This window comes from Malaclemys terrapin, chromosome 3 (assembly GCF_027887155.1).
Source record: "Malaclemys terrapin pileata isolate rMalTer1 chromosome 3, rMalTer1.hap1, whole genome shotgun sequence".
NCBI classification, from domain to species: domain Eukaryota; kingdom Metazoa; phylum Chordata; order Testudines; family Emydidae; genus Malaclemys; species Malaclemys terrapin.
Window position 1 is genome coordinate 171,757,761 of NC_071507.1, and position 137,531 is coordinate 171,895,291.

Below are 137,531 nucleotides of genomic sequence, written 5' to 3' on the forward strand. Positions count from 1 at the left end.
TTGCCTATAAGCCGACCAATATTGGCCTACTGTACATTGGAGCAATAAAAGTTCCCCACACCCTTCTTAGTTGAGTACTATAAGATGAAATACTGGATTTAGAAGAAACAGTAGAGCAAGAGTATTATTAAAGGGAAAATGTAAGTGTGAATTAGTTGCTGCCAAGAGAAGAGGATAACAAATTAGCTCTCTGGAGGCTGATGGGCCATGGTTCAGAATGAACGAAAGGGAGTGCATTACTGTGGGGTAATGGTGATAAAACACATAGTAGCATATGATGCAGAACTGCTGCCTCAAATTCAGGTTGCTTGAGAACTTTGAAACAAATGTGAATTCAGCAATGATTTAAAGCAACATTCTTATTTTAACTGAATGGGTTTGCCTGGCCCTAGTTTACATTGTCTAAAAGACTGACGTCTGAAACATAAAAACAACTATAGATAGGTAGCATTTGGTGTCATTGGCATGATAGAGAGAAGCATACCTAACATTGAGGTGAACTGCTACATTTGTATAAACAAGCTTTGGTCAAAAAGACTTCAAGACCACTTCATTTCTTAAAGCTTGAGTGAATATTAGTGCATAGTGCCAGTTTATATGTCTGCCTGGTCCCTAGGAAGCACTTCACTTTCACATTTCAGAGGAGTTACTGCCACCGATAAAGTACAAAACTGTAGAAGATAATCTCAACAGAAAAAAAGGTCAGATTGTAAAACTATTGCTTTCAATTTTCTAGAAAAAAATTATCATTTTAACTTCTGAAATGTAACAAAGGCTGTTGTCAGGTTTCTTTGAGCAAAATTGTTTCCCTGAATTTTCAGAGCTGATTTGTTTATGATTTTTTGATTTGTGTTTTTAAAGCCTTTAAACTTAGGTTATTGCACCATATTTGAAAAATGGTACCACTAGGGTGTTTTAAATGAATTTGCATTACTACAATACCTGCCACAAAACCAATGCATTGAAATAGACAATTTAGTCCCTTGTGCCGCATGAACTTATTTCTGATACCATGATGACACCTAGCTCTATAGAGAGATTAGATAGAAGTGGTTTCTGCAAGAACCTGATTCATTGCCTAATGTGGAATGACAAGCACAGCAAAATTACAATCTCAGATTGCATGGAAACCATGTTATTTGTGTGAGAAGTACAAAATAGGTGGTCATATATTTTTTTTATTCTATTGCCCCAGGGTCATCTGACTTCTGGGTTAAATGCAGATACTGCTGTAAAAACATATTGTGCGTCAAATAAGGATGTGCATTTCACTTAACTAGAAGTTTTCCAGGAGGCTTTCAGTAACAACATGAAAGAAAAAGTGAATGAACTAACTATATGAGTTTTTAAAAAAACTTTGACGTAATATCCAAATGTGTGACAACGTATTTAATGAAAAGAGAACATATATTACTGGGCTGAGGAAATTATCTAGAGTGCATACTGTATATTTCTTCTAGGAGCTGTGATCCCATTTTTTCACCCACCATAATATCTTCATTCCTTCAGATGAGAGTGTTCATTTTCTTGGGAGTTTCAGCAACAATGGCCTGCACAGCTCTTTTCTTTTCTTTTATTCAGAAAGGCAAAGATGTCTTCTTTGGTAAGTAACAAATAAAATGTTCTTTATTTCCTGTTTCATTTGGCTGTACTGTTGGTGAAACTGAAAACACACAGGCAATGCTTGGTAGTTTAGCTTATAATACTTTTTCCATTCAGAAAAGAGACAATGATTGACTTCAGTGAAAGTTTTTCCACAATTGTTTTCCTTCAAAAAAAAAATTACATCTTTATAAATTCACCACAGCAAACACCCTTTGTACTTGTGATGGATGTGTCTGATTCATGTACCTTGTGATTAGGAATGACTGGTTGTACTTTCTTGGTTGCATTCACAAGTCACATACGGTATTTACACACATAACTCTGACTTCTTTCCTAGAATCACAATCCGTACATTTAGACAGTTTAAGACTTCAGAACTACTATGAACTTCAGAACTTACGGTGAATTTTAAGCCAGTAAGGTCTATTGAACCATGGGTGGAGAAATATTGGAAGCCCCATTGTTTGGCTCATTTTAAAACTGGATTGAACTAAGATTCAAGAATATGAATGAATGAAGAACACTTCTGCCATAGTGGAGAGTAGACAAGATGAACGGGCAGGGCTTTTTGATATGTGTAGCTTATTATTTTATTCTATAACTTTAGGTAAGATTAAGATGGGAACAATCTTGGAAGCTTTTGCATTTCAAAGTAATGTATAAACACTTTCTCAAATAAGATTAGATTTGAGATGGGGGGAAAAAACAACATTGCTTTTCATGGGAGATTGTGTTCTTTTCTAGACCATAACTGCCAAACAGGAGATCAAATTTGATTCCTGTTATGGACTCTCAGTTTGGTATCACTGTGTGAATTGTTAGGGAGGTCTTGGCCTGGAAAGACCTAACAAAACAGTTGGCTAGTTCATCCAATATAGCTTAACAAACTTAGCACTGGTGAAAAGCAGTTATTTCTGGCAAAACATTATATGGAAATTAAAACCTGTGCTTCTCACTAAAAAGAGGCAGAGGCAGAAATCCAATTACACTATGTGTTTCAGATCAGAATCTCGTCTGGGGCAAGGCGATCAGCAATGCTCAAAAAAATGAGGCAGGCAGAGTAAATGGTTTGGTGAAAAACACCCATAAAATTATTGAAAATAGTAGTACCAATGCCACAAAAAGACATACTGTTATGTGGCTTGAACAAATCAATCTTACTTTTTAATGTAGACATTAAAACCTTTTCAGATACTCTGGCTAGAAGAACAGATGCAGAGCACTCTTTCCTCAGTTGATATACATTGATCAAACATGTTTCAAATGAAGTAGACACCTGAGTGATAACGCTAGATGAATCATAGGAGTAATTCACAATATGCAGGGGGGGAAAAAGTCTGCTGCTATCCTTAGATCCTGACATCTTTGATGACATAGAATGGCATTTTCTAAAATACAGGTGTCAGAGATGGATTTTGGAGGCATTATGAAGACATAGATCCACTAGGATAAAAATTAACAGGATATGTTCCAAAGATTTTCAACTGTAAAGGGGAGCCAAAGTTGGCTCTTTTCCCCCTTGTTGTTTTCCCTCTTTATTGAACACCTGGCACTACAAAACAAAGAATAGTAATAGCATAACGGCACTTACAATTAATGAAATAGAACATACAATTGCATTGTTGCAGATGATGTGGTACTAATGGTACCAATTCAGTACAATCTATAACTTCTATTCTGAAAAAAAAAATCAATTCACTGATAGATCAAGCTGGAAAATTAATTATAAGATATCTGAAATATTCAATATATATATATTTGTAAACTGTAATTAAACAGCTACAAGATTAATTTTGAGTTTGTATGGTCCAAACAAATGTACTTCAGAATCAATATGTCTCCTAACTTCAGTCAGCTAAAGGACATTAATTTTTTTCCTGGTATTTCAAAACTGATTTGTTGGATTGGAAAAACACGACATTTGCCTTAGATTGGTTGTAGCACTTAATGAAAATGGACTGGTTGCCAAAGCTTAATTTCCTATTTCAGGCCCTACCAACATGGGTAGCAAAAAAGATCTCCAAAGGCAACCCAAACAAGAATTATTACATTCGTATGGGACAATAAGTTCCCATTTGTAAATAAGAATTCTCTTTATTTACCCACTGTGGATGGGGGATTGGCAGTACCAAATTTAGTAAAATATTACTGGGTGGTTTAGTTAATATCACTATCAGCCTGAAACCCTGGTATTCCCAGTAAATATGGGTGGAAATTGAACAACAGGATATTAAACATATATTTAGCATAGTTTTCTTATTCTTTTTAACCTAGAAGATATAGATCAGTACAAAAGAGAAACAATCCAGGGAATATGCAATGTCACATCATTCTTTCACAAGGACACTTTTGGAATGGAATTTGATAAACTGTACCCCCTTTCCAACTCACTTAAACTCATCAGAAATAATCCAGAATTTCAACTGGGTTCATCTAATCGAATATAAAATACATGGGAGGAAAATGATACACAACCATTGACCACAATGATAAAATTATGACAATCAATCCCATCAAATTACTTATGGAGAATATTAATATGACAGTTCTGGTTTATTGGCAAATAAAGTAGTATATCAAATGCAATTCAGGCAGACCAATTTTTAGGAGACCATGAACAATCGTAGAAACAGTAATTATGGGAAAGATTACGTCAAAAGTCCTGATCTCTGCATGGTATAACCAATCGTTACCAATGGAGCCAGAAGATATGACCTTTATGGAAAAATAGAAAAAAGGTCTAAAACCAGACATCCATTTTCAACAATGAGAAAATATCTGGATCTTGCTTGAATCCAGTTTTAAAATATCTGGAGGAAGGCTGGAACCTTATCATTTGTATAACTAGTATGCACAATTATTATAAAGTACTTTATCAATGTTACCTCACTCCATTTAAACTAAGGAAATATATAAAAAGGGAGTCAAATGCAGGAGAGAACATGGCAGAACAGGGATCTTTGTGCATGTATGGTGGGACTGCCCTAAGATAATATTTTGGAGGAAAATAAACAGAATTTTCAAGGTAAGTAAAATTAGTTTACACATAGACCCCATAGTGGTTCTATTAAGTTACAGCCCAAAGGAGGTTATTGACTCAGAGAAGACCCCAGTACTGCTATAATTACTGCTCGGCAGCTATATGTGATGATAGCTCCTTTTTCTGTAAAACAATAGCTCCCTCAGCATTGGCCACATGAGAAACTATGGGAAATCCTTTCAATGGAAAAATTACAGACAGCCTTATATCAATATTAAGTGGATTTTATGAAGGAAAGTTTATATCAGTAAATATCTCAATGATCAATACTCTTTGGATGACTGTTGTCTACAATTTAACTTTTAATTTTTAATGTGTAGGAGAAACTGAAGATACCTACATTACCAGTGCTATCCAGGACGGGGCTAACATGGTGGATGATCCTATATACCATACACTGAAAAGGTAAAAATGGTCTGTGTGTCAGTTTTGCCATTAATTTCAATGTGACCCCTGTTGGACCATAAGGATATCTCTTTAGGGGAGCATGCACTGTCTCATCGTCTCTTCACATGTTAAAAGCAACAGAGGGCTCTGTGGCACCTTTAAGACTAACAGAAGTATTGGGAGCATAAGCTTTCGTGGGTAAGAACCTCACTTCTTCAAATGCAATGACTTGCATTTGAAGAAATGAGGTTCTTATCCACGAAAGCTTATGCTCCCAATACTTCTGTTAGTCTTAAAGGTGCCACAGGGCCCTCTGTTGCTTTTTACAGATTCAGACTAACACGGCTACCCCTCTGATCCTTCACATGTTGTGAACCAATCTAGTTTGTATAACATCATATGCTGCACAGTAGTGCAATATTTTATTCATTAACTACTAAAGCATTACTATGTAAAAAAACAAAAAATACTCTAGCAAACGAGTGTTTTCTGATTGTTTGAATCCAATGAAAGATGTCAGACAGCATGAATCTTTGAGGCAAACTAGTCTGAGTTTTCACATAACCTCATTTATTTATTGGGCTAAAGTGAAGCTTTAAATAGCAACTATATTTTACCAGCATCTGAGTGAGAGAGAAACAATGGGTGATGTCATGGCTCCCTCAAAGGTAATGGCAAAAATCCCCTTGACTTCGGTGAGGCCACAATTTCACCCAGTGAGTCCATGTTAAGGAGATTTTGGCATGAGATGATGTTAGGGACTGAATAAATTCAGTAGCTTAACTAATGCCCAATGGAAGAATAGAGGTGGGTTGTTAAAAGAAATGTGAGTTAAAACACAAAAACAAAAACAAAAAAAAATAGCTTGTTTTTTTCATAGTGAAGTTGGAGCCTCGATGGTGTCGGGGAGAACAGTGAAGACGGTAATCCAATCACGGTTTGGTCAAGATGGTCGGGAGGGCACTCAATGTAAAATGTACCATTATTTGGCATGGGATCAAGTGATTTCTATGTACAGGTAGCTCTAAATATCTAAATTTATGTGCTACCCCAAATTTGTTTCTCTCCCGTGCCCTCCAGCATTTTTACATTTGTAGATGTCCCTGAGGCCATTGTGTAAACAGGGTTTATCTGTATATGGTGAAAATGACTTGAGATTCGTAGATCCCAGGAAAGCTTCTTGCAGCTCTTTGAGTAGACTGAGTATGATAGAAGGTCACTTTTGCTTAGTTGCCTAAATATGGATTTGGGGGTCTACAGCTCTGCAACCAAATTTGAAAATGTTGGCCTTAACATATTGATGTCTCAGTTTCTTCATGTATAATATTTACCACTCTCACAGGGATGTTGTGAAGGTTATTTGATTAACATTTGTGTAGTGCCTTATGGATGATAAATGTCAAGTATTATTAGTACTGCCAGTTGTGCTGCTGGATTGTTGCAATCCATTAGAAACTAAATTGCAATCCAGCTAATTTCAAATAGGGCACCATACTGTTTAAATTCTTTCAAGATGTTAACAAAATAATAGATATACAAGATAAAAAGTGTTGCAATGTTCAAAGTTCATTTTTTAATGTTCTTCTTAATAGAGGCTTCTTAGGGAATAATAATAATAATGAATAATATAGAAAAGACCAATCAGCAGGTCCTATTTTCTTTACCTATTATACAAAGAACACAATGATTGAAAATCAGATGACAAATTATATCTGATAAAATGAATATTTGGTTGACCCGTGGAACCTTCTAAGGCAGGATGTTATTGGTGAAAACAGCTTAGAAAGAGTAAAAATGTTGTAGGCATTTTACATGATGGGCTTGATCATGTAAGCCTCTGAGCACTCTGACCGTATCCACTAAGCACATACTTAAATGCTTAAGAGCTCAGTAGCTGCAGGCTTCAGTTCTATATGAATAAAAATAGCACCTCCAGTTACATTAATTAGTATAAAATAGCAGAGCTGTCAATCTTCATAGTTCAGGGCATAAAATGATCATTAACTGAAGTCCATAAGAAATATGCCTTATCTTATATAATATTACACAATTTGGTGCCTTTAGGCCAATTCAGTAGGTCAATGGGTCCCATAGAAGTTAATGGAAGATTTGTTATTGACTTAATTTGGCCCTGTGAGTGTGTCTTATACCTTCCTCTTAAACATCAGACCCCTGGCCTTTGGAAGAGACAGGATACTGGACTGAGGGGGCTGTTGGTCTGTTTGGATAGTGTGCTAAAGCAGGTGTGTTCTTAAGGTCTTAAAATGCTTCTGTATTTTCAAGTTACTTTAAAGGTATGTGCAATTTAATAACCTAAACTATTTTCTTTATATGTAAAAGAATATGGTGCAGTTGAATTAAGACTTTAGTGAGTACAAACCTTAAAAACTATGAGAAATGAATCTTACTGCATATTTGAACTTCTGGAAGTTATGGAATTCACAATACTGCAAAAACTCAAATCATCACGCTTGAGCTCATAAATAACTGAAGAAGGCCACAATACAATACAAATGAGTTCAGCTCTTGAGAATGAAAAGCATTTCTAGGATGAAATGGCAGTTTCCTATTCAGTGTGGGATTGGGAAACTCTTAATTATTCCAAGTACAACAGTACAAAATTGTTTGCTGAATTCATGAACTAGGTTTCCAAACTGCAAGCACACTGAGTGAACAAAACTAGATTTTATTTATTACTTCAACTTGAACTAGGTATTTAATATCACCATTTGGACTCTTGTATTATTTTAGACCCTCCCCATATACTTATAAATGCTGTAATTATTGAATAGCAACATATTAAACTCACTGACTTCAGCTACTTTCAGTGCTGCTAACTTTTTAAATGTAAACTTGATTAGACCTACAGGGGGCCAGACAGCTTCAGAATTAGAGAGGGAGTGTACACAGGTGTAGGCTCCTCCTTCCCATGGGCACTCTGATGCCCATTGGCCAGCCAGAGGGAGTTGGGCGCTAATTGTCTTTTGCTTCCCGCGATCATTAATTTAAACCCTTGCCTGGGATTTTTTGTCTCACCCTTCCTCCCCTTAGTTTTCGTATAGGAACTGTGGTTTAGGATGCTTTGGGTCAGACAAATTGACTACTTTAGAGGTCAGAAAGGAATTTATCCCATTGGGGCCAATTTGGCTGACACCTTTGTAGTTTTGTTTTGGTTTTTCTTTCTTCATAGCCTCATGATTAAACAGGAATAGGACTTTCAAATCTAAAAACTAGGAATTTATATGCATGTTTAGTTCATCACAACTTATAGCTAGTGCACAGTGCGGATGAAAGGGCAAAGGGTCAGCTCCCAGAAATAAAGGAGACCTAGGATTTCACTGCTGGAACTTGGGCCTGTGGGAAAAGGGGAGACCTGAAGTCTACACAGAACATCGTCCCTCTCTGGTGCCTTCTGCCCCCTTCACAGTGGGACGAGGGAAGGGGATTCAGCAGAATGTACTGAATCTTAGGAGTAGGCAGTGGAGAGTCTACCCTGAGATATGGACTATTTCTGAGAGGCCCTGTAAACCCTGCACTGGATTACTAAATACCTGGTAAGGGTAGAGGGGGCAGATAACACCAGGCAGGGGTGCTAAGTTTAATAAAGTTGTGGCCTGCTGCTTAAATCCATCCTTGTATCTGTTCTCATTCACTTGCATGTCCTGATCAATGAACTTCTAGCAAAATGCAATATTTTTAAAATAGCTTTCCCAGATTTTAATATTATTTAGGGCCTGATCCAACTCTCACTGTTTGTTGTGCAGTTTATAATTATCTCGTTATTTCTTTATGCTGCCCAGGCCCGTTTTTTGTACCCATCTGTTGTCTCTCACCATATAATTAGATTGTTGGTTCTTTAAGGCAGGGGCCATTGTTCTGTCTTTGTCATTATCATAATACAAATAGTCACCATTGTTATAATTTTCATTACTATTACAGTTATTCTTATTAAGATTTATTCTTTTTATTACAGTAGTGCTTAGGCATCACAATAAGGATTGTAGGCACTCAACATACACAGAGTAAGAGACTGTCCCTGCCCTAAAGAGCTTACAGTCTAACACAGACAAAGAGAGGGAAAGTAAACATAGAAAAGTGAAGTAGTTCACCCAAAGTCACAGAGCAGGTCATTGCCAAAGCCAGCAATAGAACGCGTATCTCCTGACTCAGAACTCTATCCACTAGACCAGGCTGTCTGCCTATGCTCTCCCTGCCTTAGGTCCTGCCTAACCAGAGCTCTGTTGGACCCAAGAATCTATCTCCAGGTGCTAGGCAGCAAGGAAACAGACTCAGTATATTCCACGAGAAATCTCTCAAATTAATTTGTACTTTACTGTCAGCAATTATTACGTGGTAAATTTGTTTCAATCCATTGGTTATTGTTCTCTCTGCCTGCCGATTTGCTAAATCTAAAGTGTAAAAAGATGATTGTCTGGTTGAAGTTAAGCTAACTAGGCCATGTTGGTTGTAACAGAGAACAATACAATTAGTGATCTAAAGGCTCGCTGCACTTTGGCCAAAATGTGATGTTCTCTAGTGAACATGTAAACCTAAGAACAGTATAACTCAGCAGTAATTTCTGGCTACATGTCATGAAGGATTCCTGGAGTTCCTTAGATTTAAGTCACTGGCTTTAGATGTGTATTTCTAGTAATAATTATATGTGCCACTTATTTTTATAACTCCTTCATCCAAAAAGCTCAACGTATTTCAAATCATTAAGTAATCAAGCCACTCAAAAACCTGTGTCTTAGGTAAACATTATTGTGCTCAATTTACAGGTAGGATAAACTGAAGCATAGTTAAAGTGACTTTCCAAAGTAAGACATTGGCACAACCAGTCATAGAACTCAAGAATCCAGACTCTCAGAGCCAACCATTAACCACTAGAATACACTAACTACCCAGTGAAAATACAATGGCAGTTATACAAAATAAAATATATTCATTTTAAATGTATTTTTCTAAAATATATACATATATATTTTATTAACTTACAATAACATACACTGCAATGTAGATTTAAAATGTAATTAATATACATAAATGTCACTGCACTATGGCTTGCAAAGGAAAACCATATAGCTCCAAGTGAATCTAATCAAAACATTAGAAATACAAGTTATGGAACAGACCACATCTTTAATTAGAGAGTTCCCAACCCAGTTTCAGGTACATTGGTACTGATTTTCTATTCCCTTTCATGAGACAGGCATGCTTTCTTAGTGGGGGGATGTCTGCAGCTTAACTAAAGGCCCGCCCAAAGTCAGCAAATGCTAGCTGAGCTGGAAAGGTTCCATGATTCTGAAGAGATGTTATGAGCTGAGGGGGAAAGATCCTGGACACCCCAGAAAGCTCTGCTTAGGCCCAAAGAGCTCTCCAGAGTGGTAAGGCATCTGAGACAGGGAAATGCATATAGGTGTGTTCATTATTTTGTATAGATCTGTGTATTTCTCATGCTGTTAAGTAAAGAACAATGGTGTTTTAGAATCCACTCTCAAGGATGTCTGTGTATCTGTTTGTTTTGATTGCTACATTTCTCTGAAGAGGTAAACTGTAAGCCACAAGGCTCAAACCTCTGGAGAGGCTTTGGAAGAGATTTCAAAGTCTAGGCATTTGGCTGTAGGGTCCCCCCTGCCAAGAGGAGTGTAAGACATGAAGTCTTTACCTGGAATATATGCCGAGAGGCCCAAAGCTAGGTACAGGGCTTAAACTCTGCCCACCACCAGCAAGCTAAGGGCACATGGGATTCAGAGCTTGGATCCCCTCACAGCAGTCTGGCAAGTATACAGCAGGAGGAGCATGACCAGATCCGTAACAATAACAAACACCTGGCCATAAACAAAATGTATCATTTAGATTTTTTTGGATGAAAAGTTCTATTAAAAAGGATCTTTCCTGCAGAAAATGTCAGTTTTGACAAAAATCCATGTTTCCAGAAGAAAAATATTTCATTTGAATTTTTTGACCAACCTTACTTATAATATTCTCATCACTGTGATATCTGTCTGCAAAGAGATGCAGTATCTTGCTTCAAAGAGTAAAGTTAGTGGTCTTTGAGAAATGTACAAAGCTGTTAGAAAGTATGTTTGCTGTCAGTTTTTCCTGTTACAGAAATGGGATTTTTTCACTTCCCAATACAAATGCTAAATGTTCATTTTGGTGCACCAAAGAGTTAAACACTCCCTGTGTCACAAGGAGGTAAACTTTTCTTAATGATTTTACTCTCCTTGCCATTAAAATTCATCTTATCAAGAGATTAGATTTCAGAGATAATCATCAATGAGTTTGCATCAGAATAATCAAGAAAGAAGCATATGCAGTTTCCATTTAAGCAGTGAATACAAAGGCATTTTCAAAGGTTAAGAAAAATAATATGAAGAAAAGTAGAAGGGATAGGTACAGTATATAAAGTGTCCTAAATTTTTGGTGTAAAGAGAAACTGCAGATGTGATGTAATATCTGAAAAGACCTCAATTTAGCCCTGTCAGAAATCTTTTAAGAAAGCTTCTTCCTGTGAGATTTCCAGCCCCATTTGGTATAAACTCAAGATATTAGTTGGACAAGCTGTAGACAAGCCCTAAACTCAAAGATTCTTATGTGAACTGAACCTAAATGCTAAATATTTTGAGATTGGCCTAATTCTAATGAAAATAGATGAGATTTTCTGAACCAGACCAGAGCTAGGAATGACTGAAGTTGGGTCTTTCAAGGTGGAGGAATATCTTAAGGAAGCAGAGTACATTTTATCTGGGGGGAAAAAGACAAATGACATCCCTGGAAGTGTTTGAGTTTTAATGACAGACTACAGATGGCTCAGAGTCTTCGGTCAAAAATAAATACTTTTATTTAGTATGTACTGCACAGGAGCTATCCTGGTTTCATAATTCTAACCAAAGGGGGAAATAACCTCATTTACAAAGCCTGTTCCAGATGCCACCACTTCAGATGCCTTGCAAACTGCTGTCTGCTGCTGGTGCCTCTGTATACCCAGGTGAGTGTACAAAAGGGACCATCTGTATAGGCTGGGAAGTGAAAAATCAATTTCTATGCCCCAAATAAGAAACTACTGTTACAGAAGGTCACTAAACATTACCAGTTATTCACTGACACTCAAGTCCTCAAGGGGGTGTCCAAAAATGAAATGAGTTTCATTTAATATTCTGTAAAACTTCACTGATCTAGGATATCTCTTGAGGGGTATAAGGTAACTCAGGCTTAAAAGCAGGTTATGAATTTTCAAACACTACCTTCAATAAATGTTAGTTCAAGGCAAAAGAAAGATACTATATCTAAAGCTAAAGGAGTATGGCCAATACAGATGAGAAATCTTTTTGAAAATTGTCCATCTGTATTTAATTGTCCATCTCCCACCTTGTGAGAAGGCTAAGGTAATTGAGAACTGATATTTGAGAATTTGAAAAATAAGTGTAATCTGTGCAAGTTGCTCATACACTTTAGGGTTTAGGCAACTATGCTCGTGTGTAAACACCTCGGGCCTGAATTTTCTCTCTCATACACTGTTTTTTGCACTTCTGTAATTCTTTCGACTTCAGTGGAGTTGTTCCTGAATTACACAAAGTAAGTGAGATTGTTGGTTACTTTTACCCTTGTCTCCCTCAGGACTAGAACTCGGCAAATAACTGCTGTTTTGATAAGTTGGTAATTTCAAAAAATCAGGACAAAAATCATTTTGGATCAGACCAAAATAAAAAAAAAATGAATTTTTACATTGTAAATACAAAACATTTTGATTTTTTTAGATTTTTTTGGGTTGATTGGTTGCACTGTTTTGTTTTGTTTTTTAAACAAACAATTTGTGAAACACATTGGTTTTACCAAACCTAAATTTTTCACCATAAAATTTTGGTCAAAATGTTTTGCCTCCTTCTAATCAGGACCCAGTTCCACTATCCTCTCACACGCAGAGCTCAGCTGCAGTGGAGCTCACTGAACGTAAGGCCTGTGAGACTGGGAATTTCACTCTTTGTGAAACAAAGTGCTGCACACCAGATTTCCATCCAAACTATATGTAAAGCATGAGCCTAGAGAACACATCACCAAACTGAGCGTGGCTTGTGTTCAGGGTTTTTTCACATTCTAGAGATCTGATTCAAGACTCATTGAAGTCATTGGAAGCTTTGCCACTTACTTTAGGTGGCTTTGGAACAAATCCTAAATGGTTAAATATTTGTGGGAGCTTCTTGCTATAGATTTACAGCACTTCACTGATAGAATATGAGCAGGTGCACAGTGAATTGGAACTCAGACAGCTACCCATTATGTGGAGCTGTTTTTCTTACTATAGATACTTGTCTGAGGTCTCAAGTTTGATTGAGTGGTATGTTTCTTGATTGAGCACTTAACTGTATATTTTATGCCTTAAATTGTCCGTGATCTTCAACGTGACATTTAAACTAAACCTACCATTTGGATTCACTGTTCGGTTAATGCTACATTGTGACTATTGTATTTGGCATTGATTAGTATTTTGTCCACAAGGTATCTCTTCCTATCCCTATGTAATACAAATTTTGCTTCAGGGCATCATCAACTCACAACAAGCATAAAAGGGAAGTGGTTTAGTTCTTCTGGCAAAGTTTATTCTTATATTCCTTCTGTTCTGATAACTATTTGCCACTTGAGATGTTGAGTGACATTCCTTCTGTCCTCTGTCCAGCAGCATTATTTCTGATGTAGCCATAGAAATGAGAGAATATTACTGCAGTTATTTTCCACTGAATATCTTTAGCATTTGCTTCAGTCTAATCTGAACTATCCCAAGTGATGGTGTTTCCAACTAAGATGAAAAAATGAGGCACAGATATGAATACAATATTCAGAGTGCAGTTTTACCAGAGGAATTACCACCTTCTTGTTATAATTTGATGCCTTAGAAATTTGACGTGCCTGTTTTGTTGCCATATTGCTTTGCAAAGTCATATCTAATTTGTTGTCCATGAGCAACCTAAAATCTCTTTTGGCATGATAGCTTTCCATGTTACTCCCTTTCATGGAGTAACTGAACAACTAAATAGATATTCAGAAAACTTCTGTTAGGCTTCAAGGAACCTTCGTTTATATGTTGGGTTCTTTCCTAAAATATAGTATTTCTAAGTCAAATCTTTAACTATTTCCAATATGTGTACACACATTATGATTTGTTGTATTGTGGTTTCAGACCATGAGTGTTTGCCTTCTCCGTCTAGAAAGAGCTCTGTATATAATTATTAATACGTTTCTTAAAAAGGGGACACTGAACGGAATGCATTTTCCCTTGTTAACATGGATACAAATAATTTTAACAAATATCAAAAGATGATAAAAATCTTCCCAGGCTCAATCTTTTCCACTTAAGCCCTAATTACAAATATCAGTATATTTAAAGGTTACACTTAAAAATACATATTTTATCTATGTTATAGAAATCTCCAAAGGAGGGGAATAATAGCTCCTGCTCTGCTGATGGCTTTTTCAAAATTTCCTGAACAAGAAAGTCAAGATATTTCCCAAGCATCTGAAAGAATGGAAACATCAACAAAAGTGCTGGAAAAAAAAGTTCACCAGAAGCAGAAACGCTCACTGCATCCAAGTGGTAAATACAACACACAGGCAGAAATCCCTGTTGATAGTTTGAGGGTTATCTCCTAGATTGAAACTGTGTTGAGTTCATTTTTATTTTATGCAGGCAGGAGTACTATTCATACCCACACCAGGACATGCTGTTCAGTTCTTAAAAGCATCTTACAAAATAATTACCTCTATTGTGTTTTATTTCTGATTGTACTACTATGGTTCTTGAGTAGCTAAACAGTAGCATTTAGCCATTAGCATCCTATGCAATCATACACATGCACTTGTATTGTCTACAAATCATCTCACAAATATACTGAATGTCCTGTGTGTTTTGTTGAGCTTCTTAGGTCGGAGGCTTTGGTCCTTCTGGAGCCTGAGGTTGGCAGACACAGAAGGGTACTGTTTGTATCTTTTTCCTCTGGGGCACTGAGTTCCTGAAATGCGTCTCCTCCAGACATGGAAGGACTTTTTACTTTTCATGGTGCATCAATTTTATGCATTTTATATGCTATTATCCTTGTTGCTACTTTTACTGTGTTTTATGTAATGCACTGGGAAGTTCAAAGTTGGAGAGTTGTCTAAGTAATACAACATTATTATTAATATTTTATTTTAAGATGGGCCAAACCAACCCCCCTGGCATTTGGGATGTTTGAAATTCAGACCTAGATCCAAATATGTAATGACTTAATACCATCTCTATAAATAATAACATTGCAATAATATCTATTTTCATTGTTAGTATTATAAATGCACCTTTTTTTATTGTTCAAGAGATGGAAGACATAGACTGTTGCAAACAAACATCAAGTACTACAGTTATCCCTCTCAGGTTTTTTCTTAGGAAATTCATGCCATACACATAAACTCAGGGCTACGCTATCCCACAGTTCGGAATATGGAGACATGAATAGCAGTGCACACTGAAATGCTATGCTGTAATTCCCTCCTGTGGAATGCACAAGCCCACCTCCTGACTCGATAGGCTTTGAGTCAGCCTTAGCTCCAGGCCAGATCTCAACATCTGCATTGCTATTTGTGGCATGCTAGCTGGAGCCCTGCTAGCTTGAGTCTGCCTGCCTGGGCTGAGAGGCTCGCTCCCAGTAGACATACTCACACAGGCCCCAAGAAGGAGGGCTGTGAAGTCCCCAGACTTGAAGGCAGAGTTTAGAGGCCAGGGAGGACAGGGATAAGAAGCACATAGCCTTGAGAAAGGGGGCTGTGAAACTGTGAAACTAAAAGGAGGTTAACCCAAATAAAGTGGCCCCAAGAGAGGAGGAATCTTGTTCTTAAAGACTCTGGATGTAGGTGTATTATTCTCAGGACTCAGAGGAAAAACTGAGGCAGGGTGTCTGCAGGGCCATCCAAGGTCACAAAGTGGCACTCTGGGACAGCACGTACCCACATGCTGCCTGATGGTGTCTAGATTCCAGCTTCTCCCCACCCCCCAACATTCTAATTCATTAATTATGTGTCCTCTCCACCCCCACATCTGTCCATTCTCCAGCCCATCAATTAATAATTCACTTTCCTAGCCCCGGTATCAATTCTACCCATCCAGCCCCACATCTGCCCCGAGTCCCCCAGCATCACTATTGATGCTCGTTCAGTTTTAAGGGTTCTTCACCCCTCTTTCCCCAGCCTGGGGGATGGGCAGGTGCATCAGGGTCCTCTTCACCCCTCTCCCCATTCCCAGGACTCATGTGAGAAGAGGGGGGAGAGCAGACTGACCCAGGAGGGAAAGAGGGGGGCAGGATCAGAGCCACCTTGAGCTGCTGGACTCTTTCTGCACCCTCCTCTCCATCTCCCTCTCTTGTTGGATGGTGTTGGATGCTTCTACTTTCCCTCCCCTCCCCAAAACCTTTTTTTGGCTTCTGAGGGGAAAGGAGTAAAGCTGTGCCTGCTTCCTGCAGCCGCAATTATTGGCTGCCTTCCCTTTCCCCACCTCTTGCAGAAGAGCAGCCAGTCTCCAGCAGATCTGAAATTCATATGAGGGCTGGAATTTCTTGCTTTACCCTGAGGCTGGCTCCAAAAGGGGTTGAAATCACATGACTCACAATGAACACTGATGGCCACTGGGCTCCATCTCTTGCCTGTAGCTTCTTCAGTGCAGAGGCATGGCTCTTATTACATATGGAGGGGGTGTGGCTGCAGAGACCACAGGTCATGCTCCACCTCAGAGGGTGGGGCTCTGGCATCAGGGAGTTGTAGGCTGTGGTCACTGTTGTGTTGGAATGGCATTATGTTTCAATAAAGGAATGCAGTTGTTAATGACAAGCTTTCCATGCCTTCATAAAGAGAGCACCACACTCTTAAAGTGCAATGTTAGCTCCTTTCTGTATTTAGGTCAGCTCACCTGTAACTATATTGGCCCTAATTTTTCACTAACTTTTTGGATTCTTTCCTTTTTGTTTGTCATATGCCCAGTTCACTTTAGATATTGTTGTAAGTTTTATGCAGCTTCTCAGATCCCGGAAACTACAGGAATTTTTAACTAATTCAATTAATAATTTAACCAGTTCTAATAAAACTGCCCAGATCTAGTACCTAATAAATACTATATACCTTTTCATCTAGCCAGGGAGCAGAAATAATTCTATGTATCTAGATGTTCAGGGATATATATGTATCAGGAAAGACGAATAGCTAAAATGGCCTTATTCGTATAAACTACACGGTGAATTACTTATGAATAACAAATACATTAGCAGAAATGATGGGGGTAACAGCTGACTAATGCTAATTTTTGTAATGGATTCTACTGTAACAGACACAACATTATTCTTTAACAAATAGAGCAAACAAAAGGGTCATGTTGGGTTGGCTGTTTTTTTTTTTTTTTTTTTTTTCCAGATCTTTTATCAACTGATTTGCTCAGCATGATTGCCAATATTTCTGGATGCCTGCCTTACATGCTGCCACCAAAATGTCCAAATAATTGCCTAGCCAATAAATACCGCCTCATCACTGGTGCCTGCAATAACAGGTATGTAACTTGTGTTGTTTTAGGACACAATTCTCTTCCTGTTACTCATAAAAATATGTTTTTTGACACAGAAGAAAATGAAATGGTTACTTAATTTCATGTTAGATTAAAGAAAACAATGAAGAAAGAAAAAACACTATAATATCTCCACGAGAAAAGAAAGAAAACAGTGTCTCCACTATTCAGTTTTTCTCATAGCTGTTCCCTAGCAGATAGACATCAAAGGTACAATACAGATTTCTTACATGCAAACCACAAAGTGGTGTTAAAATGCTTGTGCATCAGAGCCTTGGATGGCTGAAGGTTTTGGGACACATTCAAAACATTCAGTTGAACACGGTTTTGGATGAGGGAGAGGTGACTGGTCATCTTTGTATAATCTTTGCTTTGAGCCTCAGAGCACAGTACAGAGATTACCACCCTGCCCCAAAATGGCTTACCCACAGTGAAAAGTTTCCTACATCTGGCGTTCAGTGAAAGGAATGCTGCCTGGCTTCCTAGACTGGTCAGCTTTTAAAGGACCAGGAGCTTTACTGTGTCTGTGGACATAACCAACGTTTGGCTAACCAGGATGTTTGGTGAACGGAATTTCAGTTAAATAGTATTGTATCACATTTTAGTAATTTGACCCCCAAAAATGATATATTGACTAGGCCTCTGTGAATTTCAAGGGCATAAACTCTTCAACAAGGCATTACATCCCAGAATTCATATTTGCTAATATCTGGGTCTGCTACAGTGGGACTTTACAATTGACTTTTCTTCCTGTCAAAGTTTTTATTTATAGCTCCTTTTCCTTAAAGGGCTTATTAACAAGAGCTTGCTTTTTTATTGGTGAGGCCATTAGAAAAATTATGGCTGTGATTAACTTGCAGCTTTCACTATTCACGTGGCTCAGAAATAAATGTATTAACATTGCTGCTGGTTCAATTTAGTCTCCACAAACACTGAACTGCTCTCATGTCACGACACACTTCCTAACTGCATTTGATTGCTTATTTCTTATGGTAAGAAGAACAAAGATTTTCCAAAGTGCTAACTCAAGTTATCCAGCCAGAAGTTTTAAATAGCGAGAGGGATTTTACTTCAGAAGAATCACCCTGATTTGATTTGCAATGAAACTGGGGTGGGGGTAGAGATATGTGTGTGTGGGGGGGGGGAGGGGTGTTCCTTAGCTATCAAAGGGATTTGTGCCAAACTGAAAATTCCAAACAAAGAATTAACCTTGGTTTAAAAAAATGGTTTTATTATGGAATCAGTCAGTTTTGCCACATTTTTGCAAATGATCTTAAAGAGAGTTGTGTGGCAAGCTCTCTGATAAAAGTTGTGTAAAAGACCATCCTCAAATGCATCTACAACATAAGATCAAATATGTATGTCAGTTGATCCCACGAGAGGCCTATAGAATTGTTTAATATCTGAGATAGTACTTAATATTATAGTTGCAATTGATAACTCATTTAGTTTGGACACAGTGAGACTGACTCTCCACTATCTTGAAAAGAACAGGAGTACTTGTGGCACCTTAGAGACTAACAAATGTATTAGAGCATAAGCTTTTGTGGGCTACAACCCACGTAGAGGATCATCTTTACTAGCTGTCACTAGCTGTCACCTTCAGCCCCCAACTAAAACCTCTCCAGCGCATCATCAGAGATCTACAACCTATCCTGAAAGATGATCCTTTACTCTCACGGATCTTGGGAGACAGACCTGTCCTCGCTTACAGACAACCCCCCAACCTAAAGCAAATACTCACCAGTAACCACACATCACTGAACAAAAACACTGACCCAGGAACCTATCCTTGTAACAAAGCCCGATGTCAACTCTGTCCACATATCTATTCAAGTGACATCATCATAGGGCCTAATCACATCAGCCATTCCATCAGGGGCTCGTTCACCTGCACATCTACCAATGTGATATATGCCATCATGTGCCAGCAATGCCCCTCTGCCATGTACATTGGCCAAACCGGACAGTCTCTACGCAAAAGAATTAATGGACACAAATCTGACATCAGGAATCATAATACTCAAAAACCAGTGGGAGAACACTTTAACCTGTCTGGTCATTCAATGACAGATCTGCGGTTGGCTATCTTAAAACAGAAAAACTTCAAAAACAGACTCCAAGGAGAGACTGCTGAACTGGAATTGATATGCAAACTAGACACAATCAACTCGGGATTAAATAAGGACTGGGAATGGCTGAGCCATTACAAACATTGAATCTATCTCCCCTTGTAAGTATTCTCACACTTGCTTCTTATCAAACTGTCTGTACTGAGCTATCTTGATTATCACTTCAAAAGTTTTTTTCTCTTACTTAATTGGCCTCTCAGAGCTGGTAAGACAACTCCCACCTGTTCATGCTCTCTGTATGTGTGTATATATATCTCCTCAATATATGTTTCACTCTATATGCATCCGAAGAAGTGGGTTGTAGCCCACGAAAGCTTATGCTCTATTAAATTTGTTAGTCTCTAAGGTGCCACAAGTACTCTTGTTCTTTTTGAGGATACAGATTAACACGGCTGCTACCCTGAAACCTGTCAATATCTTGAACTTTGTGTAGTCATTTGCACACATACAAAGTGAGTATAAAATGCTACCATTCCTATTTAGTAATGTTTCACAGCCACTTGGCACTAATCAACTACCAAAAAAAAAAAAAAAAAAGCCAGGCTGTGGAGAGTAAGGCTTTTAAAAGCATTGGGTCTCATGTGGTGTAAATCAGTGTGGCTCCATTGAAATACATTGAGCTATGTTCATGTATGGCAACTGAGGATCAAGCCCATTGCATTACAATGTAAACAAGCTTCAAAGATCTCAAAACACAAAAGTAAAAAAAAAAGAGTGTGAGTTTTATACAGGTATCTAATTTTTCCTAGCTCTACAGCTGCCTCTTTTGGGTTGATGATGTATCAGAATCATGTCAGTCCAGTCACCCATTAGTAGAATGCAATTCAGTCTTAGGTCAGTAAGTCAGAATAGCATTGCATGGTAATTTCAGTTTGGAACAGCTGTTTACTTTTAAGAGGAATCTAGTTAAGATGTACTTAAAAAGCAAACAGCAAATTTCTTCGATTGTAGCTGTGCGTTTGATTAATTTATCTGAAATATGTACAGTATGCATATTTGGGGCAAATAGCTTGGTTTATGGACTGTTTACTGAGCAACATTGAGATAACTTTATTTCACTGTGAAATCCTTCAAGCAAATGCATAATGTAGTAGGATTAAATGTCAGGATTCAGAGTAGCAGCCGTGTTAGTCTGTATCCGCAAAAAGAACAGGAGTACTTGTGGCACCTTAGAGACTAACCAATTTATTAGAGCATAAGCTTTCGTGGGCTACAGCCCACTTCGGATGCATATAGAATGGAACATATATTGAGGAGATATATATACACACATACGGAGAGCATGAACAGGTGGGAGTTGTCTTACCAACTCTCAGAGGCCAATTAAGTAAGAGAAAAAAAAAACTTTTGAAGTGATAATCAAGATAGCCCAGTACAGACAGTTTGATAAGAAGTGTGAGAATACTAGGATTAAATGTAGGCTTGTGTGGCATCAGCCATTCCCAAATGTAGCATTGGCTACCCAAATAGATATTAACAGATTTACTGTCCTTAGCTTTGCTGTCCAAAAGTATGTGATGAGATAACTTATTGGGGCAGACTTATTTTTTAATAGAGGGCATGGGGAGGAAAGGCATGTCTGAGCAATTATTTAGCTTTGTCTTGGTCCTCAGCTAAGTGGCATTGATCTGAGTACTTTGTATTGTTTAGAGAAATGGAAGGGATTTTGAAGATTAAGGCATTCCAGTTATGTTAGGAACAGGGAAGGATGGCTTAGTTGTTTATGCTTCCTGGGGCAGATACTCAACTGGTATAATACAATTTAGCTCAATTGATTTTAGTGGAGCTACATCATTTTACACTATCTGAGAATCTGACTCCTGTTCTGAAACCCCTGAAGCTATTGATTCAAAACTTGCCATATTATGTTTAGCCCTTTCCTTTTCCAAGGTAGATACATGAGTACTGCACCAGGGAGTTTACCATCTTGAATGAGATCTCATATTCCATGCTTTCATTGGATACTTCAGAGATTCTTTGTATTTTTTATATGAGCAGCATTTTGCTGAAGCATTGTTGGCCTGCACCTCCACTTTTCCCATTGTTCTGCAGTGCACTAGTTGATAGCAGAGAGTGTTGTATTATCGGAAGATGTTATCTCAAGGAAATTATTTTCAAAAGAGAGATTAGAACTTTCAAAGGAATCTGGGAGTTATAAACTCCAGCAAAAGTTACATTTCAGTTAGGTGAATAATGTAGATAAACTGTTTAGAAAACGGTTGTTTTGGAAAATCATCATAAGCTCCATAATGCTTTTTTTTTTCCTAGCTGAAAAGATGTCTTTAACTCCCCTGTATGTGTTGGGGACTGGGAGAATATCTCAGTCACATTTTTATTCTGCTATAATCAGTTTGAGTAGATTTTGAACTTTTCACTCAAGTGTAACTCAAACAGGAAATTCAGAATTTCTTTTTCAAATGTTTAAAAATAGCAGCTATGTAATTGTATTGGCAGCTTATGCATGTGGAATAAAAGGGCTGGGCATTCCCAAAGGCATCATGTGCAAATCTGATAAAATAATTTGTTTTCTAGTTCTAAAATCTAGTTATTACAGAAATGAGTAGTTAGGTTATTGTCTTTAACCAACAAAAGAATTTAATTATATAATTCTCATTCTTGCATCCTTATGGCCATTTATTCAAGTGCCTTTTATGTAATAACAAAGGATCCATGCTTGCAGCTAATTCTTTGTGCATCTCCCGAGTTGTGTCCCTGACATCTCAGAAAGATATGAAACATAGAGTCCTCCAGTAAAGTATTATATAATCATACCACATTAATTCAAATATTTCCTTTCTACATATTGATTCCAAAACCAGGCACACTAAAAAAAAATTGCATTCAAAAGATATAAATCCAGGTAATAAACTGCATCTTAAAACTTCAGGTCCCTTCTAAGGCACAACAAAACAAATTTTGAGCTATCCAAAAATGTGTAATGCCAGTATGAGTGAGTGAAAAATCTCCACTTGACATAGAAGGAATTATATTTGATTACATCATAGGGATCTGTGAAACAGTAACCCTCTATTTCAACTGCCTAGGGCTAAATCCAGCTCACTTTATTCATGCAGAATTCCATGGACTTCAGGGGGAGTTTTGCTTGAATAATATAAACTGGATTCATCTCTGGATCTTTTTCACAGGGTCTTTTCTTTCCACATTTTGATCATAAATTGCCTTTTAATGAATTTTTCCAATGTGCTCAGTTTTGAAACAGCAGGTACTATTAAAATAAGTAGAAGTATAATATATGAATGCAGAGAATAGAGCAGGAATCCACAAATATAAAATCAAGTGTATTTGTTAAAGTACACAGGCTTGATACACTGTTTAAGATGACATTAATTCCATCATTACATAATAATAAGAAGCATCTGAAAGGGATTTTACTGCAGTAACATTCTAGTGAGCTGGTAAAATATAAAAGCAATCAGGAGAAAAATCACTGGTTAAGCAGTTAAATTAACATTTCATTATTTTTAATTGAGTGGAATAGCACTAACACTATGTGCAGTACTTTATGCAATTTCAATAAAGACAAATCAACTGTAACTAATTTGAATGCTTTATTAAGGCACATTTCAACCTTCCAGTGTGAATTATTGCAGTTAATTAAGTTTATTACTGTCCCATATAGCTTTGCAAATTGAGCCACTTTGGTGTGTTGAAGATCAGTGGAGTATTAATAAAATAATTGTTCCCCATTTAGTATCTCCATGGACATATAAATGTATGAGTAACACCCTGTAGTTCCACTTTCTGTCTCTGAACATTCCTAGTTCTTTGTGGCTGAGCCTTAGAATATCAGAGTAAACCTAATATGCTTTTAATATTTTATCTCTGCTTTTGAATATTGTGTGTATTTAGCAAGTTATGAAATGTACTAGATTGAGCATCCTAGACACCTACTGCCTTTTGCTACAGAACTGCACCAACTTTCTCATGGTGCCCCACGAATGTGCCTCAACTCTACTCTGAGATTACCACCTCTATGGTGACAGGGAAATTCAATTTCAATGCCTATTTTGTCCCTGGCTTTCAGGGATGCCAGTTGATCTGCATTGAGAGTGCTGAACTAATTTCACATGTGCCATTTCAGCATCATGAGATGGTCTGAAGCTGCAAAACATGAATCTGAATTTTAAACATCACAGTTTGGGGTTGGGGGCAGTTTAGGGGATTTTAGATTAGTTCATTGTAAAAATAGGGACTGTTTACAGAATTAAGATCCAGAGTCACCAAAAATTCTGAGGATTTGATTTGGGTCTGTCTCTGCTTCTGACCTGCTTATTTTGAGCTCAGTTGCCAATTTATTGATCCAGCTAGTCTCACATCCTTTCTCCAATGTAAAGTATCTTGAATTTAAATGATAGGTAGATTAGATATGTTTATGATGGAAGGAGGACTGCCTGGATCCAGTCCAGGCCTCAGTGGGGTTTTTGTCATTGACTTCATTGGAGCCAGGATTTCACCTTACATTTCTTCACTCCCAGTCATGATCCCTGCTCCCTAAGATGTGTTGCCTCCCTACATCCTCACCAACCCACTGATCATTTCTCTTCCCTCCAGCCTCACTCTTCCCTGCCCTAACTCTCAATTCCCAGCTCTAAACAAGAGCACTTGACAAAGGCCAGCAAGAGCCGTAACGTTTCTTTCCCTTTTTTTCTAATGAATGAGTACACAGTCTCGAAGTCCTTATGTGGGCAAAGCACCCATAGATTTTTAAAGGACAGTAGCCTAAGCTAGTAACATAAGTTAAGGCCCTGAAAAAATTTATTTTAGTAAATAAAGACTTTTTAGCCCTTCCTTTTAGTCAAGTTGGCTTTGGTATACCTTGGTGTCTTTTCAGAGATCTTTTTAATAAATAGCCCAGTATCGGGAAACACACCAATATCTGATGAATATTTTAAAATAAAAACTGTTGGAAAAAAACATTTTATTTCCCCAGGGAACATCCTAGATGGGGAGCTTCCAACACTGCTCTGGCTAGATGGCTCCCTCCAGCTTATGAAGATGGAATCAGCCAGCCCAAAGGATGGAATCCCAACTTCTTCTTTAATGGATCTCAACTGCCATTGGTTAGAACACCATAGAATCATTTGAAACACTTGCATTGGGCTACGTGCATGCCTGGGACTGTAAAATATCTTTTAAATCAGTGAAGTCAAACTGCAGATGAATATGGTTCATTAGCACTTATGTCAACAAAACTTTTCTGAAAAAAACACCCCCCTAAATGACATAAGATTTGCCAGCATAAGCGCTCGTGTGCACTGCGCTATGTTGGTGGGAGACACTCTTCCGCCAACATAGCTACCGCTGCTTGTTGAGCTGGTTTTATTCTGTCGACAGGAGAGCTCTCTCCCATCAACATAACATGGCTATATGAACAATCTTACAGCTGTGCCACTGTAAGCTTGTAAGTATAGACATGGCCTAAATTTTAGAATGGTGTGTTTTAATTAAGCGTATATTCAGGAGTCCAATTACTGAGTCCTCTCTTTTTACTCAAACCTTACTTACATGACTTCAGTTGGAGTTTCTTTGAGTAAGGCTTTGGGCCATTATTAGATATTTAATTAGTACCTGAAGTCTAGGCATGGATTTGATATTTAAGAAAGAAGGCAAAGTCTTGGCAATTAAAACTTTAATACATATTCCAATAACTGCATCACAGTAGTGTATTCAGCGTTTTATATCACCAGCACTTTGTCTGAAAATAGATTGGTAATGGTCTAGATTGAATAACTACTGAACTGAAATTTGCTCTGAGGTACTGCCAAACCAGATTTTCATGCAGTGCTTGTTTTATAAGAGTCTATACTTGAGAACTGTGGAGAGAGTTGGCCTATAAAGTGGCCAGTGGAAAATCCTACTCTATGTATATTTACAGTTGTGTGGTCTTTTTAATGAACTTGGTGGCTGAGGTAAACAGAGAGCCATTTACTCTGCAGCCGTGATAGGAACCTTTGAAAAAGAAATCATTAGTTCACTGTAAGGAGAATATTACGTGCACAGTAGTTACATAAGGCAGCTTCTGGGTGACAACATAAATGGAAAATGACTGCAGGTAAATATATTGTTCATTTATATACAGCAATACAATTTCTTTGCACATTAAGATAACACAATTGCACAAATATTACCAACATACTGTAATTTCATCTATTATGTAATTCAAACTACTAATGTAAGGAACCACTGCGATATTACTTGATGGATTTTGGCACAGCAAATTGTTATAATACTGAAGAGATGGCAATAGTGAAAGGTCTGAACCAAAACATTTATATCTGAAACTGGATGCAAACTTCCCTATTTTCAGTGGAGAGGATTGGATCTGGTGTGTCTGGTTCAGGCTCATCTCAAATTGTCAGATTTACCCTTACTGCATTGACTCAGAAACCACAGTCTTTTGTGTTCACAGTCTTGTCATTTTACCCTTCACATATTTAATAATGATGGGAGACAGATTTTAGTGTTCATGTCACTTTCAAGTCCTTTTACAAATTAAATGACATCATAACTTTAAGCAGTACAATGTGGGGTTTATAGATGAAAAACTGACATTTGAATGAGAAATTTTACAGTGGATGTTATCAATTGCACATATTTCCAGGTTCATTAAGTCTTGTGCTAATGGAGTGAAACGCATTAAAACAAAGCTTGTACTATTGCATGGAATCTGACATACATTCAGCATAACACCAACAAGCTTCCCTCCCCCTTATGTTTAGCTACACTTTAAAATACCATACAATATACGAATATGAAATTAGTGCCATGTAAAAAAATATTGATTTTCTATGCTGTTTTTTGCAGATTTCAGTAATTTGTGTTCTTTTATTTATTATAAGTTACTCTTTAATAGAAAACATGCAGAGTCAAGGTAAGGGATAAATATTAGAATTATCATAAGACAGAATATTAGAAGACAGTGTAGCTCAACGCCATCTCCATGGTCATTTAATTTACAATGCAGAGTTACAGTGATATGAAAACCTTTGTCAGTAAATTACAGTGAACCACAGATGGCCTCTGTGCTCCTGTGAGTAAGTTATTCCCATGTGGGAGACTGGAAATGCCTCCAATGTGCACTTTCAATGAATTCTCCTCCATTCCTGTGTTGTGGGATAGAGTTTCCCACCAACTTGCAATCCTGCAAAACAGCTGGGGTTTTGGGCCACAGACCCCCCCACCATCTGCACAGAGGGTGTGTGTCACTGTACTCTCTCCCTACCTACTATTTCTGTGCAGTTCTCTCAGCAGTATGACTCAGCAGGCTGTTGTCCATGAGAGGATCTTTCACAGCCCCAAAGAGAAATCTGTGAAAGATAATGTTGGCTCAGTCAACATTAACTTGTGTTGGTTTGCCCTGATGGTTTTGGTTGGGTGAGGAGGCAACTATGCCATATTGAGTAAGCATCCCCTCATGTAAATCTCTCAGAAGGGCTTCTGCAGAGTTGAGATAAGGAGCACGTTGAGGAGCTGGCTATCCCCAACAGCCAGATTCACTGGGTCTTGACTTCCTTCTGCCTGGGAATATTCAGTGGAACATTTGGGTCTCTGTTTGGTACCTAAAATGCTGTGTATGTGAATAGCTTGTATGGCATGGAGCAGCGTGAAGCCCCAGTAACTGCACTAATCGGAGGCTGCCTGCTAACACTGCACCTTTGTTAAAAGACTAGAAAACAGAACAAATAGAATGAAAACTTTTTAGACATTGTAAAAGAAAACATGTGAGATTCAAAAGAGTCAGAAAAGAAACTGATCAGAGATGTGCTACTTATTTGGTAACTACACAGAAAAACTCAGCTGAAATATCTTTGAACCTGCTTTGTGGTACTGACATCTCAGCTTTTGAACAGGAAAATCATACTGTCAGTGTCTTTTTAAAACAAGCCATTAGAAGTACTCCACAACATAAAATATCCTGGCAAAAGTGATAGCTTTTATCACTACTTCCTCTGCCTTTTTAGTGTTTTATCCATAAGTGAAAGGTAAATAATATTTGGCATACCAGATAAATTAGCTCTTTCTTTCCTAGGTTCGTGAAGTGACAAGAAAAATTATTCATTCATCTAATGAGGCTGTTACGGAAGACAATCTATATTCTGATATCATTATGGTGTGGGGACAATACATAAGTCATGACATTTCATTCACACCTCAGAGCACAAACAGAGCTGCCTTTCTAAGAGGAGTAGAATGCAAGATGACATGTGAAAACCAAAAATCATGTTTTCCAATAAAGGTATGATTTAAAATCCATTTGTTCAAGGGAAGCACTAGTTGGCAAACAGGTAAAGTAGATTGTGAGAGAATGGTCAAGGAATTTGACAGATCGTTCAGAAATAACAAAGCAAAAAATAATAGAATATTTGCAATCCAACATCATTAATTAATGATGCAGGAAGGCAGATATATAAAAAGATATATAGAGAGATAATCCTATATTCATCTCCACATATAGGTAGATAAAAGAAGGATATCAAAGATATTTAGTACAAATATAATGATTTTTAGCTATGGGGTTTATGTTGTAGAGAATTCATCTTATCAGGCAAGAAAAAATGTTGTTACTATTTTCAAGTATCAAGGTTTTGAATTCCAGTGAGGAAAGTAGGAAAATAGTCATAAATAATTCTCTTTTTAAACTGTTACTCAGCTAAAGTGCAGTAATTTTACCCTGGGAAGGCAAGGATATTTCCATCAGCTAATACAAACTTTTGAAAGGAGGTGTGTTCGAACTATGTGGCTAAAATGATCTTCAGAGTTTTGCAGAAACTTACATACATGGGGGTCATTGCTTTTGAGAAGATGGAAAAAGTTGGACTTCAGGAGCTAGTTATTTCCTAGTAGGGAAAGAAATGAGCTGGCATAGATACACAGTTCTGTACCATGCCTGATGAATTTATAAGTAAGATAGTTCTTTCATGCAGATGATAGGTAGCAAACTCGAAATACAGCTTGAAACTCACTAATGTACTGTCATGGAGCCTTACAATTCTACCTGCTGTCCCGCAAGGATTTTCCCACTCCCACCCACCCCACTTTATGAATAACACTGAGTTGTCCACACACACACACACACCAGAGCTTCAGTAAAAAATTTCATGTTCAAACGCTAAAACCGGACTTCAATCCTGCAACTGCTTCTACTCTGAAGGCACTGCTTCCACTCCTGTACAGAGCTTCCTTGTGATAAATTATGGATTCCCCCAAGACACAAGACTTGGTTATCTATTGCCCTGCACCTTGTGCAGTTTTTTATGCTATTGCAAAGTAGCCCACTTTACATTCATCTACCACTTGCATAAATGACTACATGGTGCAGGGCAATGGATGATCAGATCCATAGCCTTCTGAGTAGCAAATGAGGCTGTTGGGGAGATCATGGAGGGAGTTTTAGACTGTTCAGATGTTGAAAATAAGTTTTAGATTAATATCCTAATTTTTGGATTCTTTTCTTGACTAAGCTAATGTCATCTGAACCTTTAAATCTGTTGAGGTTTGCCCACCTCTATTCTTCATTGTTTTTTTGATTAATCCAAACCAATGACAGTGATATTTATTGTAACGATATCTGGAAGCAGTTTGAATATTTTACTCATTCTATTGACTAGTTAGGCCTCTCAATTGTGATGTGCTTCTTGTCTGGCAGTTCCTTTCCATTAGCATGAGGTAGATACAGTAGAACAGCAATCATCTTGAGCAGAGTCTCCCATCCACCCCCGATTTTCTTTTTTTAATTTCTCAGGTAAGAGGTTCCTAAGAGATGTGTCCTTATCATCTTGAATCTGTTTCTTCTTGTTAATTGTACTCCTAAGCATTACTTGACATTTACACCTGCCAAGACATATCAAACATGCCATGACACGTCTCCTCGGAAGTTAGAAAACTGTGCATTTTGAAAATTTCAAATGAAGATGGTTCATTTTTCTAATGGACCCTGTTATGTGCAGAGTGTTTATAACCTGAGTTTTACTTTCTTACAAAGTTTAAAAGACTTTGAGGGCAGTAGCTGACATTTCCTTAGAACAAAAAGGCACATTAATTAAGCAATTTTGAAGCTCTCCTTTTATAACATGTAAGTACATCCATATCCATTAGATTTCTCGGATCTAATACCAGTTTAAACAGGGCAGATGAAGATGGATGTACTTCTGCTTCTGAGTTATATGCCAAGTACTTTCCATGCACTTTTGTCAAGGCAATAGGAAACATTACACAAAGCAATTCTTTACTGTGACCAGATGAAGCATTTTTCTAACTTTGAAAAAGGAGCTAATAAAATTTTCCTCAAGAATCAGCTTTCTCCTGAAAGCTAAACTATTTTTTTTCAATTTTGAAAAGCAAAAGCAAAAGAAAAAAAAAACTACACATAACGAACTGTCACATTCTGAGGTACAGTCCAGACCAGTGATGGGTTGTGTCACTGTTTGTCCATAACCTTGGGAGCCTCACAATGCTTTGCTGTTATAACTCCCAACCTGAGCTGCTCCCAACCAGCCTACCAGGATACCCTCAGTGTCTGTGTACTAGACATCCCTGGTTCAGAAGCTCTGACCCCAGAAGCCTGTCTACAGCCTGACCCCAGCAGCCTTTGTTACTTTGGGCAGGGTGAGCCCAAAACAATCCCAATTCCAAATTTTCCCGAAACGATCTGCTATGTCCAGCCCTCTCCTGGAAAGTACAGAGAAATAATATGGGATTTTTTTGTTCCTTTAAAGACACAAAAGTACATCACAGTTATTTACTTAACTCGGGGTAAATATAACCTTCCCTTTAAACAGAGCACTGAGTTGGTTTATGGTAAAATTGAATAAATTTATTAACGAAATATAAATAGGATTAAGTGAGTTCAAGCTGAAAGAATGAAGATAGAAAAGGTTACAAGTAAAACAAAACAAAATATGGTTCTAAAGGTCGAAAAGTTAATCTAGCAAAATACAGGCTTTGTTCTAGATGTTTTTCTCACCCGTCCTTCTTCTTTCCAGCATTGGCTGACTTCCCCTCAGACAGGACTTTTCACAAAAGTACAAGGTTTTGGCTTTCCTTGTCTTCCTAGGTGAAACAGTTTTGCCTAAGCAGGGTTTTCACCCTGTTGATTGAAGGACCATCTTTCTCCGCTTTCTCTGTTCCCTAGTGATGGATGTCAAAGACAGGGCCGGCTCTAGGCACCAGCAAAGCAAGCAGTTGCTTTGGGCGGCAGATTTGCAAGGGGCGCAAGAAGCCAGCATGGGAGCTGAGAACCAACAGGGGGCCCTGGGAGCTGTAGTTCCTTGGTTAGCTCCCTGCCTATAGAGCCAGCCTTGGAGCAGGGAAAGAACTACATTTCCCAGCATTCCCTTGGCCACTAGCAACAGGAAAGGGCGGGAGAAGGAGTATGGAACTGAAATCGGCAACTTGCTGTGAATGGTAGGGACAGACCCAGCTCTAGGTTTTTTGCCGCCCTGGGCTTCCCCCGCACCCTTGTATTGCCCCAGCCCTGGACTCTCCCCTGCCACCCCAGCTCTGGCCCCCACCTGCACCCCCCTGCCGCCCCAGCCCTGGGCTCTTCCCTCCCACCCGCACCTCCTGCCGCCACATCCGCATCTCCTGCTGCCCCAGCCCTGGGCTCTTCCCCCCCTGCACCCGCACCCTCTGCTGCCCCAGCTCTGGCCCCCACCTGCAACTCCTGCCGCCCCAGCCTTTGGCTCTCTCCCCTCCTCCCCCGCACCTCCTGCTGCCCCAGCCCTGGGCTCTCCCCCCACCCCCCGCACCCTCTGCCGCCCCAGCTCTGGCCCACACCTGCACTCCCCTGCTCCCCCAGCCCTGGGCTCTCCCCCCACCTGCACCTCCTGCTGCCCCAGTCCTGGGCTCTCCCCCAAAGAAGGAATTGGGGGAACTAACTGGATGGTGCACCTCTCTATCTGAAGCCTAGCAAGGGAGGTATGTGGATCCCACTAGAATTTAAAATGAAAAGTATGGGAGGGGAGGCTCTACTAGACTGGGCAGCTTTAGATACAGAACCAGGCATGTAGAAGGATTTACACTTCTGAGCCATGGAAGCAGAAATTGACTTTTCCTTTCCAGATTTAGCTAATATTCAGAAAGGGAATCTAGCACCTGCCTTCCAAATTTGAACAGCCTCAAAATTCAGGAATGCTCAAGCTCAATTTGGGCAGCTGTTGCTTCATTTCCCCCAAATCAAATATATTGATCCACTGTAACTTGCTGTAGAAAAAGTAGAATAAATTGAGCAAGAAATGCTTCCCAGTGGTTATTAGTACTGAAATTGATATTTTCAACAGCCATTGCTTTTTTTTTTAAGTTTTAGTTTTATTTGTTTAAAAGGAAGACCGTGATAGTGTATTCCCCATAAAAACAAAGAATGGAACAAAAGAATAATAAAGGTACCTCAACTTTTCCTCATTTATGTAGGACAGTCTTATAATATGCATCCAGATATCCTCCAGTCACACAAGCTGAAAATTGTTCCACTTTACTGCAGTTCTGTAACCATGCGGGAACCAGTCCTGTCTGTGTTCTGTGCACATCCAAAATTCCTGCTGAATGACCCGCCCTGGGAGCGAGTTACCAGTGACCCAGGGCTTGGGTGGCAGGAGGTTGCAGTTTGGGGCAGGGGAGAGGGAGAGGGAGAGAGCCCAGGGCTGGGCGGGGGGGCAGCAGCCAAAAAATTTTTTGCTTGGGGCAGCAAAAAACCTAGAGCCGGCCCTGGTCAAAGATGGGTTTTGGCCTCACTTCTATCTTCCATAGTTCAATTAATTTGTTTCAGGAGGCAGGATGACCTCATGCTGTTCCTCTCTTCCTGTGGGTTGGCCCCCACCCTGTAAGTTTTTTATGGAAATGGGGCTTCCATTGTTTCTGATTCCATAATACTTAATTAGAGACAGGTAAGTAGCTGTGACATTTGCTCTTGTCTGAGCAGACTTTACAACCTAATATCAATGAGTATCTGTAATTCCTTACATAATGCTAATACATACAGTTCACAATTATATTTATCACCAGTGTTTCTTTAGCTTTCACTAAAGACCTTACTCGATATGCTTTTATACTACAGTAATATTGTATACTATCAGTTGATTCAATTTCATATCACTTGAGGTTCAACCTCCCCATCTTTATAAGCCAGTAAACCTTTGCAATTAATTCTTCTGAAAAGTAAATCCAGGCCAAACTTCTCTCTCCTGCTGGGTGCAGATTTCATGCTGTCCTCTCTCCCACCAGGGCTGGCTCCAGGCACTAGCCCTCCAAGCATGTGCTTGGGGCGGCACCTGGAGGGGGGCAGCGCTCACCCGAGGAGAGCGGGGCCGCGGCCGGGCTCGCCGCCCTCCCCCGGCGCTCCGGGCGCCAGGGGAGAGCTGGGCCGCAGCGAGCTCTCCGCCCTCCTCCCGGCACTCTCGCCAGCCGGGGAGAGCGGGGCCGCGGCCGGGCTCGGTGCCCTCCTCTGCCGCGCTCCCCGCCGGAAGGCAGGGGGCGGCGGAAGGCTTTTTTGCCTGGGGCGGCAAAAAAGCCAGAGCCAGCCCTGTCTCCCACCTGCTAGCATTATGTTTGCTTCTATCCCCCATCAGCCCAATGGGTCTGTTTACTGTCTATACATGAACTGAGGTAAACACACATTCTTATGTTTAGGATAGACCTGTTAAATAACTCTTCCTTATATACCTGGTTCAAATATATTTTAGTTAGTGTTAATTCCAGAATATATCCATAACTCATTGTATACATATATCATACAAGAATATTAATGATCAGTAAGTTATTAGTTTTCAAGTGATATCTCAAAACACATATTTTGTAATGTAAGTACAGAATTCGTAAATGTTAAGGCCAAAAAGAACCATTACGGTCATCTAGTATGACCTCTTGCATAACTCAGGCCACAGAATTTCATTGGATTCCTGCATCAAGCCCATAACTTCTGGTTGAGTTAGTTCATATCTTTCAGAAAGATGTAAAGGGATCACTTCATCCAGTACTGGGATGGGATACCACAGCTGTTTTAACAGAGCACTATAACTCTTTGGGACAGGAAGAGGTGGGAAATATCCAGAAACTCAGGCTATGCAAAGAAATCTCTCTGAGACGTAATTAAATGGAGAAACCTGGCTATAAAAAACAGAAGTTTTCCTTTGTATCTTTCTCAGTAGAGATGTGCCAGAGTTGGTTAGATTTTTTCTGAGCCCAGCAGCCTCGTGTACAGTTGCTATCTGAGCCCGTGGTATCCACTAACTGAACTGCAGTAGTCAGAACTATTCATCCTAAACCCAGTCTAATTGAAATATATTCAGCCTTTTGTTTTAGAGAGGTACATATTAAAGAGGTTGCAGTCTTAATTTTCTAAGTCCTACCTGGGCTTTCTGTCTCTCGTTTTTTTTTTTTTTAAATTAATCTCTCCTGATTTGAGGGTTAGGTATAGGGAATCTCTTTCAAACCACTAGAATGTTTCAAAACAGAAGAAGAACAGGAGTACTTGTGGCACCTTAGAGACTAACAAATTTATTAGAGCATAAGCTTTCGTGGACTACAGCCCACTTCTTCGGATGCATATAGAATGGAACATATAATGAGGAGATATATATACACACTGTGTGTATATATATCTCCTCATTATATGTTCCATTCTATATGCATCCGAAGAAGTGGGCTGTAGTCCACGAAAGCTTATGCTCTAATAAATTTGTTAGTCTCTAAGGTGCCACAAGTACTCCTGTTCTTCTTTTTGCGGATACAGACTAACACGGCTGTTACTCTGAAACTTGTCAAAACAGAAGAAACCTTTTCAGTATGACCACTACAACCCCTGACTGATTCCTGCATGGAGTCTTTCAACAATAAATGACAAAAATCACCAGCATAATTTATATCTTTAAAACAGCATCGGCTGTAAAATAGACCCATAATTAAATGGATGGGGAGATTGAGATGCTTTTTCACCCTCAATGGTCACTTCAGGTCAGAGTCAAGGCACAATGAAGCATTATTAGGGCTTCCATAGTGTACTGGTTCTGTTCTGGTTTATTATTTATTGTATTACAGTAGTTTCTAGAGACCCCAACTGATATCCCCAATGTCCCATTATGCTAGACACTGTACAGAGACATAATAAGAGATAGTTCTGAAAAAATTACAATGTAAATAGACAAGACACAAAAGGTGAGAAAGGAAATTGAGGCACAGAGAGTAGAGATAACTCGCTCAAGGTCACCCAGCAAGCTAGTATCAGAGCCAGAAATAGAATTTAGGTCTGTCTTCTGAGCCCTGGACTACCCTGCCTCTCAGAATCTCCTGCACATAAACAGAGAATTTGAGTTATCCTTGCTATCAATATAGAAAACTTCCACAAACCTTGAATTCCTTTTAAAAAAACTGCAACAAACACTTCTCTTCATGTGGTCACTTTCCGCAGAACCAATTTGCTATAGGAGTTAGACAATGCAGTGCATTGAAACAATTTGTGACTTTCATTCTGCTACACTTCACAATCAGCATGTTCTTTTGTGCATTTATAATATAATTTTAAGTTTATGTGCAGCTGACCCAGGAAAGCTACCATAGCCAGGTGGGGTGGGGTTTTTTTATTTTTATTTTTTTGTTTTGCTTTGTTTTGTTTTTTACCTCCTTAATTATTCTTTGCAAAGAAATGGATTGATAAGAATATTCTTCACTGATTTTAGAGAGAAATGCCATTTTATATTCATTTCAATAAAAAACACTTTTTTTCCAGGTCATGTTTGATATCATTTGAAAAAATAACATAAGAAACCTTCATTTGCTCATTGAGCTGCTGGCTGCACACTACTTAGCCCATGAAAAAGAAAAGGACTCATTATGCAGTTCTGCCAGTCCCTTAATGTTCATTACTGCTGCTTTCCTCCGCTGGGGCACAGAATGATCTGAATTAAAATTGCAGAGGCAGTTAACCAAAGAATATTCACTGTGAACTTCACAGACTCTTGGTCTGTTTTGTTGTGGTCCTCTCTGTTTACTAAGTTAAAGGCCAAACATACATTTCTTTCAATTATAGCCAAACTCTTCCAATCCTTTCCTGATAACTAGAAGCAAGAGGTAGTCAAATCCAGACAGCACTCTGTAGCTGTCAGTCTCAGAAGAAACTGTATTTGGAATAGAAACCTAGCCCTTTGCCCACCCTACCAGCTTCAGGGAAGCAGAGACCACCATAGCAGCAAGAGACTTAATAATGGGGACAAACTCTAGACTAGAAACCCAAGGGAAAATAAATAATTGATTTTAACAACTGAAGGAACAAACAGCAAAATAAACAAAATATATGTTTACTCACAAAATATAATAACCTACCATTGAAATTATCCTACTTAGCTAATGGGGAAAGAAGTGAGAGGATTTCTTAAGCAGGCAGGTTTTAATAGGCTTAGAAAATAAACAAGTATTGCTTTAACATGATGATAGCACTCCCTACAGTGATGAGCTTTCAGTAGTTAGAAAAATCTATTTAACAAATGAGATAAAAATACCAGCACCATGTAAAGCTGTTAAGCTCCATTCCACAGTTCCTGTTAGCCTTTTTTCACCCCTCTTAAATCAGATTTTATTTCCATAACCCCCAAAGAGACTTCTAGCTTGTATGATCTCCCTCCAGCCCCTCCACACCTCTTTGATCTTTTCACAGGATATTCCAGCTGTCTCAAATTTGTGCACATGTCAACACTGGTTTTGGAGCCTGCTGAACTAACTTGTTTAAATAACAAAAGTCTAAGCAAAACAATGTAGAAATTTGAAAGGTAATTATATCACCTTGTAGGATGTCTGCAACATTAATATGTCTATCCATGCTTCTTTGCTGCTATAGTATTTGTTTGAAAATTTAACAGCAAACAAATAGGATGAAAAGAAAAAGCGGATTAGGTCAGGTGTCTCTTCAAAGCAGATGTGTTTTACTTTATCAAACGCCTGCAGATGGTTACCCTCTGGGGGATATTTCAGCAGCTTCAGTAAGTGGTACCTGTACTTCCTTACCAATGGTAAAAGATCAATGGGTAAGAAAGTATAGATTTTCCCAAAAGTTCATAATTGCATATTCTTTGAAACTCAAAATCATGTTTTTAACAGCAGTTTTCATTGGAGGTGTGTATTTTTAAACTCTGGGCCTTGACACATCCTTTTTATGGCTCACCATGTCTAATTACACTGTGCGTGGTGATCTGTTAGAATCTGGAAATGATGGGATTTTCAAAAAAACTGCAGTTCATAAAAGCAGCTCTGTATTAAACAGGGCAGATAGACTTCAGACATTCCGAAACATGATTGTTTTTATTTTAGTGATTAATTTTATTTTCTTAAACAGAATAGCTGACTCAGAGTTTCTTCTAAAATGTAAAGAAATCCTGTCCTCCTCTGCCTGTTGATTAAGAAGTTCAGGGGAGAGGCCTCCATGGTGCACACCTGCTAATCAATTCACAAAATGTCCAGTTAGGGCATAATCCCAAACTCATTGAAGTAAAGGGGTTGTTGATGTCATTTGACATCACAACTTCTCCATATATTTCATTGATTTCAATGAGCTTTGGGTCAGGCCCTAACTGAGGCGAAGTCTCCCTGGTCCACGTGCACTGTACAAAGACGAGCTCTCTGAAGCAAGAGCTTTTGCACAGTCCTGCTCCGGACTATGGGCACCTTCGCTACATCTGAGTGTAGGCAGCTAGGTTAGCTGCACATGCGCAAGCAGCATGGCTTTCTGAAATGAGAAAACTCATGCAAAATCTGTTATAGCACACAATGTTCAATGACTAATAACTTGATCATGTGAAAAACAATTTTTACCAGAACTCACAGGCAATTCTCTTCAGTGAGACCTGTTTGATGATGAATTTCATGGGTTTAATTCAGTCATAGAATTGTTCAGAAAACATAGCAGTACATTGTTTTTTTAATGGAGAAAGTATATTTTTTTCACTCTGCCTGTTCTCAAAAATGGCTAGACCATTTTTGCTCAAACTTCAAAAACATATATACCTAAATAAAGAACACAGAGACAACCCTAGAAAACTTTAGTCCAGAAAAAAGGTGTTTCAAAAAAATATGAACAACTGAAATGTAGGGTTTAGAATGGAAACCTTTATGGAACCCTTACTGCAGTAGTCACTTCCAGTCCAGCTATGTTATTTTCACTGCAGAAAATGTCTATTTTATTACACAGGTATTTGCCAATGATACGCTATCAACAGGAAGAGAGTGCATGCCTTTTTATCGTTCATCTCCTGCATGTGGCACTGGTGATCATAGCATTCTCTTTGGAAATCTATCAACATTAAAGCCAAGAGAACAGATCAATGGTTTAACCTCTTTCCTTGATGCTTCCACTGTCTATGGCAGCACGCCTGCTGTGGAAAACAAACTAAGGAATTTTACCAGCAAAGAAGGCCTCCTTAGAACAAATGTGCGATATTATGACAATGATCGGGAATACCTGCCTTTTGTAGACCAGGTCCCATCTCCCTGTGCACAAGACCCTAACTCAGATGAAGCTGAAAGGATCGAATGCTTTATGGCTGGGGACAGCAGGTCTAGTGAAGTAATCTCATTGACAGCTATGCACACCTTGTGGCTGCGAGAACACAACCGCCTGGCTAAAGCACTGAAAAAACTGAACAGACATTGGAGCTCGGAAACAGTTTACCAAGAAGCTCGCAAAATTGTTGGTGCTCTACATCAGGTTGGCGGACTAGTTAATTGTCAATTTATTGCTATGGCTCTGCTATGATTTAATTAGGCACAAAACTGAAAATGTGTTTTCATGAGCTGAATAGCTTTTTGAGGGTCTTGTTACCTTCCTTGCTGTCTCTATTTTCAACTTCAGATTTTTGGTGTCAGATTTTCATTCTTTTCTCAAACGTCTTAATATTTAGATTCCTTTGTTTGTTCAGATGCCACTCCTCTCTGCTGTCATTTTTTCTGGCATCTTTGTCTGCCCTTTCTAGCTGCATTTCCTCTTTCCTCAGACTTTTCCTTCTATTTATTCTACTGAGGTCTCTTTGCTCTTTCTGGCTCTCTCTTCTTTTTAGTAATTTTGGGAAAGGAAGCAAGTAAAAAAGTAGGTAAGTCTCCCACAGGGCACAAAAGTTTGTATTTCTAATGCAAAATCTATAAACAAATATTCTCCTTCCATAAAAAGACCATAAGCTTCACACTACCAAACTAATGCATAAACCCCTAGGGCGGGGCATAGACTTTGAGCCCTAAAACTTGTGAAAGAGATATCAATATGGAAAATAACAAAGCAGACAGGAAAGTAGAGATACAGAGTTTCATATTAAATCAATGAGTAGAAGTCTTCATAATTAAACTGAAATTCTAACATCCACCAGGGTTTCACTTTCAAGAATTATAATCTTCTACATTAAGATACTCTTATGAGATATTTTGTTTTCATTTTACTTTCAAATATAATGTCTCTCCCAACCATTCCATTGTGATTTGAAAAATCTATCCTTAGATTACAGAGTGTATTTATTGATTCACAGACAAGTAGAGCAAATATTACATCCAGGTATCCAAATCAAGTAAAAACTCTTTACGTTACCAATACACTCTAGCCTATGAATTTGGACATGAACATTATATTTAGGTCATAAAACTAACTTTTCTTTAGCAGTTTTCCAGTGAGGAAAATGGTTATTTCTCCTTGTTCACACTGATCCAGTCTCTGTGTTATAATCCATAGCACTGGATCTGAAATATCAGTTTTGGAACACTTTGGAAACAACAGGCCTTTCACACAGTCTCTAATTGCTAGCAGCTGAAATATTTGTGACACCAGATTGTGGATTTTTCTGAAGAGTAATAGGGAGAAAAGCAGACTTTAATGATCATGAAAAAATATTGCTTTCCTTCCACCTGAACTCTCTGTAGTAAACATGGAATGAGTCCTTCAGGAAACCATGTGCATTTGATGTGAGACTACTGGTTGCACGAAGAAAGAATACACATAGAAAAATAACTCATTTTATTTGGAATCAGTATGTAATCTGTCTATTTTAGATAGTCCGGCCATTAGCCTCTCTTTCAGCTCTCCCAAGTCAATTCCTCTCTCTTAAGTGTATTTTTTGTTTTAAAATCATTGTATTAACAAGCTCAGACTGGTTATTGGTACTAGTTAGAAGAAAAGAACAAATCAGAAATCCCAAAACTAGGCTTCTGTGCACGCTGATGTTAGTGGGTAGGAATATGAAACATCATGCCCTTAAACAAAATAGTTTGCACAAGGCATTATTCTTTATGACTCTGGGCTACTTATTATCTCTACCAGTATCACAAAATAATGAGATCAGCCTGTGGCATATGAGTAATATTTTTGAGCTGACCTATTCTATTTAAGGACACTCATTCAGTGGATGTAATTGTAGTAGCTTTATTAGAGTGTTATAATAACTAGAGCACAGGCAAAAGCTATGGTTGGAGTTGTCTAAAACTTCCATTCCAGGATTCTATATTCAGTTGCTCTAACTTCCTAAGATTTTCATCTTTTTGGCGGAATATGTCCAGGTCTAGTCTCTCCCTGAGGGTGCAAATTTATGGAGAGCTTGAACAAAACCAGTTCATCCTTTTTTAAAAAGGAATATGATTTTTTTAAAGCACTATTACCATTAGACTTTTTTTTTCAATGTTGCTTTTTAAACAGCTCTACTGACAAGCAAACAGAAGTCAAAACTTGACATTAATACAGCCCTTGGAAGGGACTCGTGCCTTTCAAGGTTCTGGGGGTTTGATTTGTTTTAGTTATGGAGATTTGGAAAGCATGTTTCACACAAGTGCAGTAATTTGTTTAAACCACAGCAATACTTTAAGTCTTTCATAATATTCTAATTGATGAGGAATGTGCTGTGCAAACATGCACAGTTAATTCCATGTTGAAATAAAATGTATTGCGCCCTGGATGATTCAGTGTTCAACCAAGTTCATGCTCAATGATGGAGGCAAGACAGAATAATTTCAGTGTTGTGACACGTGCTAAGATTTCTTTGGGGAGTGTTTAGAAAACGTCTTTTTTTTTCCTGCACTTGCTCACAAACATCAGTGTAACTCTCCTGACTTGAGTGAGGTTACTTCTAGTTTGTCCTGGTGCAAAAATGAGAGGAGAATCAGGACTACTATCTAGGGCAGGGATCGCCAACGTTCGGCACGCAGCTCGCAAGGGTAAGCACCCTGGCGGGCCGGGCCAGTTTTATTTACCTGCTGACGCGGTAGGTTCGGCCGATCGCGGCCCCCACTGGCCGCGGTTCGCCGTCCCAGGCCAATAGGGGTGGCGAGAAGCCTCGGCCAGCACATCACTCGCCCGCACCACTTCTCGCCACCCCCATTGGCCCGGGACGGCGAACCACGGCCAGTGGGGGCCGCGATTGGCCGAACCTGCCGTGTCAGCAGGTAAATAAAACTGGTCCGGCCCGCCAGGGTGCTTACCCTGGCGAGCTGCATGCCGAACGTTGCCGACCCCTGGTCTAGGGAAACCATGAAAGTACAATGTTTTGTTCTTTTAAAGTAATTAAAATTCTAGGAAATTTCATATAGTAAAAAAAAAAAAAATGAAGAGACTGTTAAGCTTGCAAAGTTAAGTACTCAAATGCCAGATGGGAGAGATTCCAGAAGACTGGAAAGGGCAAATATAGTGCCCATCTATAAAAAGGGAAATAAAAACAACCCAGGAAACTACAGACCAGTTAGTTTAACTTCTGTGCCAGGGAAGATAATGGAGCAAGTAATTAAGGAAATCATCTGTAAACACTTGGAAGGTGGTAAGGTGATAGGGAATAGCCAGCATGGATTTGTAAAGAACAAATCGTGTCAAACCAATCTGATAGCTTTCTTTGATAGGATAATGAGTCTTGTGGATAAGGGAGAAGCTGTGGATGTGGTATACCTAGACTTTAGTAAGGCATTTGATACGGTCGCATGATATTCTTATCGATAAACTAGGCAAATGCAACTTAGATGGGGCTACTATAAGGTGGGTGCATAACTGGCTGGATAACCATACTCAGAGAGTTGTTATTAATGGTTTCCAATCCTGCTGGAAAGGCATAACAAGTGGAGTTCCGCAGGGGTCTGTTTTGGGACTGGCTCTGTTCAATATCTTCATTAACGACTTAGATATTGGCATAGAAAGTACACTAATTAAGTTTGCAGATGATACCAAACTGGGAGGGATTGCAACTGCTTTGGAGGACAGGATCATAATTCAAAATGATCTGGACAAATTGGAGAAATGGTCTGAGGTAAACAGGATGAAGTTTAACAAAGACAAATGCAAAGTGCTCCACTTAGGAAGGAAAAATCAGTTTCACACATACAGAATGGGAAGAGACTGTCTAGGAAGGAGTATGGCAGAAAGGAATCTAGGGGTTATAGTAGACCACAAGCTAAATATGAGTCAACAGTGTGATGCTGTTGCAAAAAAAGCAAACATGATTCTGGGATGTATTAACAGGTGTGTTGTGAGCAAGACACGAGAAGTCATTCTTCCGCTCTACTCTGCGCTGGTTAGGCCTCAACTGGAGTATTGTGTCCAGTTCTGGGCACCGCATTTCAAGAAATATGTGGAGAAATTGGAGAGGGTCCAGAGAAGAGCAACAAGAGTGATTAAAGGTCTTGAGAACATGACCGATGAAGGAAGGCTGAAAGAATTGGGTTTGTTTAGTTTGGAAAAGAGAAGACTGAGAGGGGACATGATAGCAGTTTTCAGGTATCTAAAAGGGTGTCATAAGGAGGAGAGAGAAAACTTGTCCACCTTAGTCTCTAAGGATAGAACAAGAAGCAATGGGCTTAAACTGCAGCAAGGGAGGTTTAGGTTGGACATTAAGAAAAAGTTCCTAACTGTCAGGGTGGTTAAACACTGGAATAAATTGACTAAGGAGGTTGTGGAATCTCCATCTCTGGAGATATTTAAGAGTAGGTTAGATAAATGTCTTTCAGGGATGGTCTAGACAGTATTTGGTCCTGCCATGAGGGCAGGGGACTGGACTCGATGACCTCTCGAGGTCCCTTCCAGTCCTAGAATCTATGAATCTATGAATGCTAGTAGCAACCTTAACTCTGCTCTGATATATGATATTATTTTTAAACTAAGGATTTAATTTAATGAATTTAGGTCACACAGGAATAAAAACATATTTTTACATTTCAGTTACTAGATAGCAACTCTAATGTGATTCCGGCTTTCTCTGCAGTTTAAAAATAAATAACTCCCTTCTTCATTCATATAGATGTAAAGCATTTCTTGAAGCCAGTGCCGAGACTGTACTACAGGCCAAAAGAACCTTCCCCTCAACCTCCCAAAGCCTGCCCTAAATTGCTACGTGGGGTGGTAAACGCCAACAGCAGAACCCAGCACTAAGCTTGGCAAATAACTATCTTCCTATTTTGCTGAAAAGATCATGCAATTTCTTGAAGGCTTCTCAAACAGCATGGGTCTGCTCCTCTTATACCAGCCAACAACAACCCACTTGTACTGAAGATTATACCACAATGCATTCACACCAAGGCCTGAATTAAGGTTCCACAGGCAGCCTTAAATTTGATTTTTCCTTAATTGTGAGCCCTTCATTTTGCAACCTTAATACTTTTTTAATGCATGGGCTGGAGAGTACCAGCATGGGTCTCAAGGAGGCCAAAGAGGAGGAGGTTACAGTAATCAGCACAGGTGCTCACCAAGCCATGAACTCGCATATAAGCACTCGGACAGAAAGGAAGGGTTGAGTTTGTTAAAATGGTTGGAGAAAGAACTGGCAAGATCTGGGGACAAGTGTTAAGAGTATGTATGAAAAATGTAAGTCAACTCCTTCTAAAGAGCTTGAGCTCTGTGCCTTTATAGTCATGTCCAGAAAGCATGCTGATTTTGATACACGACTGAATGTCTAGAGATCTGGAATTTATTTATTCTAGGTTCTGCTGGAGACAGACTGTATGTGATTTTGGACAAATCATTCAATCTGTGCCTCAATTTTTGCCACTTTAAAATGGGAATGATAATACCTCCCTATCTCACAGATATGTTCCGAGGATACATTCATTAATGGGTCACCCTTTACATTAAGGTTCCATTTATAAATTGTTTGTAAAGGGTTAGCAAATATTTAGTAGATGTTATAAGTATGTAATAGACATGTGCTATAGAACTTGAGAGTATTATACATTATAGCTGTTGTTACTATGATTGGTTATTTTCTATTACTTCCTAAAGAGACCTTTCACAAATTCAGCAGATTCTACTTACTTGCCTCACAGCCATTTCTATAATTGTAAGGAATTTATGCAGCCTGAGCAGTGCTTGTAATTTATCCTGTTTGTAAGGAACTCATGAAGCCTATGCAGGGCTTGCAATTAAATTAGTATACCTTACTACCCATCGGTCTTTGCCCACCAGAGGCTACCCATGCCAACTATAGTTTATAGGAAGTTAGTGAGTACCAGTCTTTGCTCAGTGCAGTGGCTCTATGTTTCCTTACCCACTAGGGGCTGCATTGTGTTCTCAGAATAAAGCCTGGTGCCACTGCTGCGTCACCTGGATCTGAATCTGTTCTGAGCGTTATCTCGTTCTGTGACAATAATAGGCACTATTCTTGGTAGGTAAGTAATTTCTGTTTCAGCCTTATTTTTGTCCTTCTTTTGGATAGTTCAATTCAGTTCACATCTGCTTTGTAAGGTGATGGTTGTTTATTCTTCTCTAGGTGGACTGAATGTCTCTAAGGCACAGTAACAGTCCATTTCTTCCTGCAATGGAAATCTGAATGGGAGTGTTCTTTTTGTGTTTGCACTCAGAATACTGCCTAAAGCCTTGTTGCAAGCCAGACACTAAGGGCAATGTACTGAATCTGAGGAGCAAGAAAAATGAAAGTGCACCTGCAGTTAAAAATATACTGTTTAAACAGAAATGTATATAAAATTCTTTATGAGCTCACCAATTGAAGATGTATATCCCGTTTCCATGTAGAGACCAACTTAAAGCTCCAGGAAAGAATCTACATTTTAAACAGAATGACAGATAATTTTATTTTTTAGTGTTAGCAGCAAGACTTTGTATTGCACATTCTTGGGAAAACGTGACTTCTCCTAGGGAATTGTGATATAGTAAAATATGGACTATCCTTGCAATGGAAAACCTTTCACACCAAGTATGTACACAAGGGAAGCACCAAAAAAAGAATAGGTATTTAGAAATTTGGTCGCCCTGTTTAGCACACTCCAAGGCAGAGGCCAGCATCTTTAGCTAGGTTTTCTGAATATTAACCTGCTCCTGAATAGTAATGGAAGATGTAGTATGTTAATGTTAATACTCAGTCTGTATTTAGACAAACCATAAATTAAACCCTCTGAGCCACAGGTGCCATTTTTCTGGGTGGGTGCTCCACCCTTTCTCCATCCTGAGGCCCCACCCCCCTTTGCTCCTCCCCCCAGTGACCCGCCCTCACTCCACCTCTTCCTGCCCCTGCTCCATCCCTTCCCCTAGTGCCTTCTGCCCATCGCCAAACAGCTGATCAGTGGGGGCTGCCGAACAGCTGATCGTCAGGGCCCACTAAACAGCTGATCAGCAGGGGGCTGGTGGGTGCTGAGCACTCACTATTTTTTTCCATGGGTGCTCCAGCTCTGGAGCACCTACAGAGTCAGCACCTATGCTCTGAGCAGTCATGTATTGGAAGGCCACTAGCAACTCTTGGAAGCCTCTTGTTAGAAATCTGTCCCGTGAATTAAATTATCTTATGAATTGCCATGCTGGCTCACACTAATGGTCCATTTAATCCAATATTTTGTTTCCGATGGGACCAGTAGCAGATACTATTGAGGCTGCTCTGCAAGTATATGGACTGTGAATCATGTACCTGCTCACCAGATGTGATATACAGTTATGCAGGGAGCCCGATGTGAAAATTTTGTTCTGTCACTTATGTAGAAGAGGCTGAATATATAAGGAATACGGTATTAAAAACGCTATGATGATTATTGCATGGCAAATATGAAAAGAAACACGTCTTTAAAATCACTCACTCTGATTAGGTGGCACACTTTCTTTCTGTGTCACATATACTGCTTTGCATATCAAATGCACAGAAAAATCATTTTGAATCTCTGCAGAGTGCTTAGACTTGTTTTTTTACAAGAGTGTAAGTCTTTAAATACATTTTATTGTTTCTCAACACCTCTTGAGACAAGTCCAAGTTAATTAGATTGTGAGCCTGCTCCAAGGGTTATGTATTAGAGATTCTGATATGCAGTTCTTGTACTTTTATGTCAGCTTCTAGAATTTTTTTCTCCAGTATCCTCCTCAGTTTCCCCTTTGATTTTCTATAAAACACTTTTGTCTGGCACAGCACCACTACCCCTCAAACCCAAACCCTACCAAACCCCTGAATCTTCCAGCACAGGACTCCTTTACATTGTTAGCCTCATAATTGTAATGACCTTATGCAAAATTGGAGCCCCCGTCTTCAGCAGTGCATGGAGAACCTGAATGTGAACTGTCCTCCTCCTTCAGGCCCACTGGTGGAGGTGGAGGGCTTGACTTCACTATCCGCCCGGATCGGCGGGTAGAAATCAATCTCTTGGGGATCGATTTATCGCGTCTCATCGGGACGCGATAATCGATCCCCGAATCGACGCACATACTCCACCAGTCCAGGTAGGAGTAAGTGCCATCGACGGGGGAGCCGCGGCGATTGATTTGCCGCCGTCCTCACAGCAGGGTAAGTCGGATCAGATACGTCGAATTCAGCTACGCTGTCCCCGTAGCTGAATTTGCGTATCTGAAATCGATCCCCCCACATAGTGTAGACATAGCGGGAGATCTGGCCTTTTGTTGCCTCCTGATTGGATCTACCATTGGAATAGGAGAGCAAAGGCAGCCCTTGAATTGTTATGTCTATATGGTAGAGATTCCCAATGTGCTTGTGCCTGGAGTTGACTTTGTCACATTTACATCATTGTTCTGTTCTACTTTGGCCAGTTTGGGTTGCTTGATAATGAAGCAAAGTACTCACTTTCCTTTCTCCCTGCTTCACGCTGGTCCTGGAGATGTGAGTATTACCTCCTCAGTATCTCCAACCTCTGCTTGCCTCAGAAGGGAGGGTCCAAACTTGACAAGTCCATACTCCAGCCCTTTATATGATAGCACAATATGCTACTACTGGGCCACAAAGCTGACTTGAAACCTAAAATTACAACTGGCACTAACAATACCCGTGTGTGTGATAAGTGTTGGCAAATGTAAAATTTTTAAATGACAACCACACTACTAATTTCCCGCAATTAAAAAAAAATATTTGACAGACAGTATGCAAGGAAAATCTAATCTAATCAAGCAGCTGTGCAGTCTTGAGAGAGCTTCTTTCTTATATGAATATAACTAATTTAGAAACGTGCATAAGTGGAAGCTGAATAAGAATGAGCAACAGCTGCCCATACTGCTCTGGAGTGACTGTTGGCAAATATGCAGTGTCATATCTTGTAGACTTCATTGGAGCTTGCTTTTCTGTGTGACATACCCAAGGTAATGAAACCCAATATCTGATGAGACTATGTTATCCCTGCTTGATTTTCAATATGCATTATATCAAGCTTCTACTGTATTTGGTCAATTTACTGCATATTCTATCGAACTTAAAATATATTTTGAGTTCACTATACTTCATATTCATCCCATTATGCTTTAATAAGTTCAAATGTAATCTTTAATCTTTTGTCAAAATGAAAAAGTTTCATTTTATTCAGTGCAATATACCTTTTTTTTCAGGGGGACAAGTATTACTAGTAAGCTTTTTTATATGCTTCAGTAATTCTATTACATTATACAAGCACTTGATAGGAGATGTTTATCAACATTTCCATTATACAATCTGATTTGTTGGGGTCTTTAAGTTGGCTGCAATTTTGTATCAAATGTCTATCAAAGGATTCTGGGAGTAACCATTTAAACATGTGACTGAAAACAAAATCTGGTCATGGTTTATGCTGGTTTAGTTTAAAGGCTCAGTAGCTTATGCTGTCCCAATCCAGTTTTTAGGATTTAAATCAATGCTGAGGATCAGGGAGTTCTCAAGCTCATTGAAGTCAAAGGGAACTATTATAGAGAGCATTGGTAATCTGTCCATGCCAGGCTTTGATCTAGTTGTTGCACCAATGGATTTGGGAGCCTGGATTGCTGGGTCCTATTCCTAGCCCTGCCACTGACTCTCTGTATGACTTTGGGCAAGTGATTTAACTTCTTTTTCCCCATCTGCAAAATGAAGACAATACTACTTACCTACCTCACAGGGTTGTTGAAAGTGTTAATTAATTAATGCTTGTAAAGTACTGGATGGAAATGCACTATACTAACGGGAAGCATTATTATACTATGTAAATATTAACTGAGATTTTTTTTCTTTCTTTTAGATTATTACTCTAAGAGACTATATTCCAAAAATCATTGGCCCAGAGGCTTTTAATCAGTATCTTGGTCTGTATAAAGGCTATGATCACAGAATAAATCCCACGGCTTCAAATGTATTTTCTACCGCTGCTTTTCGATTTGGTCATGCAACAATACACCCAATAATAAAGAGACTTAATGCTCAGTATCAAGATGACCCAGACCTCCCAAATCTTCATATGCATGAAGTTTTTTTTAGTCCCTGGAGGCTCATTAAAGAAGGTATGTTTTTATGTGGACTACATCTTTTCACATTATTGCAGCATTTTCCAAACCTCTTCCTAATTGCATTTCAAAATCTTATAAAATCAAGAATATTCATTTAATTGCATCATTGGTTCAGGTTGTTGAACAGTGCCCAAAGAATTAATGTCAACCGGGACAATTTATTCTTGTTAACTAGTCTTTTGAAACACACAAACAACGTTCATTAGAAACATCTCATTCATCTCATATAATCAGTCTGTTAGCAATGTTTCTGCTGTCTTAAGAAACAGACAGTGCCTCTTAACTGCATTATTATTTTCTTTTCAAAATGGAGCATATCATTATTTTGTTTGAATTTAAGGTGAATAATTTTAAAAATGTAGAGAGAAAAGTGCATGCAGAAATATTTAGAAAATTTATAATTATTTTGTTTTCACGTGTAGTTTGACACTGCATTGGTTTTATGTTTTAAAGGAGGTTTGGACCCTTTACTAAGAGGTATTCTAGCAAAGTCAGCAAAACTACTGATGCAGGATCAAATCATGAATGAAGAATTAACAGAAAAGCTGGTTGTATTGTCAAATAATGGGTCATTGGACTTAGCCTCATTAAATTTACAGCGTGGACGTGATCATGGACTCCCAGGTCTATTACTTTTTTCTAGATTTTCTATGCTAATGATTCAGACATCACTACCTGTATTTGTAGCATACTGTAAATTTACCAACATGGTTATTAAGTGAAAGCTATGTCTAGTTAAACAGAGACGTTACAGCAGTCTCTTTTAGGAATACACAACAAGAGTAAAAAGTAGCTATAATGAAGACAAAATATTCAGTAGCAATAGACATGAAAACAACCTCCTTAGTTTGAAAGGGACAAACAATAATGCAGGGGGTTACTGTATGTATCTGGAGTGGCTTTTTTTTAGTAACTATGACTTTTATTAGAATTGGTCAACATTTTTCAAATCTCAAAATTGTAAATTTTATTTAAAAAAAAATCACAATTGTTACAATTTTCCCCTATGATTTTCAATGAGCTCTACCTATTAGGTTTTTTCTAAAAAATAAAAGACAACCATAAACCTTCAGTTTAAATTATTTTTATTTGAGCTTAAGGAGAACAATATGGAGAAAGAAAAGTCGTCTCTATGGGTTGCACAATGTAATTCCCACTTCAGGTAGACATACAAGCACTAGCTTTGATTGTGCTAGTGCACTAAAAATAGCAGTGTGGCCACGGCAGCATGGGCAGCAACCTGAGCTAGCCACTCCAGTACTGTCCCATCCGATATCCGATGTATGTACTTGGGTTGCTAGCGTAAGCTGCTGCCCATGCTGCCACAGCTGAATTGTTATTTTTACCATCCAAGATCAAAGCTAGAGCACGTATGTCTAGGCGAGCTGGGCATTACATCACTAAGGACAGTGCAGACGTACCCAAAAGGAAATTCATAGTGTGTGTATGTGTCTCTTCTGTCTCTGCAAACAGGCATAGCTCAGAAATGGAGAAGTGCAGTGCACAGAAAACGAAGGCATTGAAGTGTCTAATGCTCAGTGGCTGAAGCAGACATGGGGCAGTCCAGAGCCATGATCAAGTAGTGTGTGGGTGGTCTAGTAGCCAGGAGGGCAATCAGTATTAAAACTACTCCCAAGCAATGGTCGGCATTCTTTCAGGGGGTCGGTAGCTGGGGGATCCAAACCAAGGGGCGAGGTGGCAAGGCAGGGCAATGCAGCAAGGCAGTTTAGGCAACAACCAGCAGGCAATGGCCTGATGCTCAGACAGTTTCCTCTTCCTGTTGGGATCTTTATATAGTCCAGGTATCCCATGGGAATGCTGTCTATCCTGCCAATCAGGGAGTTGGGGTGTGGCTGCTGGAGCTGTAGACACTTAGCAAAGGCTGCTGGTCAGGGGTGGTGATTCATCATTACCACTGTAGTGTGGCGGCTACAGATGCCATCTAAGGACCTCAATGGGCCTCTTTTTGATACCGGTTTCCTGACATCATCACAGTTACATATGCTACCAATGTCCTTCTTGAGAAGTATCATTAGATGCCAATGATTCACCAAAATGGTTTTAATAGTTTAGTTTTTCCAGACAGAGAAAGAGAAAATGTCATTTTTATATTATGAAGCAATTCTCATCCTCTCTCATTTTCCCTTGTTCTGGCATCAGCCTGACACACTATAACCTCTACTGCTTGCACTGACCTGACCCTGTTTGTGTCTGAAATTTGTTCTTCATTCACTCATTTCATTAATTCTAAGAGGCAACTTTGCAGCTTCAGGCAATGTAGTAAGACTTTCACAGAGCAGTTATTTTGAGGCCTATGTTTCTTTCTCTTTCTCCCTTTCATTAATTAAAAATAGATTCAAGGTACAAACGAATGGGCTAAGACTTTTCATTCTAAGATGCACTAGCCACAAACTTTTGAATTTTCCTTTTGCTCTATCATCAAATCTTCAGAATTTTTAGAAATGGAAATGTTATTTTGTGCCTAGTTTTACCTTCATTAAGATAATGTAGCTTCAATATATCTAAAAGGCCAGATCTTGCTACCCTTACTCACACTGAGTAGTACCTCACTCTGTGAATAGGTCCATTGATTTCAACCAATTCTACTAGGTCTATTTTCAGAGGGAGATGCTAGTTGGTGTGAGTAAGGGTATCCGAATCTGGCTCCTATAAATGAGTTAGTTTTGGGTGCTACGTTAAACTGTCAGATTTCAAGGCTAATCTCTCTATAAACTTAATATCATTAGGTTACAATGACTGGCGAGAATTCTGCGGTTTACCAAGACTGGAAACTCAAACTGACCTGAACACGGTAATAGCTAATAGGAAGGTAGCTGAAAAAATCATGGAATTGTACAGCAATCCAAACAATATTGATGTTTGGCTTGGTGGCCTAGCAGAAAACTTCCTCCCAGGTGGTAGAACTGGCCCACTGTTTGCATGTATAATTGGAAAGCAAATGAAAGCCCTGAGGGAAGGTGACCGGTAAGTTTATTTATATTGTTTATTTGTACATAGCACCTCAAAGGGTGCTGGGCACTTCACAGATATGAGAAGACAGGTCCCTGGCCCTTATAAAAACATTATGACAAAAGAGGGAGGAAAGAGGAAAATGTACATGCATTTTATCCCCATCCCCACTGCCACTTTTTATTGTTCCTTAATCCCTTGTTTACCAATTTCTCTTTTTTTTTCCGGAACCTTCTCTCTATTCTTCCTTTTGTTTGTATGTGGGCATGATTCCTACCAGCAAGGAGACCATTCCTATGGCACATTGTAAATAAACAGCAATCCCATGCTGCTATTCAGCAAGCTGATTCCTCCTGCACAGCCCCTGTACGAGACTTAAGTGGTGCAAAAAATTTTGTGCAAGTGTGAAAGTTCATCCTGGGAAAACAGAGTTTTACCTGTATAAGAACTGCAGGCTCAGGCTCTGAATGAACACAAGATTCAGTCATAGTAACATAAAAACAGTCCATTTTTTAATGAATTTTAGAATCAACTGGATTTTTTTTTTTATAAGCAGATGCAACTTGTAGACATGAGGAATGTGAAAAAGGGTCCACATGAACAAATACAGCTGGATTCACTCCTGCCAGTCCTTAAGGAACTAATCCTGATTCACCTGAGGAGACCCATTTTATATTACTTATTACATCTTTAGGGCCAGAGTCTCATTTAGATTAATTCTCTTTTCACACCCACAATAAAGCCCCTTTATAGTGCCGGAGTGATATGGCATCTCTGTGAAGTACATAAAAATCTAGCCCATAGGGTTTAAATGTGGACTTTTAAAAATTTTAATGAACTCAAAGAATGTAACACAAAGAATGAAACATTGTTAAATGCTGTGCCATTTTTATGATCATGACAAACAGTTCACACAGACTTGTTTTAAACACCATTTCAAGTCTTCTGAATCGTTTACAATTTTACTAGCATTAAATAACTGTATGAGAATGTTATATATGATGGTTTTTATTGTCCCTTATTTTGAGTGTATGAAACATATCTGAGTTTAAATAACAACATATATGCTTAATTCTTCCATCTTTCTGACCTTTCCCCCCTTAAGTTGGCTTCTTTATCAATGTAACCTCTTAAAATAGCAATCAAATGCAGTGGTTGTTTGGCTGCTAATAATAAAAACACTCACTTCCTTCCATTAAGTTTGAAAAACCATTGGACTATAGCGACAGCACATAGTTTTGAGCAGGTGGGACTTAGAGTGAATGTTGGTAAAACCGAGGCTATGATAACTGAGCAGGGCACACCATAAAAGAAATTACAGGCAGAGAGCTTAGAAGAGTGAAAGAATTTCAATGCCTAGGTTCAGTGGTTGCTGACAAAGGTCCTCCTGAGCTTAGTCTGGAGAAGAGAAAAGTGAGAGGGGACATAACCATCTTCAAGTAAGTAAAATGTTATTATAAAGAGAAGGGTGATAAATTGTTCTCCATAACCACTGAGGGGAGGACAAGAAGTAACAGGCTTAAATTGCAGCAAGAGAGATTTCGGCTAGACATTAGGAAAAACTTCCTAACTGTAAGGGTAGTTAAGCATTAGAACAAATTACCTAGCGAGATTTTGGAATCTCTGTCATTCATCTCCATCATTAGAGGTTTTTAAGAACTAGTTAGACAATCATGTCAGGGATGGTCTAGATCAGTGGTTCTCAAAGCCGGTCCACCGCTTGTTCGGGGAAAGCCCTTGGCAGGCCAGGCCGGTTTGTTTACATGCTACATCGGCAGGTTCGGCCGATTGTGGCTCCCACTGGCCGTGGTTCACCACTCCAGGCCAATGGGCACTGCAGGAAGTGGTGCGGGCGAAGGGGTGTGCTGGCCACCATTCCCGCAGCCCCCATTGGCCTGGAGTGGTGAACCACGGCCAGTGGGAGCCGCGATCGGCCAAACTGCAGACACGGCAGGTAAACAAAGCAGCCTGACCCGCCAGGGGCTTTCCCTGAACAAGCGGCGGACAGGCTTTGAGAACCACTGGTCTAGATAACACTTAGTCCTGCTTCAGTGCAGGAGACTGTACTAGATGTCCTATCGAGATCCCTTCTAGTCCTATATTTCTATGATTTCTATGCCTGACATTGTACCAATGTTGTTTGATACAAATGGGTGAGCTGACCCCAGTTCTCTGTGATAAAAAGATGCCAATAAAGTTAAAAGGTTTAGTGTTTAAGGTTACATCTACACTGCAAAAAAAAAAAAAAAGATTGTCAACAAGATTCAGAGCCAAGGTCAACTGACTCAGGCTCACAGGTCTCTGGCATGGGGGTTAAAAATAACAGTATGACTTCGCTGCTTGGGCTGGAGCTTGGGCTCTGAAACCCAGCAAAGGGGGTGAGTCTCAGAGCCCAAGCGGCAACATCTTCACTGTTACTTTTAGCCCTGTGGTACAGGCCGCAGTCAGCTGATCTGGGCTCTGAACTCGCTGCCATGAGGCCTTTTATTTTTTATTGTAGACATAACCTAAAACTGTAATTTGACCCATCCTAATGTATGGAACCAAGATTTGACCAGACACAGGAAAAGAAATCATTATGCTCTCCACCATGGAAATGAAGATGTTGAGATGGTCAAATGTTAGGACACACTGTAATAGGAAATAAAAGGAGATTGTGAGGGACCTAATGCTGGTTGCCCCAGTTGAAGACAAATATAGCGAAGCTAGGCTATGTTGGTATAGACACATCCAGTGGAGACCTGAAAGCAATATTGGTAGGGTGGCCCTTGCGATGATCATGGACAACCAATAGAGAGGCCAAAGATTCATCCATGGATCAAATATCAGCGGACCTTAGTGAGACTAACTGTGCAACAGCAAGATGTACAATCATGAGTTTTGGAAGAAGACTATAAAATTTGTCGACCCTGAATAGGGAAGCATCAAGAAGGAGGAGGAAGAAGATTGTACAGGCAGGCTGGGATAACAAGTTGATTGATAAATACTGAAGAAACATGTAATGTTTTGTTTTGGTTGTCACCCCTCTAGGGGAGTGAAAGGAAAAATCTATTTTTTTTAATTTAGTGACTTTGGTTTAGTAATACAATGCTTAGGTAACCTGATGATTCATATATTAATTGAGATACCAGTTAACAAGGAGTTCAAGATATCAGTTCCCAGATATTGATTTAAGATGATAAATCAGAATTGAGCAAGATTTCTGACTGGTTGAACTCTATCCTGGTAGGATCGGAATCTCTCAGCTACATGACTAAAATTGAAATTATTCCCTTTTGAATTGACCAAACCAAGTCCACACTTTAACTCCAATAGAATCATTTGGAAAAAAATGTTTCTGCTCCATCTGGAGTTACTCCTTTTTCCCTTGCCTTTTCTTATTCAGATGCTTCACGCTGTGTTGGGATTCAGAAAGAGACAAAAATTCTACAGCTGATCTTTTGGCTGTCTGGTTGTAGACTATACTATGGCTTGTCATGTCTGAATTGATACCCCTAAGATGAAAAGTTCCCTCTCAAGCTAATTTATATATATATATATATATATATTGGTGATGTGTCCTGTAACATATGTTTAACAAATTCTGTATTGTGGAGACATGTAAGTTACAAATGCATAGTCTGACTACTGGTGCATGTAACACTGAGCATGAGGTACAAGCAACTTACATTCAAATTTATCTTCTAAGATTTTACTTTTATATTTATTATGTTTGATTAATGAAAAGCAATAAATGATTACCAAGTCTGCATATATGAATAGTGATCATCCTTGTGCTGAAAATATCTCCATTCTTTATGGCTTGGAGGGTATCTGATTTCCTGGTGGGAGGAGGTTGATAGTGAAGAAGGGAAGAATTCAAGAGCAGTGTCAAATTGTTCTTCCCCACTCAACCTTCTGAACACACTCCCCCCCCCCCAGTTCATTATTCTAATGGATAACTTCCTCTTCTGATGTCAGAGCCACCTCTTTTAGATTCCCCTCCCCACCCCTTTTACAAGATGATTTCATCCTCTTGATTTTGCTAATTTTAAGGGATGGTTCTTAAGGTGCCCCTGTCAGGAAAAAAGGGTTAGACCTTGGTCCTGCTAAGTGCTGAGCACTCCTGTAAGATACTAAACACGCTCAACTCCCACTGACTTCCACAGGAGCTGGGGATGTTTAGCATGTTGCAGGAGAACTGAGCACTTTGCAGGATTGAGCCCATAGCCAATTTTACATTGAGCATATACATCTTCAACCAATGTAGTTGTTGTCGTATTGCCGTTAGTACAGTGCATATTCCTTAACTGTGTTTTGATTAAATGCTTATTTTTTGTCTCATAATAATAGTGCACTCTGCAAACAGAACTAATTAACACCTCTAATGTAATTTTTTTAACAACCACCTACCAATCTTTGCAGATTTTGGTGGGAAAACAGTCATGTTTTCACAGAAACTCAAAGGCATGAACTAAGAAAACATTCTTTGTCCCGTATAATCTGCGATAACACAGGCCTCTCAGAAGTGCCACCTGATGCCTTTCAATTTGGGAAGTTTCCTCAAGACTTTGAGTCATGTGACAATATACCAGGAATAAATTTAGAAGTATGGCAGGAAAGCAATCAGCAAGGTAATCTGAGAATTAAATATCTTTATTAAATGGGTCGGAAGAATGGTCCAGTGGCTAGAGAGTTGCCCAGAACTTGGGAGACATGAGTTCAAGTGCCTGCTCTAACACAGATTTCCTGTGACATTAGGCAAATCACTTCATCTCACTATACCTCAGTTCCCCATTTGTAAAATAATACTTCCATACTACACTGGATGTTTTGAACATAAATACATTAGTGATCGTGCGGCATTGCAGTAATAAGGGCCACATAACTACCATAGATAGGTAATAATTGTACAGTACTCACCATTAAAAAGTCAACATTTAACAAGAGTTACCACATACTGATATCCTAAATACTGTACTTAGGCCCTTAAAAGCTCCTGCTTAACTTGAGGCACATGAAAAGTCCCACTGAAGTCAACATAGAGTAGACATGGAGAGTGATGTGCGAGAGATAAAAATAGTAAAGCTGAAATGTACCTTTAACTCATAATGTGTCCTTTTTATATTTCTAGAGGAAACATGTGGATTCCCAAAAGGAATAGCAAATGGAAACTTTGTCTATTGCTCAGAATTTGGAAAATCCATGGTGATTTACTCATGTCAACATGGGTACCAACTCCAAGGAGAAGAACAATTAACCTGTACAAGCAGAGGATGGAATTTTCAACCACCAGTTTGTATAGGTATCTATATTCACACATCTGACTTTTTAATGACCAAGACTAATACAATTCACCAAAAATAAAAATTTCTTATTATTTCCTGTTAAAAAATAAACTATTTCAAAACTCCTTTCCCTTTCCATGTTCTGGCAGCCATAGAATCTGTTGTATATGGTGAAAAGATAGCTAACCTTCTGAGGTGGTATTGATGGGCCTCCACAGCTACTTCACACTTCCCTTCCCAGCCGCAGAATCTCAGAGTCTTCCAGTCCTGATCCAGCAATTGGGCTTATGCAAGTGATACCAAGGGAAACTAACTAGTAAAACATGAACTATTAAACTAGCATGAAGCTGTGTAGCTCCCACTGGGAATCTCTTAAGGGAAAAGAAGTGAGAGTTGTACATTTCCTCTTCCTACAGCCAGAATCATAACAACAGCTAGGGACTGTTCCAGGCAGTTTTCTGGTGCTGTTTCAGTGGACTCTCTCCTGTACATGACTAGTACAATACCAGCAGCCTATGCATCCAGCCAGTAAGTGAGGCAAGAGCTACAAAAAAAAAAGGGAATTATCTTAAAACAAAAAGGCAAAATGTTTTTGTTTTAATAATAATAAGCCCCAACAGGTTTACTGACGTGCTATAACTATTGCAGCTTGAAACAAACAGCTGATTGAAAAATGACAAAGATATTTTTTCTTGTTCATTCAGCAATTTTAATGAATGTTTATTGAAATTTTCAGGGGCTGGCTTTTGTTTATCTATCTTCGTCTTCCCATTTCTCCTCTTCCCCCCTCCCCCTTTTTTTCTTTGGAGGGAAGGAAATGGGGAGAGAGAGAAAGAGAAAAGAGGGACCATTGCAAACACTGTATTAATGGAATTTCACTATATATGAGTTTACTTTATGCAGGATTCCACACACTCTGTGTGCTCATCTTTGTGAGTTTATATAGACTCAAATGGTTCAGACTTCATGAGAACACTCAAGAAAATGAACCCCGAAAAAGGCCATGTTTAGGAATTCTTCATGGAGTATGGTGGCAAATTAATTTGAATGCAAGTGTTACAGCTGATCTTCAATAAGTCTGTTTATCAGCATGTCTATGGAAGTGGAATAAAAAGCTTTTTACTTTAATTGTAAACCATATATAGAAAAATCAAATGAAATTTGCAGCTTTCCCCTTTATTCAAATCCTACTTATCCTCTGAGTTCCACCCACATAAATACCATATAAAGAAATAAAGCTGTTAAATGAATTATAATAATTCTTTTTCAATAGATTAATGTTCTAGCAGCAAACTGAATAAATAAATTACATGAATGACTCATTTCTTGTCCTAGTTTTTGTTAATATGTTAAGTAATGTCAACAAAAGGCTGTATATCTGCTATAGGAAAACAAGCAGTATAATAAACACTGCATTTATTAACAGAAAACCATCAAAACCCCCTTAATGCAGATGCTATTTGAGTTTTACAGTAGGAAGCTCTTACTTTGTTACATGCCTGTCTGGGCAGTGTGTTAAACATAGTACCATAAATTAAGAATAAATCAAGTATTAAATGAAGAAGGCATTTCTGAAGATGGTTTCAAAATTACACACATTTTTGGAAGAAAAGGGAGGGTCTAATGGCAAGAGTATAGGACTGGCAGCACTGTACCCTAGGGGAAGGTTCACAGGAAAATTGAAAGCACCAAGGAGTTTTGTGGTGAATGTGTGTATGTGTGTGCGCAAGATTATCTAATGTTATACACGGTGCTTTCAGAAATTCAATAACTTGCGGTTTATAACTTGGAAATAACTATAGCTTAACTTTTAGTAAACAACCACAGATTATTTGATGGCTGCACTAGTTACTCTCTTCTCTCTCTCTTTTTTTTTTTTTTTTTTTTGGTCATTTCCAGCAGTAAAAAGTTACACATAATTGCTTTGCAATTTTGCCCACATATAAGAAAGGAGTAATATTGACATTATTGATACATATTTTATTTTTAGTTCACAAATATCCTTCTCTTTGGAATACCTGTTACAGACAGTTAGTGTGTACAAGAATGTAGTGAACGAGGCTCTTAGTTTCTGACTCTCTGTTATCAATGTGTTTCCACGTTATAGATATCAATGAATGTGAAAACCAAATTAATCCATTGTGCCACACATCTGCTAAATGCATTAACACCATAGGCGGCTACCAGTGTGTTTGCACAGATCCTTACGAACTGGCAGAAGATGGAAGAACGTGCTTAGGTAATGTAATGATCCCTCCATCCATTAAAACTGTTCCAGTGGTCTGGGTGTGCAAATTGTAAACCTTGGGTCAAAAATGATTTGTTATACAAAATATGTTGTTAACAGATTAAATTATATATATATATATATAAAAATTTCACACACACACACACACAGAATTTAAACAATCAGACCTATAAAGATACAGTCAGATTTTGTTGGACAAAGTCAAAGCATTGAATATATACACACAGCAATCATCCTTCAAATCTACAGCCTAAACCTCATCGTTTTCACTTTTCCTTTGTTATGCCCCAAGATAGTATTTGACTCACTACCTACCTGAGTCAGATACTAGATAGAGAATACTGATATTACTGAGGTAACATTATCAAGTCATTAAAGTTAAAGTGGAAAGTTTTTAAGAGCAACATGAAGCTCTAGAATACACAAACTTCCCTTTAAGAGAAGAGATGCAGTAGTAATAATAATTATCTATGGGTTGTAGCAAAATGCTTGCACTTAGTAAGTTGTTAAGCCTATGGAAGCTTGAATATTCTAGATTTCTCTTGGTCTGTGTTTAGAAAACACACTCAATGTGTTAGATGATTTTCCCTCATTGTTTGAGCAAAATTCAGGATGCTAACTTCCTCTTCTAACCTGAGCTGTGGAGAGAGATAAGCAAAGAAAGCTTCAAGCTTTTCACAGAGGGAATACCTCATGCATTGATAGAGAGGTTCAATAGATTCACAGATTTTAAAGCCAGAAATGACCATTATGATTAGTCTGATTTCTCGCATAAACCGGCCATACAATAGTCAATCTCCATACAGTCTTTATAGCCCGTTCAATCCTAGACCTCTATGCTCAGACAAATGACAAGAGTAGTTTATGTGATTTACCCACCTATGTGTTGAGTTAAGGCAATTAAATCATTTCCTATTGGCAAATGAGATGAGCTGAATTTAGCCTTGCTGGTGCATAAGGGTGTGAATTGCTATCCCTGTTCCAGTGAGGAGATCTGCATCTCCATCATTGCATTGTCATCTTCCCCTAGAGTTTCTGCTGGGGAAGGTAGATTTAATTTGAAACTGGAGATCCATATAATCCCTGCTGGCAGAGTGTGCTCCAGGATGCACAAAATTAGCATATCCTGCTGCATGTGAGACAGTGATACTCACTTTTGGAGCTGCACTGGCTGGCCAAGTGTCCCTCACCAGATGACTTGTACTTCCACAACTGCTCCACCCTTCTGGCAGAATCCTGTGGCGGTCAAGAGCGGTGGGGTACTTAAAAGGGCAGCATACTTAAAGTGGGGATGGCATATTTAAATGGGCAAGGTGCATCTCTGTGTCTGTCACACACACATGGTGTGTCTCTCTCTCTCTCTCTCTCTCTCTCTCACACACACACACACACACACACACACACACACACACACACACACACTCTGTCTTTCACACTCACCTCCCAACACATACTTGTATTGTTGTTATTTTTACTTTTTGAGACTTCTTTCAAAGTGTGTTATTTTAGTTTTTTGACTGGTCTATGCATTTCATAATTTTTATTTCTCTCTTATGCTTAAATTTAATTCTTTGAGTGGTGAGTTCTAAAATACCTACTGTCTCCTGGCTGGAGTAATTATCCCTATGGCAACTTTTTAAAAGTATATATTATATCTAGGGTTTTGGTTTCTACTGGTGGCGCACATCTGCACATTCCCTTGATATGGTGCACATAACAAAATTAATTCTGCACATGGATGGAAAAAAATAGAGGGAACACTGTGCAGCCCCTTGATTTTTCTTTTTAGAAATGTCTATTTGTCTAGTTTCATGGCTTGCCCACCTTTAGAGCTCAAAAATCAGTGCTTCTGAGGGTGAAAGGAGAAGGACGAGTTCCCCAAAGTGCCAGCACAGCTCCAGGTTGGAGGGATAGGCAGGTGACAGGGCTAATTCACATTTACAAAATGAAACTTGGTTATCCTGGTTATTCATTGTTACGAACCTCCAAAAAAAAAGGGGGGGGGTGGACATTCACACTCTTTTGAAGGTAACGTGATGTATTCTTCAGAACTCTCTCTATATAGCACTCTATCTGGTTCAAAAGTTTTCTTTTTTTAAAGCAATGGTGTATTTTGTAACATTATTGATGGGCTGTGAATCTCATTGAATGTACAGTTTTAGACTCCCATTTCACTGCAACCTCAATTATGGAATCCTGAAGCCAGCTGGACATTGCTTTGAACTGCACAATGAGAATGTCAGCTGATAATACCCCAGAAGAGTCATGCCATATATTGTTTCCTTGCAAACAGCAAACCACTTATTGATGCTTGTCAAACTGTGGTTTGGGACCATTGATGGTTCTCAGAGCACTTCCAGATGGTCTATAGAACTGCTTCTTTCATAGTGTTGAGGCGTATGTCAGTCTGCAAGGAGTGACACATACTGTTGGTTGTGTCACATGCAAGAACTCATACAAGGTTCCCAGATTTTTTTAATCTACAGAATTGAGGGGGGAAAGACATAATTCTGTATGCTCTGCAGGTGCTTCTTGTCTGTCTTTGCTGCATGTTCCTTTAAATTCAGTCATGGGCAAATTTGTGGACTACTCCAGATCCAAAGAGGTAAAACTAAATTTCTGATTAACCCAGACAGATTCGATCAGTAGAGTCTGCAGCAACAAGGGGAAGATTTGATACAAATATATGCGAAGTCCTAGCCTCAGGGAGAAAAAATAAACAGCATAGATACAGAAAAGGGTGGGGGCCGGGGGGCATAGCCAGCCAGCTATACTCACTTGAAGTAAGTTTATTTTCATCTTGTATCTGTAACACTGTCATGCTTTACTGTGTAACCACATAGTGTAGTTGTCACAGGTCAGGTATAGGACTGGGAGGATAGAGAAGGGAGGGGGTACACAACAGAATATATCTTAAGAACAGGATCTGCAAAATGAAAAAAAGAATCACTGTTCAAAGACCTCCCATTTTTTAACAATTATACACCTCTTAACCCACCCTTGCTAATGCATTCATCCTAACCACACCTCAGAGTGACACCACTAGACATTTCTCTTTCAAATTCCTCCTTAAATATCTTCCATGGAACCATCCAGTGCTGAAGTCCTCACCAGTAATGTACCCACCCCCTTGCCATTGAGCTGTTATCCAATGTACATCTTTGTTTAACTGATTGCAATGACCTTGGGCTTTGACTTTCATTTGTTTGTAAAGTGCATTATATGTTTATGGTGCTGTTGAAATATCAGTTTCCAGAAGAGACAGTGTAGATGTCTCAACCCCTCACAAGGATATGAAAATATTATTTATAATATTTAACTCTGTTCTGGTTTGTTGTATAATAGGATATGACAGGGTTCAGAAATCCTACCTGCTTTCTAAGAGGCAGGGAGTGAACTGCCTTTCCAGAGGTCACCTGGATGCACAACAGTGTGGAACAATGAAGCAGGGCTGGGGGCTGAAGACCCAGTCAGGAACTCAGAGGGACCCTGGGAAGCTCTATGAAAAGACCTTGGAGGCAGAGCAATACACTCAAGGCACAGACAGATGAGGTTGTGGAAGAAACTTCCCCGATCTTGCGCTCCCAACGTAGTGTTTCCTGTGCTCTTGAAAACACAGGGACTGCTTGCTCCTGCTGCCCCAGGATTGGGTCACCATGTGGGACAGAGGTCATGACTCCATTTCCTCTCTGTACTGGACCATGAAGCAGGGCTGGCGCATGAGTAGAGAGTAATTTGGCTGGGTGGAACAAATTGCCAACCCCATGCCCATGTGAATTGAGAACTCTTGGCTCCCATCTTGGGGCAGAACAGCTCCATGTTATTCTATACAGGGATGTGAGATAAATGCTACAATCTAGCTCTCTGTGTATGGGGGGGGGAAGGGTTTTGTAATCTGAGCTCAGACCCTCTATGCCTGATTATGTTTAAATTAAAAAATATATATATTTCGCTGAAACCTATGAACAATGAATGTACCAGTAAACACTGGAGTCCAGGGATACCGATTTCTGTCATGGTTCAAGTTTAAAGCTGTAGAAGAAAACCTAATTGGATAATAAATTCCCTGGGTCAGCAGGCTCATGCCCCATCTTGCTGAATAATCTGAATTGCTTTATAGTATAACTACCATAAATGCTTTTGAGATTGATTAATACCTCAGCTTCACTTTGGCCAATCAGTCAACAGCTGTTTATTCCTGTTTACTATAAATCAACAAAAATTACCCTTTGGATTTAATCTTTATTGACAGACTTTTTAAGAAGAACACAATCCCTCTCCCTAAATCCAAGGATTAAACTGCATGCATTCCACATTTGGGCTGTGATCTCATCAGATTTCGTTAGCAAATTACTGTGTGGTCAGGTCAATATCTGAAGAGGATAGGGCCGGCTCCAGGGTTTTGGCTGCCTCAAGCAGCAAAAACAAAACAAAACAAAACAAAAAAGCCGCGATCATGATCTGCGGCAGCAGTTCGGCGGGAGGTCTTTCGCTCCCAGGTGGAGTGAGGGACCATCCGACGAATTGCTGCCAAATACCTGGACGTGCTGCCCCTCTCCGGAGCGGCCGCCCCAAGCACCTGCTTGACAAGCTGGTGCCTGGAGCTGGCCCTGGAAGAGGAAACCTCCTAGGCACATACTTCTCTATGAATTTGTGCTAAACCCATGTTGCAGCACTCTTTTTGAAGGTATTGTGTTCCTGGAGGTCTAACCTTTTGATGTCCATATAGAACTAAGGTATTGATCGCTTGCAGTAAAGATTCTTTGGCACTTTCTACAAGGATAATGGGTGTTAGCTATAGGGTCTTAGCCATACTCCTGTCTGGGTAATTATACTCTGCCTACTTATTGTTGCTCATGCAGTTTCAACTAAGTAAAAGGTGTACAGTATTCCTGTGTACTGTTAAAGAGCTCCCTGATCCCAGAGGTGGGTTAAATTTGTAAAGAGCTTTGAGATCTTTTTCAATAAAATGCAAAAAATGTACGTTTGAACCATTATCATTAATTGAATTGACAATAGATTACTTTCCTCAACAGCCATCTGTGGTCAGAAAAGTTCCAGTTTTTATGCAATATGTAAAAGTAATAGATTTAACCTGTGATATTTCTTTTAAGTGTCATCTTTTAAGTATCTTCTTTTAAGTATCATCCAGATTGTTGGTTGTTTTTTTGGTGATATTGATTTAATAATTTTTGTTAGAATAGCATTTTTTCAAACTCCAAGCAGTTTCCTGATACATTTGAAATGAGTTTGTGAACCTGTGTGAGAATGCAACCCATCTCCTCTGTAAACCATCAAGCTGATTATTATAAATAAGCAGGTGGAATTTGGAAGTGATTGGAATTTGGGCCTTGTTCAGTTTAGAGTGATTTAAAATTGTGAGAGCACTTCATATTATTATGCGGATTTCAATCTTCTTAAAAACTTGAAGAGCTCTAGTACTGTTAACTATCCTATGCTGTATAGTCACATAACACCTTCACTCCCTTTTTATGGGTAGGATTCATCATTAGGCCCCAGGCTTTCTTTTCTGAAGTTGGAAACATTTCTCACTCAGTCACAAACCTGTACCAGGAAACTTGATTGGGGAAATTAACGAGTTAAATTGTTGAAATGTTCACCCCACACCTCTCGCATTCAGAACAATGATAAATATTGTAACACTGATTAGTTGCTAATCTTTGGTTTATGAATTCTGCTTTCTCCATTGTCATGTCCTCAAATTAAGGAAGTGACTCAATGGTATTCAGTCATCCTTTACAAAAATGATGACTAGAATAGGAGATAAACTTTACAAAAGGTAGGAAGACACCCCTTTGAACCAATAAAAGAGAGAATGTTTAGTGGCCCATGGGCAAATCATTTAGAAAGAGATTTTCAAAGCACTAAAGGGACATGTAACTCCTAAATCTCCTAGGTGCTTTTGAAAATCTCTCTCTAAATTGTCACTGCTACTAGTGAGTGGTATAATGTGGGCTACTTTTACAAATATATATTATAATGCCATGAAAACCCCTCTTCCACCGACTCCCCTTGTAAAAAATCATACAGTGGAAACTATGGGGGGAACATTTTAGAAGGAAAGGAGTGAAATGGAATGAAGAGAGTGCCATCCAATGGCAGCAGCATATCGGGGTGTATAGCTGAATGATGGGAAGAATTTTGTTTAGGATAACATTTTGCCTGTTTTTTGTCTTATCCAAATATCATCTGTCTGAATTAGAGATATATCCTAACGGTATATCGTTGATGACACACAGCCAGACAGGTAATATTTTTTTCAGTAGTGTGATCTAAAATTGCCAATTTTCCTATGAATTTCTTATGTGAAATTCAGCTGAGTTCTGCTTTTGTTGTGGAAATAAATTCATAATTCCTCTGGGGTCGTGAAGAAATCTCAGTAGAGTATTTCTGTGCCGTATGGGGTTTTATGCCTTACTCTGTGAAGATCTTTGATTCTGAAAAATAAGTGGGGATAATCAGCTGAATAACAACTCCCAGTGTGACGTGGTCAAAAGAGCTAATGCGATCCTGGGATGCATAAACAGGGGAATCTAAAGTAGGAGGAGAGGTTATTTTATCTTTGTATTTGGCACGTGTGCGACTGTTGCTGGGCTACTGTGTCCAGTTCTGGTGCCCACAATTTAAGAAGGATGTTGATAAATTGGAGAGGGTTCAGAGAAGAGTCACGAGAATGATTAAAGGATTAGAAAACTGGCCTTATAGTGTTAAACTCAAGGAGCTCAATCTATTTAGCTTAACAAAGAGAAGGTTAAGGGGTGATGTGATGAGGTGTATAGATAGCAGGCCCTGGTTCTCATGGGAGACTTTAATCACCCTGATATCTGCTGGGAGAGCAATACAGCGGTGCACAGACAATCCAGGAAGTTTTTGGAAAGTGTAGGGGACAATTTCCTGGTGCAAGTGCTGGAGGAACCAACTAGGAGCAGAGCTCTTCTAGACCTACTGCTCACAAACTGTGAAGAATTAGTAGGGGAAGCAAAAGTGGATGGGAACCTGGGAGGCAGTGACCATGAGATGGTTGAGTTCAGGATCCTGACGCAAGGAAGAAAGGAGAGCAGCAGAATATGGACCCTGGACTTCAGAGAAGCAGATTTTGACTCCCTCAGGGAACTGATGGGCAGGATCCCCTGGGAGAATAACATGAGGGGGAAAGGAGTCCAGGAGAGCTGGCTGTATTTTACAGAATCCTTATTGAGGTTGCAGGAAAAAAACATCCCGATGTGTAGAAAGAATAGTAAATATGGCAGGCGACCAGCTTGGCTAAACAGTGAAATCCTTGCTGATCTTAAATGCAAAAAAGAAGCTTACAAGAAGTGGAAGACTGGACAAATGACGAGGGAGGAGTATAAAAATATTGCTCAGGCATGCAGGAGTGAAATCAGGAAGGCCAAATCTCTCTTGGAGTTGCAGCTAGCAAGAGATGTTAAGAGTAACAAGAAGGGTTTCTTCAGGTATGTTAGCAACAAGAAGAAAGTCAAGGAAAGTGAGGGCCCCTGACTGAATGAGGGAGGCAACCTAGTGACAGAGGATGTGGAAAAAGCTAATGTACTCAATGCTTTTTTTGCCTCTGTCTTCACGAACAAGGTCAGCTCCTGGACTGCTGCACTGGGCAGCGCAGTATTGGGAGAAGGTGACCAGCCCTCTGTGGAAAAAGAAGTGGTTCGGAACTATTTAGAAAAACTGGACGTGCACAAGTCCACGGGGCCGGATGCGCTGCATCCAAGGGTGCTAAAGGAGTTGGCGGATGTGATTGCAGAGCCATTGGCCATTATCTTTGAAAACTCCTGGCGATCGGGGGAGGTCTCGGATGACTGGAAAAAGGCTAATGTAGTTCCCATCTTTAAAAAAAGGAAGAAGGAGGATCTGGGGAACTATAGGTCAGTCAGCCTCAACTCAGTCCCTGGAAAAATCATGGAGCAGCTCCTCAAGGAATCAATTGTGAAGCACTTAGAGAAGAGGAAAGTGATCAGGAACAGTCAGCATGGATTCACCAAGGGGAAGTCATGCCTGACTAACCTAATTGCCTTCTATGAGGAGATAACTGGGTCTGTAGATGAGGGGAAAGCAGTGGATGTGTTATTCCTTGACTTTAGCAAAGCTTTTTATACGGTCTCCCACAGTATTCTTGCCAGCAAATTAAAGAAGTATGGGCTGGATGAATGGACTATAAGGTGGATAGAAAGCTGGCTAGATTGTCGGGCTCAACGGGTAGTGATCAATGGCTCCATGTCTAGTTGGCAGCAGGTTTCAGGTGGAGTGCCCCAAGGGTCAGTCCTGGGGCCGGTTTTGTTCAATATCTTCATTAATGATCTAGAGGATGGTGTGGACTGCACTCTCAGCAAGTTTGCAGATGACACTAAACTGGGAGGAGTGGTAGATATGCTGGAGGGTAGGGATAGGATACAGAGGGACCTAGACAAATTAGATGATTGAGTCCAAAGAAATATGATGAGGTTCAACAAGGACAAGTGCAGAGTCCTGTACTTAGGACGGAAGAATCCCATTCACTGTTACAGACTAGGGACCGAGTGGCTAGGCAGCAGTTCTGCAGAAAAGGACCTAGGGGTTACAGTGGACGAGAAGCTGGATATGAGTCAACAGTATGCCCTTGTTGCCAAGAAGGCTAACGGCATTTGGGGCTGTATAAGTAGGGGCATTGCCAGCAGATCGAGGGATGTGATCGTTCCCCTCTATTTGACATTGGTGAGGCCTCACCTGTAGTACTGTGTCCAGTTTTGGGCCCCACACTACAAGAAGGATGTGGAAAAATTGGAAAGAGTCCAGCAGAGGGCAACAAAAATTATTAGGGGTCTGGAGCACATGACTTATGAGGAGAGGCTGAGGGAACGGGGATTGTTTAGTCTGCAGAAGAGAAGAATGAGGGGTGATTTGATAGCTGCTTTCAACTACCTGAAAGGGGGTTCCAAAGAGGATGGATCTAGACTGTTCTCAGTGGTAGCAGATGACAGAAAAAGGAGTAATGGTCTCAAGTTGCAGTGGGGGAGGGTTAGGTTGGATATTAGGAAAAACTTTTTCACTAGGAGGGTGGTGAAGCACTGGAATGGGTTACCTAGAGAGGTGGTGGAATCTCCTTAGAGATTTTTAAGGTCAGGCTTGACAAAGCCCTGGCTGGGATGATTTAGTTGGGATTAGGTCCTGCTTTGAGCAAGGGGTTGGACTAGATGACCTCCTGAGGTCCCTTCCAGCTCTGATATTCTATGATTCTATGATTCTGTGACCCACACAAGGATGAGGAATGTGCAAGAGAGGCCCTGGGGACAAGGATAATCCCATCCCTCTGGCCCTGTCAATCATACATGAGGCCACTAAAAGGGAGGGAACTGCAGTTAGTGGGGAAAGATGAACACAACTGCGCTAAGCAGCAGACTGCAGGAGTGACCCCTGAAGCCTCAGAGGGAATCCCTAGCCAGAAGTCCATCACCCCAGCCCAGACTCCCAGGGTAATAACCATTTAACCCCACAGCAATTGTTTTGCTGTTGTATTTCTTCCATGGCTTTCCCTAGGGCCTCCATGATTACTGCTAGCACTGGGATTACATATTCTCTTTCTGGAAATTCCACTTTTAGTTCCTTTTCTTACTTGACTATTGAATTTGATTAATAGCTTTTTATAATTTAATATTTTGACTTGTAAAGAAAATATAAATTGCTTCATTGGACTATTTAATCAGTTTGTATGATACTTACACAAAAAGCAATTTATAGTTGAGACAAGTTTATTACAGCTCCCCATGGCTAGATCAGAGAAACGCTCCTTCTCATAAAAGGGTGCTAAATTAATAATCCAATAGACTAAATCTTTAGTGCAGAGAGAGCATGGACACTGGCAGGGCAAGCTTCTCAATAATACTCAACTGATAAGTCTCAAGTGTGTTCTGAATGGATCACTTCTAGAGCTGAGAAGATAGTTCATTCTCAGGTATTCAAATCAGGGCTGGCCAGAAAATGTCAATTCTGTTTCACAAAAAATGTTCAGGTTTCAAAAATTATTTCCATTCCAATGCAGAATGAAAATGAAACTTTTTGAAATTCTTTGTGAAAAAACACAGGAGAGTGAGACACTCATCCCAGAATAGCCAGGCGCCTGGTGGTTAGGGCACTCATTTGGGAATTGGGAAACTCAGGTTCAAGTCCCTGCTCCAAATCAGGCCATGCTAGGACTTGAACCCTGGTCTTCCAAATGCAAGAGAAATACCCTGACCACCAAGTGACTGGCTATTCTGGGGTAAGTCTCATTCATTCATATTTTGGTGTCAATGAACCAGCATTTGGCAATGGAAAAATACTTCACTGAAAAATTTCAACCAGCTCTAACTGAAATGTCTGAGACGGTCAACAAAGGTGACATTTATATCAGTTATTATGGTGTCTTTTGTGTATATAGAATCTGAACTGAGTCTGCCAACGTGTGCAGTGTACTTGTAGCCTAGTCGGTCCCAGGATACTAGATAGACAAGGTGGGTGAGGTAATATCTTTTACTGGACCAACTTCCATTGGTGAGAGAGACAAGCTATCGAGCCACACAGAGATTTTCTTCAGGTCTCTGTGTGGCACGGAAGTCTGTCTTTCCCACCAACTTGCTGGTTCAATAAAAGGTATTACCTCACCTTGTCTCTCTGCCAACATATGTCAGGCTAATGAACAGACATTGGATGGTAATGATTTTGATACTGCAAGGGTGATGAATGCCTTTCTCAGTGGGAGTTTTACCTAATTAAGCACTGAGTAAAATCTGACCAAGGATTTCAGTATTTGACTCATCTGTTTCTCCACCTTTCCTCTGTATGCTTTGAGGTGCTTTGAATAGGGAGGGAGCAGTCCTTGTGTTCCACTGAATGCAGGGACTACCATTGTGACTTAGCTAGATGTAGACTATGCAAGAAATGAGGGAAGGCTCCTTATTCCTTTCCTTCCAATTGTGTACCTGTGTAAGGATGAGGTGCAGAATCTGGCACTCTATTTGCTATATAAGCCTGATTTCTTATAGATTGGATAATGATGCATCTTGGTATTATTATTATTTATTTGTATTGCAGAAGCTCTAGTATCATTGTGCAGGCAAGAAACACATAACAAAAAGATGTTCCCTGCCCCCAAAGAATTTACAGTCTAGGTAGAAGATGAGAGACGACAGGTGGAAACAACAGACGGGGGGAGGAATCACAAAGTAACAATGAAACAGTTATGGTCTACAAGATACACAGCAGTCACATCACACCTGCTGGCTAGCCATTATTAAGTAGGGAGTCATAGATTTAAGGCCAGAAGGGACCATTGTGTTCATCTAATCTGACCCCGTCTATAATATAGCCACAGAACTTCCCCAAAACAATTCCTAGGACATATTTTTTGGAAAAAAAAATCTAATCTTGATTTAAAAATTAAACAGTGAGGGAGAATCCACCATGACCCTTGATAGATTGTTCCAATGGTTAATTACCCTCATTGTTTAAAATATACACATTATTTCCAGTCTGAATTTGTCTAGCTTCAACTTCCAGTATTTTATAGATAGCAGTGGAGAGGCTGAAAGAAAGATTTGAAGGAGAACAATGTAGTGGCCTTGCAGTTCTTCCTATTTATTGCAGAAAGTATGAAGTTACTTGTTAGAAAACTACTATGACTGACACGTTAATACCATTTGCTGTTTTTGCTGATGCAAATGAAACATGGCTTTTTTTCATGTTTCAGATTCTGGAAGGATTCCTAAAGGCTCTTTAATCTCCATCATTTTAGGAGTTACTATGGTCAGTGGTTTGGCAGTATTAAGCTGGATAGTAATTTGCCGGTGGTAAGTTTTACTTTTTTTTTTTCATCTGTTTTATCTAGAAAAGCAGTCATATTTTTCTTCCCTCTTGAAACTTTCCTTACTTCAGTCTTTTTCTTTCTATATAGTCAACAGGTGACAGGAAGTTATCTATTTGTGATCCTCTGTAGAGTGTAATTCTGACTAATGTAACCATTAGATATTCAAGTCTCTTTATTATATTTTTGTAATGAAAATATGAATAGGCATTATCCCACCTTTGGGTGCTGCAAAGAACATCAAATGGAATTTCAATGATACCTAAGATTTTTCAGCTAACTAATTTATTTCAATTGAAATACTATCTCATTAGAGATAAAAGTGCTCTGAAAGATGGGGGGAAATAAAGGGTGTTTTTGCAAGTGAAATACTTTTTAAAAGAAAACCACTTGCTGCTGCTTTCACTTCTGTGCCTGTGAGGTCATTGACTAAGTTTAAGAGATTGGTTCTGTAGATGACCTTTTAAGATCCTGGGTTCATAAACAGAATCCTGCTCTCTGGGGGAATGAGGCTGTTGGAACCTATTGGCAAGATTCGGAGGAATAAAAGTAGTAACACACATCTTTAGGGCCCTGAGCCTGCTGCCGCTGAAATAGTGGTAAAATTCTCCTTGATGTCAGTGGTGCATGTCACAAACATTGTCTGATTACTCTTTCTAAAATCTCTGTGAAGTACACATTATCATCCAGATTTTCCAAATGGGAAACTGAAATGTTAAAGGCCTGATTTTTAAAGCTGTCCTTCTTGCATAAAATTGTGCCCACATTTAATTGTGGATTTAAATGCTAGCATTTAGACATAGCTCAGTTAGGAATACAGTTTATCCTGCCAAAATCCCTTTTTTCAGTTGCCTTCAGGGAAACAGTACTTTTTTTGCACACTCACTTGCATCCTACTTTGTGTTTATTGTGCATTCTTTTAAAGTGTTGAATGGTACACCATTGCTAGAGACTTGTATTTGTCACAGTACATTTTGCACAAATTTTGGAGCTCAGGCTTAGGACCCTTTGAAAGCCATTCAATCTGAAAAAAACTATCAGTGGCCACTCATGGCTTTAATTGGCTTTCATTTTTAATCTGGGCTTTAGGGCAAGGACAGTCTGCTGTAATCGTGTTACCTTTCTGTGTCAAATGCACCTAGAGCCTATATAAGACATTTCTTTAAGCACTGCTATAAATCAAAGGAAGAAATAGAATGAACTTTCCTTACTGCAGTGCAATAGGTATGATGCTGAAAGCACTGACTAATCACAGCAGGCTCTCCAGTTGGCCAGCAGTCTCAACATTGCACCCTGTAGGGGGAGGAAATCCAGCTGACTGGGGATGAAAAGAAGCATGACATTTGACACATTTGTCAAGCCCATGACAAAAATGCTGCCTTTGTTTAAATTAGCAGTTTTGCCATAGGTGTCATTGGAGCCCTAGGCATTGTTATTTTCAGGTTTAGATGGGGAAAAAATAATCCATGACTTTTGACATTTGGGATTTTTCAAGTGGGTGGGTTGACGTGCTTGTAAATAAACAAATGAATTCATTTCACTGAGAAACTTGAGAACTGCAGGCTAAACTCTGGGCTGCAAAGGAGGTTAAGGAAGAGCACCAATTAAGCAAAAAATATTGGGGTGATACAAGGGAGCAGTATAGTGTACTCTCAGAGACACCTGTTATTTCTTTAAAGGGTAGGAAGGTTTCTTTCTTACACAGCATAAAATCAAAACAAAAGATATACATTCAAACAAAATTGGAGCATTAGATTGTATTTACAAATGTTGTTTATGACATAGAGCAACTACTAAGTTTGTTCATATTGAATATTTAAATATAAATGTCAAGTCCATAGACACATTGCACACAGACAAGCTCAGACATTGCTACTGTTGGGATAACTAATGCACAAGCAATTCAAGGTAAAGGAGTTCAGATCATAAGCACTGGACTCACTCTGAAAAATCAGCAAATCTTCCTTTTCCCCAGCTTGGTGTTTCATGGTCTTTTAGAGGATGCAAAGCAAAAAATGTGATTTTTACACCTTGTGGCTTTGCAGAACAACTTTATCCTGCTGATCATGGAGTGCATGAACAAGGGGAGGCACTTAGTGTGCTGAATTTAATCACAATTATTGTCGTCATCCTCCCCACCCATTTCCTCCACCTGTTGTTGTCCCATCATAAGAGTAGTCTGCAAGGCCTTTGTGGAAGAGACTGTTGTTGTTTTTTTATTATATATGTAGAGAGTACCTAGCACAATGGGTGGCATTAGCATTTTGAAGACCCTGGAAATATTAGTATTTGATGGACCCCATCAAGGTAGCATTGAGGATTGCAACTGACCTACAAAGTGAACAATAATGGATGAGAACCACTTTCTCCATTATTTCTTACCAGGATTTACCCCTCCTTAGTTTAGGAAAGCACTCTCTCTAATAGTCTAAGATCTAGATTAATTACTGACTTGACTGAAAGCAAATTATTTTATTTATTTTTCTGTCTCTTTCTAGGAGCTCATAGAATAATGTACAGTGCCACACCACTGTGTCAGAACTTTAGTAAAGGCAAATAAACTAAGACTGAGGGCACTATTCAACTGGCCGAGATGTAAAACAAAGGTTCTGACCCTTTGTGCTAATTAAACATCCCATGGCTGCTTGTGTAAATGAGAGATTGAGAGTTACATTCCAAGTGTCTGTGCGCTGTGATGCTTTAGGGAGTTTTTGACATTTCTCACCAAGACGATAACCACCCCTGTCAACTAGGAAGTATTTAAATTAAATCAACTTTTTACAACAAAAACAGAATATTACCTTATAAGAATTATTAACTTGTTCACTATTTCCCTTTCTGTGATGAGAATTTTCAGGGTTTAGCCATCCTGGGTTATTGTCTTTAGACAAAATCCAAATTGCTCAGCTGCTTCAGGGGCATTTTTCAATGAGAATAGTTCTGAATGTGTCTTTAGTTTTTTTCTATCCCAGCTAACTGTGTGATTATAATTTTTGTCAAGGCTTGTGATCAGCTGCAAATGCAGCAGCTAAATACTGTATTGATACAAACGTATGAGCTACTGACCCCTTAAAAATTGTGGAAGTGCTTGTTGCCACAGGGGTATTGAGTGCTAAGACATCTTTTAAACCAGCTAAACTGTGCCATGCTACAGAGGCTGATCTGACTAATAACCTGAATTAAGTCCTGACACCTACTTCTGTTTTTGTCTAAATTCAAATGTAAATTTTAAGTTTAAACTATTAAAAATACATGACAATGATACACTAAAATTTTATCAGAATCGTGGTTACGTTTTAGAGTTATTCTAGTCACAATGAGCTTTGACCCATTTAAGACCATTTCTGAGTGAACTATCCCACTATATCCTTCTCCCATATTATTTAAATAAAAGCAGAACTCAGTCTGCAGAGCTACTTAACATGGAATGAGCGCTAACACTTTAGGGTGAAATCCTGTCCCATTGACGACAATGACAAAACTCCCATTGAGTTGAATGGGGCCAGAACTATAGCATTTGTGGTGTTGTAGCACTGTTCCCTCTGATACATTTTTGAACCTGTGATGTATGTAGCTATGATTCTTTGTTTTATGGTCGGTGGTACAGTTCTGCACATTTAACCCTGCTCCGTGGTCTGCTCCAGGAATGCTCACTCAAGTCTCAGGCCTCTAGAGCTGTGTCTATCCTGCAATTAAAAGCCCATGGCTGGCCCATACCAGCTGACTTAGGCTCATGGGGCTTGGGCTTGCAGTTAATTGTGGAGTAGGGTTTCAGGTTCGGGCTCGGACTGCTGCCCGGGCTCTAGGACCATGCAAGATGGGAAGGTCCCAGAACATCTACACTGCAATTAAACTGCCACTTAGACCAAGTCCTGTGAGCCTGAGTCAGCTCTCATAGGCCATCCATGAGTGTCTAATTGCAGTGTAGACATACCTCTATCTATCACCGCTCTTCAGCTCCCATGCAATTCACTCAGTGGCGGATTAATAATTTTGCCGCCCCTAGGCCGGGAAATAATTGCCGCCCTGGCCCTGCCCCGACTCCGCCCTTTTCCTGCCCCCATTCCAACCCCCTCCCCAAAGTCCCCACCCCAGCTCCTCCCCCTCCCTTCCCCTATTGGATCCCTTCCCCAAATCCCCGCCCCCGGACCCGCCTCTTCCCCCAGCGTGTGGCGTTCCCCCTCCTCCCCCCTCTCTCCCTGCCCCGCGAAACAGCTGTTTCGCGGTGCAAGCACTGGGAGGGGAGAGAAACAGGACACCGCGGCACACTTGCAGAGGAGGCAGAGGTGAGCTGGAGCAGGGGGGCGGGGCGCGGAGGGGAGGGGAGCTTCCGCCCCTGAAAATTTGCCGCAATAATACAGTGCTGAATTCACTGTGTTAATCCCAGCAGGTCTGACTAATGTCCAGCCCCTGTGCTTCTTTTTTTCTCTCTTCAAGGGCAATGACCAGTGAATGCCAGTGATTATAAGTAATCAAACGGCTCTGTCAATGCAGGGTACATTTATTTAAGGACAAAAGCTTACAGAGAAAACATATAAAACAATGAAAGGCTCTAAACACTTTACCACTAGCCTCTCCCCCCTCCCGCTCCAATCAGTCTTATGGAAATGCTGGCAGGTTCTATTCCTTCCAGCTCTTCTGCAAGATTTGCTCCCACTCTTCCCCCCCCCCCTCCAAAAGGTCATGTCAGGTTATTGAATCAAAATGAAGGCCCTCTCTTAGGTTAAAATATACCTTTTATACCTTTCTGTGTCTTGGGCTTGTTGGGCCTCCTGTACTGCAAACTAGTACCAGTGAATGGTACTTCTCTGGAGCGCTCTGCAATCCCAGGGGCTGCAGTAATTATTCCCACTGTTTTTAGTTCCTCGAGGAGCTGTGGTAACCCTCTCCCATGGAGTAGAACACAACAATATGTAGAACATTCATAAGGTTAATACAATATTCCCCTAAAGATACTGCATGTGGTTGCAATATCTGTCACATGCTGCACCTTTAAAATTCAGGAGTCAGTGTATCGGTTTATTAGAGGGAAGGGACATGAGGGAATTCAAGATGGGGGATCTTACAGAGTGAGATCTCATGCTGTGTTTTCTCTCTCATGGAGATTTTATATTCTTTGTTTTTTTGTTATAGAAAACCCCATCATCAATTTTCTTTGTCTTCCATTGAGCCAAATGGTTACTTTTGTTTTAGATTAACAAAGACAACAACAGAAGATGGAATGAATACACAAGCTCCATGAGAGAAAGTGTAACTTTCACTCTGTAAGACTGTCCATTCTGAAAGTTTCCTAATCCTTTCCTGGCAGTCATGCTTCTTACAATTAAAGGCACAGCACATAGAAAACAGAATCTTAACTACATTCACCTTGGAATGTAAGGGGATATGAATGACATCTAAGACCAAGGCTCTGGCTATTTTGGTCATAAAAGATCTTCTGGAAGGGGTGCTGGAACTAGGGGTGCTGGAGGTATAGCCGGACCTCCTGGCTTGAAGTGGTTTCCCTCATATACAGGGTTTACAATTTTGTTCAATGGCTTTCAGCACCCTCACTATAATCGGGTTCCTCAACATGTCTGCCAGGGAGAAGAGTCTCTCATTGATGAGACTTAAGATGGCTGAGGAGTCCAATTCATGCTCTACAGGTTTTTTCACATATATGAGAGGTGGTTGTTTGGAGAGAGCACAACTCCTGGCCATGATGCCAGGATTCTCCTTTCTCTGTCATTTCTCAGCCTCTAGAACAGTGTTTCTCAAACTTTTGTACTGGTGACCCCTTTCACATAGCATGCCTCTGAGTGTGACCCCCCACTCCTATAAATTAAAAACACTTTTAAATATATTTAATACCATTATAAATGCTGGAGGCAAAGCGGGGTTTGGGGTGGAGGCTGACAGCTCACACTCCCTGCCCCAAGTAATAACCTCGTGACCCCCTGAGGGGTCCCGACCCCCAGTTTGAGAACTCCTGCTCTAGAGCAAGGCAATTCTCTTCAAAACAGACTGAGGCTTGATGTATGATGTGATGCCATTGCAGTCTATTACTAGCCAGCTTGTCCCAATTCATGGGGTCAATGGCTCCCTTCTTATGATATACTTTCAGGGTGTCCTTGTAGGGTTTTGTCTGTCCCCCGTGGGTCCTCTTACCATGACAAAGTTGAGAAAAGAGGATTTGCTTCAGAAGACAAGTATCAGCCATCCGCACACAATGACCAGACCAACGAAGTTGATGTTACATAACATTTGCCTCAACACTCGTGATGTTAGCTGCAGAGAGGATGCTTGCATTGGTGCAACAGTCTTCCCATCTGATATGGAGAATCTTCCTAAAGCATCACTGGTGGTACCACTCCAGATGCTTATGATGGCTTCGATATGTCACCCATGTCTAGCACCTGAAAAGAAGAGTGGAACTATAAAACCCTTTTTCAACGCCACTGTCCAATGGTGATTTTCACAAGAAAATGAGTGCTAAAGCAATCCCCTGGAAAAATATTGGGGGGAAGGGTACTACAATTACAACTCACTTGTCTATATTCTATTTTTGAGATCAGTTAATTGTTAGTCAATTCCCCTCCTATAAATCCTGCTGTGTAAAACTGTGGTGCAGATTGGTTGCTTTATTTCCATCCCCACAGTGGCTGCATTTCAGCAATATGCACATGCAGCCTCCTTAAAATCTATTGGGATGTAATGTGCTATTTAAACAGAAGGTGTTCTGTATATATGATCAGTGGGGAAACCCAAATGGAAAAAGAAGGAGTAAAATAAAAGGAAAAGCGACAGATCATCATGAATGAGTAAAGATCACTGAGCCATGAACTATCAAATTAGAAAATATGCTGGAAAGTCCACTTTGCAATTTTACTTTGCAGATATAGACCTTGGCAGTATAATAGAAATAATATTTTTTGCAAAGATAGGCTTTTTTACAATATAAGCCATATAAAATGTGCTAGAGCAGTTTTCCTATTTTCTCCTTTTTCCAGAACAAATGTATTTCTTGTGGCTATTTCTCAGAATCTTCCACTCTTTTACTGTTAAACGTTCTCTCTCCCTGTTACAATAACAGACTGTAATGCCATACAAGCCCTGAAGAAACCTCCTCTGAAATTAATCCCTGGATACAGCTAGGAGAGGTGGGGAGTTTTATTTAAGATCATTTATTACTAAATTATCTTCTCTACTGCAAAACACAATAGACACTGACTGGTAATTTATGTAATAAAAGAAATAATAATTATATGTTTACAAAGTAACCCTTCAGGCTTGTCTGTATGACAGGGCAATGAGCACCAGCGGGGTATGATTTCTAAAGGGCACCAACATGTTACACACTAACTGGCCCGTTTAGACCCTGCTGGCATGAACTAAAAGTTCCCTATTACTACATAAAAATAGGAAATTTTCAGTTCACAGTAGCAGGGTCTCCATGGGCCAGTTAATGTGCAACCCATTGGTGTACTTTAGAAATTACACCCATTTAGTGCACATTGCTGAGCAGTATAGACAAGCCTGTAGAGACAGTGAGCCTGATTCTCATTTACAGCAAGGTTCTTTTACCCTCTGGAGTGTAACTATAATTACAGCAACCATTCTAAACTAGCAAATCTATACAAGAGAGATTTTTGGAAGGGAAGTAAAAAAAAAATAACTTGTTCAATTGAAATTGCAGGAGGAGGGAATTAGACAGGAGAAGGTAATCATCCATGTTGGTATTTAGCCAGAAAAATACGTTTAACACCTTTCAAATTATCACTGAGAAACAGTTAAGTGGTTCTTGAGAATTTGTAATGAGCAAACTGAGCATTTAAAAAACATTATTCACCAAGTTGTTTCCTCTGGTCTTCCCAGTTCATCTCATCTTCTCCACTTGTGTTATTTAGAACAATAAGGTTTTCAGGGCAAGGTTTGTCTCTTTTTTTATATCTTGTATAGTTTAGAGCTTAACTGATACTAATAAAGAGTCAGTAGAAGAAAATATTGTGGGTAAGGGAAGTGCATGGAGGAAAGATGGGATGCAGTTATTAGTAGCATATGAAGTGGGGATCTAGAGATTATATCATATTCCCTACTATATAGCCCCCTTACTCTGAACAAACAAATGGCAGTATTTTATACTGGAATATCTTTTTTTTCAGAGAGAGCCACTAAACAAAGCTAGAGATCTAAAAATGCTTAAAAGATGGGTTATGCCAGGCCTAGATCTGAATTTTATGGTGGTCCCATAGAAGTCACCTAAATGAAATCCATGAGAATACTTGTGTGCTTAAAGTTAAGCACATATATAGGTCATGAGAAGGATCCGAGCCTAAATTACTCATAATATAGAGATTAATTAGATGTCCTCATTCTGGGGGTAGAGACTTGAAGACCTTGGAAAAAACATGATTCAGAAGTGCTCTAAGAAGGAGAAACGAATGCTCATGTATTTGATAGAAAATAACTGCTTTTAACAGCATCGAAATGCAGAGTCATAGACTAAATTCCAAAAGTAATGAGGTGTGGAGGGAGACAATAAGTACTTCAGAAGCATGGAGCACTTTTAAAAATATTATTTGAAATTGTTCCCAAAGCCTTTGATGAAGAATATGACTTTGGTTATTTTTTGCTTACCAGACGTGAAATATAAATGAAAGAGATAATGTTACAGTGCTGAAAAATGGTTATGTTACTAACAGGTTTTATATTTACTTAAGTTTTTGGTGGCTAGGAAAGGTAGTTTTCACACTAGGAAACTAACTTTGTTCTGGAATACTGTTACACCCAAGAACCCCTGGGTTTCAAATCTGGTGCTGTTGTTGGCATCCTTTCAGCTGCAAAAGATAGTGGGAATTGCAGCCTATGATGTAGATGGGTTGCAATGTCTCATATGACTGAATAGTCCAATCCAAGATTTAAAGCAAACAAAAGAAAGTATTTTTTCACACAACGCACAGTCAACCTTTGGAACTCCTTGCCAGAGGATGTTGTTAAAGCCAATACTATAACAGGGTTAAAAAAAGAACTACCAGTAGATAAGTTCATGGAGGATAGGTCCATCAATGGCTATTAGGCAGGATGGACAGGGATGGTGTCCCTAGCCTCTGTCTGTCAGAAGCGGGGAATGGGCGACAAGGGATGGATCACTTGATGATTACCTGTTCTATTCATTCCCTCTGCGTCACCTGGCATTGGCCACTGTCAGAAGCCAGGAGACTGGGCTTGATGGACCTTTGGTGTGACCCAGTATGGCCATTCTTATGTTCTTATTTGCATGATCTTTGGCAGTTATGGCAAATGTACGTATCTTGGTTGGGAGCTGTTTGCTTCCTACTGGCTCTTTTCTCATCAAGCTGTAGGAACCACTTTGATACCCAGATAGAGATGATGTCACCACTTGTTATGATCACTTGCCAAGATTTGCCATTGGTCAGGATCAATTCCTTCATATCTCGCTTGCATGTGTCTTTATAGCGAAGCTTGGAAGTCCTGTTGTTCTTGTTTCCTCTGATAGTGTGTAGCATGTCCTTGGGTATGTATCCATCTTCCAACCTACTCAGATGGCCCAGCCAATGCAGTCATCTTTGTTTGAGCAGGGCTATCACAGTTGGTCAATTTGCCCTTTGAAAAACCTCTGCGTTGGTGACTTTATCCTGCCATTTGGTGTTGGGTATGTGGTGTAAACAGCATAGGTGGAAACTGTTTAATCTTTTCTCCTGATGAGCATAAGTTGTCCATGTTTCCCCACTGTACATGAGAATGCTGAGGACACAAGCTTGGTACACTAGCATTTTGGTCTTGATTGTAAGCTTTGAGTTGTTCCATTCTCTTTTAGTCAGTCTGCTAAAGGTGATGGCAGCCTTTCCAATGTGAACATTTAGTTCTTCATCCAGTGAGAAGTAGGTGGTCACTGTAGAACCTAAATAGCTGAACTTTTGGACTACTACTAGCTGGTTTGCATTTAAGGTAATTGAAAATCTTGAAAATCTAATACAACCGTTTTCTTGATGCTGATGGTGAGAGCAAATGCCTGACAGACACTTGAAAAGCAGTCCATGAGTTCTTGTAGTAGATCTTCATTGAGGGCAATGAGGGCAGCATCATCAGTAAATAGAAATTCCCTGATTAGCACCTTTTTGAGTTTGATCTTTGACTTAAGTTGGGACAGGCTGAAGAGTTTCACATCTGATCTTGTGTGGAGGTACACTCCATCTTTCATGCCTTAAATGCACAGTTCAAGAGTACCAAGAAGAAGATTCCCAAAGAATGTAGGGGCAAGAACACATCCTTGCTTCACTCTGCTTTTCATCTCAAAGCAGTCTGAAGTAGACCCATCAAACTGGACAGTTGCTCTCATGTTGTTGTGGAATGAACATATAAGAGTTAACAGGGGTGGTGGGAATCCTATCTTTTCTAGTATTGCAAATAGATCTGCTATGCTGACTGTTCACAAAGACCACGTAAAATGGTCAGTTTTGCTCTCTGCACTTTTCTTGGAGTTGACGCAGAGAAAAAATCATGTCTATAGTTGATTTTCCAGCCCTGAATCTGCGGTGTGATTTAGAGTAGACAAGAGCTAAGCAAGGCCATTGATTTGCTATCAAGTGGCAAGGCTCCTGGAAAAGATGGCATCCCAGCAGAAATCCTCAAGTGTGGGAAAGACAGCCTATTACCATATCTTCATCAGCTGCTACTTAAATGCTGGACAGAGGGTGAGATACCACAAGAGATGTGTAACACAAACATTATTACTTTGTATAAAAATAAAGGCAAAAATGGCAATTGCAACAACTACTGGGGTATCTCGCTACTAAGTGTAGCAGGAAAAGCTTTCGCAAAAGTCATCTTAGTGCACCTAGAACAACTGGCGAATCAGGTGCTGTATGACTTGGGTAAGTCATTTAGAACATGTTTACACTTGCTTTAAGTTCATATGAGTTAGAGGTCTGTTTTTAAAGGCTGGAGGAGAGAGTATTTCAGGAGAGCTGAGCTACAGTGGAGTTTCACAGGAACACATTATCAGCACCCTCCCTGATTATTCTCTAGGGCAATGCGACTCCACATCACCCCCAATTCAGAGATGTGCTTAAATCCCAAAATTCACTGCCAAGTGTACATGTCTGCTTGGGACTGTACATTATAAGTAGTGGTTATTAACTTGTTGAATTCAGAATTGTAAAGGGATAGTAGTGATGCTTTATAAGATTATCCTCTGTAATGAGGCCAAGCCAAGGTCATTGTCACATGGCTAATTCCCATAGCAGGAAGACAGCCAGTTCAATAAGTTAAGACTATCTAGAGCACCAGATTACTCTTTTCCCCTGGTCCTGAATCAACAGTCTTTATGCTTGTTTCACCTTTTTGACCTCATTCTCCTGTAGATGTTGTCTAAATCATCTTTCTCATGTATTGGCTGAATGACTTTAACACACCAAAGTACTGGTCTGAAAATTGGCTTGTATTGTTCATGGATAGCTAGTAGTGAATAAAGTTTGATCTCCTACTTTACCTTTCATACAAAACAGAAATGTATACACTCTCTTTGAACTGTCTGTGCTTATACCAATAGAGCAACTATACTGATACTTGATCATTGTGATGGAAGCAGTTAATTTTAGTTTATTTTCTTCTGGTAATATTTTCAAAAGTACATAAGTGTTTTAGGAGCCTAAGTCCAAAAGTGACTTGGGTACCTAGGTCCAGCTGCTCAAAGTTATTTAGGCACCTAACATATTGATTTCAAAGGAAGTTAGGTGCCTAATTTCCTTTGATGATCTTTGTGCTAACTCCTAAGTGCCTAAATTTTACCCTTCTCCATTTTAGGGTGGAGGGATGTTACCTTTTTCCCTATAAGTGTTGTAACACAGGCATTAGATGTTGTTATGAAAAACATCCTTTTAAACCAAACATAATGGAAAAAAGAGGAAATAAAATATTAAATTAACCATGAGTGTATATGCTTTGATAATGTTAAATCAGGAGCTGATCAAAAAATTGAATTTCCATGCCTCAGGAAATCCCAATATTTTGATTTTTTTTTTCTTTCTGAATCAGGAAAAAAAATCAATTTTTTTCAGAGATCAGAAAGTTGAGAAGAATTTATAATCAATTTAGAAATCTTAAAACATTTTCTTATAATATTTTCAATTGAAATGAAATACTTTGACATTCATGAATTGAAGCATTTAATTTCTGTTTGTTGAGCAGAATTTAAATGTTTTGTTTTGACGCATGATATTGAAATGAATCTGTCGACCTGCCACACTGCCTCATAGGAGTTGTAGTTTGGGTTCCTCATATACCCATTCTCTTCTATGGATTGGGCTTCCCAGCCAGACTATATTTCATGTGATGCATTGCAGTCACAGGCTGTGATGTCTCATGGAGGTTCAACCATAGGGGAGACTGTGATGTAGCATGGAAGAGGTAGCTAACTGGGGAGAAGAATATGGTCATCTCCTATGTGACATCACGACAGCTCAAGTGGACACAGATTAATAGCAAAATGACAGGAAACAAAATGTTTTGACTCAGTTTGACAAATCAAAATGTTTGAATTTGGGATGACCCAGCCCAAAACTACATATTTTGTTTAAGTTTTCCCAACATAAAGATGAAATTTCTGTTTCATAGAAAACATTTTGAAGGAAAATTTCCATCCAGCTCTAGTTAAATCATTGCTACATACATCATATTCACTCAGACAAATCCTCAGCTGGTTTAAAAGGGGGTAGCTCTGCAGAATCAATGAAGATATGCCAAGTCATAGCAGCTGAGGATTTGGCCCACTGTTTGCCTACACTGAATACTGCAATGTTACATGGGGAAGAAGATACCCCCTCTCCACATTTCTCCTATGGAAAAGGCAATTTTTCATGTACCATCCATTCAACAAGAAATTTGAAAATGTTCAGTTTTATTGTAAATACACCAGGAAAGGAGTTTGAATTAAATTGTGCATAGATTAGGTATGGTTTTATTTTAAAGAAAGCAAAGCATTGACTATGTACAGATATATAAAGAATATTACACTATAACTAGTATAAAGACTATGCTAATTACAGATATATAATACAGATGGTAGGGGCAGGGCCAGTGGATCTGCAACTAACTGGATTCACTGTCCCACTTCCCCAAAGCTAGGAGAATACAGCAGCTCTCTGGGTTGGCATAGCCCAGAGGCTGGAGTAGTAGCTGCAAAAAAAAGTTCTGCTGCTGCTCCATAACCTGTAGGAAATGAATTCATTCCATTCACTCCCCGCAAACCTTCCCCAAATACACACTATTTACTCGGGCTGTGCAAGCTTTACCACCTTCTATCCCATTTTGTTTGCACTGTTCTCTTTCCATTATCAAGAACGGGGTTGAGAGGAAGAGCTCCAGGGAAATATTAGTGCTTAGAAAGGTTAAGTGGCATTTTGGAAGCAAATTAATTTATTCATCTTCAGGCAAATCAAAGGCAGGGACCACAACAGTGTAAATGTCCTAAAGAAACAATTTCATCCAGTCTGTGGGGAATCCATTGCATGAATGACCAGTAATGTCTTCATGTCTTCCCTACCAGAGAAGAGATTATAAGCTATGAAAGTCTCTATGGGGTCTGTTTTCCCTGGTGATTAGTGTAACTCTTATTAAAATCACTTGGAGTTACACTTACGAAAGAGGATTTCTGATCCAATACCCATTGAACCTGGATCAGGCCCTCAGAGGAGAGGAGGCATGTTTATGTTAGACTAGTTTAGTCCATTCTTTATGGATAAAAAATGATATTTTCCAAATACATTTCAGATACTAAAATGATCTTGATGGCATTAGTCACTGATACCTTTGCCGGGTGTCATTCTCAAACACTATGTGTTTGGGTCACATAATGCAGTGTGTGAGTGAACGTAGGACTGAAGGAATGCACCTTTAACTCTGTTTCTATCAAAATATGATGTGAATACTTCACATAGCACCACTTTCAAATGTATCATTCTATTGTTTTCCCATAAGCCTCCTTTGCCTTCTTATATTCGTCCACCTGTCAGATAATAGGCAATGATGATAAGCGGACACTTCATGGGATTAAATCTTTTGACTGCCCCATGGATCATATAAAGCATATCTCCATTTGGATGATTCAGAGGAAAGGAACAATGTAACACTTGTACTGAGCTAATTTACGTTTGACCCACTTACATGTTCAGCATGCTTAACAGCCAAAATGCAGCCGGAAGATTGTACAGGTGATGAATTAGCAATGCTTCATCAGCATCCTCAAATAGCATTGTGCTAAATCCCAGCTCCAAATTCACATTTCATGCAGCTGAGTGCTCTTACCAACATTTTTCATAATGTCTCTGTAGATGCAGATTGTGAACATGCCTTTAACCAACACATTTTTACAATATTTACTTGAAAGAAGTCGATTACTTAGGAGGCTAATAAAGGGTGTCAGCTGCTTTCATTTAAGATCACTAATTTGAACACCAGCACTCTTTTGTAACGAATAAGGCTCTATATCTGTCACGGCCCTGACTTTGGTGACATAACACATGACTTTGTAACGTGGCTTATCTGTGAGACATCATCAGATGCTGCGCCTGTGTTTGCTGATGGTGGTCTAGTGACACGACACTGAAAAAATGGATCAAATCTCTAAAAGGTATTTTTCAATATTTTCTCTGCCTTAGTTAATAAATGTTGGAGGAGAAATTATTATGGAGAGTTGCCCCTTGAAGAGTTAGGGCCCAGTCCTGCAAGCTGAGCTGCACAGGTGGTCCCTGCAGCTGTGCAGAAACCTGTTGAATTCAGTGAGGCACCACACAAGGGCAGGGATCCTCCTGTGCAGGTCAGTGAGCAGGACTGGGGGCTTAATGGATAATATTTGGAGACAAAGTTCAGTTATTGAAGTGTGAAATACTATTTCCTGCTTCTAGTGCAAATCTCAATTTTCTTCAGTACTGTTGCATCTATTTATGTATTCCAATAGATTAGAATTTAGAAGAAATGCAAAATGTTTTTTACCAAAAAAAAAAAAAAAAAGGTACTCAGCTGTGGGTTAAATCCTGCCTGTGCAAAACAGAACCAAACTGGGAGTGGGAGGGAAGCTGGGTGGGAATAATGATACCTCTCTGCCAGAGAAGCATATTTGGCAGTCTATATATATAGCATGTTCCTCAAGCTTTTTCAGGTTGTTAAACCCTTATTCAAAGTCTAAAAATGTCACGACATCTTCACATTCACAATAAAAGTAAGAGCAAAAAATTATATTACAACTACTGCCACCACTACTACATTTAACCTGACAGACTTTGAAGGTTTTGGCCATCCCAAAGTTTTTTTGGACATTTTGTTATCCGTGCTTTAGAATTGTACAGCTTGCACCCCCTGCACCTCAATTGCCTTTTGTGATTCCCTCCTCCCTGACCAGCTAATTAGTTAAGTGCTGATTCAGAGAAACATCCCTATTCAGGCAATAAGCACTTAAACATGTGCCAAAATATAAGCACATGCTTAAGTGCTTTACTGAATCATCAGTGTCTTAAAATAGAAGTAAAATGTTCACCTCTTCTCCTTTTTAAATGTCTCTTATTCTGCAGTTTGGAAATTGTTATATATTTCTTTGCCCTCACAGGTTTGAGTAAGACTTCAGGTTTGATCTCATAGTTATGTAAACTATACTTCCCAATAACTATTTAACAGTTTAGGACATATATTTTGATTTCATGCTGAATTGTGGCAGTTTGATAATAACATGTTTGTTTGTTTTAAACAGGACGCAGTCTGCTAATGGATCAGCTCAAGCAAACATGTTAAAGGATAGAACACATCTATCTGCAGAAACAGACAGCAAAAAACACCATGAAATGAAGACTTCACAGCCCAATATATTAGTTGATCCAGCTGATAAGGTATAATGTGTCTCAAAACAGCAGGGAATTTCTTAAAGTTTGAGTGAAATCCTGTCCAATTGACTTTGATAGGAGTGTTCTCACTGAGTTTTATAGGGCCAGTGTTTCATCCCCAAAATGTAATTTTAGGCCAGGTTTTCAGCGGGCCTCCAAAAATACATTGACAAAACAGAGGGTACTGTTTGACGGTTGCTGTTTGACATTTTTATATGACCAAGTGCTCATATTTAGGCTAAGGGCATGAAAAATGGATGTGCTAGCAAGTTCTGTAGCACATCTTTAGAGGTCCGCAGAAAATGTATGCATCTTTAGAGGTGTGCGGGTATGTGGGGCTCTCTTATATCTCATTAGTACAGGCTCTTTCGTTCAGTAATTTTAAGCATATGCTTGTCTTCTAGTTTAGTAGTAAATGTAAATAAATAAGCAAATAAAATTCTTGCCTCAGAAATAGGAATGAATAAACAGATTCAGATCAAGAAAAATGTATCAGCCACCCCTGAAACCAAACATCAACTGAACCTTTTTTCCTTTCCCTGGGAAGAGCTAGAGGAGGAAGGATTATGTTAGATACAGGAGACCCAGAGATATCAGCAGAAAGGTAGCAATAGGCTGGAGTAAATCCATGGATCCAGAATAAATGGGAAGTAGAATTGTTTTCAGATAAGGGATGATACATTTTCTTTGTCCATATGAGAAAGTAGGCAGTGTTATTGTGCACAAATTGGGTAACAGGGACTTTAGGTCACCATACAAAAGGGAATTATAATAGCCACGGCAAGAAGAGATAGAGGAATGGGTAAAGTTTTCAGCAAAGATGGAGCAAAGGCATTGCCGTACATGAACAATAAATAGGCGCTCAACCTGCAGTCGGATCCATGAGAACAAACACCCTGCCCATTGCATATCAGGGCCATCATCTGTAAAGTATGAGAATCACTTTGCAATTTTTGGATGAAAGCAGCAATATACTTGTATTGTTATTATCATTAATCAGCCACGGTCCTCTAAAGAAAGCCACTAGAGTCCCAAATAAGCAACACATTTTAGTATGGGCATGAGTGTTTTGCTGAATCAAGGCCTAGATTTAGATGTGAAATTAATGTTAACTTTTCTCTCTTCTGCTTAGGATCATGCCAATGGTCCCCAGATACTACTCTGCATGTAATTATTTTACTGTGTTTTAGAAGATAATGAACAGATACAATGTACTTCTTTGTACTTAACATTTTTTAAAAAGAGCTAATTAAGAAGCAGTTGGAACGATCCAGATACATTTATGCCAGACTGTTCTTCACTTTTGGTACAAAGATCTTTCATAACTATTACAATCCTGCATTACACATTTGTTTAGACTTTTGGTAGTACATATCACCATTTAATATCATGTTCCAAATGATGTTTCATTTTATTCTACCCCCTTTCTCATAGTGCCACTAAAGCAATTAAACCTGGAGATAATATCTCTTGCAAAAGCGCATCGCATTTTGTTTCTGAAAGTCTGAAAAAGATGCTTTTCATCTTTTAGTAAAGAGAAAACACAGAGGAAGTCAGAAACAGTTTTTTTTTAATTCTAGAATATTAAGTGAAATTTAAGAATAGAAATACTTACTCCATTTTATTTATTCATATTTTATCCCATCTATACATGTTGCATATTTAGCCATTGGCACAGATACTTAAAATATGATCATTTCCTTCCATAGTACTCATCTGAATTAATTGTACTTCTTTTACATGCTAACCCTTAGATATTTTAAAATTTCTTGATTTGAAAATCTCTGTCCTGGAATTAGGAATAGGTAAATAAAATGAATCTATGTGTTAAGAAATAAGGATTCAAACATGACAATTGCACTTAGACCAAGATGTTGCAATATTTCTGACTGTCCTTTCTGCTGATATTCATAATTAGTGATCCCTGCACAAGCTTCATTTTTAAGACACAATGTCTTAATGCCGGTTATCTATTTGTACAATTTTCAAGGTGACTTTGCAGCTTACCCATGTGTACAGCACCTGTAAAAATGTCTATAAATATTTTTCATATCAATAACAATTCTAACTGCATTTTCAGAAAAAGAGGTCTCATTTGTAGTGCTGTCGGATGATCTAATTTTAACTATTTCATTATTGCCCTGCAAATCAGACTATTTCTTCTGCTGCTACTCCTTTCAGATATTCCTCTCTCCTTTAGACTAATACCAGACACTCCCAAGAAGATGGATTTTATATATTAATTTCTCATTTGCAAAGGAACATGAGAGAAAAAAATACTTTATTTGGAATGTTTTTCATACTAAACATCAGAACAAGAAGAAATACTGAACAAACAGGCAAATGTAGATTATAAAAAATCCCAGAGCTGCTTCTTATGAATATAGCAGTTAAAAAGGACATAATTGTCAGGGTGCATGGAAAAATAACTTTCCCAAGGCATAAGAACAAATAGAACCATGAAAGCATGCAGGCAGCAGAAAACAAATGACAACACAGATTCAGCAACGATTGAGAATCACAAAGATATTTCATTGACAAACTATTTGTGTCACTGTCACTGCCAGTGGCTAATGCAAAACTGTTTACAGGACTAGCAATGAGATTTTCCAGACTAGGTCTTCAGATTTTTCGCTTGCCTTCTCTTTTGTCAACATCACAACATATTTTCAAAGGAATGGGTGAATAATGTTACTGCAGTATAAGGCAGAATCGCAATGTACTATGTAGTAATACAGATTTACTGTAAGGCATTACAAGATAACTGGAAGTCTCTAATGATCTCCATTTATCACTTTGAAATGACAAATTCACCTTCATCAGAGGGAGAGAACTATTAAATATTGCTATAACTATGGCTCGTCTTAAACTCTAGATCCGATAGAAAGGAAACTCAACTGCATGTTCTTTAAGGACTTGCGTGGTTGATCAATTTGCCATAAAGTTGAACTATTGACAGCTAATTCATATTGCCTACTTTAAGAATATAGTGGAGCTATCATAAATCAAGCAACGCTATCAAACTGTTTAAATGGTAGGTGAGGCTGGTGACATTGCTTATTATTTAGCTTTCCCAACACTCCTCATGATAAGACCCTGTTTACAATTCCTTATAACTTTCGCAAACTTTAATCATTTGAGCTGAAATTTGCTATGCTAGGTGGCTGATTTAGGCTGATTTTGAGGGCTGGGGGGAGAGATTTTACCCAAACCAGTTCAGCCACTTCAAAGAATGAGGAGCTAGGGAAAAATACATTGTTTTGCCCATATTAAATTCTGGCAACCTTTTATTCGAAAAGTTCTAGTGCACCCAGGTTTTGAAATTTGGTGGGGGTGGACCTCTGTGTCAGGGATGTGTTTTATGCTGTCCCCTGTGCAAATCTACCCAAATTTGGCTAAATTATAAGCCTTTGGAAAATCACAGTTCACATATAAGCAGTAAAGACTTACTAGACCCTCACAGCAATGTAACCATGCTGTATGTTCAGCTTACAAGGAGAGTGATTGCATGCAAAGTTCATGCCAGTTGTTATGAAATATCTTATTATGTTTGTCTTGTTGAACAAAAAGGGGGAGATTTTTAGATGATAAAGATAAATCTTACAGCGCCATGGCAAGAGCCATTCAAAATAGCTGAGTTATAAATAAAAACACTTGAATTGTTTCAATTTTTTTTTTCAAGTTTTGCAGAAGTTCATTGGAAGTTGGTCACCTCCTCACCCCTCCCCCGCTTCTCACTCCCCCACAACCTATATAATTGACAATATCAGCACAGCTTTTGTTGTTGTGGTTTAGTTCAGGACTGTGCATTTGTGACTAGATGGCTCTCCTAGATTTTTTTTGACTGCTCCTGCCATGGAGTGCTGAGTTCACTGACTTAAGCTGAGTTACTCTGGATTTATACTACTGAGAGGTGACCCAGACCCACTGTGTGTGTAATATTGCAGATGCAATATAGTAGTTTCAACAATCTCTAGCCTCATTTATGAGATTAATTTTCATCCTGCACTAAAGCTTCAGAATTGGTGCCAATTTTTACAGCAAATGTAATAAGCTCTTAATAAAATTGAGTTTATTAATATTTTATTGTATGCATTTTATATTGGCTTTGTACAACATCCTGGGGTGATTGCATGGGGGATGTTCTCTAAATATTAATGTAATTAATTGTGTTTGCTTAATGAACAAGTATTAAAAAAGAAATAACGCACGAGCAAATTCTGTCATTCTGCATAACATGGCACCAAGATTGTTGTTCTATCATGAGTGGTAAAACAACTAAGCATTGGGAGGGGAAATGTGTGTATGAGATAGAAAGGAGGAGTGGTATTGTAGTGGGGGTGGGAGTGGAGGTAGAACAGAGATGCCTGCCTAGCTATAGGGACAGTTCAGGGGAATAGAAGGGTCCAGACTGTCAAAAGCTAGATTGAAATGCAACAAGGAGCGGAAAGAGCCTTCATCAGCAGAAATAAGGAGGGTACTAACTGCACAGAGGAGCGTGGTTTCCAGCTCATGTGAAGACCTGGACCAAACAATAGGGGAGGTAAGAGGTTAAGTGTCCAGGTATTTTTGTGAATGGAGCTTGTGATGATGGAAAAGTCAAGAGCATTGAAAAAATACATGGGAGTGGAGAAGAAAAGAAAAATATGACAGGGGCCTGTATTGTCTCAAAGTAGGGCAATATTGGATTAAAGGTAGGAAGCAGATTCTTTGCATCTCACCAGGAATGGAGGATACATTGGAAAGATAGCATAGAGAATAAAAGGGACTAAGGATTGCCAGCACTTTTGGAAATAAGGGAAGAGTAGAGATTAAACTTTTCAGTCAAGAGTTTATTCCTGCAGAGCTTCTGATAAGACTTGCAGATCTCACAGTGGATATGATAATGGTGTAACATGTTATTATTTTCTGAGGGGCTGACATGTGCATTTGAGGGTCTGTACTTGGTGGATATGTCAGAGGGAAGTTGAACAGTAGGCAGCAGTGCAAAGTTTGCTTTTGGCAAGATTGTTAAGTGTGACAGAATATACCCCTGTGTTCACAACCTACACACTATTGTAATAATGTTTGTTTAAGATATACTTTGTGAGGTATCATTTAAAAACTCATGATTTGCTGATCAGTAACATGGCAAAAATGCACATGGCAGCATTACATGTGAAGTTATAAACATAAGCTGATATCATGACTAAAAGTATGTTTTCCAGATAAGTCTGGAGAGTGGCCAGATCAGTTCCTCAGAGACAGAGGGCAAGCTGATGCCTCAGATAGGTGTAAACAAGGCTGATGGACCATTACCTGCTAAATGTCCATTCTGTGGCAGGAAAGGGGGCTGGGGCAAAAATCTACATCTTAGCAAAGAAACAGCGTGGAGTTTCCTTCCACACAGGAAGGACTATAAAAAGAAGGGGCAGACACAGCATTTACTGTACCTGAAGAGACAAAGGAAGCAGCTATTGGACTCTGGGTAAGGGATCCTGACCTAAAGGGTTTGGTCATTCAGACTGTTGAAAGCATGCGGTGAGAAAACTTTGCTTTGAATCTAATGTAGTTTAAGTTAGGCATCAGTAAGTGTTTTATCTTTATTTTTCTTGTAATCATTTTTTGACTTTTATGATTTGTTACTTGTACACCAGGGGTCGGCAATGTTCGGCACGTGGCTCGCCAGGGTAAGCACCCTGGCGGGCCGGGCCAGTTTTATTTACCTGCTGACGTGGCAGGTTCGGCCGATCGCGGCCCCCACTGGCCGCGGTTCGCCGTCCCGGGCCAATAGGGGTGGCGAGAAGCCGCGGCCAGCACATCGCTCGCCCGCGCCACTTCTCGCCACCCCCATTGGCCCGGGATGGCGAACCGCGCCCAGTGGGGGCCGCGATCGGCCGAACCTGCCACGTCAGCAGGTAAATAAAACTGGCCCGGCCCACCAGGGTGCTTACCTGGCGAGCCACGTGCCGAACATTGCCGACCCCTGTTGTACACACTTAAAATCTCTTTTTAAAATTAATAAACTTGTTTCATTGTTTTATCTAATTCAGTGTGTTCAAGTTCAAGCATCTGGGTAACTCCATTTGGGATAACAAGTTGTGTACATATTATTCCCTTAAAGGAATAATGGACTTAATATATTTGTACTGCCCAGGAGAGGGCTGGTCAGTACAGGACATACATTTCTGGGGGGAAATCTGAGTCTGGGAGAGTGTTGGAGTCAACCTGTGATAATATTTAAGGCTGGTAAGAGCCAGAGTGTGCCTGGCTAGCTACAGCGCACACCAACATCACTGGGAGTGACTTACACGCTGGAGGCTGTTTGTGAGCAGTCCAGATTGGAGGCTATAGCTGCAAGGCATTGTAAAGGGCACCCCAGGTTATTGGGCTGGCGTGACACATCGACTCATTGGTCTGGATTGTATCCTGGTATGTCACAATAAGTCAGAGAGAGAAAGGGATAAATGCAAATCTCAGTAAAGTAGGGAGTCATCCCTGACCTAAATCGGTGCATCTCTCCTGACTTCAGTGATATCACACTCTTTTAGGCCAGGCCTTAAACTGGCGCAAAAGGAAGCAAAATCAAGCTGTAGAGTCTAGTGAGATCCAAAGAGCTGCAGTTTCCCACCTATGCTTTTGAGTAACAGCTAGCTTTCACTAACTTACAAATATTGTCAATTACTGTATTCCTTTAATCAGGCATTTTGGTTTTAAAATTGTAACTGACACAATATGTCTGTTATCTTTATATCAGATTGTTTACTTGGTTACAGTATATCTCATGTCAAGATTAATTTTCAGAATGTGCAAATTCTGTTACATTAGAAAACAAAATTTATATGCCATTTTCCATGCACACAGTGTAATTCCCCCCTTGTGTGTCATGGGAGCTGCTTCAATTGAACTGACTGTTAGCGAAAATGTTATTGCATACAACTGAAGTATAATGTTGTCGCGATCTCTTTGCAAATAAGACTGCATGTGACAAGCAAGATGATGAAGAAATCCTCTAAAGAGAGTTCATGCCTTTTCCTCCTGCCCTTTCCCATTACAGCTTTAAACTTTAAGATGGAAAATTCTCTAAACCAAAGGAAAAAAACACAAAGACCCTAATTCTGATCTTACATATATCTAATTTACATTTGACTTCAGTGATGATTAGATCCAGGCTCAAAACTTAAGGCAAAACCATGCTTTTGGTTTTCTTTCAGGTTTATGCTAGGGTCACAGATCACTTATGAAAGGCTGCCTACACATAATACATAGATTGCTGTAAGAGCACAGTTTGCAACACAGCTATATCCAGAGGGTTCTGAAATGAAGGCAGAGGACCTCCAGGATTTTGGTGGAAAATAATCCATTTAATATTTTCCCATAAATTGTGGGGTGTTTAAGGGAGATTTCCAAGGTAATTTATATACAAATGTATATATATTATATTTAAATTGAGCTATGAAAAAAATATATATTTTTTAAAAATCAACCTTAAACTGTTCTGGCTTATTAAATTGCAGGCATATCTTCCCTTAAAGATATTTCTCCAAGGGATATAACTCAGTACAATATGCTGTATTTGCACTTGGTTTTAATGCCTCTATATAATGCTGGCTGATTAATTCTGTTTTAAAATAAAGCACTGCTAGTATCTGATCATTCGCAGGCTCTACAAAGATTCACATATGCAGAAATAATTTTCAAGAGCTTGTATTTATCCCTTCCAAAACACTAAAAAATAAAAGTGAAAGGTAAATCAATGAGAATGTTTGAATAATTGAAAAGAAAGGATGATGATGTGGATGCGATTGCTGATTTAGAGTCAGACTCCTAGTAGTTATATTTTTGGATAGGTTTGCATTTTGATGTATGTTGCAAGAAGTGAATAAATGTGTTGATCGCAGCCCTGCTACACACATTAATATTTTATCATGGAGTTTACAAGAATAATACACCATTTAAAACTCACAAAACAAAAATGAGGTTTGCGGCCAAATTGTGACTTGAAGCCACTGATTCCCAATGAGGATGGTGCAGCTCCACAACCTTTCCTGCAGCAACAGGAAGTGCAGAGAACGTGTGTGTAGTGCAGTTACTTAGGTTCCACCAGCCATAGGTGCTGGAATTAGAGGTGCTGACTTGAAGTGGTTTCCATTATATACAGGGTTTGCAGTTTGGTTCAATGGGTCTCAGCATCCCCACTAAAAGAATTAATCCAGCAGCAGGTTCACCAGCCCTGTCCTCATCCAGCCCTGTCATCTGCTCTTTCTTTAGCACTTCCCACATGACAGCAGGCAAGCAGTCCCCATTTGGGTTGTGCTTTGAACCATTCAGAGGTGCGCCACCTAAGTAGTCTTCCCATGCTGTGCCTCCCAGCATGGAGCAGTGTACCAGTTCATAAGAACATAAGAGCTGCCATACTGGGTCAGACCACAGTCCGTCTTGCCCAGTATTCTGTCTGCAACGGTGGCCTGTACCAGAGCTTCAGAGAGAGAATGTACATAACAGGGCAATTATTGAGTGATCCACCCATCTTCCACTCCAGTGAATTAGGGTCACCCCGAGCATAGAGTTGCATCCTTGGCCATCTTGACTAATGAAGAAATCTATGGACCTATAGACCTATCCTCCATGAATGTATTCAGTTCTTTTTTGAACCCAGTTATATGTTTGGAAATCACAACATTCCATGGCAATAAGTTCCATAGGTTAGTTGTGTGTTGTGTGAAAAAGAACTTCTTTTGTTTATATTAAATCTGCTGCCTATTAATTCCATCAGGTGACCCTCTGGTTTATGTATCGTGGGAAACACTTTATCTATTCAGTTTTTCCACACCATTCATTATTTTATAGCCCTCTATCATTCCCCCACATCTCTTTTCTAAGATGAACAGCCCTAGTTTATTTAGTCTCTCCTCATATGGCAGCCATTCCATACCTTGATCATTTTTGTTGCCCTTCTCTGAACCTTTTCTAATTCCATTATTTCCTTTTTGAGATGGGGCAACCATAAGTGGACACAATAGTCAATCTATGAGCACACCATGGATTTATAAAGTGTCATTCTGATATGTTCTTTCTTATTTTCTATCCCTTTCCTAATAGTTCCTAGTCTTTTTTGACTGCTGCTATGAGTTGAGCAGAAGTTTTCAGAGAATTATCCATGGTGACTTCAAGATCTCTTTTTTAGGTGATAACAACTAATATAGAACCCATTATTGTATATGTACAGTTGGGATTATTTTTTCCAATGTGCATTACTTTGCATTTATCAACGTTGAATTTCATCTGCCATTGTGTTGCCCAGTCACCCAATTTTGTGAGATCCCTCTCTAACTCTTTGCAATCTGCTTTGGACAAAACTATCTTGAATAACTCAGCTTCAAATTTTGCGACTTCACTGTTTATCACCTTTTCCAAATCAATGAAGAATATGATGAACAGCACAGGTCCCAGTACAGATCTTTGGTGGACCCCACTGTTCAACTCTTTCCATTGTGAAATCTGACCATTTATTCCTTCCATTTGTTTCCTATTTTTCCTTCCCTCTTATCCCATGGCTACTTAGTTTCCTTCGAGGTCTTTGGTGTGGTCTTTGTCAAAGGCTTTCTTAACATCCAAGTGTTCTATATTGACTGGAGTACCATTATCTACATAATTGATGACTCCCTCAAAGAATTCTAATAGATTGGTGTTGACTGTCCCCCACACATCAGACGTCTATTCAGATGGCTACAGACTAGACCCACATCCATTAAGGGGAGAAAAGTACAAGACTTGAGTATTTACTTATTCTAGTGGGTGAAAGAAGGCTTCTATTTTTTTATTATTATTATTTTTGTTGAACCTCCTCCTTTGACATTTTTGTCTTCCCAGATAGACTCATTGGTCTCCAATACACCACATCTAATATTACGGAAGGTTGCTAGTAAATTAGTAACTGCTTCAAGAAGCAATTACCAGTACTTCCATGAGTGAGAATTCTTCAAAAACACCTTAACCAATCATGCTATTCCTGTGGAACAGAGAGTAACACCTCAGTAGTGATTAGTTCCCCAATATTCAGAATTTAGTGGGTTTTGTCCACCAAATGCAGGGTCCACTCTTGTCAGATGTTGTGCTCTTCCTCTGAATTGCAGTTCAAGCTTAAGGCCCAGTGAAGTGACCAGGAGCTGGTGATGCTGAGTTATTCTACAGAGGTGATCAGTGCTTTACAGGACAAGGCCCCTTTCCTCCACCTTTGATCTAGCTGTGTTTTCAACTCCTGAGTGTTGCTTTGATTTTGGGGTACCAAAGAGAAACTAATTTGAAATTGACAAATTGATCTTGCTTTCATGTATGAGCAGTTTAGCATACTTTCAGTGTGAAACAAGAAATCAATCCAAGTTTTTTAATGGAAATATACAATTATATATTTTTAAAATATCTTTATAAAACTATCAATATGCACATGTGCCAAAACAGAGCACCCATGTGATCTATATGGCATGGCCCAGTGGAGAAAGTATTCAACTGAGACTCAGAAGATCTGGGTTTTATTCCCAGCTCTGCCCTGGTCTGTTCGGTGACCTTGTTCAAACCACTACACCTCACTGTGGCTCATTATAAAATAGGGATAGTGATACTGACCTCCTTTTCAAAGTGCTGAGAGATCTTCTAATAAAAATGCTAAATAAGAGCTAGGTATTATTACTATTCATTATTTTATTATTAATAATAATATTATTTCCTATCCCTTTACTATTTATTACACTCACTTCAAGTATAAACTTAGGGAACAATTCAAAGGCCATTAAAGCCAAAAGACAAGCGCCAGTTGACTACAATGGCCTTAGGATCCAAACTTTATAATGCCAGCTCTTTTTGTCCATTCTATGAGCAATCCATCTTTCTTTCAGTGTTATATAACTAAAGATAATGAAAGGATTCTTCAAGGCTGAGCCCAGGTTAGTTCAAAATGTTTATAAATCTTGGTGAACATTTGACAATATTGGAATGAATTTTGAGTCTCTAACCAAAAAACCAAAACCACGTAAGTTCTGCAAAATTTAAATTTTACACAGTTGTACTGTGGAAGGACCATGCACGCAATAAATTTGTACCTTTCAGCCTAAGTACAATTCTCAGGCTTCTTTTTAAAGACATGGCTAAAAAGATAAAAAACAGTTCAATGTTATACTTTTAAATAGATAATGTATCTTACCACAGTTAGGAACTTCTATGATTCCTGTCTTAATTATCTGCTATTTTGCTAGCCCTTTTATGATAATGATTTTAATTTGTATTCAAGGGTCCTATAAAGCAAGATATTCATAACTTTTTCGCCACAGGTATAGGAAAAGCAAACAAATGAATATACTTTCACTATATCTGAGCACATGGGAGTAATTACATAGTTTTATTACTCAGATTAAGAACATATAATAGTTGTTATTAGCAAGAGCACAATATATATACTAAAGTATATTATTCTATAAATATGTATTTATTGTTTATTAGTTGTTTGTACTCAAAGAGCCTATATTTTAGGAGTAGGGTGACCAGATGTCCCGATTTTATAGGGACAGTCCCAATATTTGGGGCTTTTTCTTATATAGGCTCCTATTACCTCCCACCCCCTGTCCCAATTTTTCACGCTTGCTGTCTGGTCACCCTATTTATGAGGTCAGATCCTCAGCTGGTATAAATTGGTATAGTTCACTGAAGTCAATGCAGCTGAGCTAGCCTCATTTACAACAGTTGAGGATCTGGCCCACATCCCAGAAGACAGAATAATCTCAAGATTGTTTTTCTTTAATGTTGTCATTCTTAGTACAAAAGCAATGTGCATGGGCATTGTGGAAGACATGTGCTTTTAGAAGAGATTGGAATTAGTATATGGGGATGAAGCAGTAGGAAAAGAACTGTGAAAGTGATTGAGGGGGAAGACTTGGAAACTGAGGCTTTGGATAAAATTTTCAAAAGCATCTAAGTGACTTAAGAGCAAAGTCCATTTTCAAAAGTGACTTAGGGCAAGATTTCAAAGGTATTTAGGTGCCTAAGGTTGAAGATAGGCATCCAGTAGGGTTCTCAAAAGTACCTAGGCATTTTTGAAATACCAGTAGGTACCTGTTTTCCGCTTTAGGCACCTAAATACCTTTTAGAAGTCTAGCCCACTGCAAATTTTCTTTTTATATCAGTGCAGTGCATCTATAATAGAGGCATTGGAGTAGCTACATTGGAATAACGATAGCAGTGCAAAAAAAAGTATATTCAAGCCTGAGAAGACATATAAATGTCTCTTTGTGTGTGTGTGTGTGTGTGTAGTAACAATGGAACAAAATAAGTGGCAATTGAGCATAATTCCTTCTAAAGTTAATGGGATTTAGGCTTTATGAAAGGGCACCCACTTTAATCCAAACTAATGATTTCACCTTTTTAGTAGTGAAAACTTGTGTTACTAACTAATTCTCGCTCATGTTAGTTATTGCATATCGCTTTAGAAGAATTCAGACCAAAGCCTCTCCAAATAAACAATTAGTAAACATCAATCTAATTGAAAATTTATAAACAAAAAAAGGACAAGTAAATTATTCTTTGCAAATAGTTTGTGAACAGCTCATTCTTTACCATGAAAGTTTTTTCCACTGGTGAAAGTGCTTTGTCAGTGACAAATGGTGCTGCCAAATAGCTTCAAGGATGTATCATGACTGTCAATTTTCACTACCTTATATACATCCTTAATTAATATCCCTCAGATCAAGCAATCACAACTGAAGTTTCTTATGGAAAATGATTTGTCTTTTGTTTACCTCCAAAATTCTCTTCAAACTATAGATGTCAGGTAACCCTTGGCAGATCATAATCTATGTTCAGCACTAACTGATAAATCATGGAACAAAATTTGGTCTGTCCTACACAGGTGCACTAGAGAAAGGGCAACAAGGTTGAAGGAGACACAGGATCAGGCTAGGACAGAGTCATAAGCCTTCAAGCTTTCAGGTGGAGACTTGACTAATATGGTTGGTGGCACTCCATACCCCAAAGTCAGACAGCTTGAAAGTCATGGCCCATTCCTAATACTACTGCTGTCAGAGGGTGATGGTGGGGGGATGAGGGAAGGTGCATATGGGCTGCTCTCTTGGGTCAGCAATAAACAGTGCTTCTTCCAGATCCCACTGTGTCCTATGCAGACCCAGTGGCTCAGGATTAGAAACCTTCCACCCAACTGTTACTACACATCTGCCTCCCATGCCACATGTGTCAGAAGATCAAGGGCAAAACTTTTCTCAAAGTGAGTAGCATAACATCTGTGAAAATCAGAAGGGACAACATGTAAAGCAAAAGACTATACATATATATAAAATAAACATATGATAAATAACTAATTTTATTTCACCAGAGCACACACTCTAATATAAAATTGCCTGCAGTCCTCAGGTTAGGCAGTATATTTTCTTTCCCATTTCTATTGATTCCGAAAGAAAGGAAACAATCTCATTTGTGGAATACCTTACTTGTTGGAAACTGAGCAGAATTATACCCCCTAAAATCTTTAAAGCTGCTAATTGTTTTAAAACTGCTCTAACACACTGAATCTATTGCTAATTAACATAACAGAAAATGGGACTTTTGGACATGAATATTCATAGCATTCAAATCCTCACATTATTGCCTTGGTTTGCCCACTGTGACATAGCTGCTAAATTTTGTGCAGCTCTTTGTGTGCCATTTATCATGGATGGTGGAATGTCATTGATTTCCTTTCCCATGCCCCGCATCAAGCAGTGAGGGAATGACTTTCAGCTGGAAGAGATAGCTGCCACCCTTTACCCAGTTGATAGCTTGGGGGTGGCAACTGATGGCTGGGGGACTGACTGCAGAGAATTGTTGGGGCAGTCATGCTCGGGAGAGGCCAGAATTGAGCCACCATCACCTTCTATCCCCACCAGCTCATTGGCCAACATTGCCTCATGCACCTCCACTTTCTACTGCTTCTCCAACCTAGTTGTTCCTTCCCAGCTTGAATCCAGCAAAGGGAGAAGCACATGAGGAAGAAGAGAGGATGCCTGTAGAATAGGCAATGCAGTGGTTCCCGATGGCTGGGAGGACTGTCGTGAAAGAGCTGCCAATGGTGTGAGTGTTACATGAGGTGCATAAAACTTGGCAGCTCTTTAAAAGACAGCAACTTCCAATTAAGTTATTAACATACCATAAAGATGACTAGTGAATTATAGGCAAAAGTCCATTCAACTTAAAGATGTAAGTAACCCTGACTTTGAGAGGACCAGTGTAGTTGTAGTCATGTTGGCCCCAGGATATTAGAGACAAGATGGCTAAGGTAATATCTTTTATTGGACCAACTTCTGGTGGTGAGAGATACAAGCTTTTGATGCCCACAGTGCTCTTCCTCCGGTCTTGGAAAGGCGCTCAGAGCATAACAGCTAAATACAAGGTGGAAGAAGTTGTTTAGCATAAGTAGTTAGCAAATATTCTAAGGGACCATTCAAGGTAGAGTGGCCTGGGAGCTTAAATTCATAACTCTGCTGATGCTAAAAACCATGGACTGAACAGAGACACTAGATTTATAGCTTATTACAACAATCTGTAACCCACTAACCCCTTTTGTTTGTCCTATGACTGCAGAGGTGTTAACAGGCCACTCTACCTTGAATGGTAGTGCAAACTGTCTGGCACATCACAGAGGATTACCCAATCTATGCTCATCCTGGAGGTGTCACAGTCATTAACATGGCTACCCCCTCTTCTCTGAACTTAAGATCCAACTGTAGTCACACCATTGCATTGATAAATGAAAAGTAATGCCCATTGGAAACCATAATCCCAACTATACATATAAAATGATGGGGTCTAAATTAGCTGTTACCACTCAAGAAAGAGTTCTTGAAGTCATTGTGGATAGTTCTCTGAAAACATCCACTCAATGTGCAGTGGCAGTCAAAAAAGCTAACAGAATGTTGGGAATCATTAAGAAAGGGATAAATAATAAGACAGAAAATATCATATTGCTGCTATATAAATCCATGGTACATCTTGAATACTGTGTGCAGATGCCCCATCTCAAAAAAGATATATTGGAATTCGAAAACGTACAGAAAAGGGCAGCAAAAATGATTAGGGGTATGGAACAGCTTCAGTATGAAGAGAGATTAATAAGACTGGGACTTTTCAGCTTGGAAAAGAGACAACTAAGGGGGGGATATGATAGAGATCTATAAAATCATGATGGGTGTGGAGAAAGTAAATAAGGAAGAGTTATTTACTTCTTCTCATAACACAAAAACTAGGTGTCACCAAATGAAATTAACAGGCAGCAAGTTTAAAACAAACAAATAAAAGGAAGTATTTCTTCATACAATGCAGAGTCAATCTGTGGAACTCTTTGCCAGAGGATGTTGTGAAGGCCAAGACTATACCAGGGTTCAAAAAAGAACTAGATAAATTCATAGAGGATAGGTCCATAAATGGCTATTAGCCAGGATGGACAGGGATGGTGTCCTTAGCCTCTGTTTGCCAGAAGCTGGGAATGGACAACAGGGGATGGATTACTGGATGATTGCCTGTTCTGTTAATTCCCTCTGGGGCACCTGGCATTGGCCACTGTTGGAAGACAGGATACCATCTCAAAAAAGATATATTGGAATTCGAAAAGGTCACTGACTTTAGTGGGAGCAGGAGCAGGCCTTCTAGTTTTAATTTTGTACTCTTCTGCTGCACTTAGAGAAGTAAATCCAACATAGTTCACTAGCAAACAACCTTCTGATTGCATTGCTTATGCAACAAAAACAAAAAGTAAATTGGGGAGTGAGAACAGTGTGTTGCGGTCCATAAGAATCAGCATTTGCCAATTCAAAAGAGACAAAATTATCAGGTGTTTTAAACTTCTAACTGGGTAGTACAAATAATATAGAATAAGAAACCAAAAATTAAACTGTCAAATTATGAGTATCCTGTGTTCTTTTAAAGCAGACTAGTAGAGTCACAGTCTGCTGTCATTTACTCCAGGAACTCTACTGGAGTCAGTTGGGTAAGTGAGATCAGACTCTGGCTTGTAGCGTGTAGCAATCTAAATGATATACTCATTTCTTTTCTGTAGGTACAGTTTATCTTTCAGCTTGGAGCAGAAAAATATAACTCACTGTCCATAGAGACTTCTCTTGAATAAGTATTACTTGTGCCATATGCATTAAACTTGAGCTTTCCTGCCCCTGCCCTGTATTTGTCTTGTATACAGAATACTAATTCACAATGATTCCAGTTGAAGTAAAGGTCCAGTATAAGACAGATGAGATTGGAAGTGTCTAGGATCTGCTCTCAGAGGAAATTACCAGACAGAGATTTTCTTATCTTGCCAAAGTCCAGAGTTGACACCTAAAACAAGGGACAAAAGATTAATCCATCTAAACAACTAAATGTGGTCTCTTTTTTTTTTTCTAAAGCCACACATGGACTAATTTAAAATATTGCAGCATCTTATTTTTATGGTAAAGATCTCCATTTTGGGTTGCTATCTATTTAGTATATTTTTATTTCCAAAATAAAATATTGATCAAACAATAATCTTGTATGCATGATAGTTTATAAACACTTTATAAGTGTCTATGTGGACCCATCACAAAGAGCTGTATATTAATCCTGTATTGCTTTCCCCTCTATTTTGAAAAGTAGTGTAGCTGGTACAATACATATTTGATCGCACAGCACCATCTACTGTGGGAACTGAGAAGTGCAACAGTGTTTTACCAAAGACTGGTAACAGCTGTGTTAGTCTGTATCTGCAAAAAGAACAGGAGTACTTGTGGCACCTTGGAGACTAACACATTTATTTGAGCATAAGCTTTCGTGGGCTAAAACCCACTTCATTGAGATGCATGCAGTGGAAAATACAGTAGGAAGATATAAATATATATATACACAGAAAACATGAAACAATGGGTGTTACCATACACACTATAATGAGAGTGATCAGTTAAGATGAGCTATTACCAGCAGGAGAGAAAAAAAACTTTGTGTAGTGATAATCAAAATGGCCCATTTCCGGCAGTTGACAAGAAGGTGTGAGGAACCGTAGGGGGAGGGGGGGAAATAAACATGGGGAAATAGTTTTACTTTGTGTAATGACACATCCACTCCCAGTCTTTATTCAAGCCTAATTTAATGGTGTCCAATTTGCAAATTAATTCCAATTCAGCAGTCTCTCATTGGAGTCTGTTTTTGAAGTTTTTTTGTTGTAATATTGTGACTTTTAGGTCTGTAATCGAGTGACCAGGGAGATTGAAGTGTTCTCCAACTGGTTTTTGAATGTTATAATTCTTGACGTCTGATTTGTGTCCATTAATTCTTTTATGTAGAGACTGTCTGATTTGGCCAATGTACATGGCAGAGGGGCATTGCTGGCACATGATGGCATATACCACATTGGTAGATGTGCAGGTTAACGAGCCTCTGACAGTGTGGCTGACATGATTAGGTCCTATGATGGTGTCCCTTGCTATTCAGGGTCCCTAAGGTTCCACAAGTAATCCTGTTCTTTTTACCAAAGACTGAGTCACATTGTTGTGCTTAGATATACTCAACTGTTTGGTAGGGGTGTATTGTTAATCACAGTAACTTAATTTGCAATATCTAAGTCTCTCATTGTCTGGGGATAAGCTTTGTGTTCCTTTTCTTTTCAAAGTTAATTTTGTTCATGTACACTTTATACAGCAGTTTTTTTCTTGTCTCAGTTTTGAGGATAGTGTAGTTTTGAGGCTCACCTCTCTGGGAAATGTTCTTCACAAGCAAGTAACTTGTAGAATCAGTTGTTGTGAATGTAGCAGAGGACTGAGAAATCAATCCCTGGATCTATTATACTGAACTGAGCATCAGCTGTTGTCTTTTTGCTAAGCAGATTAATTTGTTTAACATGTTTAGTTTTCCTTACAAATACATATCACGTTATGGATTTATAATATACTAGAGATTAGACTGGTGTAGAGACCTCAATATTCATGCAGAAATAATAAAATTATTATAAACTATTCTTAAAATTGTAGGTCATTACAAATATGCCTGTGCCTTTACTGAATTTGTTACCATTACTTTCATACATATGGTGATTGGAGAAAAGTATCTCACACAAATATACTTTTTCTTATTTAATTATATGAAATGTCCCAGCTAAGAAAAAATCCTAGGAATTCTGTTCTTTATCAATGTGACAAACTTCCCAGGTGTCAAGGAAGATTACACCCCTCCCCTAAGCAATCAGTCTGTTTATTACACCCAAGTGTGTTTATACCAATGCTAAAAGTGTAACTTTTCTATGTTTCTGTATCAATTTTTTAATTCTATGTTTTGAAAAATGAATGTAAGTTTGATTGTTATATAACTGTTTTTTTGTATAGAATATTTGATAGGCATTTTTAATTGCAAATTGTATCTTGCAACTGGTAACCACCATTTGGTCTAAAAGGCAACACAACCAAAGAGTGGTTGTCAAGACCAAGGCGCCACTCTCTTGTATAAGGTACCAGTTTGGTATAGCTATATATTATACAGAGGGAACTCATAACTTCACACATAAGGTTAACACATGCATCTTACAATAATATTAATGCTCAGTGTGCTATTAGTTTTCAAATGACAACTTACAAGCCATATTTTACACACATCATTGGAGCAGTGTGATTGCAGTAGGAGTGTGAATATAGGGGTACTTAGAGTGACCCAGGGATTCATGCCTCTTTGGAACCCAGTACAGCCATTTTTATGTTCTTATGTTCTCCCACAAGTTCCTTTCCAGCTTTTCACTGGCCGGCCAAGCTGGGACCCATCCTAGAGAGGAAATTTCTCCGTTTCTTTGTTTCCTTAAGGTGAAGGATTATTTAGGGATTTGCTCACCCTCTCTTTACAGTTCAGTGAACCTTTGAAATGTTTTCTTCTGATAAAGTTCATTAGTTCATCCAAAGTAAAGGAGCCATGAGGTCTGGCACTTAAGTTTCCATGCTGCTTCCTCCCTCACTAGTGATTGCTACTATGCAAATGTTCTCTTCCTGCTGCAAGCTCAGATACAAATAAATAGCCCATTGAATTTGGCCACACCTATCTTGAGGTGTTGGCCTCTTACCTTTGTCTGGAGAAAACCTGTTTATCAACTCCCCCTGATATGCCTGGTTAAACATCTTTTAGTCACAGACTTTAAAGCATAATATTAGTGAGTATTCATAATTTTACATACAGTATAGTTACACATATTTTACAATGATATTATTGACCAGCATTTTATTAGTTTTAAAGTGATATCTCACAAGGCATATATTGTCCAAAAAAAATCATCAGTGCTGGGTAAGTTCAGTAAAGTGTGTGAATACAGGGGCACCTCTGGTCATAGACCCACAATGTCCATAGTGACCCTCTGAAAGGGTTCCTCTACAATGGGAAGGGGATCAGGTCAGCCTTATCCTTGCCCTAGCCCTTCCATATCCTTTGGCATAGGTCACAGTACTTACAGTGTTTTTTGCACTGCATCAAAACCCCTAGGCCAATAGAAATTCTGGAATCAGCACTGTTTGGTGTGTTGTATTGCCATGGGCCCCAAGAAGGATATACCATGGGCTAAGCTGAATAGCCTAAGTCAGTACTTTTGTGTTATCACCAATTGTGGCCATATTCTCAGTGGCTCAATATTCCTGGGCGACATCCACTCTCTCTAGAGGGGCCAGGGATCCCAGAGAAACTTTTCCAGATGTCCTTCTGTCAGGGGTCTGCCCAGGTAGTCAGCTGAAGCTCTAGGTTTTTTTAGGGAGGAGACAGTCAATTATTTCTGTTTGAATTCAATAGCAGAAGCTAGGAGGCTTGGCTCAGGTTGCTCCCTGGGACCTGCTCCCCTTTCCCCACCCTGCCCGGAGGGCAAGCCATCAACAGGACTCTGCTCAACCCCAGCCATACACTTACACTGTCAGGCAGCAGCTCAGGACTGCCTCTCTGCCTGTCAGCATGCACCCCAGGGTCAGAGTCAAAGGTTGCTGTTTTCTGCTTTTTGTTTGGATTAATCACACTACTGGCCTGGGACCAGAATTCTGAGTCATTGCCCAACAAGACCTATAGCAGTCTTTGTGAGAACATCCTTGGGACCCTGCATGTCTCCCATTTCAGAAGGATCTGAGCCACCAGAAGTTGGAAGGGGGGAGTGTTCCCATTATTCCCTGAATGGTTAGGAGTCTATTATGGATGACTCTTGAGGGATCCTCCACTGCTGGGGATGTCAGAGTTACTTGGGCCCCAGTGTTCCTCTATCCCTGGTCCTTTTTCCCATCCACCTCTACCAGGAAACAATGTTTTGTTGATTCCACTTTTGGGTCTTAAATAGGTTTAATGAATGGACCAGCAGGGCTGGGTCTGGTTCTGCGATTAGTGGAGTCACTGACACCTGGACCCATTGCAGTTTCACATTTCCCCTTGGTCTCCCCAGCACCAGCCAGTGGATCGCCTTATGACCATTCTCATTTCAATAAAAGCATTTCATATTTCCAGGTTTCTTTTCTGGGCCCTGGTTAGGGTTTGCCTCCCCACCGCCCATTCTCCCTTCTGGGGAGCTCCTGACTGGGGGGTGTCAGTTTTGTGTCACTCTCTCTTTATATTTTTATTAAACACAGCAAACGGTCTGGATATTGTTTGGCCTATTTCCCAGCTACAGTTACGTCTCTAGGGTCCTTGTCCATTAACCATGATTTTAGGTTGGGGGGGGGCAGAGTTTGTAGAATTGTTCTAAACAAATTAATTCATAGGTTTCATCGATTGGGGTAACCCCACAATCTAGTCCCCATTTCTTTATGTAACCCCTAATTTGGGTTGACATGCAGCATACACCATATCCCCTATCATCTGAACTCCCCAATATCTATTCCAATGACCTTCAGGGATCAGTTTAAACTTTTGCACCAACGCCTGTGTGACCCCAGGAGCACCTCAATGCCAACTAGCAGAGGGGCCCTCCATACTGTAACTGGCAGGCGGTCTCCATATTGTGACACGTTCTTTTCCCCCACCACACTGTTTTCATAATATAGATCCCAAAGGTATCATGTAAGGGATCATATGTAAACTGGTGATACATTGGTCCCAAAAATCATTGTTTGACGTATATACGGGTTGTGCACAAAAAGTTATATATGTGTGCTGGAGCTATGTTCTTAAAATGTGTTTGGGAGGCAGAGCATAAAACCAGCCTGCTCCAGACAAAGAAACGTGTAATAGGCAGTGAACAATGAAAATATAATATACGGTTTTTAAAAAGCCATCAAACTAAATGAACAGGGAGAAGACCATTCAACAATCATACCGGGGACAGAATCAGCTCCCCCCAACCATCCCCCAGGGACCCTTCCTGACTCTTGAGGCAAAGACAATGGCCTCTGAGCAATTTAAGGGGAGCAAACAAGACATTTGCATTATCCATCAATTAGGGGACAGCACCCTTTGAGTCTACGAAAGCTGGATCCTTTTGGCCTGAAAGGCAAGAGCTGCTGCAAACTTGATGTAAGAGAGAACCTACATAGCCAAAGATTGTAACTTGCTAAAATTTAAGTTTTAGTCAATAGAAAGTATGTTTTGTTTATTTGTAATCCTACTTGTCTCATTGATTCTTCCTTAGTATCACTTAAATATCTGTTTTTTATTAATAAACTCATTCTTGTTTTATTACAAAACCATCTCAGTGCTGGGTATTAACAGTGGAGGGTGAGTCCTCAGTTAACCTAACAGGCTGGTGTGTGCTGTGTCTCTTCAGTGCCAGTGAACTTAATCATTTCTGAGTATCCAGTGAGAGGGATTGGACACTGCAGGGAGACGTCTCTGGGGAACTCAGGAATTGGGGTTCACTGATTGTTACCTGCAAGGCAAGGCTTGGACTAGCAGAGTCCTGAAGAGTTTGCTGGCAAGGCAGACAGGCTGGTGTGTCAAGGAGCTGACAGTTTAGCAGCAGCAAAGCTCAGTCTTGGTGAGTCAGAGGAATAACACGGTGGCTCACAGTTCTGGGTTTCCTGAGCAACGTCACAGCTTGTTCACATTGCTCATAACCTGTTTAGTCCGCTCAGTCATCTGGGTGAAAATGTCTAAGGCCATTGTGCCTGACAGTAATGGAGCCAGATACTGTACCATGTCCTTCTGCTCTGTCCACCTCCATTCACATTCCATTTCAAAAGATTTTAGAAACACATCCATTTCCTCCTCTTCACTAAGGTGAGGAAATAATTTGGAGTCTCTGGTGCCCATCAGAACACTTACATGGGGTCTGGTTGCACCTACAGGATTAGGATTTTGCTGGATCAGTCTCTTCATCTTCAGCTGATGCTGACAATCTTTGCCCTTCTCTCTCTCCTCATGCTAGTATTCCTTCTCTCGGTCTGCTCTCTCTCTCACTCTAGGTCTACAAGGAGCTGGGCTTCTAGATGCAACCTGTCCTTCTTGAGCTGCAGCTTCTGTTGATGGATCTAGCCCAGGGCCGGATTATGACATTCCGAGGCTCTAAGCTACGTCAAGTGTAAGACGTCATAAAAAAAAAATGTATTATTTTCACAGAAAGGACATTGAATATATAAACACAAAAGCAACTGTAGTTTACTTACTTTATGTCTAATCCGGCCCTGATCTAGCCCATAAGTGCCTATGTCACTTTGAAAGAGGTTTAGATGCCAAAATCCAAAATTTAGATTGTCAAAACCCTTGCTTAGTTGCCACCTAATCCTGTAGGCACCTACATTTCCGCTGGTGGGCATGTGTAAAGCCATCTAAGTGCTGGCAGGATTCTTAAACTAGGGTTTTCCCATGTATCTTGCTTACAGGGCTTGCGCTGGTAGATGCTCTCAGAGGCCACCAAAGAGCATTCCTATTGGGTCCCACACAAAACACCACCAAAGAGGTGGTATCCCTGTTATGCTACACTGGTTAGAGCACTCACCCAACATTTGGTAGACACAGCTTCAAGTCCCCCCTCTGCCTGATTTGGAACAGAGACTTGAGCCCAGGTCTCCTAGCTAACAGGTGAGTGTCCTGACCCCTGGGCTATAGGATATTCTGGTGTGGACTGCTCTCAATCATTCCCATTAAAGATATGCCACTTTGTATAAAATACTTAAATCGTCATTGGAGCAGGGACTGGAACCCAGGAGAGTGCAATAGCCACTATGCTACAGAGTCACCAGGCACCTAGACTCTTCTGAATATCTGCATCTTTAGACACCTAAATACCTTTAAAAAATTGGTCATAAGTACTGTTAAAAGTGGGACATAAGAGCTTAAGTCATAGAATCATAGGGCTGGAAGGGGCCTGCAGAGATTATCTAGTCCGGTGTTTCTCAACCTTTTTTATACCTGGGACTAGCTTGCTGCCTTCCTAGATGGTGTCAGGGAGATCTCAGAGTCCACAGACCAATCATTGAGAAACACTCATCGAGTCCAGCCAGCAGTGCTGAGGCAGGACCAAGTATAGCTAGACAATCCCTGACAGGTGTTTGTCTAATCTGTTCTTAAAAACCTCCAGTGATAAGTGTGAGAGATGCGAGACCTGGGAAATGTAAAGAGTTCAAACAATTATATTGAATGTGCCCGATAGACATGGATTTGGGGACAATATTAAGGAAATTTCCTGGGGAATCCCTGGGGTGTGGTTAATATAAATTCAAAAACTGCAGTTATGCAAAAACCTAGCAGTTTGAAGCTATGGCCTGATTGACTGGTGATTAATTGTTCCAGATGACTGGAGGTCAAAGGTCCAAGATGTCTAAAAAAACAGCTGAACTGGGGCTCAGCCATCTAAGTCACTGGAGCCCAGATTTTCAAAGGTATTTAGGTTCCTAACTCCCAAATCAATGAGAATTAGGCACCTAACTACCTTTGAGGATCTGGGCACTAGGCCTTGCAATGCAGAGATGAGCAAGACCTGTATACCATTAAAAATCTGAGGCTTAAACCAAAATTGGTGTAGGTGGCAACTAATAGTGCGTTCCTCATTTAGGAATAGTGTGTAAGGTGACAAGGTTAACAAAGATACAGGCACTTAGCCAAAAATTTGAATCCGTCTCCATCCTCCTTGGCGGTTTATTTTTTGCAAGGAAAACTAAACTTCTGTTTAAATATTTTTGTGTTTATAATTTCAGCAACATTTGAGAGAAAACTAAAAGTTTCTGTGAATAATCCATGAAACTAGCTGAAATACTTTTCCTAGCCACAAAGTGGCAGTATTACTATACCTTATGATATTTTGTTTAGAAAATTATTGTAGATTCACTTTTATTTCCTGAAGGAAAGAAATGCCATGTCACTGCATATCACTTGAAAAATAAAATTTAATCTCATGTTTATCTTGTAAAAAGGCCAAAATGGCATATCCAGCTATATCCTCTGGTATTTCCAGTAGCTGTTTAAACAGAATGATAGTTAATGTTATAGTAATTTTATCCTAAGAATTCAGAAGACGGAACTAAAATGGAATCAATTACTCTATGTGCACATACAGTTAGAGGTATTTTTGTAATAAGCTTGAGAACCAAAGTTCCTGTAGTGACATGCTGAGCTGCTCTCCCACAAGATATTAACCAATCTCTGAAGTACATGGCAGGTTGAGGTGCCCAGAACATTTAGGATTGGATACTAAATGCTAAATGAACTGGATGGCTCAGGGGATTGGTAAGGGAACCCAGAACTTCTCTCATTTCCATTCCTGATTTCAATTCAGCTTGCTTCAGTAAACACCAAAAGGTGTGTCCATCTGACAGTTTTGGCACCCTGAGTGAAATAAGGGGATGATTTCTGTCTGGTGCCTATTAGACAGATGCCCATGTTACGAAAGCTACTAACACTGGCATTCTTCTTGATGGCTGATCAGAGAGGCCAAGGAAGGAATGAGCATGAAGACTGAATTATCTTTCCGAACTGCTCACAAACCTGTTGGCACATTAGTTGGCCAGCATGGGGGAAGCTGTGGATTCTTTTTGCCAATAATCAAAAGGGTGCCATTCGGTACTACATCCACTTCAAAGTATTTTTAGAAAAGTAGCCAACTGATAGCCTTTGGGCAGCAGTACAAATGTCTAGTCAGTGTTTTTTATCTGCTCAACATAATATTCATTTAACCTTTTGAAACATCTTTGTCTGGAAATGAGCTTTCTACAGTTGAGGGGGAGAGGCCCTTTTTTACCCTGACCTGCTCTTGTGTTTTATTGGACTGTGTTGCCTTTGGCTTTTTATATGATTCTGCACCATTTGTTTAAGTTACTTTAAGCCACCAGACAATCAGTAGGTCTATGAATCACTTTGAAAATGTATTATTTATCATCAATATTATAGTATTTCATATATATATAGCAGTGGGTCTCAACCAGCGCTATGTGTACCCCTTGGGGGTGCACAGAGGTCTCCCTGGGGGTACATCAACTCATCTAGATATTTATCTAATTTTACAACAGGCTACATAAAAAGCTCTAGCAAAGTCAGTGCAAACTAAAATTTCATTCAGACAATGATTTGTTTCTCCTCATACAATATCTATATTCCAATTGATTTATTTTATAATTATATGGTAAAAATTAGAAAGTAAACAATTTTTCAGTAATAGCGTGCTGTGACACTTTTGTATTTGTATGTCTCATTTTGTAAGCAAGTAGTTTTTAAGTGAGGTGTAACTTGGGGGTACACAAGACAAATCAGACTCCTGAAAGGGGTACAGTAGTCTGGAAAGGTTGAGAGCCACTGTTATATAGCACTTTTTATCCATAGATCTCAAAATGCAGTGTTATCAAATGTATTATTAGTTTTTCCATAACTTGACTGGAGGGAAAGAAAAATCTTTTCTAGTCACAAACAGACTGAACTGATGACATCAGATGATCTTTCTTTCTCTAAATCATAGGTTTTATAACCAACATCACCACCTGGTGGAAGACAATGTCATTCTTGTGCATTTGTTACCCCAATGCACATATAAAGGCACTAGACCTGTTGAAATATGATAAAAAACACAATCTTTTAACCAAATTTGATTGCATGGAAGTGTCAAATTTAAATTTTAAATTTTTAAACTGTGAATTGCATGCACATACATGAAAGCAGAATTTGAACCTCAGTGGTTTCTTCAGGCAGCCTGGTGATCTGGGAACATTACTGAAATGTCTGCAATCATTTGAGAGAACCACATTTAAAAGCCAACTCAGATAAATTCCTCTTCTATGGGCGGTGAAGGCTAGAGAGCATATCTGTCAGCTAATTTCTGGGATAGCATTGGCTACCTCAGAAATAAGCTGCTTTGACACAGCTTCAAATAGTAGCATGCAAATGTCTGACAGCTAAAGGTGGGTCCTTCTAACTCCAAGGATCTGCCTTAATCCAATATTGGGGCATCCTTTGTAAAGAAGATCCCTTCCATAAAGAAAACTAGCCATTCCACCCTCTTTGGTATTTGTTTTGTATCAGGCTTAAGAGAAAATTTATATGAGACAATAGTACCTAGCTCTTATACTGTGCTTTTCATCTTCAAAGTACAACCATTAAGTAATTAATCCTTATAGCCACCATGTGAGGTAAGTATTATTTTCTTACAGAGGAGAAACTATGAGAGAGGTTTCCTTTGGTGGGGAGGAGTGACTTGGATTTTGAAGGAATGAAAAACACTCCTGATAAAAATATTCTACAGGGACCAGCAGGAAATGAATTAACCATCTCAGCTGCACCTACTCAAGATTCCTCACTCTTCTACAATCAGCACAGGACAATACAGGCTGACTATAGGGATTGCAGATAGTTTTCTGGCTAGTAAGTGAGGACATAGGACAATTGTAGGGAGCAGTACATACTCAAATATTAAAACATTGCACGCCCCTTAGAGCTGAGCAAAATGATTGCAACAAAACCTGTCACCCAGAACAACATGAGATCATTACAAATTCAGAACTCACCGCAGCCTTATCTAGACTCCCTAAATTTCCTGAGCCTGGCCAAGCACCCCGGGCCAGTTTATGGTTGTAGGTTGAAATTATGCCTAAATCCCAGTTTTGACATGACATCGAATGAAACTCTGTTGTTTCAATTGTAAGCTCCATTCAAAAACAAAAATTAAGGCCCACATTCTCACCCAGTGTAGATCAGCCTCACTCTATTTCCTTCGTTAGAGCTATGGTGATTTACAGCAACTAAATATCTGATCCTGTGAGAGTAAAGCCATGTGAATCGAAACAAAGAAAATGCTCAAATGAACAAGGCCAGCTGTACAGTATGGACAGACTATATAGATGCAAACTGGCTCCTTGCCAGTCCTCCCCATTAACATCCTCCCTATGCTTCATTTAGGGAAATTTGAAGCCAGTCCAAATTGCATGGGTAATTCCAGTCCTTAAACAAGCAGAAGTACAGAGCTAATGGCCAGGAGAGAAGGGAAGGGAAAGGAAGTGAGAGTAGAATCATGGCATGATAGAGGAGCTGGACAGAGAGAATACTGGGGAGTGGTGGCTAATAGCCAGGATAGGCAGGGATAGTGTCCCAACCTCTGTCTGCCAGAAGCTGGGAATAAGTGACAGGAGATGAATCACTTGATGATTACCTATTCTGTTCATTCACTGTGGGGCACCTGGTATCGGCCACTGTCGGAAGACAGGATACTGGGCTAGATGGACCTTTGGTCTGACCCAGTATGGCAGTTCTTATGTTCGTATGTGCTGATTTAGTGGGATGGGATCGGGGAGAGGCCAGAAAGCATAACAAGAGGAGAAAGGAATGCTCAGGAGAAAGCGTGGAAGGCAGCAAAAGCAAGAATGGGAGTTAGTGAAAATGAAAAATGATAATGGAGGACAAAGAAAGTGCATGGTAGAAATGGAGCTGAGGGTGTTAAAAGCAGTGAGGGCTAGAAGGGACTGATTAGAAGAGGAAAGAGGAAAATATAAAAGAAACTGGGAGGAGGGAAGGGACGGCTAATAGGGAAAATAGGCAGTAAGGAGAGACTAAAGAGGAAAGTGATTTAAAGATTATGGATAAAGAAGAAAAGAAAGGAAAAGAAGCAGTAAAAGAAATGAGTGACATTGAAGGAAAAAATATTACTCATTAGAGGCAGAGCTGCTAATGTCACCTATTTTTAAGGTTGCCCAACACTTCCCATTATAAGAACCTGTTTTCAGTTGTTTATAACTTTGCCAAACTTTATCTGTTTGGGCTGAAATTTTCCATGCTGGTATCTGCCTCAGGCTGATTTTTTTTTTATTAAGTTTCAGCCAAATCAGGTCAACTGTTTCTGAGAATGAGATCAGGGAAAATATGTTGTTTTGCACATGTTAAAAAAAATCCTTACAAGTCTTTTATTGAAAATCTCTAGTGCCTCCATGCTTTGGAACAGGGACTTCAAATTTGGCAAACGAGTCATCCTTGTAATAGAGATGTGCTTGTTGCTGATGCTGGGAAAAAACACCCAATTTTGCATTTGGAAATATGTTTGCTCACTAGAGACCTGTTAGGGTTTGGAAGCTCAATTATCCAAAGATTCTGTCTGCATGAGCAATGCTCTATCCCAGGCGTACAGAGGTTGAGCAGGACTTTCCTTGCACTTGCAAGGGTGGGCTGGGCACTAGACTGAGAGCAGGAAGACTGTCTTCCCTGGGCTCTCAGTGAATCTTTTGCTGATGCCCGTGTAGAAAAGGTGTGGTGGAAGCCACCTTACTGAAGTACAGTGGAGACGAGAGCTGCTGTGAGTTCTGGTATCAAATAGCTGTAAAACCCACTGACAATACGTGTCTCATCCCCCTATAGTGGATGGCCCATACAGATTTTGATTTGATATTATTGAATTTACTCCACATTTACACCAATATACATTTGGTCCCTTTATTTCCTACTCCTTTTGTGCAGTTATTCTGTGTAAAGAAATTCTGCTTAAATTGCTTTTCAGTCTGGCTTTCCTCAGTTTATTGTTATGTTTGACAGTACTGAGACAGCTTTGTAGCATCTATATCCTCCAGCCTTTGCAGAATGTAGGATACTTCGGTGAAGTCCCATCCTAATCTCATGTAATAAAGATAGCATTTGAACCCCATAGTAAGCTACATAAGGATTTTTTTCCTTTCAAATAGGGGAATTCATCAGAGTCCATACTCTTTATCCTAGAACAATGAATAAAGGTCATCCTAGGAAGTTTTAATAGGCTTGTGGATGGCATGTACTGAATTTATTGCTGAACTGTAAATTCTCACAAAGGTTTGATATGCATTGTCTTTAATCAGCAGCAATGAAACAGTTCACAGTGCACTATAAACACAGTGCCATCCTTTTGTCTGTGATAGTGGGCGGGGAAGCATGCGGAAGGGCTTATGAGAAACATGAATGAGTAGGGTTTTGCTGACTTTTCGAGCCACAGGGCTTGACAAAGTGCTTCTAAGCACATTTCCCATGCATTTAGCAGCAGTGCGGGAACTTTGTTGTATGATAAGTGAATATTTTGGAGCTTGTCAAAGACAGACAAGTGGGAGGAAGATGCAATTAACTGTTTTTTAATCCACTTTCCCCAACATTTCCCTCAGCTTACTGCCTTTTGTGGATCCAATTCCTAGGTGCCTAACCTTCTCCTTGTGTTGCACAGGGAGCCTGAGCTAACTTGGAGCTCTGGTGTCCATTTGGCCAGTGGTTCTCAACCTTTTTTTTAACCTGGGACCCTTAAAACTCAAATAGACAAACCTGCAGACCCCCAGCCAGAGGTGACGCAGGGGGCATGCAGGGTCACATGCCCCACTCCCCAGATTTCTGCCTTCCATTTGGCCCTGCTCCCTGAAGTGCTGATGTATCAGAGCAGAGCATTGGTGTGGCTGTGAGGCCACCCTGTCTGATGCCATGGGGAGATCTCTCTTCTGCAGTGATGCTGCAATTTTTGGTTGTGCCCCCTCCCCAACTCAGACAGGCTGAGGTTAGGCACCTAGGAATTGGATCCACAAAATATCAAATCAAAAAAATGGGTGGTCCATTGAGGTGAGTTGTGAGGGAGGTGGTACTCCCTCCCCAAGTCCTGCCGCCCTGAAGCCCCATCCCTGGCATACTCCCTGAAACTAGGGGGCTGCAGATCCTCAATTGAGATCAGTGCATTAGGCAGCAGGTTGCCTAAAGTTAGGCATTGCAACACTAAGCCTAAGTCCCCTTTGTGCATCTAGCCCTGTGTATCTTACACTAAGGTTTGTCTATTAATTACATGCAATAGCTATAAATGATCAGCTTCAGGTTAAGCTGTGGCATGAGGTAAGATGCCATTCAAATGTGGAGTTTTTTGCTTCTGGCATGGTTTTATGTTCTACTTAGCATGGTACTGTCTCATTTGGGGAGCCAGGCTGGATATAGGGCAGGGGGAACTAAATATGAGTTTCAAATTTTAACTTTGAACTGATCTGCTTGAAAGTGTCAAGGTCCACAAATGTTTCAATCCCAATAGTTAAAGGTATTAAATTACTTTTTATTGGTACAAGTTATAGCCTTAGAATACATAATGGTATCCACATTTAAAGCTGTGATGCAGAATGCACATGGGTTAAATTAGCCAGTAAAGGCACTTGTATCCTGCTAGTCCTTAAGAGAACAAGGGCACAAGTAGTTCTCCTACATGAGATAAATTTATTTTTTTCACTTGCTATCAAGCTCATAAAATCAGGGGTTAGACTGGCTTTTACTCAGCTTCCTATACTCTTTATGTAATTCCTGTAGAATCAGCTAAATCCTTCCCTTTGAAATAGCCAAAAATCTTCTTTTACTCAAATGGTCGTTATATAATTCCCATGGGCCAGGTGCACTAAAGCAGTGGTCCCCAACGTGGTCCCCAACGTGGTGCCCACGGGTGCCATGGCACCCGCCGGGGCATTTATGTGCACCCCCTTAGTGCCCAGCAGGGGAGAGAAGCCACGGCCCTGCGCCTGCCGGGGACAGAGAACTCCGGGGCCCGCAGGCTGCGGGCCCTGGTGTTCTCTGTCCCTGGCAGACATGGGGCTGCGGCTTCTCTCCGGCTTCTTCTGGGCTGCAGGCTGCGGGCACCGGTGTTCTCTGTCCCTGGCTGGCGCGGGGCTGCGGCTTCTCTACGGCTTTCCTAATCTTTCTAGACAGGGAGCAGTTAGAAATATTAGTTGAGCTAAGTGGTTTTGAATAAACAGCCTTCTCTAGCTGTGACCCCAGTATCTAGAAGAGTGAATTACAGTAAATTAGTTTAATTTAGCTAGAATTATATGTTGCAGTTCCCTTTGCATCAGGTCACCCTACTTACCGAATTACTTAGTTAACCAGAGAACCAAACCATCTGCACTCAATTAACACATCATTCTTACTAAAGAGTGAGCATACACTGTTTGCAAAGTTATTCATAAGGTTCTTGTTACTTAGATTCTAAAGAAACCTCATGGAGACATAAACAACCTTCCATGCATAAAATCCAGTCATGGGAAAGAGTTCAAGTTCTCTTCAGATACTGTAGGTTCCTGTTGCAGTGTCAAGAGATGTCAGGGCCAGGCAATGAACAGTCTGTAAGTATAGGTAAGGTACCAAGTTGCAATCAGGAATCAAAGAGCAGAGTCAGGATTGAGCTGGGTCAGGATGCCAGGAAGTCAGAGTCAGGCACCATGTGGCAAGTAGCAGAATGAGGGACAAACCAGGGTCAGGAGCCAGCATTCGGGGTTCACAGCAAGGCAAGCGCTGGAACAGAAGCAAGCAGGCAGTCTGTATCATTCCTCAGACAGCTCTCTGTGATGGCTTCCTGGTCTATATATTGGCATGAGCCAGTCAATAGGCTGGGGGATGCTGCCACTCGGGGCACACTAAGTAGTACATCCTGCAGTGTCTAGCTTCATAGGGTCCCCCAGCAGAAACCTAAGCTGAGTTTCTGGTTGTGATATAGAAGTATCTCTGTTCTGCAAAGGAAAGTGACCCTCAATTTATTTATTGTGATTTGAACAGAAAATACCTTCCTATTTCAGGCTCTAATTCTTACCCTTAGTTAAATTCCTAAACAATTAAATCATTGCAAGACAAAATGGCAGCAAATACCCACTTATATACAACCACAAGTCAGAAAAAAAATCATGGAAAAATCTCCCTGCCCTTCAGATTCACAAAGGAAACAACATGTCATAGCTCCCCCAATACACATTCAAAAGATTGGCTTTATAGCATGCTTAGAAAGACTGCGGATTTGAAAACCAATCAAGTAGCAAGCTTCAAAGTCAAGGGGCACTCATGGGGAACATCCTACCACCAGCTTACTCTATCACAAGAATCGGCAACCTTTGGAGCCACAATCGGCCGAACCTGCGGATGCAGGTAAACAAACCAGCCCGGCCCACCAGGGTGCTTACCCTAGCGGGCTGCATGCCAAAGGTTGCCGATCCTGCTCTATCATATAGGTTCACAGACTCCAGGGCCAGAAGGAACTATAGTGATCATCTAGTGCAGGGGTCGGCAACCTTTCAGAAGTGGTGTGCCGAGTCTTCATTTATTCACCCTAATTTAAGGTTTTGCAGGCCAGTAATACATTTTAACATTTTTAGAAGGTCTCTTTCTAGAAGTCTATAGTATATAACTAAACTATTGTTGTATGTAAAGTAAATAAGGTTTTTAAAATGTTTAAGAAGCTTCATTTAACATTAAATTAAAATGCAGAGCTCCCCGGACCGGTGGCCAGGACCCAGGCAGTGTGAGTGCCACTGAAAATCAGCTCATGTGCCGCCTTCGGCACGCGTGCCATAGGTTGCCTATTCCTGATCTAGTCTGATCTCCTGCATAGCACAGGCCATAGAATTTCCTCCAAAATAATTCCTAAATCATATCCTTTACCAAAATATCCAATCTTGACTTAAAAATTGTCAGTCCCAGAGAATCCACCATGACACTGGGTAAATTGTTCCAATGGTTAATTACCCCCACATTTTAAAATGTACACTTTATTTCCAGTCTGAATTTCTCTAACTTCAACTTCCAGCCACTGGATTGGGTTATACCTCTGCTAGATTGAAGAGCTCATTATTAAATATTTGTTCTCTATGTAGGTACTTATTGACTGTAATCAAGTCATCCCTTCACCTTTTCTTTGTTAAACTAAATAGATTTGTCTCCTTGAGTCTATCACTATAAGGCAAGTTTAGTCATTCTTATGCCTCTTCTCTAAACCTTCTCCAATTTATCAACATCCTTCCTGAATAGTGGCCTCCAGAACTGGACACAGTATTCCAGTAGCCATCACACCAGTGCCAAATACAGAGGTAAAATAACTTCTCTACTTCTACTCAGGATGCCCCTATTTATGGATCTTGGGGTCGCATTAGCTCTTTCGGCCACACTCAGAGATGTTCAGCTGATTATTCATCAAGACCCCTAAATCTTCTTCACAGTCTTTGCTTCACAGGATAAAGTCCCCCACTACATGCTTTGTTTCTAGATGTATACATTTACATTTAGCAATATTAAAACACATGTTGTTTGCTTGTGCCCAGTTTACCAAATGACCCATATTGCTTTCTATCACTGACCTATCCCCTCATTATTTACTATTTCCTCAATTTTTGTGTTATCTGCAAAGTTTAGCAGATAACGAATTTATGTTTTCTTCCACGTTAATGACAAAAAAAGTTAAATAATATAGGGCCAAGAACCAATCCTGAGGGGCCCCCACTAGAAACACATCCATCCATTAGTTATCAGTTAGATAGTTTTTAACCCATTTGTGTTATATTAATTTTATTAATATTTTATATTGTTCTAGATTTTTAATTAAAACATTGGTCAATAACAACTGAAACACCTTACAGAAGTCTAAGTATATTCCATCAACACTATTATCTTTATCAACCAAACTTGTAATCTCATTTTAAAAAAATCAAATTAGGATATATTTCCATAAACTCATGTTAATTTGCATTAATTACATTATCCTTCTTTAATTCTTTATTAATTGAGTCCCGTATCGGTTGCTCCATTATGTTGCTCGAGTTCAGTGTCCTACTGACAATCCTGTTATTACCAGGGCATCCTATTTACCCTTTTAAAATATTGTCACAATATTCTAAGACTTATTGAAAATCAATATTAACGGTCCACCAAGCTCATCAGCCAGCTCTTTTAAAACAGCTGGTGAAAGCTGCCATCCACAAGTGTTACATCTCTCCATTCCCTTGGACTAGCTGGATTCCTGACTCCTGTAACAAGTGAGCCTCCTCCACTTCCCTTCTCCCCAGTAATGCAGAAAGCAAAACCACTGAGAGAAGCTCCCTGGTGGTGGATCTCTCATATACCCAGTGCTAGGTAATAACATGAGAGGACACCATGTTTCTAAAACTGAACTAAATAGAGAACTATTTACAAAGGTGCTGCACTTGCAGCTAGGATTCCAGCAATGAGCACACAGACTGACTTCCTATTACCTCCTCCGGACTTTTCTCTCCTGAAATCTGTGCTCTTCCCTCCAAGACCTATGCAGGTAACTACAGCCCTCTCTCTCTGCTACCCCTAGACTGCTGATGGGGTGCAGCCACTTCCTCCTTGATCACCTCCTTCCTCTGTTCCTCATCTCTCCCCATTTCACAATTCACCTTCCCTTTCTGCCCACTGATGCCCTAAGACATAAACCAAAAATGGCAACTCTTAGACTTCTTTTTCCGGGTTCAAATGTTGATGTCTCCAATCCATTTGATTTAAAATTGTGTTGTATTGAAAATCTTGATGTCTTCCCTTTTGCCAATTTTTATTTTGAAACTGTCAGAATTTTTCATTGTGTGGAGAATTGTGAAATCTTGATGTTTCGAGGCTCACCCAGAGCAGTAAGGGATTCTGTCACTACCTACCTTGTTACTTTGGGTTCCTTAATGCAATGCTGCTGTGGATCAGAGTCCTGACACCAGCAGTCAGCCCACAAGCATAAAGGTTTCACTTGGCTTCCACCCACCTAGTTACTCCTTGCAGGGTGAGCCCAATATGCTGTCTGGTTCCAAGTCCCTCAGGTCTGTCCCCCATGTTCTTAATTACCAGACACTCTGAATTTTCTCTTTTGGTTCATTACCCCTGAAGGAGTGAAATGTGCCCCAGTTATCAGTCCACTTGTGAACACACATACCACCCACATTGCACAACAGAGACCTGCTTGAGATAAAAATAAACAAAAAAAATATTTTTAGAAAAATCACAGATTCAAAGATGACAAAGTAAGAAAATGCAAATACATACAAGTTACACAAAAAATAGCCATAAAGACACAATCTCAGGCTTTAAACTTCTATACCAGCGAAATTCCCTTCTCTAGTGCAAGTTACCTTTTGCCTCTTAACAGTTTCCCAGTGTGCCCTCTGTCACAGAGGATGTGACACACTCCTGGGGATACCCAGAGCTGTCAGCTACTGGGTTACCTCTCTGCACAGAAAGCACAAGTTATGCGATTAGACTCTGAGTCAAGTCCACACCCACCAGTCTGTCTTCCTCACCAGCAAACTCCTCAAGGCTTTCCCAGCCCAAACCTTGCCTAGCAGGTAACAATCAGTGAACTTCAGCCCCCAAGCTTGTCAGAGATGTTTCTCTCTGCAATGCACAGCACCTATCCCTGTACATTCACAGTTTGCTGCTCCGTTAAAGAGTCAGTATATTACAGCTCATCTATTTAACTAAGGTAAATACACCCTTCTCTTCAAACACAGCAGTGAATTGGTTGATAGTAAAACAAATGTATTAACAAAAGAATAGGGATTGAGTGATACCAAGTAAAAGAGATAAAGGCAGAGATGGTTACAAGCAAATAAAAGTGAAAACACACATCTAAAAGTCTAAAATTTAATCTAGCAAAAGACAACTTTTTTCAAGATGGTGTCTTTCACCCCTGTCTCCTTTCCAGATTTTTAGTGGTCAAGACCAATCACAGAGATCAAATTGCTTGGTTTCTTTGTCTTGTAAGATGAAGGATAAAGATGGAGTGACTCTCTTATCCTTATATCCCCAAAGCGATGTCTTTGTCTCACAAGTCAGGAAGGCCTCCTTGGTACTCAGTCTCCTGTGTCTTCTGGGGTTCAGAAACCACGTTAATTCTCTATCTCTCAAGTGACCCCCACTCCTTTAGCCTGATGGCTTTGTTTACTGTTAATATGTAAATTGAAATAAACCCACATTCCTTTGTCTAGGATAGATCTGTTTATCACCTTTACCTAGTCTAAGCTGTCTGGTCTTAAACATGTTTTAGTAACAGCATACAGAGGGAATTCATAATTTCACATATAACTGTAACACATGAATTTGGCAGTGATATTAATAACCAGTGTGCTATTAGCTTTAATCTGATACCACACATATTTTGTAGAAAAATTATTTCAGTAGCATGTGAATATAGAAGTACCTAGGGTTACAAGGGGCAGAGCCGTCCCTTGGGTAGGCAGAATCGGGGCGACCGCTCCAGGCCCTGCACTTCGAAATCACAGTGTTGGATGCAATACTTCGCACGCACCCATCAGAGTGTGCATGTGCATTGCTTGGGAGGCTCAGGGATCCCAGGGGCCGATCGGGGCTGGGGTATCCCGGGGCACCGGTGGCTATCCGTGTGGGGATCCTAGCGGTGGTTCTTCGGTTCACCCCACAGTGCTGGAGGTGGCGGTGATTGTCTCTGCGCAGGCCCCATGGCCAGTTGCCCTGGAGACGGGGGGCTGTGGTGGGATCAGAGGCAGGAGGCACCACTGGGACAACGGGGGGTGAGTGTGGGGCCGCAGGGGGAGCACAGCTGTCCTATGGGCCGGGACCTCCCAGTCCCACCTCACTGGGGTCAGTGCTGCCCTCCCGGGTTCCCCGGCCCAGACAGCCAGCAGCAGGATCATGGGAAGGCCCTGACTCCAGAAGCCTGTGAGAGGCCCCTTCATGGCTGGTTATTTCTGTGTGTGGGGCAGGGGGCTGGGCTGGCCCACCGGGCCCTGGCCCATGAGCTCTGCATGGGGGTGCGAAGTGGCTCAGACACTGGCCCCCAGCTAGAGGGTCCTGGGGTGGGGCTGCCTCATGGTGTGTTTTTTAATTATATGAACTTCATTATAATTATACATAAGAATGACAATATAATATAACTACATTATAATTATACAGCTGGCTACTATCAATATTTAACCTGCAGCTTCCCTTGAAGTTCACTGTAACTAGATTTCACCTGTATAAAAAATGTTAAGGCGGGGACTCATACAGGCTGATTTGTCCTGTGACCCGCCCCACACCCCCCTAGAGACAGCACTGACCAAGGGGAATCCAGTGTTTCATCCCTGATTAGATGCTGGCCCTCCATTTCTGGCTAGCCTTCATTTCCACCTTTTCCCTTTAAACAGGGGTTTGCTGTTTTTTTCCTTTTTTTCAGACAATAGTAATTCATGATTACATAGAGAGGAGAAAACTCCCTCCTTTTCCTCAGTTTTCCAGTACGGGGGTTTACTTTACAGTTTCACTATCTTGCCATTTACTTTAATGGTCTACCATTGTCTTTCCCTGTCTTGTACAATGCTAGGTGCTTGGAGTTAGTTTTGTGAAAAGGTGCCCCACCCTGCCTGCCTGCTTCCCCACACTGCTATGAGGTGATGCTGTAGTTGAATTCTGGTTACACATACATAGTTCTACACATAGATACATGCATCCATTCATAACTTGCATACATATCTCCTAATGGCTAATTTCAGAATTCATAAAAGATCTTACTAGACAAATATTTATACCCAATAACATTGCATATAATAAGTTGAGTCAATTGCTTATTCTTTGGGGTTCAGACCGCCTGTTCTCCCCTTACGGTGTCTGTTCCCTGCTTGTAACATTTTCGTTCAGTTTTGGAACAAAAATGATTTCAAAAGATGGAAATGATTTACATAATTGATATTCCATTTTTCATCTGGCTCCTGATTTAGTACTAGTAGGTTTTCCCTCTGCTTCCAGACCACATTCAGAGCTCCAAGGACTGTTTCTGCTATTAGCCTCCTCCCTGCTCTAAAGATACTGGACCCTTTCCCCACTAACCTTCTCCCTGATCCTATATACACTGTCCATGGAAACAAGCCAGCTCCTTTTTCCTAAGAACTGTTGTCAAGAGCAGTTCCCCAAAGGTGCTTAACATAGGCCCTGTCTATAGCTAGAGAAACTATCACTATTGTCCTATGTAGGTAGTCAAGTACTGTACTGAAGCATCCTACTGAGGCACTGCTATTCAGTATCTCACAAGATATTCAGTTCATATATTTTTAAGGTGACGAGGGACTATTATGATCATTTTGTCTAACCTCCCGCATAATACAAGCCATAAACAGTCACCCAGTTATTCCTGCATTGAGCCCAGTACTGGGTCATATAATTTTGGGGACCTCTCTCTGTTACTATTGACATTTATGTCCCTTTTCTTTGTGCCCATACATTTGCATAATATTTTTGAGGTCTGGCAGGCTTCCAAAATAGCACTTACATGTAATTCTATAAAAATTACTTTGCATTTTCCAAGTATGTGGGATTTAGTGGCGTGAAGTCAACCAGTTACTGAACTGATAAAAACAAGACACGTTTCTGCACCAACAGCTATAAAATCTGAATTATGGAATTCGCTCTACAAAACAAAATGGAAATCTCTGAGTAAAGAAAGTCCTGCCCAAACCTTCCTTTGTAAACAAAGGCTGTTTTGTCTTTTACTGTCACAGGTTTGTAGTATTTCTATGTCATCTGTTATGGACAGCTGGATTTAAATATATGCTGTGCAAGAAGGATAAATCACTCACGTATTAATTGGTTATTTCTCACTGCCTGGTGATTTTATGTGCTTAAAAAGTCAAATCATGCTGACACGTAGAAGATGATAATGTTCCTATAATCATCCATCAGAGAGCACCTGACAGTCAATCAGAGCACACTGTACAGCCACAAGGAAAATTTGGGGTTAAAGGACTGCAATGCAGCAACTTCCAGCAGAAGAATACAGTGGGGGAAAGAGGGAGAGAGACTATTGTTTTCTGTATTTGATAAATTATTGAATGCCTCCAGGCAAGCTTCCCTTTGCCTATGTTATCACTGTAAGCTAAGAATGTCTCTGTAGTTCTAATAATACTCTGACTGGGACCTCAGATTAGTTTATTTCTTAGTGAAGGAAAGCTAGCTATAAGTTCCTAAGAAAGCCATACCTTTCTCTGAAAAAGGGATACAGTTCTTGATGAAAAAAATCAGATTTTAATATTAGATGGAATGGAATCTCCTAGAAGATGTTTTTGCCAGAAATCTTAATTGGTATTGGAAGTAAAAAAAAAAATCAATTGTCTTATTTTCCATTAATATTTGTTGGTGGCAAGGGAGATGGGATACATAACTGATTAATTTTGGTTGATGCACAGGAGCAATTTTAGAAACTGGTCATACTAAACAACATCCCTTGGAAGGCTATGTGTACCCATTTTTAAGTAGTTTTCTTTCTTTCAGAACTTGTGCTCCAAATGGACCAAGGGGTTTTAAATAGCATCTTTCATGCCCAAGATATCTCAAGACATATTACAATGAGATAGATAATGGTAGTTAGGTGGCTATGAAACGGATTGTCCTTCTTCCATAGAGAAGCTCTCAGAAAATGGTCTTGTGGGGGAGGGAAGGGAATCACTGTTATCTTCAGACAGCTTTCCCCAGATCATTCCGTGTGGAGATTAGGGGAAGGGTTTGCCACATACACTCCCATGGAAGAGGCAGGTGGATAGTTCCTCAAGATATGCTTATTTCAGTAAACCAACTATAGATTTATGAACTAGGAAAAATAAATGAGAGAGTTATTTTCAGGTTAAATCAGGCAACATATAAATGCAAATAAGTTACAATCTTAGGTTCCAAAAGGTGACCGAGATGTAGTAGTAATCTGTCCACTGAATGTCTTTTAGGACTACCCCAAATTGAACCTGGGGAATCTCTACTTTTGTTTCTTATCTCCAGCCCTTATGAAAGCCAAACAGCAAAGAGATAACCATTTCTTCTTGTGACAGGGTTTATATGGCTTTCCCCCAGAGTTCAAATGGATGGTGTAAGGGCTCCTGCATGTAACTTCTTCCTGGGTGGATGGGGCAATCAACAAATTTTTTGTCCTACAATGGTCCATTTAGTCTTGATAGTCCTTCTTGATGGTCAGGGAAATCATTCTTCCTGCCTAGGTTTACAAGTTCAAAGCAGGAATATTTGCAATTATAAATAGGGCTGACAAGCAATTAAAAAAATTAATCACGATGAATTGCACGATTAAAAAAATTAATTGTGATTAATCATGCTGTTAACAATAATAGAATACCATTTATTTAAATATTTTGGATGTTTTCTACATTTTCAAATATATTGATTTCAATTATAACACAGAATACAAAGTGTACAGTGTTCACTTTATATTTATTTTTTATTACAAATATTTGCATAGTAAAAAGCAAAAGAAATAGTATTTTTCAATTCACCTAATACAAGTACTGTAGTGCAATCTTTTTATCATGAAACTTGCACTTACAAATGTAGAATTATGTACCAAAAAACCTGGCATTCAAAAATTAAACAATGTAAATCTTTAGAGCCTACAAGTCCACTCAGTCCTACTTCAGCCAATCACTCAGATTAACAAGTTTGCTTACAATTTGCAGGCAATAATGCTGCCCGCTTCATCTTTACAATGTCACCTGAAAGTGAGAACTGGTGTTCGCATGGCACTGTTGTAGCCAGAGTCGTAAGATATTTATGTGCCAGATGCGATAAAGATTCATATGTCCCTTCATGCTTCAACCACCATTCCAGACGACATACATGCATATTGATGATGGGTTCTGCTTGATAACGATGCAAAGCAGAGTGGACCAGCGCATGTTCATTTTCATCATCTTAGTCAGATGCCACCAGCAAAAGGTTGATTTTGTTTTTTGGTGGTTCAGGTTCTGTAGTTTCCGCATCTGAGTGTTGCTCTTTTAAGACTTTTGAAAGCATGCTCCACATCGCGTTCCTCTCAGATTTTGGATGGCGCTTCAGATTCTTAAACCTTGTGCTGGGTCATCATCCAAGACTGATATAACATAAAATATATGGCAGAATATAAAACAGAACAGAAGATATACAATTCTCCTCCAAGGAGTTCAGTCACAAATTTAATTAACACATTATTTTTTTTAACGCGCATTATCAGCATGGAAGCATGTCCTCTGGAATGGTGGCCGAAGCATGAAAGGGCATACAAATGTTTAGCATATCTGGTATGTAAATATCTTGCAATGCCGGCTACAAAAGTGCCATGCAAATGACTGTTCTCAATTTCAGATTGAGAAGCAGGCAGTAGTATCTCCCATAAATGTAAACAAACTTGTTTGTCTTAGCAATTGGCTGAACAAGAAGTAGGACTGAGTGGACTTGTAGGCTCTAAAGTTTTACATTGTTTTGCTTTGAAGTGCAGTTGTGTAACGAAAAAAATCTACATTTGTAAATTACACTTTCACGATACAGAGATTGCACTGTAGTACTTGTATGAGGTAAATTGAAAAACACTATTTCTTTTGTCTATCATTTTTACAGTGCAAATATTTTTAATCAAAATAATAATATAAAGTGAGCACTGTACACTTAGAAATCAATATAATTGAAAATGTAGAAAAACATTCAAAAATATTTAATAAATTTCAGTTGGTATTTTATTGTTTAACAGAGCAATTAATCGCAATTAATTTTTTTGAGTTAACTGTGAATAATTGAAAGCCCTAATTATAAAGCAAAGCTTACATACTTCCTCATAGCGTGGGATACATATATTACAAGTAAGATTAATGCATGCCACAAATTACATGCATTTTATAAAGTCTAAGCACTAAACGCACCTTTACAAGGCTAACACCTATCTTGAATAATATTAACATAAAGGTGAGCTGGTGGTGAGCTGGTCTTGTTTCCAGCTATGAATTTGTCAATGCTCAGCTGACTCCTACAGTCTTGGCAAGAGCTGGCACCTATTTTCCCAATATCACATATACAAATACGCAAGGATGGAAAGACCAACATACCCTCCTTCTACACATATCGTTAGGGTAGATACCTTAAAATATTGCCATGTTATACTTTGCAAATTCCACTAGTGTCTTGACCCTGCCAATCTTTGTGCAGTGAGCAGCAGAATGCATGGTTGTTGCGCTCCAGTGCAAGTGTGAGCAAAAACTGTGTGGGCATCAGTAAGATTAAGAAGTGGATGACTGAAGAGACAGCATGATCAAGGCATAAGAAACAGGACTAGGACATAGAATTAGACTGGTAGAAAAAAAAACCATTGAAAATGAAATCATTTTCATCAAAACATCTCCAGACTTTTTTGTGTGTTCCCTTTCAAAACCAAAAAAGCTGAGCAGCCCCAGAAATGTTTTGGTTTTCAGCAATTGAAAACTAAAAAAATGTTGGCAAAATTGGGCAAAAAAATTGGCTGTTTTTTTGTGGAAAACAGACATACCCGTCCACAAATGTTTGTTCTGATTTAAAAAAAAAAAGAAGAAGAAGCTATTTTTCCCCCTCACAGTTTCAAACAAAAAAAAATGTCAATTAGTCTTACTCAGGAGAGCTGGGTTCCAGACTTGCCTCTACCACTAATGGCCTGTGTGACCTCTCCGAACTTTGTTCTCCCCTCTTACCCTTTCCCTCTCTTATCTGTCTCTCACTATGTGTTTGTACAGCATCTAACACAATCGGACCCTGTTCTCACTTGGGGCTTCTAGGTGCTACCGTCATACAACTAAATAAATATAATAACAATAATCCCCATGCATACCTATTCCCTTATTCATAGTCTGCAGGTTGAAAAGGGGGATGGGCATGTCTGAAGAGACATGCACAAGGCTCTTGACTACTGGTTCCCCTCTTCAGCTTATCCCTGCTGCTAGGAAGTAGTTTGGAGACCACACAAAAGCATTCTCATTAATGCTAACCAGATTCTCCTGGACTCCCTGTCTTTTTCAGTACTTTATCTGGTGCTTATACACACAACCCTACATAACTTTGCTAGTAAAGATCAAGGCTAATAATCCTGCATTCCTTTCTCTAGCAAATCTTCATTTGGCATTTTGCTTTGTAAGTAATGAACATTCAGGCCTGTGACCCCTCTTTAGAGCCTATTACTTTACATACCTCATCTCAGGCATCTTTGTAATTCAATGCCCCAACTCTTTGGCTCCATTAATTTGTTTTAAAACCACATCTAGACACAATACTGCCCTAACAAGTTTCTAGAGCCACTGCCTTCTGCTTGATCTCAGATTACTAGCCTGTGAAAAAGCTTTCTGTAACTAAATATAACTTGGATTCATTTTTTTTATGAAACTGAGTTGGGCCTAGGGAAAGCTCTGGATTTGTTTATTTCAATTCTTGCCATCTCTTAATTCATTGGTCACCTTGTATCCTAGAGTATAACCAGAAGCACTATTAAAATCCCTTTAAAATGTGGTTACAAATATTCGATCAAGTTAAATATGGAAAAATCGAGGGCATTTGTTTGTGACTTTGGCAGACATTATAGCTAGTTCACTTTAGGCCCTTATGCCAACATTTTCAAACATGACTAGTGATTTTGCTATGGCTGGCCAGAAAACAATTCCATTTGGCCAAAAAAAGTTTGAAGTTTCAACCTGCATTGAGATGAAATCAAGACCTTTCTAAATTTTTCACACACAAAAAAAGAGGGAAACACCCCAACACCAGAACAGACAATATCCCACTGTTTAGGACACTCCTCCAGATTGTGAGAGGTTTGAAGCTCCCAGCTTAGGGTCCAAACCATTGGGCTACTGGCTATTTAGGAGTTTATCTCTCACTCCAAAAGTCCATCCTGGACCTGAGAAATCTTCCCAATGAAAGTTTAATAGAAACCAAAATATTTCTGCAAAAAAATTCCTTTTAGTTGAATCCACATTTTCCAAAAAAAAGGGTATTGTTGAAAAATTCCCAACCAACTCTAGATTTTGTGCACCTCCATATTTGCATACCCACTTGAAACACCTTAAAGTGATCTGTTTTTCAGAGGATGGGTCCTCAATACTTTCTGAAAATCAGGCCAATTTAATGTGTCTTAAATTGTACACCCAAAACCTGGGGCACCCAAAATTACATTATTTTTGAAAATGTTGGCTTTAGTGTTTGTATACATCATCAATTCTCACCACTTAAAATAAAATGTTAACTTATAACTTTTCATATTTACTATGATTTTAAAAAGGCATCCTTACCAGACATACTGAGAGATGAGAGCTACAGAGAATTCCCTGGTTAGTGAGTCTGTGGGCTCAGAAACACTGAGGCCTACACAAGATGATCTCTGTTGTAGATTGATTCTGGAAAACATAGCAGCTTGCTATAGGTTTAACTAACAGTAATTGAATCAATTGTTTGGCATGGCATTTCGCTTTGGGTTGAAACTATTTTATACCGGCTTGTAGAGATAATCCCCCTGCCTGCATTATCAGGGCAACCTGACTCCTTGGATAAACCATTTAATGAGTGCTACATCACAGAAGAAATGGTGCTGTCAGACTGAAGTGCACAGAACAATAGCACTTAGTAGAAATCCATTCTTGGAACAGTGGAAGACTGTTTTATATAGCCATGTTGAAAATTTAAAAATATTACTGAAATGTTTTGTCATGAGGTTGAGAATGCCTTTGAGTAAAGAGGCTGGAGTATTCAAGTGTTTCCAGTGACATAGTGGTGAAGGCCTCAGAATGCATGCAGAAAGTGAGCTTTACTGGTTTTGGGGGAGTTGTTCTGTGGATGAAAATATAATGCTTAGTTACTGCAGTGATGGGCACTGTAGGAATATCTAAAGCACATTACTTAATGCATTCTACTTAATGCCTATCCTGGAACATGTCTACAATGTGTGATTTCTATTTTATATGAATGAATCCCTGATCTGTGAAGCCCGGCTCTGAGAAATGGAATAAAATATCATTTGTATATCAAAGAAACTTTGATCTATAGAAGTGTTTCTCAAACTGGGGTCTGCGAACCTCTGGGGGTCCCCGAGGGTCTGCTCACCTGCTGATCAACTCCTTCCACTCCCTCTATCTCCTGGAGGCTACTGAAGCCAAACTGGGAGATTTTAGGTGCTAAAACTCCAGCGGTGCAGTAGGGCTAAGGCAGGCTCCCTGCCTGTCCTGGCTCTGCACCACTCCTGGAAGCAGATGGCACATCCCTGCAGCCCCTAGGGGAGCAGGGGTTCTCCGCATGCTACCCCCCCCCCACCAGCACCGACAGGGAGCAGCACGCGGAGACCCCCTGGCCTCTTGCATAGGAGCCACTGCCTGAGAGATGTGCCAGTTGCTTTCGGGAGCCACCCAAGGTAAGCACTGCCTGGCCAGCACCTGCACCCCTCACCCCTCCCACACCCTAAACCCCTACCCGAGCCCAGAGCCCACACCCCACACTCAAACTCCTTCCCAGAGTTCTCACCCCCTCCTGCACCCAAACTCCATCCCAGAGCCCGCACCCCGCACCTTCTCCTGCACCCCAACCCTCTGCCACAGCCTGGTGAAAGTGAGTGAGGATGGGGGACAGTGAGGGACAGAGGGAGGGGGGATGGAGTGAGCGGGGGGGGGTGGGAAGAGATGGGGAAGGAGTGGTGCTTTGAGGGAAGGGGTGGAGTTGGAGTAGGGCCTGGGGATGAGCAGGGGGGATTGGGGGTCCCCAAAAAATTTTAAATCAAAATGGGGGGTCTTCGGATTGCTAAATTTTGAGAACCGCTGATCTATAGCAAGGAAAGCTCTAGAGCAGACATTGTACAATGAGGTTACATACTACACGAATGTAATGTACGTGAAATTTGTACACATTATATATACCAGATACTGCCCATGTACAGTCCATTAGGCAATATGAATAAAACATGAGTTGACTTCAAGTGAATGATAAGATGGACTGTGACTGCACAGGTTAAGAAGAGTACTTGCAGTATACCTTTTCATTTCCTAATCAGGAGCTTATCCAGACTCCAGATTTTGCCTGGTTTTGATTAGTGGAGTAGTAAGCATGTGTCTAATACTATCTTATCTACTCCAGAATAGATAAGAATATAAGAAAAGACAGCCACTTCCCATAATTAATGGTGGCTTCTACCAGTGAGAATGACTATGATCAAGAATAAGACTCTTCATTTGTAAAACAAACAAACCTGATTTTTTTTCCCAGCTAAATTAAATACTAGATTTCACTAGGGTCAATAAGGTACAATAACCTGTACTTCAAAATCTACAGGATTTCAAAAGATATTTTAAATTATACATAATTATATATTATATATATTTACACAACACATCCTGTATTGCAACTTAGATTTTTCAGTTCAACCATTTAATTCCTCTTTATGTTATACTCCGAACTGTAATGTGTGCTGGAGGAATGTCTAAAGCACATTAAATCAATAAACACCAGTTAGCTCTTCAGCTAACTATTCAGACAGACACTGTCCCTTATTTTGGAATACCCTGTACATTTTGGAACAGCACAACAAGCCAGTTAAAGGGCTAGTCTACCATGGCAGCGCTTTAACGTGGCTTGTGTGGTCGTGGCGCATCGCTGGAAGAGAGTTCTCCCAGAGCTCTAAAAAAACCACCTCCATGAGAGGCATAGCTACCAGCGCTGGGAACGCAGCTCCCAGTGCTGGGGCACTGTTTACACTGGCGCTTTACAGCGCTGAAACTTGCTGTGCTCGGGGGGCGGTTCACACCCCTGAGTGAGAAAGTTGCAGCGCTGTAAATTGCCAGTGTAGACAACTTCACAGAGTGCGAGGAAGAGTGGATGGCCTGAGGAAAGGAGGAAAATCTGAGGGCAAAGTGCTTGGTTTTACCACTTGAAGACCTGGGAATTACTTAAAAACAACAAGGAGTCCGGTGGCACCTTAAAGACTAACAGATTTATTTGGGCATAAGCTTTCATGGGTCAAAAACCCACTTCTTCAGATGCATTTATGGACACAAATGAGACATCAGGAATGGTAACATACAAAAGCCAGGAGGAGAACACTTCAATCTCCCTGGACATTCAATAACAGATTTAAAAGTAGCCATCCTTCAACAAAAAAACTTCAAAAACAGACTTCAAAGAGAAATTGCAGAGCTACAATTCATTTGCAAATTTAACACCATTATTTTGGGCTTGAATAGGGACTGGGAGTGGCTGGCTCACTACAAAAGCAATTTTCCCTCTCTTGGTATTGACACCTCTTCATCAATTATTGGGAGAGGACCACATCCACCCTGATTGAATTGGCCCTGTCAACACTGGTTCTCCACTTGTAAGGTAACTCCCCGTCTCTTTATGTGTCTGTATATTTATGCCTACATCTGTAATTTTCACTCCATGCATCTGAAGAAGTGGATTTTTTACCCACAAAAGTTTATGCCCAAATAAATCTGTTAGTCTTTAAGGTGCCACCGGACTCCTCGTTGTTTTTGTGGATACAGACTAACACGGCTACCCTCTGATACTGGGAATTACTTGTATAACTTCTGCTTGCATAAATGAGATTGACAGTTCTGCTGTCTTTAAGTTTTACCTGCCCCACATTATTGTTATATATTAATATTTGCACTGCAGTAACACCCAGACACTTAAGTCAGGACCAAAGCTTCGTTGTACTAGGTTGTACAAACACATAGGGTATGTCTACATTGCAGTTGGAAGTGTAATTTCCAGCTCTGATGGATCCAGTGTGCTAAAACTAGCAGTGTGGCCCTGGCACAAGCTAACCACTTGAGTGCAACCGCATGCAAGACCCAAGGTAAGTACTCGGGTGGCTAACCCATCCCACCAGCTGTGCCACAGCAGCTACACTGCTATTTTTAGCATGCTGGCTCAATGAAAGCTACTGCATGTACGCCTACACAAGCTGAAAATTAGAGCACCAGCTGCAGTGTAGCCATACCCATACTAAGAGATAGTTCCTACCCTTAAGAGCTTACAATCTAAACACGCTTGAGTGGTAGCAGGATACAGTTTACAAGCAAAGGGATTAGGCTGATGATAGGTGCACATCCTGCTAGCTCCTTTTTAGGTATGTCATCAAGACAAGTAGCATACACAGAGGGGTTATGCTCCCTGACTGTAAATAGTAGGGTGGTCTGACCTGGCCAGAAGTACTCAGCACTTCAAGGGGGCCATACTGGGGAGGGAGGGGCAAGGCCAGAGCCCTAAAGCCTTATAGAATCAGAGGCTGGAAACACATGCACACCAGCACTTGGCAAAGCAAACACCCCTAGCCACGGCCCTTGTTATAGCTCAGTTCCATACCCCATTTCTACCACAACTTGGGCTGTAAAAGCTAGAGCAGAACCCATAATATTCACAGCTAGAACTCACTGAAAATTTTCCAACACAGCTTTTTATAGATATAGATATAGGTGGGAAAATGCCTGTTCAAACAAAACATTTCACTTTGTCCAAAGATTTTGAAATGAGACCATTTTTTTCAAAAAATGTTTTCTTTAGGTAGAAAAAATAAGAGCCTTCCCCCCCCCCAATCTCCTTTTAACCACAGAGAAAAATAAAGCTGTGATAAAGGTGTTTTATTTTCCCCACAAAAATATTTTTAATTAAAAAGAAAAATTTCACAGAAAATTTTGAATGAAAGAAAAAACTTTGTTTCTCTCAATTGGCTTTTACAAAACATTCTTACCATTTTTGTCCAGCTCTGCTTACAGCAAGTTATATCAATATATAAATAGTAGGGCTGTCAATTAATCACAGTAAACTCAAGCGATTAACTCAAAACAAATTAACTTGATTAAAAAAATTAATCGTGATTAACCACTTTTTAATTGCATTGTTAAATACTAATAGAATGCCAAATTAAATTTATTATAAATATTTTTGGATGTTTTTCTACATTTTCAAATATATTGATTTCAATTACAACACAGAATACAAAGTGTACAGTGCTCACTTTATATTATTTTTATTACAAATATTTGCACTGCAAAAAGATAAATAGTATTTTTCAGTTCACCTCATATAAGTACTGTAGTGCAATCTCTTTATTATGAAAGTGCAATTAACAAATACAGAATTATTTTTTACATAGCACTAAAAACAAAACAATGTAAAACTTTAGCGCCTATAAGTCCACTCAGTCCTACTTCTTGTTCAGCCGATCTCTAAGACAATCAACTTTGTTTACATGTACGGGAGATAATGCTGCCCACTTCTTATTTACATCAGCTGAAAGTGAAATTTGGCTCCTGCCAATATAAGTGCCTTTCTACGCAAATTTAGTAACACCACCTCCCCGACTGGTGTGAAGTCACAGTCGAAGTAATTCGGTTCAAGCAAAATCAGTGTGTAGACATTGTGGTGTTTGTTTCTACTATTACTGGCTTTCAGGAGCCATCCCACAATGCCCCCACTGACAATATAATAAATACAAGCACTTCTGGTGAGGCAGTGCACTGCTGAACCACTGAGCCAAGTGCACACACACAAGTGATTTAATAACTGGTGGCTGTATGCCAACTTAAGTTAGGTTGACATAATTTTGTAATGTAGACATGGCCCTAGAATCTTTTTGAGCTGCCTTACACCAACTGAGTTAGATTCACTTGATCTTACCAACATGTAACTCACATCCACTCTTAGCCCTTACCTCTGAATGTGGCTCCTTGAAGTCTAAATTACACTGGCTTAGACTACCTTACAATCATTTACACATCAATAAGTGGGTATAAATTGGTCTAAGGAAGTATAACTAAGTGTACTAGAATCTGAAAGACAGACCCAGTGTGTAAGGTAATATCTTTTACTGGACTTTTGTTGCTGAAAGAGACAAGCTTTCAAGCTTACACAGAGCTCTTCTTCAACTCTGGGAAAGGTACTTAAAGTGTCACAGCCAAATACAAGGTAGGACAGATTGGTAAGTGTAAGTAGTTAACACATGTTGCAAGAGAACATTCAAGGTGAATTGGGCGGTTAACACCTTTGCAATTGTAGGACAAAGTAGGGCTAGTGGGTTAAAGATTGCTATATTGAGTCATAAACTCAGTGTCTTTACTGAGTCCATATATTGTAGTGTCTAGCAAAGTTATGAATTTAAGCTCCCATGCTCATCTTTTGAATGTGTTGTGTAGGTTTCTTTTGAGGTTGAAGACAGATATGAACATATCTTTTTTATGAAAGGTGTTAAACATTCTTATCACCCACGGGTTTTGTCTTTTATCATTTTTCTGTGTGAATTCATTGGGGAGTGTAGTGATTGTGACATTGGCAGACCAGGTGCCAGATCATGCCAAATCTCCATGTCTCAAGTGAACACTGACAAATACATAGCTGGAGTTACTCTGGCTCACTTGTGTGTTAGCATTGTTGAAATAAGTAATAGAATTATAAGAATGTGTGTAATGTTTAGATGTATGCACTGCTGTTGTAGCCATGTTGGTCCCAGAATATTAGAGAGATAAGGTGGGTGACTGGACAGAAGTTCGTCCAATAAAAGATATTACCTCACCCACCTTGTCTCTTTAGTGTTTAAACTTTATTGAATGCTTGTGAGTTGCTTCATGCATTAATCTCATTTATAACATCTGTATCCCATATTGTAAGGTAATATTTGAATGATTGTATTGTGAGCTTCTGCAATTATGTAAATCATTGAAGAAAAGAGATACTTTAATTAGTGTGAAATGCTGCAGCAACAGACGATTTTACATCCTTCCCAACAGGAAAGACCCATCAACACCAGATGAACTATTGTCAGATGTTAAAGAAGACAAAAGACTTTGTTGTTCTACTATCCCCCACCATGAAGATTAGTCATACAAGTTGATACCTCCCACCAGCTGACTATGCATCATGAGAGCACATGGCAGGAGACGGATAAAACCCCAAACAAAAGAACTAGGTATCTCTATGCTGCTTGGACTCTGGGGGCAAAGCTTTTCTAAGCATCAGCAAGAGACCCCAGGG

The 137,531-nt window shown here is 39.7% G+C and overlaps 1 protein-coding gene across 10 annotated transcripts; it reads left to right on the forward strand.

Annotated features, from left to right (window-relative positions):
- Positions 1–594: 594 nt before the first annotated feature.
- TPO (thyroid peroxidase) lies at positions 595–104,622 on the forward strand. Of its 10 annotated transcripts, none has more exons than XM_054021484.1 (19): positions 595–701; positions 1,510–1,603; positions 4,966–5,050; positions 5,913–5,955; positions 11,956–12,026; positions 14,458–14,627; positions 17,462–17,594; positions 24,693–24,822; positions 27,792–27,998; positions 37,932–38,447; positions 48,152–48,410; positions 48,870–49,040; positions 51,164–51,401; positions 55,791–55,999; positions 56,500–56,670; positions 58,761–58,892; positions 70,639–70,738; positions 86,495–86,630; positions 102,835–104,622. In XM_054021484.1, exons 2-19 carry the CDS (start codon positions 1,510–1,512, stop codon positions 102,850–102,852), a joined length of 2,883 nt encoding a protein of 960 aa, XP_053877459.1. In that variant the 5' UTR covers positions 595–701; the 3' UTR covers positions 102,853–104,622. The 10 variants fall into 10 exon arrangements, with proteins under 10 accessions (XP_053877459.1, XP_053877464.1, XP_053877462.1 ...); XM_054021482.1 differs by lacking the exon at positions 102,835–104,622 and adding an exon at positions 87,757–90,705 and having other exon boundaries at positions 596–701; XM_054021483.1 differs by lacking the exon at positions 102,835–104,622 and adding an exon at positions 87,757–90,705 and having other exon boundaries at positions 610–701; positions 1,461–1,603.
- Positions 104,623–137,531: the final 32,909 nt, after the last annotated feature.

Bases quoted from the DNA above. Each gene is read 5' to 3' on its own strand.
- TPO (XM_054021482.1), top strand. From the start codon at position 1,510: ATGAGAGTGTTCATTTTCTTGGGAGTTTCAGCAACAATGGCCTGCACA. The intron at 17,595-24,692 runs GTATGTAACTTG...TTATTTCCCCAG, and splicing joins ACTGGTGCCTGCAATAACAG to GGAACATCCTAGATGGGGAG. The intron at 27,999-37,931 runs GTATGATTTAAA...TTTATTACACAG, and splicing joins AATCATGTTTTCCAATAAAG to GTATTTGCCAATGATACGCT.